This window comes from Odocoileus virginianus, chromosome 3, assembly GCF_023699985.2.
Source record: "Odocoileus virginianus isolate 20LAN1187 ecotype Illinois chromosome 3, Ovbor_1.2, whole genome shotgun sequence".
NCBI lineage: Eukaryota > Metazoa > Chordata > Mammalia > Artiodactyla > Cervidae > Odocoileus > Odocoileus virginianus.
Genome location: NC_069676.1, coordinates 17,287,316 through 17,398,737, shown reverse-complemented (window position 1 = coordinate 17,398,737; position 111,422 = coordinate 17,287,316). Strand labels below are relative to the sequence as shown.

The 111,422-nt window shown below is 53.7% G+C and overlaps 5 protein-coding genes across 15 annotated transcripts; 1 reads left to right on the top strand and 4 right to left on the bottom strand.

The window, feature by feature from the left end:
* The first annotated feature begins 9,380 nt into the window (after positions 1-9,380).
* Positions 9,381-25,429, top strand: HDGFL2 (HDGF like 2). 2 transcript variants are annotated; one of them, XM_070464942.1, is made up of 16 exons: positions 9,381-9,559; positions 11,913-11,989; positions 12,083-12,221; positions 17,213-17,404; positions 19,133-19,249; positions 19,357-19,428; positions 20,291-20,453; positions 20,577-20,652; positions 20,742-21,051; positions 22,042-22,145; positions 22,811-22,884; positions 23,017-23,087; positions 23,421-23,522; positions 23,711-23,924; positions 24,670-24,802; positions 25,118-25,429. In XM_070464942.1, the coding sequence occupies exons 1-16, from the start codon at positions 9,488-9,490 to the stop codon at positions 25,218-25,220; spliced, it is 2,019 nt and encodes a 672-aa protein (XP_070321043.1). In that variant the 5' UTR covers positions 9,381-9,487; the 3' UTR covers positions 25,221-25,429. The 2 variants fall into 2 exon arrangements, with proteins under 2 accessions (XP_070321043.1, XP_020750952.1); XM_020895293.2 differs by having other exon boundaries at positions 9,382-9,559; positions 20,288-20,453.
* PLIN4 (perilipin 4) lies at positions 25,409-38,292 on the bottom strand. Its single transcript, XM_020895289.2, has 8 exons — positions 38,193-38,292; positions 38,002-38,066; positions 37,341-37,488; positions 36,431-36,492; positions 30,384-34,065; positions 30,087-30,274; positions 27,734-27,802; positions 25,409-27,657 (listed from the first exon to the last, which is right to left on the bottom strand). The coding sequence occupies exons 2-8, from the start codon at positions 38,047-38,049 to the stop codon at positions 27,325-27,327; spliced, it is 4,530 nt and encodes a 1,509-aa protein (XP_020750948.2). The 5' UTR covers positions 38,050-38,066; positions 38,193-38,292; the 3' UTR covers positions 25,409-27,324.
* Positions 38,293-41,094: 2,802 nt separating this feature from the next.
* On the bottom strand, positions 41,095-51,943 carry PLIN5 (perilipin 5). 4 transcript variants are annotated; one of them, XM_070464937.1, is made up of 8 exons: positions 51,867-51,943; positions 50,784-50,865; positions 49,730-49,925; positions 48,621-48,703; positions 47,836-48,016; positions 46,247-46,446; positions 42,337-42,456; positions 41,095-42,108 (listed from the first exon to the last, which is right to left on the bottom strand). In XM_070464937.1, exons 2-8 carry the CDS (start codon positions 50,841-50,843, stop codon positions 41,578-41,580), a joined length of 1,371 nt encoding a protein of 456 aa, XP_070321038.1. In that variant the 5' UTR covers positions 50,844-50,865; positions 51,867-51,943; the 3' UTR covers positions 41,095-41,577. The 4 variants fall into 4 exon arrangements, with proteins under 4 accessions (XP_070321038.1, XP_070321039.1, XP_070321041.1 ...); XM_070464938.1 differs by having other exon boundaries at positions 50,784-50,998; positions 51,867-51,935; XM_070464940.1 differs by lacking the exon at positions 51,867-51,943 and adding an exon at positions 51,533-51,652.
* Positions 51,944-53,083: 1,140 nt separating this feature from the next.
* LRG1 (leucine rich alpha-2-glycoprotein 1) lies at positions 53,084-56,219 on the bottom strand. Of its 3 annotated transcripts, none has more exons than XM_070464936.1 (3): positions 56,113-56,203; positions 55,955-56,023; positions 53,084-54,731 (listed from the first exon to the last, which is right to left on the bottom strand). In XM_070464936.1, the coding sequence occupies exons 1-3, from the start codon at positions 56,163-56,165 to the stop codon at positions 53,720-53,722; spliced, it is 1,134 nt and encodes a 377-aa protein (XP_070321037.1). In that variant the 5' UTR covers positions 56,166-56,203; the 3' UTR covers positions 53,084-53,719. The 3 variants fall into 3 exon arrangements, with proteins under 3 accessions (XP_070321037.1, XP_070321036.1, XP_020750917.2); XM_070464935.1 differs by having other exon boundaries at positions 55,955-56,029; positions 56,113-56,193; XM_020895258.2 differs by lacking the exon at positions 55,955-56,023 and having other exon boundaries at positions 56,113-56,219.
* Positions 56,220-67,218: 10,999 nt separating this feature from the next.
* Positions 67,219-96,218, bottom strand: SEMA6B (semaphorin 6B). Of its 5 annotated transcripts, none has more exons than XM_070464934.1 (18): positions 95,886-96,218; positions 83,606-83,682; positions 79,254-79,403; positions 79,023-79,146; positions 77,303-77,363; positions 77,078-77,140; positions 76,551-76,652; positions 75,835-75,925; positions 75,167-75,286; positions 74,569-74,657; positions 72,856-73,073; positions 71,931-72,062; positions 71,235-71,384; positions 70,687-70,869; positions 70,452-70,598; positions 69,690-69,767; positions 69,497-69,555; positions 67,219-69,123 (listed from the first exon to the last, which is right to left on the bottom strand). In XM_070464934.1, exons 3-18 carry the CDS (start codon positions 79,372-79,374, stop codon positions 68,213-68,215), a joined length of 2,649 nt encoding a protein of 882 aa, XP_070321035.1. In that variant the 5' UTR covers positions 79,375-79,403; positions 83,606-83,682; positions 95,886-96,218; the 3' UTR covers positions 67,219-68,212. The 5 variants fall into 5 exon arrangements, with proteins under 5 accessions (XP_070321035.1, XP_070321032.1, XP_070321034.1 ...); XM_070464931.1 differs by lacking the exon at positions 83,606-83,682 and adding an exon at positions 93,766-93,816 and having other exon boundaries at positions 95,886-96,217; XM_070464933.1 differs by lacking the exon at positions 95,886-96,218 and adding an exon at positions 93,766-93,783.
* Between the last annotated feature and the right edge of the window lie 15,204 nt (positions 96,219-111,422).

Sequence of the window (111,422 nt, the reverse complement as noted above, 5' to 3'; positions counted from 1 at the left end):
TCACTCAAATGGTTGTTGGCAGGCCATAGTGCCTTGCTTGCTAATGATCAGAGGCCTTAGGCCCTCCCTACCTATATAGACCTTTCTATACACCACTTGAGGGTCGTCATAACATGGCGGCCGGATTCCTCCAGTGTGTGTGACCTGTGTGGGTAATAAGAGAGAGTGAAAGGGAGGGAGCGAGCAAGAGTAGAGTGAGATTTCCCTAGTGTTTCAGTGGTTAAGAATCCGTCTTCCAATGCAGGGGACAAGGGTTCAATCCCTGGTTGGGGAACTAAGATCCCACATGCCACAGGGCAAATAAACCCAAGAGCCACAACTAGAGAGGAGCTGATGCACCATAGAGAAGAGCACGAAGGATACAGCATGCCGAAAGTAAAACCCAACACAACCAAGACAATTTAAAAAAATTAGAAGGTGGGGGGAGAGGAGTGCCCAAGAAAGAAACCACAGTCTTTTTATAACCCAGTATCAAACTCAACATACCATCATTTCTGACATTTGCTATTGGTCTCACAGACAGAGACTTTCCCTCAATGTGGTTGGGGACTCCACAATAATGTGAATGTTACAAGGTGGAATCACTGGGGTCCAATTTGAAGGCTTCCCACCACACTACAGTGTTGAGTAAAAATGCAATGGTTGGGACTTTCCTAGTGGTCAAGTGGTTAAGAATCCACCTTCCAATGCAGAAGACACAGGTTTGAGCCCTGGTCTGAGAAGATACCACATACTACAGGGCAACTAATCCTGTGTGCAACAACTACTAAGCCTGCTTGCTGCAACTATTGAAGCCCCCATGTTCTAGGACCTATGCTCGCCAACAAGAGAAGCCACTGTGATGAAGAGAAGCCTGCACACCACAACTAGAGAAAGCCCGAGCACAGCAACAAAGACCCAACACAGTCATAAATCCATAAATAAGTAAATAAAAATTTTAAATGCAATAGATGATGCTATCTGCACACTGGTTTACAATAGGTAGAAAACATGCTGTGGAAAACACAAGGTAAGGAAGAAGGGAAGAATTCTAACACTGGTTATTTGGAGTCGGGGGGATTATAGGGGATTTTTCTTCTTTCTCAACTCTCTTTAATGAGGTTCTTTGGCTTTTACAATAGAAAATAACATTTTAAAGTAAAAGACAATTGAATTAAGCCTCTGGGTCTAAATTCATGAGAATTACAAAGCACAGAGAAACAATAAAACAGCCTCATGGGAATTCCATGGTGATCCAGTGGTTAAGACTCCTTGCTTCCACTGCAGGGGCTGCAAGTTCAATCCCTTGTCAGGGAACTAAGATCCCACATGCTTTGTGGCAGATTCAAACTTAAAAAAAAACAAACAAAAAACACACAGCCTGACAAGGAAATAGACAAATCCGGAATGTGAGACTTTCTTCAAACTAGCTTACCTGGTTGCTCAAGAAACTCAAAGTTGCAAAAAATAAACAAGATTTTCATCAAAATGGACTAGAAGAATGTAATCTACTTGCAGTGCATGAACCTTGATTTGATACCGGTTCAAAAGAAAAAGCTGCAAAAAACTTCATAGAACAATGAAGTAAACTGGAAATGGACTGAATATTAAATAACATCATAGCATAAATATGAATGTTCTTTGTGTGGTAAAGGCAGCATATAATTCAATGTCCCTGTTCTTGGGAAATGCTGAAGTACTTACTGTGACAAAGTATTTAGTATTTAGGGTGATGTGTGATGATGGATGTATAAAAGTTACTTTCAAATGTTTAAAAGCAAATGCATATATATTCACACATGAATATAAAACACACATGCAAAAATATTAACTGTTGTTAGCGACTTTCCTGGTAGTCTGCTGGCTAAGACTCTGGGCTCCCCACACCGGGGTCCTGGGTTAGAGCCCTGGTTAGGAAATTTCCCTGGACTTCCTTGGTAGCTCAGTTGGTAAAGAATCAGCCTGCAATTCAGGAGACCCTGGTTCAATTCCTGGGTTGGGAAGATCTCCTGGAGAAGGAATAGGCTACACACTCCAGTATACTTGGGCTTCCCTTGTATCTCAGCTGGTAAAGAATCCACCTGCAATGTGGGAGACCTGGGTTCAATCTCTGGGTTGGGAAGATCCCCTGGAGAAAGGAAAGGTTACCCACTCCAGTATTCTGGCCTGGAGAATTCCATGGACTGTATAGTCCATGGGCCACGAAGAGTCAGACCCGACTGAGTGACTCCCACTTTCACTTTCAGGAAACTAGATCCCACATGCTGCAAGTAAGATTTAAGATCCTGCGTGCTGCAACTAGGAGTCACCACTGCCAAATAAAAATAAGTATTAAAAAATTGTTGACTGTAGGTGTAGAGTTGCGGTGGTTTAAAAATATGTCCAGGACTTCCCTGGTGGTCCAGTGGTTAGGACTCTGCACTTTTACTGCAGGGGACACAGTTTCCATCCCTGGTTGTGGAACTAAAATCCCACTTGTGGCACAGCATGGCCAGATACAAACAAAATAAATATATGTATAAAGTCTTTGGCACTCCTGCTTTCCAAAGGTGGAGACTAATTCTCCTACTATTGAATGTGGGCTGGACTAGGTGACTCACTTTTAACAAATGGAGTAGGGCAGAAGTGGTAGTGTGCAACTTTGAGACTAGATCATAAAAGACATTGCATTCCCTTCATGCTCTCAATTTTGTTTTACATATGTATTTTTGTCTGTGTCAGGTCTTAGCTGTGGCTGATTGCGGCTCAATGTCTTAGTTGCTCTGCAGCATGTGGGATCCTACTTCTCTGACTAGAGCTTGAACCTATGTCTCTTGCATTGGAAAGCAGATTCTTAACCACTGGGCCATCAGGGAAGGCCCTATGTGCTCGCTTTTGAATAACTCCATCTGGGATAAGCCAGCCGCCATGTTGTGAGGGTGCCCAAGCGGCGATATGGACAGGGCCCTGTGATGAGGAGCTGAGGCCTCCAGTCAACAGCTATGGGAGGGAGCTGCCATGGAAGAGCCTCCTCCAGCCTTATCTGAGCTTTCAGATGATGCAAGGTACAATTGGCCACCTGATGCGAAGAGTTGACTAATTGGAAAAGACCCTAATGCTGGGGAAGATTGAAGGCAGGAGAAGGGGACAACAGAGGATGAGATGGTTGGATGGCATCATTGACTCAACGGACTTGAGTTTGAGCAAATTCTGGGAGATAGTGAAGGACAGGGAAGCCTGGCATGCTGCAGTCCATGAGGTCTCAAAGAGCAGGACACAACTTAGTGACTGAACAACAGTAATAAATGTTTTCTGTTTTTTTTAAATATGTATTTATTTGGCTACACTGGATCTTAGTTGCAATATGTGGAATCCTTTATTTATTTTTTTGGTTATGTTATGTGGGATCTAGGTGCCTGACCAGGGATCGAACCCACGGCCCCTGCATTGGGAATGTGGAGTCTTAGTCACTGGACCACCAGGGAAACCCTGGTGTTTGTTGTTGTTGCAGTTTTTTAATTTTTAAAATTATTTATTTTTGGCTGTGTCAGGTCTTTGTTGCCGCATGTAGGCTTTCTCTAGTTGCAGCGAGCAGGGGCAGCTATCTAGTTGTGGTGCTCGGACTTCTCACTGGGTGGCGTCTCTTGTTGGGGAGCCCAGGATCTTGGTGCTCAGGCTTCAGTAGTTGTGGCTCCAAGACTCTAGACCATAGGCTCAGTAGTTGTAGTACATGGGCTTAGTTGCTCTGTGGCATGTTGAATCTTCCTATACCAGGGATTGAACCCGTGTCGCCTGCATTAGCAGGTGGATTCTTAACCACTGGACCACAAAGGGAGCCTTGTTTGTTGTTTTAAGCAACTAAATTCTGAGGTAATTTGTTAGGCAGCAATAGCTAACTAATATGATAACACACTGTGTTCATTGGGCTACCATTATCATCTTTTCTAAATATTTGATACTGAAAATTCCAGTTTATCACTGTGAAATAAAGGGTCATATTCCTTATAGTCTCAAATGAAGATAAAGAGACTGGCCCCAAATCACACAGTCAGAAAATGCTAGAGACCCACCCCCACTTCCCTGAAAGTAAAGTGCTATCAGACGACTGTCTGTACATTGAAGATCAGGAGGCTCCTGGGATTCTTAGAAGCCTCATCTCTTTTCTCCACCCATTTTGCCCACTCTCCCTTAGCTACTTGGAACTATTCTTGCCTTATTACCTCCAGACCTTTGTCCAGGCACTCACCTCTGCTGGAAGAGACCTCTACCCTCTGTCCATGGGATTCTCCAGGCAAGAATACTGGAGTGGGTTGCCATTTCCTTCGCCAGGGGATCTTCCCAGCCCACGGATGGAATCTGCGTCTCTTAAGTCTCCTGGATTAACAGGTGGGTTCTTTACCACTAGGGCTACCTGGGAAGCTCCAATAAATCTTAATTATTATTCTACTTGGATAAGTGTGCAGTAAATGTTTGTTAATGATAGGATTGAAAGCTGATGCCCCTGCCTGTAAACTGATCAAGCCTGCAGCACACAGTACATGCTCGGGTCACTTGCTAATAAGAGGCAGATGTTTCAGGTAGCTCTAGCGGGCAGGACAGCCCCTTCCCCACCTTTCTTCCTGGGGCCAAGTACTGGGAACTATTCTCTCAGGCACCAGGAAGAAACTTCATCTCCCCACTAGTGATGACTAGCGGTTTAGCTGCTGGCTTTAGTGACTACTGATTCAGCGGGAAGGTGTGGATCCTCTCCCTTCTCAGCCAGCCACTCTGGGGCTCTCCCAACCCTCTTGGGTACTCTGCCCCCAGCAGAGCCTGATACTTTTTTTCAGTTGTTCTCAGGTGGCTCATCAGTAAAGAATCCACCAGCTAATGCAGGAGACCCAGGTTCAGTCCATGGGTCGGGAAGATCCTCTGGAGAAGGGAATGGTAACCCACTCCAGTATTCTTGCCTGGAAAATCCCATGAACAGAGGAGCCTGGTGGGCTACGGTCCACGGGCTTGCAAAAGAGTTGGACACGACTGAGCGACTAAACAGCAACATAGCTCTGTCAGGTCTGTGCGGGAAGCTCTGGGTTTTCTGCACTGGCTCAAGGTCTGGGGGAGAAATTTGCACTGAATCTGGAGGGCCTTGGTGGTGGGGACCCAGAGAAGTGGCATTCCTGTCCTTAGACAGACTGGATGTTGGCCCTCAGGCAAGGTATGCCCTTCTCTGGGCCTCAGTATCCCCATCTGTACTCTGGCCTGGGCCGGACCCTTCTGTACCAAGTCCTTCATTTATTGTGCAACTTCTTCCCTATATGAGAATGCCCAGATTGAGCAAATAAAAATATGGAATGCCCAATAGGATCTGAATTTCAGATATAAATACTTTACTGTTTTACATGCATAATTTCCTGGAGGAGAAAATGGCAACCCACTCCAGTTCTTGCCTGGGAAATCCTATGGACAGGGGAGCCTGATGGGCTGTGGTCCATGGGGTTAAAGAGTTGGACACGACTGAGCACACACATGCATACATACTTTAAATTTATAGGGAATTCCTGGGAATACCTGGTGTTGCAATGGTTAGGACTCGTCACTTTCACTGCTGGGGCCCACATTTGATCCCTGATCCAGTAACTAAGATCCCACTTGCCCACTGGTATGGCCAAAGTAAACAAACAGAAGGTATAGTCTTAACCATTTCAAAAAGAAATATGTGTCAGATATTTTTATTGGATGATATAAGCTATGTGTTAGATATTGTTATTTGATGATATATATTCATTATTATCTTATTGGTATAAAATATTTATGATACAGTCACCATCTTAACCATTTTTAAGTACACAGCTCAGTGACATTAAGCACATTCACATTGCTGTGTAACTACCCCCACCATCATCTCCAGAACTTTCTCATCTTCACAAACTGAAACTCTTGTCCTCATGAAACACTGACTCCCCTTCCTCCTTCCCCAGGCCCTGGCCCCACCATCTACTCCCTGTCTCTGTGGATCTGACTCCTCTAGGGACCTCCCGTGGAATCAGACAGTGTTTGTCCTTTTAGACTAGATTTATTCACTGAGCACAGTGTTCTCAGGGTTCATCCATGGTGTAAAGTGTGCAACATTGTTGTTATTCAGTCTTTCAGTTCTCTCTTTGAGACCCTATGGACTGCAGCAAACAGGCTTCCCTGTCCTTCACTATCTCCCAGAATTTGCTCATACTCATGTCCACTGAGTCAGTGATGCCATCCAACCATCTAATCCTCTGCTGCCCCTTTCTCTTTCTGCCCTCAATCTTTCCCAACAGTGGGTTGGCCAAAATGTTTGTTGGGGTTTTTCGTAACATTTTACAGAAAACTCAAATGAACTTTTTGGCCAACCCAGTAAATACCTTTTTAGTATAGCTGATGTCACGAATATTGCACGGAACATACTTATACTAAAAAAGTATTTGTTGTATGTCTACAATTCATATTTGACTAGGCATCCTGAATTTTTTTGAAGAGAGATTTATTTACTTATTTTTGGCTGTGCTGAGTCTTCATTGAGGTCTGTGGGTTTCTCACTGTGATGGCTTCTCTTGTTGCCAAGCATGGGCTCTTACAGAGGTGGCTCAATAGTTGCGGTGCATGAGCTTTGTTGCTCCTTGACATTTGGGATCTTCTTGGGCTAGTGATGGAACCCATGTCCTCTGCATTGGCAGGTGGATTCTTATCCACTGGACCACTAGGGAAGGGAGCCCCAGGCTTCCTGAATTTTATCTGTCAATTTTACCTACAGCCTTTCTTCATATAGCATCCTAAAGAACTTTTTCTTTTAAAATGTCTTTATTAATATATCATTTACACACCCTAAAATTCACCTTTTTTCTTTCTTCATTTTCCTGGCTGTACTGTGCTGCATGCAGGATCTCAGTTCCCCAACCAGATATTGAACCCATCCCTTTGCAGTGGAAGTGCTGAGTACTAACCACTGGACCACCAGAGAATTCCCTAGAGTTCACCCTTTTTAAAGTGTATAGTTCAATGAATTTTATTGTATATTTTATATTTACAGAGCTCTTGGACCATTGGAGAAGGAAATGGCAACCCATTCCAGTATTCTTGCCTGGAAAATCCCATGGACAGATGAGACTGGCACCCTACAGTCCATGGGTTGGAAAAATAGTCAGACATGACAATAAGTAAACAACAAGGATCACTAGCAGAATCTAGTCTTAAAACATTTCCATCACCCTAGAAAGAAACTTCATACTCCTTTACATTCACTCTGTATTCCCACCCTCAGCTTGAGGCAAATACTGATCTACTTTCTGTCTTGAAAATTTTGCCTTTTTTGGACATTATCATATGACATAGGAATCATAGAGTATGTGACCTGATGTCTATTTTTTTTTCCACTGAGTATATTTTTGAGGTTAATCCCTGTTGTAGAGTATATCAGTCCCAGGTTTCATTTTCTTGCTGGAGGGTCAGCAGTAAAATTCATCAGAAAAGGGCTCATTTGATTCTCTGTTTACCTGTTGACAGACATGTGCATTATTTCCCCTTTTTTGTTTTTGTGAATAATGCTGTTATGACTATAGTTGTGTAAATTTTGGCATGGTGTTTGTTTTCATTTCTTTTGGGAAGATACATAAAATTGGAATTGCTGGTTCATATTAAACTTAGTTCATTTTAAGTTTTCATATTAAACTTTGTAAAAAAAAAACCTGCCCTTTTGAGATATATTTCATGTGCACAAGGATGTTTCTTGAGATTAAAATATTATCTTCATACCCTGTGCTCAAATCCCTCTAATATTTTTTCCCAAAAAGTTAAAATAAAACTCAAGCGTGTCATTGATATTCACAAGGCACAAGACAGGTCCTCAATGGACCCTTTTGCTGTCCCTTCTACCTCAAATATCCCTTCTAGCTCCCACCTTACTATATGGACCTATGTCTAGTCATCTTTTATCTCTCTGGCCAAACGACTATCTTCTACCGCAAATCCTTCTGTTCCCCCAGGATAGACGAATTCTCCGCCATTACTCAGCTCTTTTTTTTTTTTTTAATTGGAATATAGTTGTTTTACAAAGTTGTGTTAATTCCTGCTCTACAGCAAAATGATTCATTTACACGTATCTTTTCCATTATGGTTTATCACAGGTTATTGAATATAGTTCCCTATGCTGTACATTAGGACCTTGATTATTCATCTCTTTCTTCTTTTTTAAAATTAATTTATTTATGGTTGCACTGGGTCTTGGTTGCTGCGCTAGGGTTTTATGGCGGGGGGAGGGGGCGCTATTCTTCCTTGAGGACCAGGGATCTAACCAAGTGTCTCCTGCATTGTTAGGCGGACTCTTACCCACTGTACCACCAGGGAAGTCCTATTTAGCTCTTTCTTGAGCGCCATATCTTACCCCTAGTCCCTTCCCTGGGTCCGAATTATAAAGAAATTGATATTTCTTTTACATGCTAAAACTCGAGTACTTCAAGAGCGAGGGGGACAGCACCTCAGCGCTTCCAGTATTTGCTACTGTCTGGCAGAGTATAGGGGTGGTGATGTCCGTTTAAACTTTACTCCCCTATAAGATGGGTACCATTATGAGTTTTACAGGTGGGGAGACTGAGACAACGGAGGTTAGGTAACTCGCCCAGGCAGTGCTCAATACAATTTTCTCGACTGAATTAACATGTATTTTGGGTGTTTTGTGGCTCTGCATCATGGTGCTCAACAAACTTGTCGCGAGTGAAGAAATAACGTTTTGTGCACTTTTTGTCTGGTTATCCTCAAATCTCTACATGGCCCGCCCCTACACCTAAGCCCCGCCCTCCCAGCAGGCAACGGCACATCCCTATTTTGAGTTGAACCTTGTCTCTTACAATATCCAATGGCAGGCCACCGCTTAAGCCCTTCCTCCTGTGATAGCCAATGCGCGCTCTCTACCTTGAGCCGCTTTTCCTGTGGTACCCAATGGCGTTTAACTCTATATTCTGCCCCTCCTCAGAGGCGCGGGAGGCTATCAATGACGCGCCCCCTACAGTGATTGGGCCTTCTTTCCTGTACTATCCAATGGCATGCTTCCTACTTAAGGCCCTGCCTCCCATGGCGGTCTATGGCCCGCCCCTCTACCATGGCTGCCCGCCTCTTCACTCTTTGAGCGCCTCTGTTTCCCTCCACCCACCTTTCCTCTTTCACCTCCCATAACCTCCTTCCCCACCCATTAGGCCTCTTGGTCACGCCCCCTTGGATTTACCCGTTATCCAATCCCGTTAACTTGCTCTGCTCCAACCCCTATTCTCATTGGTCTCCTTGTGCCTCTATCCCCGCACGTGGTTCTGAGCGACGTCGTCGCCCGCCCGTGACGACTGGAAGGCGGGACTTCCTGCGGGGCGCAGGCCAATAAACACGCTCTGACCCGCTACCCCGGCCACCGCCCCCGCCCCCTCGACGCCCTCCTCCCGCCCCCGGCTTTGCCTCCCGCTGCCGCCGCCTCCGCCGCAGCCGCTGCCGCTGCCGCCGCCGCTTTTCGCGGCCTGGGCCTCCCGCCGCCAACATGCCGCACGCCTTCAAGCCCGGGGACTTGGTGTTCGCCAAGATGAAGGGCTACCCGCACTGGCCGGCCCGGGTGAGGCCGCGAGGGATATGGGCCAGGCGACCGAGAGTGGGGGTGGGGGGTGGGGCAGTAGGGGACACGGCCTGAAAGACTTGCACACTGGAAGTCTGGGGGGCTTTGGGCCTGAGGAACCCGCGCGCTCAGACTTTGGGGGAACCTGGGCCTGGGGTACCCGTTTGCCTCGATGTGCGGGGGTCCCCAGCCTGTAGGACTCTCGCGCAGTGGTTGTGGGCGAACCTAAACTCGGAGGTGTGAGCGTCCTGTTCTTGAAGAATTCTCCCGCTTGGGCTGTGGGGGGAACTTGGGTCTGAGGAACCCTAGCTCCGGGGATGTGGGGTGCCCTGAGCCTGGGGTACTCGCTGTTGGGGTCCCAGAGCCTAGGGACATGGTTGTTGAGGGACCTGGGGCTTGACGGACCGGGGTTCAAGTTTGAAGGTGGTGAAGGGAGCTGAGGAATTTGGGATTTGAGGAGAGGGCCCAAACTAAGGCAAGGAGGTGGCCCAGGGAGAAGGATATCTTTGAGGGGACAACAAGAAGCCAAGTTCTGAGGGGGGTCCTGGAGAAACGTGTGAAGGGGTCTAGGGATAAGGGTTCCAGTAAGGGAGAAGAGTTGAAGGTCAAGGTTGAGACGTGCTCAGGAGGGCTGGTGCTTGGAACTAGGGCTGGGGGCTGTGTTTTCAAGGTTGCTGGAGCTGTGGGAGAACTTGGTTTGAAAATATGAGGCATCAGAGACCAGAGATTGGAGTAAGACTTGTTTGGGGGACCCTCGGCACTTGTGCCCTGGGAGGACACCCCTGCCAGACTCTGGTGAAGGAGTCTGGTTGGGGCATGGAGTGGCGGGTAGGGCGTGGGGAGGAGGGCTTGGGATGGAGAGAGGCCTGAATCAGAGACCAGCCACTGGTACACAGGCTGGAAAGACAGTGCTAGAGGAGGGGGTTAGGCCGAGAGGACTCTGAGGATCCCCTTTGAAGGAAGCTGGGATCCAGAGATGATTCGAAGGGTCCAGGTCTGATGGAATCTTAAGCAGGAGTCCCAGATTTCCAGAGTGAAGTTTCAGGCACTGTTTGTGGGGCAGGCGGGTGTGGAGGAGGGGCCCAAGAGGTTGTTGTCATCCCTGAGTCAAAGTCACCCCAGGACTGGGGTTGGTGGAATATGCACGGTAGGGACTGAAGGAGTTTGGAGGGGGAGACAGGTGAAGGATGAAGTTAAGTTTCGTCAGGAACAGGAGTTCAGGAGTGGCCTGGGAGGTACTCTGGGATGCCTGGAGATTCCAGCCTTGCTCCCTGCCAAACCCTGCCTGCCTCTGGGTGGAAGTAAGCAAAAGGGCATTGCCCAGGGCTGGGTGTTTGGTTGCAGAGAGGCCACCATGAGATACCAAGAGTAGGCTCAAGGACCACTAACCAGGCAGCGCTGAGAGTGGTCCAAAGCTGGTGGTGATGCTGCCGGGATGTCTGGGCTTCAGGCTCAGAGGCAGGTCCTGGGTGAGGTCAGAGCAGAAGCAGGCCTGGAAGGCCTGGCCAGCTGGTCTTCAGGGTGATGTAGTTTGGTGATGCTTGCGATGGACATCTGGGCCCCAAGGACTTTGAAGAGTGGCCCAGAGAACTGAGGAAGGATATTTGGGGTAGAGGACAGGGAAGGTTCCAACTGCCCCCAGGCTGTGAAGAGGACAGGAAGGAATTAATGGGGACCAGAGAACCCATTCTAACCTGATTTGCTCGGGCTTACTTTCTTGGGGGCACCAGTGATGAAACTTCCCTTCCTCCCAGAGTACCAGCTTCTCCCTCTCCTCCGCCCGCCACCGCCACCCCCCTCTCCCCCCCGAAGCTGGCTCTCGAAGCCCAGAGAGCTTCCAAGCACCTGATTGGAAGGGAAGGGGCTGCTAGCCTCCTGTGGGGAGATGACTGACAACTGCTGGAGCCCATGGGCCTGCAGGGAGAGGGTGGGACTTCCTGGATGCTCGGGGCCTGTCTCCTGCAGCCCACCCCCCACCCTCTGCCTCCTTGGAGCTGCCAGCTGCAGCCTCTGGGAGCCGGATCACCGATCGCCTCTCTGCGGGAGGGGGGTCCCGTGGCAGGATCCTGGGAGTTCACAGAAGCTGGGCTTGGCCTCACCCCTTGGCTCCTTAGACTATTGGCTTTGCCCAGGTGAAACACCTACCTTGGGGAAGGGGGGTGGGGGGCGGAAGCGCTGCTCAGAAGAAGGCTGAGGCCTAATTAGAAGGTGATGAGTCTTCCTCCCTGAAAGGGCCCCCTCCCTCCAGCATGCTTCCCTCCAAGTAACAGCCGATTTCTTATGGGTTTCCTGGGTCACTGGGTGAAGCTGCTCCCCACACCCTAGCCGGCCCCTCACTGGTCTCTTCCTACAGATCGATGACATCGCTGATGGTGCCGTGAAGCCCCCGCCCAACAAGTACCCCATCTTCTTCTTTGGTACACACGAAACGTAAGTGTCCCCCGCTGGGGGCGGCTTCTTGCCACCTGGTGTCTCCAGGGTGGCCTGGCTCATAGGGCCCGGCCCTGCGTTTCCTTTCTCCAGAGCCTTCCTGGGACCCAAGGACCTGTTCCCCTACGACAAGTGTAAAGACAAGTACGGGAAGCCCAACAAGAGGAAAGGCTTCAATGAGGGCCTGTGGGAGATCCAGAACAACCCCCACGCCAGCTACAGCGCGCCTCTGGTAAGTCCTTGGCTGGGGAGGTGGTGGGCACGCGCGTGCACCGGGAACCGGAGGTGGTCTTAGCGCACCTCTGGTGAGTCGGGGCGGGGGCGGGGGCGGGCACAGGGGAAGAGAGGTGGTCTTAGCACGCCTCTGGTGAGTCCGTGCCGGCGAGGGCAGTGGGCACTCACGCACCGGGGACCGGAGGTGGTCTTAGCTTGTCCCATGAAAAAAGAGCGGCCGCTGGGCCAGGGCTCCTTCCACTGGGCACCACTGATGTTTGGGGGCCCAGTCGCTTTCTGTAGGGGGCTGTCCTGGGTACCGTGGGGGAGGAGGAAGCATCCACAGCCCCACAGCCCCTTACCCCCTTGATGCTGGTAGCTTCTCCTTTACCCAGTTATGCCAAGTAAACATATCTGCATGCATTGCCAGCTGTCCCCTGAGTCAGGTGGAGGGGTGCAGGGTCCCGCCCCGCTTCCCCCCAGACCCACAGCTCTAGAATTAACCTGAATGTATAGCAGTGTTGTGAGAGCTAAGAAACCTTTTGTTTTCTAAGGAAAAAAATATTTTTCTTTGAATAACACCCTTTCCTTCCCCCCTTACTGCCAGGTTTTCAGACATGGGAAAAGGGTGTAATGAGAACTCTTGCTGAGGTGGGAAAGAAACCCTAACAGTCACAGAGACAACATCTACGTGCCAAATTACCTTCTGAACATTCAGGGGGAAAAGGGAATTTAGAGAAGCTAAAGTTAAATTTGTTTTTTAAAAAAAAGTCACTGGAAGCTGAGGGTGAAGTGGGGGATGGGTGCCTCTGGTGTTTGGGGGTGAGATGCAGAGGGGGTGGCGGGGTGGCCTGGCCTCAGGAGGTGTGGGCTCCAGGTTGGCCAAGAGACTAAGCAAATTGACTGCAGGGCTCAGAGCTCAGCTGTTAGGGAAGAAATGGACATCCGGTGTGGTCTGTGGGCAGGGAAGTGGGGCAGAGGATCTATCTGGTTTGTGTGAATGAAGGGCTGTGTAGCTCTGCAGCATTTGGTCCTGCTTGAGAGCTCAGGGTCTTGAGATGGTCTTCATACACCTCTCCTGTGGCTCTGTCCACCCACCGACCTGGCCCACCCTCCTGTATAGACAGACCCCTGGGGTGTGAGGGCCACAGACTAGGCTGGGAATCAGGAATCCCAGGTGAAACCGACGCATCTCTTGTCTTCTGGGAGCGCACTGCCCAGAACTCAGGAGTCCATTCTGCGGATTTCTCCTCTGCTGAAGCTTTGGCAGGCTCACCCTTCCTGCATGTGTGTGCTGTCTTACTTGTACCTCCTGCAAAGAGTCTGGGAGATGGATGCTCCTCTTGTGTTGGTGCCAGCCTTTCTCTGGGCTTTGCACGTTCCCAACATGGGTAAAGGGATCAGACATCCTTTAAGGTAGTTGATGAGATCCTTTTCTGGCCCCAATCCAAGTTCTAGTTAGTCTTGTCTTAAACTTCTTGCCTCCTGGTGAATCATTGCACCGTTTAGTATTTATTACACACCCTCAGCCTGTGAAGTACAGAATAGATAGATGCCTGCCCTCGAGGAACTGAAATTTGAAACAGTGTGGCCCTGATATTCAGTCATCCCCGCATAGACTCCCCAAGTTGAGAAGTTGCTGTAATATATTACTGCTCTCTGGTTCTCAGACCTGTCAGTGCTTCCAAAGCGAACACTGGTTTCAAAATGCAGATCCCAGGGCCCCACCCTGAGAGGTTTAGGTGTGGTGGTTTAGGGCTGAGGCCTGGATACCTCGAGGCATTTCATCTCCCTCATTGGCACTTCTCTTGGGGCCCATCCACAGCAGTCTTCTGGAAGTGCTGCTTTTTGAGGGTGCCCCAGCAGTCTGTCTTTTCATCCTATACGTTTTTAGTTTATTTTTACATTTTAGGTGGGAGTACAGACTCCTGTACAAGACTGAAAAGTACAAAAGGGCGGTCGGTCTGTCTCCCTTTCTTCTTAAGGTAGCCCCAGCCTCCAGTTCCTTGTGTTTCCTTCCAAAATTCTGTGTTCACATAGCACCCTGCATAGCTGGCTTTTTGGAAACCCTAAAGCTCCACTTGGCTTTATTCCCCACAACTGGTCCCCCTTGTCGTGCAGAGAACAGCTTCATTCTTTTCGACAACCTTTACTCGGTGTGCTCCCACCAGGAGCGTGCGGCTAGACCTGTTCCCACATCCCCCCGCCAAGCCAGGAAGTAGGAAATGGGGTCTCAGAGTGGTTCTAGCTGTGTCCCAGCTGAGATGGGCTGTGAGGGTGGGAGGTTGGCAGCCTCTTCCCCATTTACAGCTGAGCACACTGAAGCCCGGAGCATTCACTGGGTTGCCCAAAGGAACCTAGCTAGAATGTGAGGCCTGAGACCTGGACCAAGGGCTTTTCCACTTTTGCGGCCGGTCACTCTGTGGGGCGTCCTGGGCACTGTGGGCTATGGAGCAGCATCTCTGGTCCCACCCACTTGATGCCAGGACCCCCCCACCGCCACCATCTTAATAATCCAAATGTCTTTAGACATTGCTGGATGCCCCCCGGGGGGCAGAATCACCGCTGGCTGAGAACCGCTGACTCAGGATTCCTATTGATACCTCTTTGTGATCTGGCGGAAGAGGAGGTGAAGGGACCTGTCCCACTAGCTGGTTTGTGCTGCACGGGGACTCAAAGCCAGGCCTCATGTCTCCTAGGCTGAAATGCTTTTCTGGCCAGTGCAGGACGGGTGGGGTCCTGGCAAGGCAGGCAGGCCCAGAGACTGACCAGCCTCTGTTTAGCCCTGACCTGGGCTATCTACCTTCCTCTGGCCACCCGGCTGCACACCCTCACTGCTCTGGCTCCCAATTCCTAGCTTCTGTGGTGTTTCCCATCACCCTGGAGTCCCCGCCACACACAAACACCCTCATACTCTTTCACTTCTCCTTGCTTTTTTCTCAACTAGCGTGACCCCTGACTGTAATCACACCAAGGAAATGTGGCTTTTTTAGTTTTTTCCTCCAGTGTTCTTTTTTTATAATATTTATTTATTTGGCTGCATTGGGTCTTACTTAGTTGCTGCACATGGGATCTTCAATCTGCATTTTGGCACGTGGGATCTTTAGTTGTTGTATATGGGGTCCAGTTCCCTGACCAGGGATCGAGCCTGGGCCCCCTGCATTGGGAGCTCGGAGTCTTAGCCACTGGAGCACCAGGGAAGTGCCTTCTCCTGCCACTTCTCTTCCCTTCACCCCAGCCACACCCACCTCTTTGGTTCCTAAGGAGAGCTTCATTCATGTCTGTGCTATACAGTAGGACCTTATTGTTGTTGGTATGCTGTTTTGTTTGTTATTTGAGGCATGTGGGATCTTAGATCCCTGACTGAAGATTGAACCTATGACCCCTGCAGGGAAAGCATGGAGTCCTAACCACTGGATCGCCAGGGAAGTCCAGTAGGACCTTGTTATTAATCCATTCTGTGTATAGTAGTTTGCATCTGTTAGTCCCAACCTCCCAATCCTCCTCATCTCCCCACCCCTGGAGAAACACAAGCCTGTACTCTATGTCTGTGAGTCTGTTTCTGTTTCATAGGTATGTTCGTTTCTGTCATATTTTATTATTTTAAAAAAGTTTTTATTGGAGTATATTTGACTCACAATGTTGTGTTAGTTTCAGGCAAACAGAAAAGTGAATCAGTTATACATATGCATGTATCTATTCCTTTAGATTCTTTTTCCGTGTAAGTCATTATAGAGTGTTGTGTAGAGTTCCCTGTGCTATGCAGTAGGTCTTCATTAGTTGCCTCTTTTATATATAGTAGTGTGTATATGTCAGTCACAATCTTCCAATTTATCCCTCCTCTTCCCCTTTCCCCATGGTTATCATAAGTTCATTTTTAACATCTGTGATTATATTTCTCTTCTATAAATAAGTTCCTTTGCACCATTTTGTAAATTTCACATATAAGCAATATCATATAGTATTTGTCTTTTTCTTCCTGACTTGCTTCACTTAGTATGATCATCTCTAGGTTTATCCATGTTGCTGCAAATAGCATTATTTCATTCTTCTTTATGGCTAAGTAGTATTTCTTTGTATATATATGCCACATCGTTACTCATTCATCCATCAATGGACAGGTTGTTTTCCATGTCTTGGCTATTATTGTAAATAGTGCTGCAGTGAACATTGGGGCATATGTATATTTTCTAATTATAATTTCCTCTTGATAGAAGCCCAGGAGTGGGATTGCTAGATCATATGGCAACTCTATTTTTAGTTTTTTTGAAGATTCTCCATACTGTTTCCCATAGTGGGCTACATCAGTTTACATTCCCACCAGCAGTGTTGAAAGGGTCTCTTGAAATGGCCATGGCTGGTCTCCCACCAGATTGTAAGCTCCCTGGGGGCAGGGCCCACACCCTGTTCTCCTCTGGGTGGTACCATACACCTGGCCCAGTGCCTGGCACCTGGCCTCTGCTCACAGACAAGCCCAGCATTCAGTGAGCACGGGGGCAGTGCTGTCTCTCTGTTTGCTGTTTCCGTGGCTGTCACTGCCTGAGCTGATGTTTGGGGTAAAACAGAAATAGAAGTGCCTTGAAGTTCATGCTCAGAGGTCCTGTCCTAGGTTGGCTTCCTCCTCATCAGTACTTGGAATAATAATACTTTTTACAAAAGTCAAACCTCCATGGACCTCCTACCAGTCTGGGCATGGTCCTAAGTACGCCACTCTGTCTCACCCTACCACAGCCCTGTGAGACCAAAGCACTCTTGTCCCCACGGCTCAGATGCAGGAACTGAGGCCCAGAGGCGTAAGTCACTGGCCCAGGGTTTGCCCTCAGATCCCGCAGTGCCCAGCACTCTCGGGTCCATCTCGCCCTCTGCCTCAGCCCTCAGAGCTCTCTGGGCCTCAGTTCCCCTGTTTGGAGAGCAAGCAGACTGGACCCTGACACTCGAGACCCAGCCGGTGGGTGCGGTCCATGCGACAAGCTCTGTAGTGACCTCCTGTCTCTGTCCCCCACCCCCCAGCCGGTGAGCTCCTCCGACAGCGAGGCCGCTGAAGCGGACCGGGCAGGTGGCAGTGAGGATGACGAGGACCGGGGGGTCATGGCCGTCACAGCTGTGACCGCCGCAGCCACCAGTGACAGGATGGAGAGCGACTCTGACTCTGACAAGAGCAGCGACAACAGCGGCCTCAAGCGGAAGGCTGTGGCCTTGAAGGTAGGGACAGGGCGGGCACGCCTGCCCTGTGGGGGCTGGGGCCCTTCCTCTTCCTCAGAGGCCCCATCTGGCTGCCTACTCTCCCTCCCTGGCCTTTCCTTCTTGTGGTTTTTAGTACATTCACAAAGTTGTGCCAGCGTCATCTCTGTCAGTTCCAGAACTTTGCATCACTCCCAAAAGAAACCTCATCCCCTTTGGCAGTCCCCACATATCTCTACCCACAGTCCCTAGTAACCGCAACCCCACTTTGTCTGTCTGTGGATTGGCCTGTTCTGGACGTTTCCATCAGTGGAATCACACCCTGTGTGTCCTGTGTCTGCTTCTCTTACTGAGCATCGTGTTCTAAGAGTCCATCCATGGTAACGAGTGTCAGGGCTTCTCTCCTTTGCGTGGCTGAGAGATGCTCCCGGATGTGGAGGGACCACATTTGTTTATCCATCATCTGTTTCTGGCCATTTGGGATGTTTCCACTGGGGGACCATCACAGATAACACAGTTGTGAACGTTCATTCATGTACAAGTTTTTGCATGGATGTGAGTTTTAAATTCTTCTGGATGTATTCTCTTTCCTGCTTCCTCCCCACCCCTTCCTCTGCCTGTGACTTCTTCTGAATATTCGGGTGCAGAGTGAAAGGACTAGGATCTAGCAGCAAATTCTTTTGATGGAGTGAGGCATTCTTTTATTTATTTACTGCCTTTGCCACACAGCATGTGGGATCTTAGTTCTGCAACCAGGGATCTAACCCATGCCCCCTGCAGTGGAAGTGTAAGGCCCTTTTTTATGATTTTTAAAAATAATATTTGGTTCCAGTTATAACAATAAGCCATGATCATTGTAGATAAATTAAAAGGTATGAAAAGCATAAAGCAGTGAGTGAAAAACGCCCAAATTCTCTGAGGGGCTTTTTGTGCCAAAGGACTGGAAGCCTTCTGCTGTGTTTCTGTGAGCTCTCGAGTGTGATCAAGTGTGTGTGTGTGTGTGTGTGTGTGTGAAGCACAGACTGGCAATCATGCACACAGTGTGTGTCTTGCGGGTTTTCCACCTAATAGACAAGCATTTCCTTGTCCTTAACTATTACTTGAAGGTTCAATTTTCAATGGTTGAGAAGTAATCTCTGATATGGATGAATTCTGACCAACATATTGTTAACAGTATTGGGCCTTTGGCTTCTCCACTTTGCACTGTTTTTTTAAAAGTCTTAGTTGTTTGTGTTTACAGTTGTTGGAGGACTTAACCAGAAATATGTCAAATGTCCTCCTCCCATCCTACCCCTTAGAGAGAAATCAGTATTTGTAGGTTAACATGTATTCAGGTTTTATTTTTTGCTTTCATCTTTGCATCAAATGAATGTCATTACTGCACTACCTTTTCCCCCATACTAGGGAAATACTTAGACAACCTCTTTCATTGTTACCCAGCACCCTAGCTCATTTTTGGTGTTCCTTTCCCCATGGTTGGCAGGGGCAGGGAGGGGGGATAGTCTGTCTTTTTGCCAGGTCTCTATGTGTTTGAGTCCTTTAGGAATTTTTCATGAGTGGAATCGGGTCGTATTTGTCCTCTGTGACTGGCTTCTCTCACTGAGCATCATGTCTAGGTTCAGTATACCTGGTTTTTATCAGATTCTCAAAGGGGTTCCTTCCTCTCCCAAAGCTTCCTAGGCTATGGGTGCTCCATCAAGCACAAGGCCTTTCTCAGTTGCTGATCCATTTGGGCTGCTCCTCTTTTAGATGTCGGTCTCAAAACGAACTCGAAAGGCCTCCAGCGAACTGGATCAAGCCAGCATGTCTCCATCTGAGGAAGAGAACTCGGAAAGCTCCTCCGAGTCAGAGAAGACCAGTGACCAGGTGAGCAGCTGGCCAGAGTGAGAGCACAGGGGAGGGATGCTCTGGCGGGGCCGCGTGTGGGCCTGCTACCTGTGGGCCCCATGTCCGGCTCCCTCCTTTCCACCCAGGACTTCACCCCTGAGAAGAAACCTGTTGTCCGGGCCCCACGGCGGGGCCCCCTTCCGGGACGGAAGAAAAAGGTACAGAGGTCTGGTTTTGTTTCCTTCCCACATGGTGCCCTGGGAAAGTTCCTTGTGCATCTCTCCATGGTCAGCAGCCACGGCCCTCTGTTAGGGGTGGTCTGTTCTTGGAGGAGGGGAGGCCATAGCCCCAGGGAGACCCCAGAGCCCACTGATATCTGCCTCACCTTCACTCCTGGCTTCACTCTGTGGCTTCCAAGTACAGTGTGCACAGAGCACCTCCCCGAAGGAGGCTACCCTGCTCCCTGGAAAGGGACTTAGAAGCCTGTTTCAGAAACGAGATGCTAGGGTCGAAAAGGGGCCAGGGTGCTATTAGGGACCCCGGGAGAGAGAGGAGAGAGAGTGTGTGTGTGTATGAATGTGGTGTGTGTACCTGAATATGTTTATATGGGTATGGTGTGTGCATGAGTGTGTATGTAGCAGTTTGGGTTCTCACATGTGCAAGGACCTGTGTGTGTACAAGCATGTGTATACAAGCACGGTGTCCAGGTGTGCACATGTACCAGTGTGTGTATGAGTGTGGACATGATATAATGTGTGCGTGTGTGTATGTTGGATTGTGTTTTACATGTATAATAGAATTTGCATACATGTGTGTGAAAGCATGTGTCCTGTCTGCACGTGTACAAGTGTGTGTCTGTGTGTGAGCGTGGGCTGTATGTGCACGTACCCGTGTGTGTCAGCATGTCTCAGTGTGTCTCCTGCACCCACAGAGGAGGGGGCGGTCCAGAGGGGTGCAGACACCCTGACCGGGTGAACCGCGCTGCCGGGCTTCCTGGTTCCGGACCAGAAGGAAAGGTCTCCATTTGGGGGAGGGGTGGGCCCCCCAGCTACTCTCACCCTGCCCGGCCTCCCCCAGAAGGCGCCCTCTGCATCAGACTCGGACTCCAAAGCAGAATCGGACGCAGCCAAGGCTGAGCCGGTACCCCCGGTGAGGTCGCCATCGTCGTCCTCCGCCTCCTCCTCCTCTTCCTCTTCGGACTCGGAAGTGTCAGTCAAGAAGCCTCCGCGAGGCCGGAAGCCAGGTAGGTTGATTGGGGGTGCTGCGCGGGGTCTGGGCCTGGTCTGGTGGGGTTGGGGGCGGCTCTCCAAGAGATGCCCCCCACTCCCCATGATGCGGGCGAGCTTACCCCTCTTTTCTTCTGCAGCCGAGAAACCGCCGCCCAAGCCACGTGGGCGGAAACCTAAGTCTGAGCGGCCGCCCACCAGCTCCAGCAGTGACAGGTGGGTGCAGGGCCTTGGGAGGGGCGCAGGCGGCGGGCACGTGTGGCTCGAGGCCCAATGACGGTGTGCTGACTGGCCTGCGCCCTCAGCGACAGCGACGAGGTGGACCGCATCAGCGAGTGGAAGCGCCGGGACGAGGAGCGGCGACGTGAGCTGGAGGCCCGGCGGCGCCGGGAGCAGGAGGAGGAGCTGCGGCGGCTGAGAGAGCAGGAGAAGGAGGAGAAGGAGCGTCGGCGCGAGCGTGAGCGCGGGGAGACGGCGCCTGGGGGCAGCGCGGGCAGCAGCGGCGAGGAGCTCAAGGACGACGACGAGCCAGTCAAGAAGCGCGGCCGCAAGGGCCGGGGTCGGGGCCCACAGTCCTCCTCCGACTCGGAGCCCGAGGCTGAGCTGGACAGAGAGGTATGTTTGTGTATGTCCTGAGCGCCAGGACCAGAGACGGGGCAGCAAAGGCGGCCCGGAAATGCAAGAAGCCCCTGCTGATGAGCTGACACCGGAGGGAGAGTGTACCACCAGTGCCTTGAGGGGCGGGCAGGGTGACACTGGGGCGCCAAGGCTTCCATCTCAAATAGGATGGACCTCATGGGCTGCGGGTGGGCAGCTGACATTAAGTAAAGAGGTGAGTGAACTGAGATCTGGGAAGATACTTGGGGAGGGATTTTCAGGCTGAGGCAGAGTACATGCAAAGGCTGTGGGGCAGGACTGTACCTGGTGTGTTGGAGGGACAGTGAGGAGACCCCTGTGTCTGGAGTAGAGTGAGCAAGGGAGAGAAGCCAGGGGATGGGACAGCTCATGCAGGGCCAGGTAGCCCTCTGGAGGACTTGGTGGTTTATGTGGGAGCCCTGGAAGACTGTGAGCAGAGATGGGGTGGGTGCTCATGGATGCCCTCTGGCTGCCGAGTTGGGGGATGGCTTGTGGGTGAGGGAGGGAGCAATGAGGCCTCTTGTGACTGTCAGCTCCCCGCTTCATGGCTCTCACAGGCCAGCCTGAGCCCAGGAATCAGAGCTCCTGGGCCCATTGCCTTTTGGTGTGAGCCTAGGAGCCCACTCTGTAGGGATCAGGGAGGGGAACAATGCCCTGTCCTCTCTGTACCACTCTTCTTTTTGTCACAAAGTGGGGGGGGGGGGGCAAGTGCCTTGGCACAGGAAGTGTCCTGCTCAGCCAGAAGAATGCAGTGGGGTCCCCCCCACTGCTGGGTAGTCCTTTCAGGGCTGAGAAGCTGCTGCAAAGGGATGGGCTGGACGTGAGGTCCATCCCACCTGGTCTAGCAGCTCCTGTCCAGGTGGAGGTACTGGCAGGGTGTGTTGAGTTGTGTCTCTAAGGGGACAGCTTGGAGTCTGGAGAGTCCCCTTTGCTTGCTGCTCCAGCCCCTTCATTCCCTGGTTGCCGCAGGTGAAGAAATCAGCTAAGAAGCTGCAGCCACAGAGCACAGAGCCTGCGAGGAGACCCAGCCAGAAGGAGAAGAGGGGACGTTCTGAGGAGAAGCCGCGAGCCAGGTCTGGTCCCATGCTGCCCCCCCCCCATGGCCTCCAGGGGTCCCCACAACTCAGGGGAGGGCCCCGGGGTCCAAAGTCAGTCTTGGAGACTGAAGTAGTTGAAGTATCTGGTTCTCAGGACTCCCATCAGGTTGTGCAGGAGCCTTTCCCTGGGCGACCCTATCCCTGGGGCACCAAGCTGTATCTGGGACACCTGTGGTTGTCACAGTGGGGTGCTCCTGGCATCTGACGGGTGGGGGCCAGAGAGGCTGCTCCTACCCCACAACGCCAAGATCAGCCTGCAGAGGTTGACCCGGCCCAGACCGCCGAGCAGGACATGGAATTGGAGCTGCAGTAATGTGTCTGCTGCTATTTCCTAGCATCGGATCAGAACCTCTAGTAACTCATGCACTGGAGTTTATGTAACTAACCACTGACCCTTATTCACTTGTTTAAAAAAAAAAAAAGAAATTTGTTATCCGCTTCCTAGAGGAAGGATTTATCTTTTTGGTCCCCTTAGGCGCTGCCTTCAGCTGGATCAGGTGGGCCCTGAGCCGCCACCTCCTGGCCTCCAGGGCCTACTGACTGTTTCCTTCTGCAGCAGCTTCAGGTCCCCTCACAGGCCCCTGGTCTTTGGTGGGGACATGGATCAGGGGTCCGCTAAGGGCATGACTGACTCTCCACAGGCCCATGAAGGTGGAGCGGACCCGGAAGCGGTCAGAAGGGTTCCCACCAGACCGGAAGGTTGAGAAGAAAAAAGGTGAGGGGCTGCTCAGCACTGGCTGCAGCCTGGGATCTTTGGGAGGGACGAGGGGTGGCCCTGGAAGAGCAAGTGGCTGCTGTCAGCGGGGACTCCTCTCAGGCCCGACGCTGCCTGCTCTCCTACCTGCAGAGCCCTCCGTGGAGGAGAAGCTACAGAAACTACACAGCGAGATCAAGTTCGCCCTGAAGGTTGACAATCCGGTGAGACCTTCCTTGGGGTACAGAGATCACGGCTAGGTCCCCCATCCTCTGACTGCTGGAGCTTCCTGAGAGGTCTCAGAACCCTGAGGCAAAACCAGGCTACCCGGGGTGGGTGCCCCCCAGATGAGGGCCAGCCTGGCCTCTTGGGCGTAGTTCTCTGCACCTCCACCAGGTGGTGCCACGTGAGTCCTGGTCCTTCCCACTGTCCCCGGCTCCCTGTAACTTGGCCCTTCCCCACAGAGGGAGCCCCAGGGTGTCCCTCCCCACCCTCTTGGGCCCCAAGAGCCCCCTCAACTAGATGCTGATGCTGCTGACTGCACTTTCCACCTGCAGGATGTGAAAAGGTGTCTGAATGCCTTGGAGGAACTAGGGACCCTGCAGGTGACCTCACAGATCCTTCAGAAGAATACGGATGTCGTGGCCACGTTGAAAAAGGTATGGCAGGGCCAAGGGATCAAAGGGGCTGGGGGCATGGGCCTGCTCTGGGAGCTGGGCTGCATGTGGTCAGTGAGGAGGAAGCCGTGCTCATGGGAGGCACCGCCAGGGGTGGTGGTGATGAGGGAGGGTCTCAGGACCGGGGTGAGGCGGCTGCACCTCCTAAGCCAGGCCTCTTGGTGAGCCAGATCCGCCGCTACAAGGCTAACAAGGAGGTGATGGAGAAGGCGGCGGAGGTCTACACCCGGCTCAAGTCTCGGGTCCTGGGACCAAAGATCGAGGCCATCCAGAAGGCGACCAAAACCGGGTCAGAGAAGGAGAGGGCTGAGGCTGAGAAGGCCGAGGAAGTGCTGGCTGGAGAGGAGGCCCCCACAGAGAGGGCGGAGGACGAGGCGAGCACTGGTGAGCTCGAGGGACAAAGGTGGCCAGCAGGGCCCTGAGCATGGGCCGGTGCTCCCCTCAGACTGCCTGGGGACACGATACATTGGCACAGGCCGTGCAGGCTCGCTGTGTCCACAAGGTGGCCGGCGCCTGGGCCGCACACCCCTGTGCTGCTCACAGGCACCACCCTCAGAGTCAGGTAGTCTGGGAGGCCATGTGTGTGCTGCCAAGTGTGCGAGTGTTACTGGAGCAGGCGGTCATGGAGGTCTGGGAGGAGGGAGGGCCACGGGTGAGCCAAGAGGAGCAAGGGCCGTGGCTGTTGGGCCAGGAGGGCGTGCCTTCCGGGGGCGGAGGGGTCACATGGTCCTGCTGAGATGCTTGGGGCAGCCTGGCAGGTGGGCATCGACAGGGAGTCGGCAGAGCCGAGGCTGCCCAGGAATGGTAGAGGCCATGTTTTTCCTGTGTCTCTTGGATCTGGCCGTGGCAGGGTTTTTCCCGGTGTTGCGGGCCGTTATTTTACCGGCCCCTCGCATCTTCAGGCTGCAAGGTCAGGGACTGGCTAGAGAAGGACCCACACGCTGCCTGCTGTCCCCACACGCAGCCTGCTGTCCCCACGTGTCTGGTGGCTTGGGTGGAACGGTGAAAGCAGAGACACGAAGGGGTTGAGGGCCTTTGAGGTTCGCATGTTGCTCACGCTCTTCAGATAGGGTTTGCGGGGTCCCCGATGGTAGCCCCCTGCAGTGACCCATGAGCCTCTTTCCCACAGACCTCTCAGCTCCTGTGAACGGCGAGGCTGCGTCCCAGAAGGGGGAAAGTGCCGAGGACAAGGAGCCAGAGCAAGTACAGAACTCGGAGGAGGGGCTGGGGGGTGGCTCCTCCGAAGACCTGTTACACAATGAGTAAGTGTCTTTCCAGCCACAGGGCCCATTTCTGGAGAAGGCACCCCAGTGTCTGAGCCACTCTCAGTGGGGTCCAGGCCAAAGGGACTTCTGCCCCACATGCTGACCCCCCAGCCCCGTGGAGGGAGCTCTGAATTCAGAGCTGCCCTGAGCCTGGGCTTGGGGTGAGGGGTGGGGTGGCTTCCTCCTGACGTCCGCCGTGGGGGACGTGCCTGCCTTTGTGTGGCGGGGCTGCAGGGGGAGCGAGTTGGGCCCTGTAGGAGGGGACAGACAGACAGGTGGCCTGCTCACCCTGCCCCTACCATCCTCTCCCAGCACCGTGAGGGAGGGCCCCGACCTGGATGGGCCCGGGAAGGAGTGGCTGGACCGAGAGCGGCTGCGGATGGACTCGGAGTCCCTGGACGAGGAGGAGAGCTGAGCTGGGCAGCCTGTGGCCAGACCCCGCCGTCCTGAGCAACTGCCCAGTGCCGGCCTGGCTCCTTCCTGGTGCGCAGAGAACTGTTGGGGAGACGCTGTGCTGTTCGTTTGTATTTGTCCCCCTGGGTTTTTTTTTTGTCTAATTTCTGTGGTTTCCAACCCACATGAAATGACTATAAAGGGTTTTTATAATGAAAAAAAAGTCACTTTTATTGGCTTGGTTTCCTAAGTGGTGGTCAAGGGCCAGTCCAGGGACAGAAGGTTTTAAAGCACAAGGTCACTGTTAGTCGCGGATGTGAACTTGGTTCTGATGGTGCCCCTGGCCCTGCAGGGCTGACGAGGGGCAGGGAGACGGGATGAGTGAGACCTTTCCCCAAATACTAGGACGGGTGCTACAGGCCATTGTTCCTGACAATTGGAGGATGAGGGCCTGGGGGCAGGCCTCACTGTGGACGTGGGGCGAGTGGCACCTCCATTCTGAGCTTCTCTAGACCAGAGAAGGGGATGGTGGGGGTGTGTGTGTGTGTGTGGTGTGTCTGTGTGTGTGTTGCCCATCCAAGCACCTGCACATGGCAGTTGTTTAAACACTCGCCTCTGTTATGTGTCCTGCTGGTGGCCCAGCCTCTCTGTCCTGGTGGATTAGAGGCTAGGGCGTGGTTCTGCTTTCTGGGCCTGGCACCCCCCAACTGTGGTTTGGTTGGACTTGAGATTGTCGTTGAGCTCAGATTCTGTGAACCACCGTTTCCAGCGTCACCCCCTCTGATGACCATCTGGGATGGGCAACAAAGCAGGGAAGGCTTGGGGAAGGTCCCACACTGGTCCCTGTGTCCTGCCTTGGCAGACGTGGTGACCTCTGGGGACAGCTGGCACATTCGTCCGGGGCTCAGAGCACTTGATCATTTCTGAGAAGAGGGGGCATCTCTAGCCCTCTGTCAGGGAGGTGGCCAGCGGGGGTAGGGGTGCAGGTGTGATGGGCTCTGCGGTGGGGGCGCTTGACGAGGCTTGGGCTACTGGTGGTCAGCAGCTCCCCCAGCATCGCCCGGGTCCTGGGAGCAGCATCAGGGGGACTGGACCTCCATGGCCCCACCCTCCTGTGTGCAGCCCACCTCCCAGGATGCCTCAAGGACTCAAAGAAAGTATGTCTGGAAAGGAAGCCTGTCCAGTGGCTGCCAACCCAGCCCCTGGTCTCTGGCCTGGAGCATTTGACCAGGACCTGAACACATGTCAAGCATGTTTTGTTTTGTGGGTGGGGGGTTGGCCACACCATGTAGCTTGTGGGGGCTTAGTTCCCTGTCCAGGGGTCGAACCCATACCATCAGCAGTGAAAGCCCAGAGCCCTAACTGCAGGACCTTAAGGGAAGTTGCTCGAGTACCTTCTGTCATGTGTTCCCTGGGGTCTCTCCCTTTATTCCTTCATCGGCAGCTCCTGGGCCCAGGGCCTTAGAACATCAGCTCTGGACCCCTGTGATCAGCCATGACCAGGGGTGCTGCTGGTGGATGGGCTGCATCAGGAAGGGACATATACTCACTCCCCCCCCCCCCACCTGCACTATCTGGCCCTCAGTTGCTTCAGCTTTGCCTTCACAAAGACCCTTGGCCTCCCCCGAAGGTCAGCGGAGGCAGCAGGGTCAGCAGAGGTGGCGGGAGGCCGCCTGCCCTGGGACGACAGCATTCTGGTATGTTCGGGGGTGTGCGCTGTTAGCTGCTGGACATGTGCTTTCAGAACAAGGACAGAGCTGCCTGGAGCCCAGGACAGAGGAGCAGGGCTGCCTGCTAACTGGTGGCTAGAGGACCCCACTTGGGGTGGAAGGCCCCCAGAGTTTATAAAAGATAAAAGGGCCCTGGTCAGGGTATGGAGTGGAGAATTTTCTAGGCAGGCCCCATACCCTTTCTTGAACACTTGCTTGAGATCTTCAGGCTAAGGCCCACCACCAGGGGTCTTAGCTGCCTGGGACTCCTCGGCCAGAAGGACCAGCCGAGCTTGTGCTCAGGGAGGCAGGTTCCGCCTGGTACAGACAGGCCTGGCGCCAGGTGCATGGTGTGGTGGAACTCTAGGACCCAGAGCTTCGGGGGGTAGGAGCTGGTTCTGGGCAGGGGAGGGGCTCCTACAGCGGCTGCCCATTGGCAGGCAGGGTGAAGGGCCCCACCAGCCAGCCAAGTGGAGGGCCTTGCTGCACGCTCCGCAGCACCTGCTCCAGGCCCCGCCACGCCTGGCCCACACCCTGGCGGCTCTCAGACAGCCGCTTGACTGGCAGCTCCGCCACCGTGGTGGCCGAGGAGACCACGCCATAGAGCTCACAGATGCTGTGCCGCGCCTGCTGGAGCTGCCACTGAAGCTCTGTGGGGAGGCCCTGGAGGCCGGAGGCCAGGCGGCTGTAGGCCACGTGGAGCTGCTGGACGAGGTCACAGGCCCTAGACAGAGCCCCAGTGGCCGGCACCTGTGCACAGAAGGAGTGAGGTGAGGGGCTGGAAGCAAGGGGCGGGCCTGCCAGCCCCTCACTGGTATACACGCACCTCCCTAGCAGCGGCTTCCTCTGTTTGGCTGTTTGCATCCCTGACCGGAGCCTGCTGGGCCTCCTCGATCTAGGAAAAAAAGAGCCCAGCACAAATGTGATGGCTTCTCAGCAGGGACCCCTTCTGACACACTCAGGGTGGCCTTCCCTGGCCCAGCATTTCATGTCCACTTTTCCCATGGCGTGGGGGAGCGCTTTGGAGCCAGAGGGTGGCACGTGAAGAGGCGATAATCCTGGTTCCTTGTGAGGTCATCAGGCGCTCGGAGAACAGGATGGCAGCGGCACTGTCACCTTGGCTCAGCGCCTCCCCACCCCTACCCCCAACATCTCCCAGAGGCCCTGAACCAAGCTCCTCACCTTGGCTACCTGGCTGGCTCCAGGTGCCTGTGACCTCCCCTCCTGCTAACCTCCTGTGGTGCTCTGTTCCGGCCACACTGGCCCGTTCTTGTCCCTGAGCATGTCCGGTGTGCTGCTGCCCCAGGGCCTTTGCACATGCCCCTCACTCAACCTGGAATGTGCTTCCTCTGGCCCAGTGCCGGGGCCCCAGGCCCTCCCCATCAGATCTCTGTTTCCCTCCTCAGAGGCTATCACTGTCTAGTTATCATGAATTTCTGTGTTGATTTCCCCTCTTGGATTGGAGCTCTGTCATGACTGTTTCCTCCTTGTATTTTGGGTCCCTGGTACATAGGAAGCCCCCACCCCCACTGACTAATCTTATCCCGAGACCTCGGCAAGTGGACCAAATATACACTTCAACTTTCCCTCCCCCTCCTAGCCCTCGCCCCAGCAGTTGACTCCATCAGGGGGCTCCTGCTTATCTTCAGGTTACCCTGTCAAAGACCAGGCCATAATGTCCACCACCCACCTACCCAAGGCAATTCCAAGTGTCTCCTGCTGAAAGTCTCCAAGGCCTTAGAGGGTCTTGGCTCTCACTTCCCGTGTCTAACCTGACTGCTCTGCTCTGGAAATACATCTAGAACCCAGCTCTTCAAACCTTACTTGTTTCCCATCTCCATTCCTGGACTCCTGTGGCCTCTCCTCCCCACAGGAGCCAGAGCAATCCACCTCAATAAAGCCTCTGTTGGATCAGGCCATCTTCAGTTTACAGTTCTGGGCCCTGTGGGGTGTGGAGCAGCCTCCCTCGCTCCCACCCACTCAATGCCAAGAGTCCCGCCGAGTGACCCCCACTGACATCCCCAGGCTTGGCCCAGTGTTCCCTGGGCACAGGACTGCCCCGTTGAGACCCTCTGGGCTGGAGCAGTGGTCCTTAGATGTGGTTCACCACAGACCCCTGGTTGCTGATTGAAAACACAGGCACCCGAGCACATCTTAGGGATCCTGACTCTTAATAGCTCGGCTAGGTTCCTCACCACCTGAGTAGGTGGGGCTGCTCAATATTTAAGACCTGTGAGCTTGAGAACCTGGAGGTCCTCAGAGCTGGGTCTCCATCACTGTCTGAATCAACCATGGACTGGATGCCACTTAACTTACTACTGCAACAGGTCAGCCCCACCACCCACGAGGAGCTGGCATGAGTGTTGGCAGTGATGCAGGGGAGAAAGCCTGGGCCTGGGGAATGAGTGGAGCCTTGAGAGAGCACAACCCTGCTGGCTGGTGCCTGTCTCCACAGGGCATTCAAGTCACCTTCGAGGGACTTCCCTGGTGGTCCAGTGGTTAATCTGCCTGCCAGTGCAGGAGACACAGTTTCAGTCCCTGACCCTGGAAGATGCCACACGCCTCGGAGCAAGTAAGCCTGTGCACTACAAATAATGAGACCAGGTTCTAGAACCTGCAGGCCACAACTACTGAGCCAGCATGCTGCAACTGAGCCTGTGCTCTACAACAAGAGAAGTCACCGCAGTGGGAAGCCTGGACCAACTAGAGAACGGCTGCTTGCGGCAATAATGCCAAAATTAAAAAAAAAGTCACCCTTGATTGGGCCCCCTTTCTTGCATCACTGAACTCCACCCAGATTGCATGGGCTCCTCCTGCCCTGTTCACCCCTTTACTTTACCTTCCCTACCCCGGTCACCCTTCTGCTCCTCAGAACACACCTAGCTTGTTCTCAGGCCACTGTCTGTCCTTGTCATCCCCACTTTCCACAGGATGTGACCCAAATGGACACGCCCCAGCCCTGCTGCCCATTTCTGCACAACTGTCGTGTTTCCTTCTCTGCAGCCTCGCTGGTTACAAGTGTTGGGTCACGTGTCCATCTCCCTCCCCGGGAGGTAAGCTCCTTGAGAGTAGGCCTGCGACCGAGTGGCCGACGGGCACATACTGGGTGCTCAGTGCATGTCCGTCCAGTCCCCGACACGAAGCTGAGGAACACGCCTGGGAAGGCGCAAGGCTCTTACCTCCCTGAAGACGTCCTCAAGCTGGGCCAGCACGTCCCGTGCCTGGAACTCACAATGCTGCAGGTGGCTGAGGGCGTGCTCGAAAGCCCGCTGGCGGAAGCTGGGGGCCACGTCACCCAGACGCACAAAGTAGCTGCCCTGGTCGGCCGTGACCTCCCTCCGCCTGGGCTGGGTAGCAACCAGCTGAGCTGAAGGGAAGACGGGGTTGCTGTCCTCATGAGAGGCCACTTGGGCGTCAGGGGTCTGGGGGTGTACAGACAACCGTGGCCCTGGGATCTGGGACCAGGCTGTGCTTACCTTGTTCCTCGGCGCTCATGGGCTGGAAGATCTCTCCCAGCTCCTCCAGCTCATTCCGGAGTGCTGCAAAGCCCTGGGCTCCTTCCTGGCCATGAGTGGTGGCCCCGGGAGCAGCATCCACCTTGCCCAGGGTGGCCTCTTGGCTGAACATGGCCTCAGCTGACAGAGGTCCATGGTCGCTGAGCTGAGCCTGAGGGGGGCTTGGGATGGTTTGTTCTCCTTCATCTGGGGCCCTGGAACTGGCAAGTCCAACTGAGGTGGCAGCCTTGGAGTCGGGTAACCAGTTTGGGATGATGCCCACCCCAGTGTGCGTATCTTCTTGGGCCATGTGCCCTACACTGCTGAGCCCAGAGGACATGGCACCTTTGGTGCCAGTCAAGATGGTCATGGTAGTGTCCATACCAGTCTGGATGGCCTCCTTGCCCACATCCGTTGCTCCAGTGATTGAAGTAGACAGAACATCTTTGGTGCCAGTCAAGATGGATGTGGTGGTGTCCACGCCAATCTGGACTGCCTCCTTGGCCACATCCATTGCTCCACTGATTGAAGTAGACAGAACATCTTTGGTGCCAGTCAAGATGGACGTGGTGGTGTCCACGCCAATCTGAACTGCCTCCTTGGCCACATCCATTGCTCCACTGATTGAAGTAGACAGAACATCTTTGGTGCCAGTCAAGACGGACTTGGTGGTGTCGATGCCAACCTGAATAGCCCCCTTGGCCACACCCATTGCCCCAGTGATTGAAGTAGACACGATATCTTTGGTGCCAGTCAGGATGGTCTGGGTGGTGTCCATGCCAGTCTGGATGGCCCCCTTGGCCACTCCCATGGCTCCAGTGAGCCCAGTGGAGACAACATCTTTGGTGCCAGTCAAGACAGTCTTGGTGGTGTCCATGCCAGTCTGGACGGCCCCCTTGGCCACACCCATTGCTCCAGTGAGTCCAGTGGACATGGTGTCTTTGGTGCCAGTCAAGACGGTCTTGGTGGTGTCCATGCCAGTCTGAACTGTGCCCTTGGCCATACCCATGGCTCCAGTGAGCCCAGTGGACATGGTGTCTTTGGTGCCAGTCAGGACGGTTTTGGTGGTGTCCATGCCAGTCTGGACGGCCCCCTTGGCCACTCCCATGGCTCCAGTGAGCCCAGTGGACACAACATCTTTGGTGCCAGTCAAGACGGTCTTGGTGGTGTCCATGCCAGTCTGAACTGTGCCCTTGGCCATGTTCACTGCTCCAGTGAGTCCAGTGGACACAACATCTTTGGTGCCTGTCAGGACGGTCTTGGTGGTGTCCATGCCTGTCTCGACTGTGCCCTTGGCCATGTTCACTGCCCCCATGAGCCCAGTGGACATGGTGTCTTTGGCGCCAGTCAGGACAGTCTTGGTGGTGTCCATGCCAGTCTGGACAGCCCCCTTGGCCATACCCATGGCTCCAGTGAGCCCAGTGGACACAACATCTTTGGTGCCAGTCAAGACAGTCTTGGTGGTGTCCATGCCAGTCTGGACGGCCCCCTTGGCCACTCCCATGGCTCCAGTGAGCCCAGTGGACATGGTGTCTTTGGCACCAGTCAAGACGGTCTTGGTGGTGTCCATGCCAGTCTGGACTGTACCCTTGGCCATACCCATTGCTCCAGTGAGCCCAGTGGACATGGTGTCTTTGGCACCAGTCAAGACAGTCTTGGTGGTGTCCATGCCAGTCTGGACGGCCCCCTTGGCCACTCCCATGGCTCCAGTGAGTCCAGTGGACACAACATCTTTGGTGCCAGTCAAGACGGTCTTGGTGGTGTCCATGCCAGTCTGGACAGCCCCCTTGGCCACTCCCATGGCTCCAGTGAGCCCAGTGGACATGGTGTCTTTGGCGCCAGTCAAGACGGTCTTGGTGGTGTCCATGCCAGTCTGGACAGCCCCCTTGGCCACTCCCATGGCTCCAGTGAGTCCAGTGGACATGGTGTCTTTGGCACCAGTCAAGACGGTTTTGGTGGTGTCCATACCAGTCTGGACAGCCCCCTTGGCCACTCCCATGGCTCCAGTGAGCCCAGTGGACACAACATCTTTGGTGCCAGTCAAGACGGTCTTGGTGGTATCCATGCCAGTCTGGACTGTACCCTTGGCCATACTCATTGCTCCAGTGAGTCCAGTGGACATGGTGTCTTTGGCACCAGTCAAGACGGTCTTGGTGGTGTCCATGCCAGTCTGGACAGCCCCCTTGGCCACTCCCATGGCTCCAGTGAGTCCAGTGGACATGGTGTCTTTGGCACCAGTCAAGACAGTCTTGGTGGTGTCCATGCCAGTCTGGACGGCCCCCTTGGCCACTCCCATGGCTCCAGTGAGTCCAGTGGACACAACATCTTTGGTGCCAGTCAAGACGGTCTTGGTGGTGTCCATGCCAGTCTGGACTGTACCCTTGGCCATACTCATTGCTCCAGTGAGCCCAGTGGACATGGTGTCTTTGGCGCCAGTCAAGACGGTCTTGGTGGTGTCCACGCCAGTCTGGACAGCCCCCTTGGCCACTCCCATGGCTCCAGTGAGTCCAGTGGACATGGTGTCTTTGGCACCAGTCAAGACAGTCTTGGTGGTGTCCATGCCAGTCTGGACAGCCCCCTTGGCCCCTCCCATGGCTCCAGTGAGCCCGGTGGACACAACATCTTTGGTGCCAGTCAAGACGGTTTTGGTGGTGTCCATGCCAGTCTGGACAGCCCCCTTGGCCACTCCCATGGCTCCAGTGAGTCCAGTGGACACAACATCTTTGGTGCCTGTCAAGACGGTTTTGGTGGTATCCATGCCAGTCTGGACTGTACCCTTGGCCATACCCATGGCTCCAGTGAGCCCAGTGGACATGGTGTCTTTGGCGCCAGTCAAGACAGTCTTGGTGGTGTCCATGCCAGTCTGAACAGCCCCCTTGGCCATACCCATGGCTCCAGTGAGTCCAGTGGACACAACATTTTTGGTGCCAGTCAAGACGGTCTTGGTGGTGTCCATGCCAGTCTGGACGGCCCCCTTGGCCACTCCCATGGCTCCAGTGAGTCCAGTGGACATGGTGTCTTTGGCACCAGTCAAGACAGTCTTGGTGGTGTCCATGCCAGTCTGGACTGTACCCTTGGCCATACCCATGGCTCCAGTGAGCCCAGTGGACATGGTGTCTTTGGTGCCAGTCAGGATGGTTTTGGTGGTGTCCATGCCTGTCTGGATGGCCCCCTTGGCCACTCCCATGGCTCCAGTGAGCCCAGTGGACATGGTGTCTTTGGTGCCAGTCAGGACGGTTTTGGTGGTGTCCATGCCTGTCTGGACTGTGCCCTTGGCCATGTTCACAGCCCCCGTGAGCCCAGTGGACACGGTGTCTTTGGCGCCAGTCAGGACAGTCTTGGTGGTGTCCATGCCAGTCTGGACAGCCCCCTTGGCCATACCCATGGCTCCAGTGAGCCCAGTGGACACAACATCTTTGGTGCCTGTTACTACTGTCTTGGTGGTGTCTATACCGGTCTGTAGGGCCCCTTTGGCCACACCCACTGCCCCAGTTGCCCCACTGGCCACAGCATCCTTGGTGACTGTCAGTGTGGATTGGGTAATCCCCAGGCCTCCCTGGACCACACCTTTAGCCGTGTCCACAATGCTAGCCATCCCTGTGGAGAGAGCATCCTTGGTTCTGGCCATCTGGGAGGACACCAGGTCCTTTGCCCCGGAGATCATCTGATGAGGCAAGAGACTTGTGATGAAGCAGAGAGTTGAAAGATATCTCTCCTCCCCATCCCAGACCTCCTCTTCCCCCCAATCCTTGATATACCCTGGGGAGTGGGGTCTGCTCCCTGGACACCCAGCCAGCTCACCTCTCACCCCGACATACTGCCAGCCTTGGCTCCCAGGACACAGTCCATCAAGCCTCATCGCAGAGCCACGTGGTGCCCAGATGTGGTAGACCCTGGCTGTTGACAGCTATGCTCCAGCACCCTCTTTGCCCAATATCCCTTAGCCTGGGCTCAGCAAGTCTTAGAATTACATGTTTTGTTCATCTTGCCTAATCTTGGTTTACATCAAATTTTGAGCCTGGTGTCCCCATCACAGGGAGAAATTTGAGGTGACCAAATGCTCGTTAACATGAATATATTCAAGTAAAAGAAGGGGATCCACATTTAGAAATGTGATAACTGGGGATTTCCCTTGTGGTCCAGTGGCTAAGACTCCACACTCCCGATGCAGATGGCCCAGGTTCGATCCCTGATCAGGGAACTAGATCCCCCGTGCTACAACAAAGATCAAAGACCCCTCGTGCAGCAACTAAGACCTGGTGCAGCCAAAAAAATATTATTTTTTAAAGTAATAACCAGAAAAGTACAGGGCCAAATATTAAGTCTGAGCCATAGGAACCAAGCTGATAACTTGGTATGTCATTTTTTAAAAATTTATTTATTTTTGGCTGTGCTGGGTCATTGTCACTGAGTGGGTTTTTCTCTAGTTGTGGCAAGTGGAGGCTACATTCTAGTTGTGGTGTGGGCTTCTCATTGCAGTGGCTTCTCTTGTGGAGCACGGGCTTTAAAGCACAGGCTCAGTAATTATGGAGTACGGGCTCAGTTGCTCCAAGGCATGTGGGATCTTCACAAATCAGGGACTGAACCCGAGTCTCCTGCATTGGCAGGCAGATTCTTTGCTACTGAGCCACCAGGGAAACCCAGTAGCACAGGGCAGTTTCTGCTAGTTCTTCCAAACTACTGAAGGGCTGTGATGGCCTCAAGATACCACTCAGCTTCAACCAGGAGTGTGCTGTTTCCAATTCAGGTGTTCCTAAACCCAAGTGATCCTGCCCCGGTGATCCTAACACTGGGCAGTGTCTTGGGACATCTGTGGTAGTCATGACTTCAGAGAGTATGCTCCTGGCATCGAGTCGGTGGGTGTCAGGAATGCTGCTAAACACCCCACAATGCCCAGGACAGCCCCCCACAGAGGATGATCTGACTCTGAATTGGCCATAATAGTGAAGTCGAGAAGCCCTGAAATAAATCTAACCACCTGCCCTTCTGCCCAACATCGCCTCAAGTGGGTACCTTGCCTGCAGAGACCTGGGTTCAAATCCCAGCTCTCTCCCATACTTGCTGTGTGACCTCAGGCAAGCCACACCCCCTCTCTGAGCCTCATCTGGGAAATGGTGATTAAGACAGCACCTCCTTCAAAGACTGGTTAAAAAAAGGAGTCAAGGTCCCTGACCAACTTTGCAGGTAGCAGATGCTCCATTAATGCAAGTGAAGAGGGATGGAGAGGGAGGAGTGGAAAAATGGGTAGAGGGGCCCTAAGCTGCCAGAGTCTGTTTTAGTTTGGGCCAGAGGGCAAACCAAGCAGTACTTTGCCCTCTGAGGAGCTCAGATATGGCCAAGCTGAGGGCAGAGGGGAGTCAAAGAAGACTCTAGAGTGGGGTGCATGCTGAGCGGAAGGGTTGGATTGGAGCTCTGCCACCCTGCTGTGGCCCTCAGTGGTCTTACATCAGCCACTCTGCTTGACCTGACCTTGGGGACAGGGTTACATGGGCGGTTCCCATTCATCCAGGACCAAGGGTGGATGCAGCATTGGCCATTGTTTAGCTTCTGACTCCCCAAGGTTCACATCCCAAGCTACCTCGTCTTCCTGTGTGACTTTTGGCAAATGGCTTGGCTTCTTTGTGCTTCAGCTTTTATGTGGGGTACCATTGCTCCCTTCCTGTTGCGGTGGGGAGGATTAACTATCAAACAGCATGTGTAAAGCACTTAGCCCAGAGCCTGACATGTGGTGAGTGCATTACCACTGTTTTGGTCATTGTGCTAGGTACAGAACCAGGGTGGGAGTTGGCGGGGAGTGGGGGGTCTGTAGACTGGATGGTGCCAGGGAGTACTGCACCCATCTCACAGATGCAAAAATAGAGGCTCCAAGGGGAAGACTGGCCTGTCACTCCACAGCAGTACACACAGGGGTGTCTGCTTTTTTCTTGGCCTATGACAACCCTCCAGATGGCAGGAACCGAAACATCCAGGGAAGAGGTACCCCAGAGGGAGGCAAGGCCATCAGACCAGGCTCTGCTAGCCCCTCTCACCTTGTCTGAAGGCAGCAGCGTCTTCTCTAACCCCCTGGCCGTCTGCTCCGGGTCAGCAGGCGCTGGGGGGACAAGAGCCAGTGAGGCAACCCAGGGAGGGACGCGGGCTAGCATCAGCCACCCTAGAGCCTATTGCATAATCAGCGGGCACAGCCTGAAAGGTCAGGAATGTCCCAGCTGCCCTGCCGGGGACAACAGAAGGTGACATCCATGGCCATAGGCCTAGCTGTCACTGGCCTCACTGGGGGCTCCCTCAACCCCCACATTGGCTTCCTGGCACAGGGGTTCCCTAGAATTCTCTCTGATGGGGTCCTAGGTGCTGAACGCCCATCAAGGAGGGGGGGGGGCGGCTGCAGGGAAAGGAATTGGGGCCCTGCCTTGCTGCGCCTGACTACAGCTGGCAGCTGCCTGCCCAGCCTGGATATACAGAGCAGAAATCAGCTGCGTGGGGCTCTGCGCCCAGAGCTGCCACCTCAGCCTGCACTCCCCTGCTCCAGCCCCTCTTCAGGCTCTGGGGCTAGGGCTGCCCCAAGCACTCTGGCTGAGCAACTGGAGGCTGTGTGATCCCAGGAAAGCTGCTGTTCCCCTCTGAAACCAGGATCAAAATCTCAGAGGAGCTTAGACCTGTGGAACGTCCACGGTACATCAGAAATGGGGTGATGGAAGGCAGAGCGGGCGTTGAGAACATGGGAGCATGGCTGTGTCCATGCCCCTATTCTGGCTGACTTGTGCCCCCTCAGGTCACTCGTATTGATGCCTTGAGTCCCCACCTGGCACTAAATGAGCATGCCAGCCTCACAGGGTCTTTTGAGGTGACACAGGCACATAAGAAGCACCCCCAAGGTCGGCAGAAGTCCCTTCTGGGGTCCACCTCCTGCGCCCCACCTCGTCCATGGAACTGTCCACTCACCCTGAGCCTGGGGCTGGGAAGCCTCCTCAGCTGGAGTGCCTGCAGTCTCGGCAGCTGGCCGGGCCTCTCTTGCTGAGCTGTGGGCGTTGGCCACCAGGTTCCGGGCAGCACTGAAGCCAGGCAGGGACCCAAAGAAGCTGCCCAGGGTCTACATGGGGTGGGGGGTGTGTGAGCAGAGCCAGGTGTGGTGGGGCGGGGCAAGGGACACATCAGACAGCCCTGGGTTCCCAGACCGCCCCAGACCCTTGCTCCTGGGTGACCTCAGGAAAGTGTCCCAATCACTCTGAGCCTCAGTTTCCTCACCTGAGCAATGGGCAGGTTCAGTCTACCTCCTGGGGACAGAGGAAATAATCCTCTGGGTCTCTAAAGACCTTTTCCTTTCCGAGTCCACATCTTACAGATGGGGAGACTGAGGCTCAGAGAGGGGCCGAGGCTGGCCCAAGGTCACACAGCAGGGGAAGAACTGAGGTTTGAGTGCATCCTTCCACCCCTCACCCTCCAGCTGGGGACCAGATGGAAGACTGGCCTGGTAGCTCTCAGAGTCCTCCCAACCGACCCGGGAAGCCCCTTCAGACCCCAGGACTATGGAGGTCACCTCCCTAAGGTTCCGGGGGCTTCTCAGGGCCCAGCTGGGGTCGTCCCCTCACACGCCTGCCCTCACCTTGCCCTTGGGTTTGGGGGGATCCTGGCCTCCATCTTGAGCAGACATGGTAACCCTCTAGGCAGCTGGAAGGAGGTAGAGATGGGGGAGGGGTGTGAATGGGGGCTCCCGGGCCTCCTGCCCGACACCCATAACCCCGAGCAGTCCCCCAGCTCCTGCCCGGAGGCCGGCCTCTCCCTGGCATTGCTCACCTGGACCGTGTGGAGGTCCCTTGGAGTGACAGGTGGTGTAGCCGGCAGCTGGGCTCTCAGCTCCCAGGCCTTATAGGGTCTGGGGTGGTGCGGGCCTGGCTGGCTGAGGCAGGCAGCCAGTGGGCTGGGGGAGGGCTCTGGGTGGTCACGTGACTGCCCGCCTGCCCGACCGGCCCAGCGTGGGCCCAGCGCCCAGCACCTTTCCCCCGCTCCCAGCGCCCGCAGCCTCTGCCCACAGCACCTGCCCCCACCAGGCTGAGTGATTCACGGGTCGTCCCATACCCTCGAGGCACAGCCTGTTTACCCTCTGGGCCTCTGGTGTCTGCCTGGGTGATGGGCGTCTTCCAGTTGCTTTGCGGGGCACCTTGCCTTGGCCAGTTACTGTCTGTGTGCTTCAGCTGCCCCTCCAGACACCTCACCAGGGCCCACAAGTTCTTGCTTCCTCCCTCTTTCCCCCTCCCTCATCACGCTTCAACCGCACAGGCCTCCTCTCTGTTACTCCAGATTGCTAGGCCTGGTCCTGCTCCAGGACCTTTGCACCTGCTATTATTCCTTCTGCCTGGAGCATCTTCCCCAGACACCCCCATCGCTTCCTCCCTCACATCCACCAGGCCTGTCTTTTGTTCCCTGCAACAGGATGGCACCCAGCACACAGTTGGCACTTAAGAAATGTTTGGCTAAATGGGCCAACTCAGAGGGTGGTTGTGAACATGAAATGAGGTCACGCATATAACCTGTTGATCCCAGTGTCTGGTACGTAGCAGGTGTTCAACAGACATCAGCTTAGCATTGTCCAGGGAGAAAGAGAGGAGCAGGGTCTGTCTGGGGCAGGGAGGGGATGTGCCACTCTCCAGAAAGGACTTCCCTTGAGAAAGGGCCTAAATACAGACCCAGACAGGGCACCAACTGAACTGGAGGATACCCCAAGAGTGAGATCTGGGCCTGGTGGGCTTGGCTCAACCCAGGGTGGCTTCCTGGAAAAGGCATCCTGTGCCTGAGGCTGCAGAGCTGGGAATTGGCAGAGATAGGATTTGAACCCAGACCTGCAGGTTGTCTGTGAAGGGGGTGGGCGGGTAGACAAGCAGAGAAATGATGGCCAAGCCCCCTTTGAACGCCCCTGTCTGCCCCTGGGACAGGGATCCCAGCTGTGTGCTGGTGGGGGTGGGGGGACAGACCCAGTTGGTGGCTCTGGGCACTAAGCTGGGAGGAGGGAGGGTCTAGCCACTGGGCCTGATGACCCCTGGGTCGTTTCCTTGGAGCCATCACTGTGTTTGCCAAACAGCTGGGGAGCAAAACAAGGGCATCTCCCAAACTCTCTCCTCTCCCCAGCCAATGCTTCCCAAAGGTGGCAGGGAAGCGGGGGTGGGAAACCCAGGGTGAGCCCCTCCCCCTCCCCACAGGGCTGCTGCAGTGCAGCAAATGGGGAGCAACCCAGCAAAAATAACAAAAATGATCATAAACACTGAGTCAGATTCCATCCCTCCTCTGGCCACAGCCCTCCTCCCCACCTCCCTGGGGTAAAAACCCAAGTCTATCCCACCACCCACAGACTGCACAACTCCTTCCCCATCCCCTCCCTGTCCTCCTCTCCTCCCTGTCTCTCCCCCTCCTCACTCTGCTCCACACAAGCCTCCTTACTGCTCCTCCAGGACACTAGGCACAGTCCTGCCCCAGGGCCTTTGCACAGGCCTGAGCACTGCTGCCTTACTCCTATTTTCATACCCATTTCACAGAGGAGAAAACTGAGCTTCAGAGAGACTCACTCGCTGACCCATCCATTTGTAAGCAAGGTGGGGACTCAGCCCCAGGGCCTTCACTACTGCTCCCTTCCCCCAGTTTTGAGGACTTACCTCAGGCTCTTTCTCTCCCTTCAGTTCTAGTCAAACTGATGCCCCACAGCCAAGTCTCTGCCACACACTCTTTCCATGTATCATTCTGTTCATTCTCACTGAGCCTGGCCCTCCAGGAGCCCCAGCCTCTCAGGGAAAGAGGAGCCCAAGGCTGCCTGTGGTTTATATACAGATAGAAAGGACTTGGAGCTCCAAAAAGGTGGGCTATGGAGGGTTGGAGATATCCCACAGGAGTAGAGTCAGGGAAGGCTTCCTGGAGGAGGTGGCACTGGGTCTGAGCTTGAGGATGGATCAAATGTAGCCAAGAGAAAGATGGGGGGGTGGGAAGGTGTTCCAGGCACAGCCTGAACAACGGCCCTGAAGTGGGAAGATGTGCACAGTTCCTTGGGACCACAGCAGTGTCTGAGTCGTCCCAAGGATGAAACTGAAGTCCTCAAATGCCAGGGTGAGGAGTGAAGATAGTTGGTCTGAGAGCAACAGGGATGTTCCTGAACAGTGGCAGGGAGATGAATCTAGCTGGTGCAAATTGGCTGGGACTCCCACAGTCACCCCTGGGCCAGATCCCAGGGAAGCCAGAGGCCACCCTGACCTTACCACATAAGACTGTGGTTTCCCAACACCCTGAGCGGCCTCAGGGCCAGCCAAAAATGCGGTCAGAGGACAGGAGGGCCCCCATGAGACTGGCCTGTGGCCCTTGCCCTGCCTCTGTCTCCCCCATCCTGACCGGTGCAGCCAGAAAAGCCACAGGGAGATGGGCATAGGAGCGGCTGCGCCCTCTGATCCCTCCTCCTCTTGATCCTGCTCCTTGCAGTTTCCCAGACATTCATTTATACTAAAGTGTGAATGACTTCCATTCCAGGAAGAGACATCTGAATGCTTCACCCGGGTGGGTGGGGCACTCACAGTGAAACTCCAGACAGGAGGTCAAGCTCGTCAGGGTGGCATCATTCAAGTCTCGAACCCTGGCTCATGTGATATGGTTGCACACCTCCGAAGCCCCCAGCACCCCACCACTGAGACCCACCTCGGCTGGAACAGAGGGCACTGGCCTCTGGACAACACCAATACTCTTTATTCTGGAGAGTAAATGCCAAATGGCTAAGCAAGTGGGGGCGGCAGGTCCAGCTAAGGACCCCTCAGTCCGAGATGGAAAAGCTGGGGGAGGAAAAGGACACTCACTCACTTTTCAAAGCTCCAGACAGAAGCATGTGCCTCTATGCTTCTATCACATGGGCAAAACATGTGATCCTCCGGGGAGTTCTGATCAGCTTCTTAGGGTGGAGCAATGGGGACCACAGCCAGTGAAACCAGCTTGGGGCTAGTCAGCCTGAGTTACGTTCAAGTCCTCATATGGGAAATATTAGGGGCAATCTGACATCAGTGACTTCAGTCTAGGATTCGGAGTTCGGTCCCCAACTCCACGCCAAGAGCCAAGACCAAGGCTTCGGTTAGTAGTGCTGACGCATGGCCGCTAGGGGGCAGCAGGGCTCTCGTGGTGCAGGGCGGCCTCCAGCTGCCTATGCGGTTCTATCGGGTCAAAAGTCCAGCTCAGGCATCAGAGTGTGCTTGGGGCGGCTGGGGGGCTCAGGTTCCTCCTCAGGAATGTTCCCCGAGAGGACCGTTCCCTCCCCGTGCTGGGCCTGCCATGCTCTCTGCTGGGCTGGCCAGTCCAGGTGCGCCCAGCGGGGGTCAGGCCCCCCGACGACCTCGTCCACCAGGGCCTCCAGGTCAGGCGGGGGTTCGGGCCGCTCCACGAGGATGGGTGCGAAGGGCCCCACCAGCCAGGGAAGGGGCACGGCCTGTACCACCAGCTCCAGCAGCTCATCCACGCACGCGTGGGCCCGGGCCATGCTGCCCCGGCCCTCGGCCAACACGGCCGCTGGCAAGTCTCCGAAGCGGCGGGCGTCGGCAAAGGCTACCTGCAGGGCGTCCACGCTGCGCCGCACCTCGGCCACCTTCTCCTGGGCGCTGGGGGGGAGGCCCCTCACACTGGTCTCCAGCGCGTCCACGGTACTCTGCAGCTCCCGCATCAGGCTGCGGGACAGCACCAGGGTCTCCAGCTCCGCCTGTGGGTGGCGTGGGTGGGGATAGGTGGGAGCAGAGGGCCGGGTCCTCGGTGTCACGGATGGACCCCTGCCGGGACCCCCACCTGCCTCAGTTTCCCTGCAGACACTCCAACCAGCTGCCAGCTGACCTCAGCACTTGATTGGAGCCTGGCAGCTCTGGACTTACCCAGAGCCCACTCCCTTCCCTCCCCTCCTCCCATCCCCCACCCACCCCCCACACCATCCTACCTGGCTGTGGCGCCTCCGGCCGTTCTCTAGGGGGCGCTGGCTCCAGTCCTCCCACAGCTCATGCACCTTCCCGGGGCGGGCGGGGGTGATGGGGGTCACTCCGCACTGCATGCGGTGGATCTGTGCGAACCAGGATCATGATAATCAGAGCTGGAGGGGCTGGAGAGTTGGGGTAACCCGGACCCCAGTCTGGATCTGGCCTCAAAAAGCACTAGATGCAAACCTTCATGGCCTGCTGATCCAGCTTGGCTGACCCATCTAGTCTCTTCCCTGACCTTAGCCAAAACCTGTGACCTGCAGTTCCCCTGAAGCTCAGACTCACTGCCGGCCCTCTACCCAGGCTGGTGTCTCAGGTACACTCTCCCCACCACCTATCTCCCTGCCAGGTTCATACCAGTTCATTGCAAATGTCGCCTCCTCCAAGAAGCCTTCCCGCCCCCAAGCCTGGTTGGACCCCTCCTCTGGGTCTCACAGCATCCAGCATGCTTTCCTGTCATGACCCTTGTCCCCCTACTGGACTGTGAATGTCCTGGTTGGGGGAGGGGGGACACTGTACCTTTAGTTCACAGGACAGGGCAGGTATGAGATGATTAATAGAAATAAACTGCGGTCCATCCATACAACAGAACACAGTCTACCCTCCATATTTGTAGGTCCTGAATCTGTGGATTGACCCATGATTCAGGGTTGCTTGAACCCACAGATGCAGAACTGGGGGATGCAGAGGGCAAACCGTACTAGGCCACTTTACAGAAGTGATTTGAGCATCTGTGGATTTTGGTATCTGTGGGGGGTGGTCCTGGAATAAATCTCTCACAGATTCCAAGGGATGAATGTATTATGTCACCTTAAAGAGGAAGGAAGTGCTGACAGGCTAAAACAGGGCTGAACCTTGGGGACATTCAGTCAGTTCAATCACTCAGTCGTGACTCCATAGACTGCAGCATGCCAGGCTTCCCTGTCCATCACCAACTCCTGGAGCTTGCTCAAACTCATGTCCATCAAGTCAGTGATGCTATCCAAACATCTCATATTCTGTCATCCCTTTCTCCTCCCGCCTTCAATCTTTCCCAACATCAGGGTCTTTTCCAATGAGTCAGTTCTTTGCATCAGGTGGCCCAAGTATTGGAGCTTTAGCTTCAGCATCAGACTTTCCAGTGAATATTCAGGACTGATTTCCTTTAGGATTAACTGGTTTGATCTCCTTGCTGTCCAGGGACTCTCCAAGAATCTTCTCCAACACCACAGTTCAAAAGCATCAATTCTTCGGTGCTCAGCATTCTTTATGGCCCAGCTCTCATATATATACATGACTATTGGAAAAACCGTAGCTTTGACTATATGGACCTTTGTTGGCAAAGTAATATCTCTGCTTTTTAATATGCTGTCTAGGTTGGTCATAGCTTTTTTTCCATGGAGCAAGCATATTTTAATTTCATGGCTGCAGTCACCATCTGCCATTTTTGGAGCCCAAGAAAAGAGTCTGTCACTGTTTCCATTGTTTCCCCTCTATTTGCCATGAAGTGATGGGACTGGCTGCCATGATTTTGGTATTCTGAATGCTGAATTTTAAGCCAGCTTTTTCACTCCTCTCTTTCACTTTCATCAAGAGGCTCTGTAGTTCCTCTTCGCTTTCTGCCATAAGGGTGGTGTCATCTACATATCTAAGATTATTGATATTTCTCCCAGCAATCTTGATTCCAGCTTGTGCTTCATCCAGCCCGCATTTTGCATGATGTACTCTGCTACTAGGGGCTTCCCTAATAGCTCAGTTGGTAAAGAATATCCACCTGCAATGCAGGAGACTCCAGTTTGATTCCTGGGTTGGGAAGATCCACTGGAGAAGAGAGGCTACCCACTCCAGTATTCTTGGGCTTCCCCGGTGGCTCATCTGGTAAAGAATCTGCCTGCAAAATGGGAGACCTGTGTTCAATCCCTGGGTTGGGAAGATCCCCTGGAGAAGGGAACAGCTACCTACTCCAGTATTCTGGCCTGGAGAATTCCATGGACTGTATAGTCCATGGGATCACAAACAGTTGGACATGACTGAGTGACTTTCATTTTCACTTCACTCTGCATATAAGTTAAGTAAGCAGGGTGACAATATACAGCCTTGATGTACTCCTTTCCCAATTTTGAATGAGTCTGTTGTTCCATGTCCGGTTCTAACTGTTGCTTCTTGGCCTGCATACAGATTTCTCAGGGAGGCAGGTAAGGTGGTCTGGTATTCCCATCTCTTGAAGAATTTTCCACAGTTTGTTGTGATCCCCATAGTCAAAGGCTTTAGTGTAGTCAATAAAGCAGATGTTTTTCTGGAATTCTCTTGCTTTTTCTATGACCCAATAGATGTTGGCAATTTGATCTCTGGTTCCTCTGACTTTTCTAAATCCAGTTTGACCATCTGGAAGTTCTCTGTTCATGTACTGTTGAAGCCTAGCTTGAAGAATTTTCAGCATTCCTTTGCTAGCATGTGAGATGAGTGAAATTGTGCAGTAGTTTGAACATTCTTTGGCATTGCCTTTCTTCGGGATTGGAATGAAAACTGACCTTTTCCAGTCTTGTGGCCACCGCTGAGTTTTCCAAATTTGCTGGCATATTGAGTGCAGCACTTTCATAGCATCATCTTTTAGGATGTGAAATAGCTCAGTTGGAATTCCATCACCTCCACTAGCTTTGTTTGTAGTGATGCTTCCTAAGACCCACTTGATTTCACATTCCAGGATGTCTGGCTCTGGTTGAGTGATCACACTATCGTGGTTATCTGCGTCATGAAGATCTTTTTTGTATAGTTCTTTTGTGTATTGTTGCCACTTCTTCTTAATATCTTCTCATTCTGTTAGGTCCATACCATTTCTTTCCTTTATTGTGTCCATCTTTGCATGAAATCTTCCCTTGGTATCTCTAATTTCCCTGAAGATATCTCTAGTCTTTCCCAGTCTATTGTTGAGGACGTCATGCGCAACGAAACAGGCCGGCTCCGGTGCTCACAGGTGCCCTCTGGTGGCTACTTAAGGAAGGACAGACTGTGGGATCCAGGATGGGCAACCGGATCAGGCCTGCACCCAGGTGGGGGAAGAGGATGTGTGCGGGTTTAGGGCAGACTTTGAAGGCAGAGTTAAGAGTACTGATGTGTCGGATGTGGGAGAGGGGGTGGAGAAGAGGGGAGTTGAGGGTGATTCCCAGGTTTTGGCTTGAGCCCTTGTTAGGACAGGGTTGCCATCAATTGAGCTGAGAAGGATGCAGGAGGAGCAGGTTGGGGGCATCTGAACCTATCAAGCCCAGAGAACATGCTCCTCTGGAGAGGGAAGGATGCACAATGAGGGGAGAAGCTGGGTTATGAACTCGAACCGAAAGTCTGGGGAAGATTGGGGTTGGTGATGAGAGAGTCTGAGGTACCTTCATCACTTTTTCCATCTACCCTGAAAAGTAAAAATGAAAGTCACTGAGTAGTATCTGACTCTTCGCATCGCCGAGGACTGTAGCCCGCCAGACTCCTCTGTACTCTGTCCATGGAATTCTCCAGGCAAGAGAACTAGAGTGGGTAGCCATTCCCTTCACCAGGGGAATCTTCCCAACCCAGGGATCGAACTAAAATCTCTTACATATCCTGCATTGGCAGGTGGGTTCTTTATCACCAGCGGCACCTGGGAAGCATTCCACCTACCCTAACCACCTGTAAATTCCAACACCTACTTCCTCTCCTCCACAAAGCCCCTCCGAGCCTCTCCAGGCTGAGCCTTGGGCCCCACCGAGTGCCTCCAGCCCCGGGTCCCTCCTCTGCCCCAGCCCTGCACATACACGCTTCCGCCTCCACCTTCAGACTAGCACAAGACCAGGTACTCCGCTGGCACTCAGTCCACGCGTGCTGGCCTGCATCACAGGGTCGGGGCGGCAAGCCGAGAGCTCTCACCAGCTCCAGGGTCTCCTGCAGCTGGGCCAGCGTGTCCTGGGCATGGTGTTTCTTCTGCCGCAGTTTCCCCAGAGAGTGCTCATACGCGAGGTGGCGGAGTCGCGTGGACAGGGAACCCAGGCGCACGAAGTAACCCTGATGTTTCCGCTGCTCTTCCACCGAGCCCACTTCCGGGCCCTCAGCCTCCGCCGCCAGCGCCGCTGGAGGACAGAGAAGGCGGGGAGTCAGGGTGGCCACGCCCTCTGCTCCTGGGTGGATAGCGGCCGGGGCACGGGGGTGGGGGCAGGTGGGGACTCGCAAATGTAGAATTCCCTTCTACAGTATCAACTCATTCGACCATCCCCAAACCCTACGATGTAGCCACGATTATTAGTTCTATTTACAGACGAGGAAAACCAAGGAACAGAGAGGTGGAGTCCCACAGTGTACAAGAGGCTGACCTGGGATTCGAACCGAGGCAACCAGAACTACTCAACTCGAATACTAGGTCTCTTTACCTCGGTTTTCCTCATCTGTAAATGGAGCTAATAACAGTAAAGAATTGATTACGAGGGCGTGGCACACAATAGGTGCTTCAAAAATGCCTCACAGGGACTTCCTTGGTGGTTCAGTGGTTAAGATCCCGCGCTTCCCTTGCAGAGGGGTTGCATCCATGGTGGGGGAACTAGGATCCCGTATGCTGCCCCCCATGGCCAAAACATAAAGAAAAATTTAAAAGTAATGCCTCAGCCTTTCTGCCAAGGAGGGAGCACGCCCCCATGTACCTCTAGTGGTATGAAGCAGGCCTGAGAAGTCAGATTGTCTCCAGGGCCAGAAGACAAGATGTAGAACCTTGGAGAATGGTGGGGTTTAAGGAAACCATGTAAAGGGGAGGATGCTATTCAACCCAAGTTTTTTTTTTTTTTGAAGGCATACCAGAAATCAGGTTTTGTAAGGCAAAAATCTGATTTTTTTTTTTTTTTTTGGTCACAGCACACAGCATGTGGGATCTCATCTCCCTGACCAGGGATCAAATCTGAGCCCCCTGCATTGGAAAGCAGAGTCTTAACTACTGGACCCCTGGGGAAGTCACCAAAATACTGATTTTAATTTTTATGTATATTTATTTCTTTGGCTGCCTTGGGTCTTAGTTGCATCATGCCGGCTCAGCTGCCCTGAGGCATGTGGGATCTTAGTCCCTGACCAGGGATCAAACCTGCGTCCTCTGTATTGCAAGGCAGATTCTTAACCACTGGACCACCAGGGGAAGTCCCCAGAAATCTGATTTTTAAATGAATAAGATGAATTAAACCATTTTAAGGGCACTGCATAGGACAGATACTGCAATATGGGGCGCCACGGTCTGGAGGGCCACCAGTTTGAGACTGTGGCCCTCCAGTCTGCAAGTCCAGTCCACTCTTGAGGGTCTGGGCAGTCAGATTTCTACTAGGATGTGGGCCGGGAGCCATGGAAGTGGACTGGAACCCTGTGTTCCCTGCTGATCTGCTGTGTGGCCTTGGGTGAGTCTGGGACCTCTCTGATCTGTAGCCTCTAGAGGTGGGCCCTGGGCAGGAGGATTCAGGGGCGAATGGGGAGGCTGCTGGCCTTACCGAGCTCCTCCTCAGTCATGGGCAGGAAGTGGTCCACCAGCTCCTCTGACTTTTCCAGCACGACATCCATGGCATGGCTCATGGATCGCTTCAGCTCCACACTCCAGCGGCGGCCCTGCCGGGCCAGGCCCACCATGCCTGTCACGCCGCTGGCCACCACACCCTTGGCCGAAGTCACCACCTGGCAGGAGGGGTCAAGCTCCAGGTGCTGTCAGCCTTGGTCTCCTTTCCCTTGCCCCCAGCTCCGGCGGGCTGTGAGGCAAGGACCCCTGGCCCCTGACTGCCTCTGGGCCACTATTTCCCCCTCTTTACGATTTTTCTTTTTTCTTTTTTCTTTATGTGGACCATTTTAAAAAGTCTTTACTGAATGTGTTATAGTATTGCTTCTGTTTATGGTTTGGTTTTTTGGTCAGGAGGCATGTGAGATCTCAGCTCCCCAACCCGGGATCGATCCCACACCCCTGCATTGGAAGGAGAAGCCTTAACCACTGGGCCACCAGGGAAGTCCCACCCCTTTTATAAAATGGGGGAAAATCAGGTCTGTTTCTCATGGGTTGTTGAAGGGAGGCTTAGCACCAGCTGGCACATATTAAGTGCTCAGTAAACATGGGTGTCTAATTGACATCTAATTTTCATCTGGCTGGTGCTGTCTCAAATTGACTGAAGCCTGACTGGGTCCTGGCCCAGGTATCGAGGTTGGGTCTGGGAGGAGGCTGCATTTCTCACTCCCACCTCCACCGCCCCCACATAGGTTCCCACATGATCTGGCAGTGCTGGGGGGTTACCGTCTCTGAAGGATGCTGGAGGAAGGGCAGTTTCTCTTCCAGCTTGTCCAGGCCCCTGCAGGCAAGATCATTCACTGTGGCCACTGGAGACAGAGAGGCAGGGAGTGAGAATCGGGGAGATGTCAAGGGAACTAGGGACACACAGAGAGTCATGAAGGAAGGGGATGCTGGGGGGGATAGGCAGAAAAAAAGAGATAGAGACACACACAGGGGGAAAGAAATAGGGAGGGGGGCACCTGGCTGGTCCCCTGCAAGGGGCTGGGGACCCTGAGGCTGTGGGTGGGCCACCAGGCGGGACCCTGCCTCTCTGCCCTTCCCGCCTCTGCCCTGCCATCAGTGCTGCCAGCACCAAAGTGACTCCTCACCCATGCCAGCACCAAAGTGACTCCTCACTCATGTCCAACTCAGACACCTCAGCAAGCAGGTTCAAGATCACACAAGCCCGCTGAGAAGAAGGGAGGGTGAGGCCCTGGGTTGAGACCCTCAGGTGATCCCCTTCCTCAGTCAGATGTAAGACCAGGGGTCTCTCTGCCCCCCACCACACCCCTGGGTTGGATCCCTGACGTGGTTACAGGCTCAGCATGGGTGGGGGCAGGGACAGGGGGGCAGACAGGGGAGGGAGATCGGACAGGCAGAGGGACCCAAGGCACATCAGGCTAGTCAAAGGGAGGAGGACAGTGAGACAGACTAATGGGAACCAAAGGGGTGGACACAGAAACAGCTAAGAGCAGGAAGCCAGGTGATCAAACTACAGAGGGACAAATAAGAGGGGAACAGAGGGGAAGATGGGAAACAAACAGGGGGGAAGATGGTGCAGGCAGAAGGACCCAGCAAGGGTGATGCAGGTCGGGGAGACAGAATTTAGGCTACACTGTGCAGCAGGACTTCCCTGAGGAAGTCCAATGCTTAAGACTCCATCCCTCCATTGCAGGGGGCGCGAGTTTGATCCCTGGTCAGGGAACTAAGACCTCACATGATGAGGGGCGTGGCCAAAAAGAAAAAAAGACTGCGGAGGCACATTCAACTCAGGGGGTTCCTTGTAGTGGAGTGTGAGAGGGCAGGGCAGTGGGAAAACCACAGGGCCCAGGACACTAGCCAGGGGAACTCACGCTGGGGCTGCAGGTGGCTGAGCAGCGGCTGGGCATGGTCCAGGGCTCGGGTGGTCAGGTCACACACGCAGTGCTCAGCCAGGCGGCAGGCGGAGCCCAGCAGCGGGTGTCTGTCCTTGGCGGCGCTGTAAGCCTCGGAGACGGCAGTGCACGTGGCCCTGATCAGGGGAAGGGCAGCCATGCGCTGCACCACGCTCTGCAGGAAGGAGTGGCATCAGAGGGGTCCCAGGTGGAGGTGGGGGGCTCAGCCAACAGCTGGAGAGCCCGATCACCCTCTCTGGGCCAGGATGAGGAGGAGAGGAAGTGTACTGAGCACAGCTGCCTGCAGGCAATGGAGACCCTCATGGAGGTGTTTAGGGCTCCGGTTCTCAACAGCAGACACACAGCAGGACTAGTTCTGAAGGAATTGGTCTGCTCCAGAAGCCTGGCAGGCTACAGTCCATGGTGTCACAAAAAGTTGGACACAACTGAACACACGTGCGCGTGCGTACACACACACACACACACAGGGCATAGCCTCTGGACCATCTGAGTTCAGTTCTGGTTCCGACGCTTCCGAGCTGTATGAACTTGGGCAACTATGTGAACTTCTCTGTGCCTCAGTCTCCTTATTTGTGAAATGGGCTTCTAGGGCTGTGAAGGGGATTCAAGGAGTCGTTGTATATGAAGCACTTGAACCAGTGAATGATGCAGACTGTATACTGTGATTGATGCTGTTATTGTTGTTGTTATTGTTTTGTTGAGAGTGCCATGATGGTGGACACAGAAACAGAGAGATGCAGGCAGAGACCCAGAGATGGCAGAGGGAGAGGGTTGAGCAGAGGCCAGGTAAGCTGGTTGGGAGTGTCTGGAGAGACTCTCCTCCCTGGGCCTCATTTTGCCCCTCTGGGAAATGGGTAGAATGGGCCTCCCCCAGCCATGATCCAAAATGCCCTAAGAGTAAGGTGCTCAAAGCAAGGGGGGGGGGGGGGTGACCCAGTCTGAAACTGTTCCCTGAGGGGCTGTCCCCCTACCCTCTCCTGAGCCAAGCTCTGTGGGAGACACAGCCCCTCACCTGCTGATCCTGCTCCCACAAGCTGGGTCCGGGGGCCTGATCCGCCTTGTCTTCTGACATGCCTGCTGCAAACAGGGTCACCCTGGGGGGTAGGACAGAGTGACAGGCCTTTGCACGCCAGCCCTCCCAGCTCCCGCCCAGGCGCTGGGTTCTGTCTGGCTGGGCTTGGTGACCCAGGCAAATCTTGTCTCCTCTTGTGGTCTCAGTTTCCTCATCTGCAAGATGAGAAAATGATAATACCTACCTCAGAGCATCCTGGGCAGGGACAATGCATGCACAGGGCACTGCACACAGTAGGTGCGCACTTCCCAGGTGACTCAGATGGTAGAGGATCTGCCCACAATTCAGGAGACCTGCTGGGTCGGGAAGGTCCCCTGGAGAAGGGAATGGCTACCCACTCCAGCATTCTTGCCTGGAGAATTCCATGGACAGAGGAGCCTGGCAGGCTTTTGCAAAGAGTCGGACACGACTGAGCGACTACCACTTTCACTTCAGAAAACCTCTGGCAGGATGGGGGCATGGTAGTGATTCAAAGCATGGGCTCTGGGGGGAGAGACACCTAAGATCGAGTCCTTCCTGCCATTACCTGCTGTGTGACTTTGGGCAAATGCCTTCACCTGTGTGGGCTGCCTTCTCCTCTACAAAGTGAGGGAGATCCCTGTTACCCCCAGCCCAGGGATGGAATCGTGCAAGCAGCCCCCAGCAGGGATGCATGTGGAGTGGGAGCCACAGAATACCAGTAAACTCACAGTCCAGTCTGACACACAGGGAAACTGAGGCACACAACAGGTCCATGCTGGGCCCAAGGTCACTCAGCTAAGTAGACTCAGAGAGAGTGTTGACCTCAGACTCCCCGCCTGCAGTTCTTCCCCTGTCCCCACCCCTGCGCCCTTAGAACCCTATTCCTCTCCCAAAAGGGAGGGTCCTGAGCTTTTGCCAACTGGGACAAGGGTCTCAGCCACCTGCTGCGGCCTATCACATCCCACCTCTTACCAAGCCGCGGGACTCTAGCCCGTCCACCCACCCACTGGGGCCCCCGGGGACCTGCAGGGTGGTCCTGGACGCCGCCCGCGCGGCACTCACCTGGGTGCGTTCAGCCTCGGCCCCCAGGTTCCGCCGCAGACCCTAGACTCGGACGCCAGTCTCCGCCCCCAGTCTGCCCCGCCCGCCTTATAGCGACTTGGGGGCAGGGCCGCGGGGGACTGACCAATGGAGAGAGGCCATGTGGGGGCGTGCCCGGGGCGGGGCTCCAGGCCCCCAGCTCTATCCAGGGGCTCCGAGAGCACCCCACAGTTGTCATAGCAACTTGGGGGTGCTGACTACACAAGAATTGAGCTACTTTCCTTGGCCCTCACTGCTGTTGTTCCAGAGACGGTGGAGGGCCATCACAGCCCCCCAACCTCTTCACCCAGTGATCTTGGGCAAGTCCTCAAGGTCTTTCTTTTTCTTTTAAAAATCTGCCACTTAACTAAGCCAGGAGAGAGGTCGGCTCATTCCTTTAGATCCCCATTTTACAGATGAGCAAAGTGAGGATCAGAATGCTTAAATCAGGAAATTCCCTAGCAGTCCAGCGGTTAGGACTCCGCACTCTCACTGCTGAGTGCCCGAGTTCAATCCCTGGTAAGGGAGGTAACACCCCAAAGCCACGCAGCGCTGCCAAAAAAAAAAAAAAAATGTTTAAGCCACTTGCCTCGGCTCACCTAGCAATTGAGGGGACTGATTCAAACCCAGCTCTGCCAGACTCCAGAACCCTGGCGTTCATTGCCACAGTTGAAATGACCACCCACGTGGGCATGACCCTTCTTCCAAGGAGATGCAAAAGAAGAGCATGCCCCAAACATCCCAGGGACCCCCCAGTCTGACCTTGAGCCCCACCATACACAACATTGTGTTGGCAGGTGGCCCTGAGCTTCCAGAGCTGTGAAAACACAGTCCCCTGGGCCCCTGCCCACTTGTTCAGCCCCATCCAGCCTTCCCATGCTTGCCCTGGGCATCTGCTCCCTTCCCGGTTATCACAGGCCAGCGTGAAGAATTGTTTGGAGCTCTGAAGCAATCAGGTTTAATTTAACCCTTCTCCAGGACACAAGCTCTGGCAGGAATCCACTGGTAAAATGACACCCTGAGCAATGGTCAAGGTTTTATTTCCAGTTAAGTCCAGGGATGGGGAGGGGAGGAGGAGATCAAATCCCAATGGCTATCCATTTGGGATTTCATGGCATACCTCTCCTTTCCTCCTTCTGCATCCTGGAGACCTAGGAATTTTACTTGAGAGATGCAAGGAGCACAGTGAAACCATCCACTTCTGTTCAAAATTATTTATTAGTGAAGCTCCACATGATGCAAAGAGTCAACTCTTTGGGAAAAACCCTGATAGTAGGAAAGATTGAGGGCAAGAGAAGAAGGGGAAAGCAGTGGATGATCTGGTTATTAGATAGCATCACTGACTCAATAGACATGAATTTGAGCAAACTCCAGGAGATTGTGGAAGACAGAGAAGCCTGGCGTGCTACAGCCCATGGCATCACAAAGAGTCAGACAGGGCTTAACAACAACAATCCAGCCTGACTCCAAGCTGAGTGATGCTAGGTAAAAGGAAATCCAGTCCCAGGTCCTGCACTCAGAAAACCACACACAAAGCAGGGAGACAGAGCCAGGTTGAGACAACTTCAGTGTGGGGCCAGGGCAGGCTGGAGAAGCCAGAGACCAAGAGGTCTGAGAGATAGGGGGAAAGAAATTTCTGGAAGAGGATACAGTGTGAGCAAAGGCAATAAGGAAGGAAGGTTCAAGGTGTGTTTCTGGAAGCCTGGACGAAACAGATCCCAGAAACTATGGGAAGCCCAGTCTCACCTTTAGAAGGGGGGACTATTTGCTAAGTGGGGTGCACTGGCCTATGAAGACTTGCCTCCCCACCCCAGCCTCATGGCCCGCCCCGGGCTTCAGTGGGACTCAGCCACAGCCAGGAGCATCTGGCCCTTCAAGGCCTCAGGGCCGGCACAGCGTGTGTGATTCCGGAAAAACATCTTGTCTTCATTGGCCACCAGCCAAAGATAGAGGTCGGCCAGGTTCTGGTCACAGATCCAGGGGTTACTAGAGATGTCAAAGCCATCCTTCAGGTTCCTGGCAGCCTTCCCCAGGGAGGTCCAGAGGCCCGTGGGCACCGTGGTCAGCAAGTTGTTGGAGAGATCCAGCATGTCCAGTTTCTGCAGACCTCGGAAGGCGCCGGCTGCCACTGAGGCCAGCCTGTTGTCGTTCAGGAAGAGGTAGCGCAGTTTTGGCTGGGGTGCCAGAAGGCGCTCTCCAAGCACCTGCAGTCTATTGCCTTCCAGACGCAGCCGTTCCAAGTTCAAGGGGCCCCTCAGAAGGTCAGGGGGCAACGTCTGCAGCTGGTTATTGCTAAGATCAAGGGTGAGCAGGTCGGTGAAATTCTCCAGGAGCCCAGGGGGCAGAGACTGGAGCTGGTTCTCAGATAGGTCGAGATGTTGTAGGGCTTTCAGGCCGTGCAGCCATGAGGCTTCCAGAAACTTCAGCTGGTTTTCCTTCAGCACCAGGGTGCAGAGGGCAGCTGAGACCCGGAAGAGGCCAGGGGGCAGCCGGGTCAGGGAATTGTGGGTCAGGTCGAGCACTGTTAGCTGGGGCACAGGCAGCAGGAACTTGGGGGAGAGGTTCTCCAGTCGGTTGCTGGAAAGGTGGAGTTCCTGGAGGTTAGGGACGCCCTGGAGGAAGTCGGCAGGCAGCTGAGTCAGGTTGAAGAACTCCACGGCCAGAAAGATGGTGTCAGCTGGGAGGCTTTTGGGGATTTGGGCCGGTGGCTGGCAGGAGATGGAGCTGCCATTGACCGAGGAGGACACCAGACAGGCTTCAGGATTTGGGGTGACCCCCTGGGCTGAGACTACAAATAGCAGCAACAGGAAGAAGATTCTAGAAAGATGGGAGTCCCAGCCCACCAGGCTGCAGGCAATGACAGAAAAGAGCTTAATAAGTCAAAATTAAGATATTAGATACCCAGCAAGATTAAAAATACACCCAGAATCTGCCTGCTTCTTACCATCTCTACTCTCACCAACCGGACCCTGCCACTTCTTTGATGGGCTGGAATAATGGAGTCACTTCAGCTCTTAGCTTTCACTCTCGCTCCCCCGCCCCCCAGAGCTGCCCGAAGTAACTCCTGTTCCAGGAAGAATTATAATTCTCTGAAAGCCTGAGTTTCTTAGTCTGACCCTTAAATACTATCCTTTCCTATTGCCAGTCCAACTTCAATGCGCTATTAATTATTTGCAGTTTAACTTGCTAAATTCTTCTGCTCTCACTTGTTTCCTGGGTTATTTCTGATCTCCCTGGTTCTTTTTTTTTTTTTTTTTCCGTTCTTTTTTTTTTTCTTTTGTTTTTGTTTTATTTTTTTTTTGGTTCCGTGTTTTGAAGGCAGAGCCCACAAACTTTTATTCATCCTGCAAACCGCCAGCTCCAATGCCACCTCCTTTCCACAAAACTTTCTTGACCCTCCCAAGCAGAAAACTGTTTCCCATTGGGAAACAGTTGGGGCTTCTGCACCTCATGGTCCCTCCAGCAGTGATGCCCCAAGCCCAGCAGCACTGGAGACCACCTGAACACCCTCGGTTGCTACAACCCATGGACCACTTGGGGTTTCTGTGCTGTGTATATATGTCAGCTACAACTTGGCACCTACCGTCTTCCTCTACAAGGATTAACTCATGTGCTGCTGCAGCTGCTGATTTTCAACACCCCCTGAAAGGAGTTCAGGGTGGAGAGCAGAAATGAGGTACTCTGTGCTCGGGGGTGAGGGGTGAGGTGGCAGTGGGCGGGGGCAACTGACAGGATAGGTCTTCAGGTACTTATTTCCAGGAGCTAGTTTTATGCGCCCAGTCCTTGTATCTCCTATATCTAGAAAAGCACTAAAATCCTTCATAGTGACGAGTGCTCCCTGTGACTAGCAGGAAGTTTCTACCAAATATATATATATATACATAGGCTTGATTGCATGTATTTCCCCTTCACAAAATCACATCTATGCTGACCTCCCTCCCCACTCCCCCGCCTCTTTGGAGTCTCTCAGAGCTATTTGAGGTGCTGTTTCCCAGGTTGCAGTCCTCATTTTGCCCCAAATAAAACTTAACTTGCAACTCTTGCATTATGCATTTTCTATGTCGACATACGGGAGTGAGTCTGTCCATTGGAGCAGCCTGAGTGTCAGTCTCCTCCAGCTTGCAGGCCAGTGTCTGAACCTGGAACTTCAGTGGGTCAGACAGATTGTCCGTATATCTCCGCGGTGTTGATATTAGTTCTGCCCAGGGCAGGTGGGGTGGGGACCTACCTCTGTTTTCGCTCTGGGTTCCAAGAGGACATGGTGGCCTCTCTCTTTTCCATCCAGGTTCCCTGGGTCTGGCAAGGTGACCTTAGACCTGCCTAAGCTAGGGGCAGGGGCAGCAACCATAGGAAAGTCTCCACCCACATCCTGTTCCGGATTGGGGCTGACCTGAGCCAGGCAGGGCAAAGGGAGGGGTCAATTGCAAAATTGCTTCCTGGCAAGGGGAGGACAGGAAGGGGGCTGCCTACCCCCTCTTGACCCTGTTTCTGCCTAGTTTTTCTTTCCCCGAGTCCTGCTTTTGGAGAGTGGGTACCCAAGGGTCTTTGAGGCTGAGTTCCCACATCTCCTAACCTAGGAATCAAGGGTCAGGTTTGCAAGGTGCCAGTCTGTCCTGAGGGATGGGGACGTCTCTTTGAGCAAGAGGTACTATTTACAATAAATTTGAGCAACCTGGAAGCTCAGTGGAGAGAACAACAACAACAAAAAAAAACATTTGTCTTAAATTCATGAGATATTCTTTTATTTTTTAAAATAAAATCATTAAAAAAAATAGAATTCAAAAGCAAGTGATGCCAAAAGTCTCCACGGTCTTTGAACGATGGCCTGTGCTAAGTTGCTTCAGTCATGTCTGACTCTTTGCGACCCCATGGACTGTAGCCCACCAGACTCCTCTGTCCATGAGATTTCTCGGGCAATAATACTGGAGTTGAAGGAGGAAAGGAACAGGCCGAACTGACTCCATCTTGAAAAAGAAGGAAACTCCATCTTACATTCCCAGTGAACTTTGGACTATGTGCTTGGTAGCCATGGAGATCACATACCTATGGCCAAACAGGCCTCCCCGACTGAAAGACCCCCCATACCAAGATTTCCCTTCGCCAGAAAGAATGTAATAATCCCCTATGTAGTCAATCACCTTTGTAATCTTTATGGGCCCATTGGTGTAGGTTACAATGAATAACCAGCTGACCCTTCTGATTAGGAATCATGGCTGTAACCTGATTTTGTCTCCCTTTAACATTTTCCAGGCTAGGTTTAAGGAATTTGGGGATGTGGGCTTGAGCACATACACTTAAGGTACATAAGGTTTTCACAAAAGTCAGTCAGGATCCCTGGCTAAAGAGGTCACCCTGCCTAGGACCTGCTGGTGTAATAAACTGCATTCCACAATCCACGCTGTCCTTCTGAATGAGTTTGTTTCCGGGAGCGTTTGGCTATAACATTTGGTGCATTGGTGGTATAGTGGAGAGCATAGCTGCCTTCCAAGCAGTTGACCTGGGGAACTCCTCACTTTGAGGAGACAAGTCCCATTTGGGGCCACTCCGAGGCCTCATGGCTCGGATCTTCTAGAGGGGGGAAGGTACCTCGCCCTTCTGGAAAGATTCCGTTCCTCAGCGCTTGGATCTTTCACGTTAGTGGGTAGTGGATGACAGCAAGGGAGTTGAGCACTCAGGTAAGGAGGTTCCCACCCAGCAGGGTGGTTGAGGGGGCCTGATAAAACCCCCTGGGAGGGAACGGGAAACACACTGACAGTGAATGTTAGAAGGAGACAATGTCTGCGTCATCTCGAGGTAAATTATTACCAGGCGATTGTGAGAGGGATTTTGGGGGAAGAAACTTGGTCTTTGTGTGCTGGTATTCTGCCCTCCCTGAGGAGGTGTCCCATCTGCTGTGAAATTCTTGACCCCCTCAGAATTGTCAGGCTAGAAGGAGGGGGATACATAAGTGAGTACGAATTGGCTTTTCCAGAGACAGCCTGGGATGTGGGATATTTAACCCATCTGTGTTTTTATCTGCACCTGATCAAGCCCACCAAGGCAGAATGGACTTTAAAAGTTAACGGAGAAACAGTCCTGGACCACATGGTATTCTGGTTTGACCAGGCTGACGGGCAGGTGAAAATCTCCCTCTGGGATCTGGCAGGTAAGGCTCTTCTCACCCCAGTTAGGAAGGAGGCGGAATGATTTACATGTTTTACATGTACATTTACATGATTTACATGTTTCATTGAGTGGAAATAACAGAAGTACTTGGGGGTACCAAGAACTTTGTAGACAGAACAAAAAGGAAAAGTAGAACAAGGTCTGAGAAGGTAAGCAAGATGTGGGGAAGTGAATCTAAGGCAACTGTATTGGAGTGCATAATTAAAATTTTTAAGAAGGGATTTGGAGGAGACTATGGGGTGAAGATGATGCCTAACCACCTCCACATATTCTGTGAGGTTGAATGGCCCCCTATGGGAATAGGATGGCCACCAGAGGACACTATGAACTTAAAAACAGTGGAAGCAGTCTATACAGTAGTCACAGGAGAGCCGGGACCCCCGTGTCAATATCCATCTATTGACTCATGGCTAAGGTTAGCTCAAGACCCTCCTCCTTGGACGAGGTTTTGTATACAGAAGGGAAAGGGAAAAATATTAATGGCACAAAAATTTACTGGTGATAAAAAAGAAATTCTATAGGATTTGGATGGGGATGACCTGCCCCGTCCCCGGTACTAAATGATAACTCGCCCGCCGCGGAGTGCTCCAGGAGGACCGGAGGCCGCCTTAACGCCCGATCCAGGGCCAGGTGAAGTTCCTGCCGCCAGCTCCTCCGGAGATCGGAGATCGCAGAGGCGCCGTTCAGGCAGGCCACTGGTCCCGGAGTGAGGAGGCTCTGGTCAACGTCCCCAGGATTCCGTCTCAGCGGGACCTCCCAGGCTGAACCCGCCCCTCCCGGTGAGTATAGACGAAAAGGAGGAAGGAAACACAGGAATCAGATAGAGGCTGCGTTCTGCTCAGGAACACGGGGTAAAACCCCCCACTGCAGATGCCGCTCAGAGAGGTACAACAGCCCCCGGCTCAGGACGCAGACGGACATTACCACCAGCCTCCTGTAGCCTATTATTACCAACCATTTTCCTCTATGGATATATTAAACTGGCAGAGACACACTCCACCGTACTCAGGGGAGTCACAAGGTATGATTAGACTAATGGAGACAATTTTTTTCAAACCCACCGCCCTACATGGGATGACATAATCCAACTACTAGTCTCCCTTTTCAGCCCTGAAGAAAGACACGGGATCCTAACTGAGGCTCGAAAATGGCTAGGATAAACGGCACCTGAGGGTAGGGTAAACCCACAGCGGTGGGCAGAACTAGCTGCCCTTGATGAGAGGCCCAGCTGGGACTATAGCATAGAGGAAGGAAGGGGCCTCCTGGAGAGATTTGGGGTGGCTATTTTACAAGGCCTCAAGGCAGGGGGTGGGGGGGACCTGAAAACCTATGAATATGGCAAAACCCTCCAAAGTGATTCAAAGGGAAACCAAATCACCCTCTGAGTTCTACGAAAGACTGTGTGAGGCTTATAGACTTTATATGCCAATAGATCCAGAGGTCACTGGGTCTCAGATGGTAATACATGCAGAGCTTGTGTCTCAAGTCTATCCCGAAAATGTCAGATGAGGGGACACCAACTGACTCATGAATTTTTATACATCCCTAAATGCTCAGTACCTTTGTCGGGAAGAGACTTACTGTCTAAATTGGGGGCACAAGTGGCCTTTTCCCCCCACAAAAGACCCACTCTTTGAGTGGGCTCAACCACCTATTTACTCTCCTTCTCGTTAACCCCTCAAGATGAATGGAGGTGGCACCATCTCCTGGAAGGGAAACGAGATGGGCTAAACAGTCGAGAGAGAGAGAGAGAGAGAGAGAGAGAGAGAGAGAGAGAGAGAGAGAGTTAACCGACAATTCCCTGAGGTCTGGGCGGAAGACAACCCCCCCAAGCCCCCCAACCCCCCCACCCCCGCCCCGGGCTTGCAAAACAACAAGCCCCAGTGGTAACAGAACTCAAACCCGGTACAATTACATCAGCACCAGCCTTGGGCATGCCAGACCTTGCTAAGCTGTTTATGTGACTGGAGGAAACGGTGGCTACGGGAGTGTTGACCCAGACATGGGACAGACCCATAGCTCATCCCTCGAAACGTCTGGACAACGTTGCCACCGGGCGGCCGGGGTGCTTACGGGCAGGTGCTGCGGTTGCCTTACTGGTCCAGGAGGCAACCAAGTTGACTTTGGGCCAAGATTTGATCATAAAAGTCCCCTATGAGGTAAACACTCTCCTGCAAGGGGACTCCCATAAATGGCTGTCGACATCCCAGATTACTCAATGCCAGGGACTATTATGTGAGAAACCCCATGTTACTATGGAGCCTTGTCAGGCCCTAAATCCGGCCACTCTCCTTACTGTGGGAGAAGGGGGGCCCTCACATGATTGCAAGGAAATCCTAGAGGAGGTTTATGCCAGCAGACCTGACTTGAGAGACCAGCCAATCCCGGACCCAAATTGGGTCCTGTACACCAAAGGCACCAGCCTCATGAAAGAATGACAACGACTGTAGGGATATATAGTAGTCACGGAAGGAACCATCGCTGAGGCTAGCTCTCTGCCATCACACTGGTCTGCTCAATGGGCCGAACTATATGCTCTCATTTGGGCCCTCTAGCTGTCAAAAGGTAAGAAGACAAACATATACACAGACTCCAGGTATGCTTTTGTTACTTTACATGTACATGGGACTTTCTATAAAGAGAGAGTTCTTCTGACAGCCAACGGAAAGGACATTAAAAACAAAGAAGAAATCTTGATTCTGTTAGATACTGTATGGGAACCTGAAAAGGTAGCAGTGATGCATTGTCGGGGTCACCAAAAGGAAGACACCCCACAAGCACGGAGAAGCCGACTAGCAGAGAAAGCCACAAAACATGCAGCGGAGAAATTTGGGGCTGCTAGTGGGGTATCTGTCAGAACCTCTCAAAATGCCTGAGTTAACTTTGACTCTCCCACAGTATACCCCGGCCCAAGACCAGCTGGCTGAAGCAGAAAGGGCCACCAAAAATGAAAAAGATTGGTGGGAACTGTTGGATGGCAGGTTACTGGTATTCGAGGCATTAGCCCCCACGCTGGTAACTCAGGTTTACCAGGCAGCTCACTTGGGACATGACAAAATGGAAGAATTAATTAAAAAATATTTCTTAATTCCATAACTTTCCTCCTTATGTAGAATGGAATCCTGGAACTGTTCTGCTTGCTGACAGGTCAATGCTGCCGCTGGACATAGACAAAAACCTCTAGGAATACAGTTAAAAGACACTCTACCCTTTGAACATTTAGAAGTGGACTTTACTGAGATGAAACCCTGCCGACACTATCGTTATTTACTGATCATTGTAAGCACCTTCTCAGGATGGGTAGAGGCCTTCGCCACCCAAACTGAAAAAGCAAATGAAGTGGCTCACTGTCTCCTTCAAGAAATAATCCCCAGATTCGGGTTCCCAACCAGTATAAGATCAGACAACGGCCCTGCCTTTGTAGCCGACTTAATTCAACAGGCATGTAAAGCTCTAAATAGCAAGTGGAAATTACATACGGCATATAGGCCCCAGAGTTCCAGAATGGTGGAAAGAACCAACTAAACTCTTAAAGAGACACTTTCAAAATGGATCATAAAGACTGATGGTTCATGGATGGATTTGCTTCCAGCAGCCTTGCTCAAATTAAAGTTAACCCCGCATTCCCACAGTTATTCTCCTTATGAAATTATCTATGGGAGATCCCCTCCTGTAGTGAGACAGGTGTCAACAAAGTTGCCACAGATAAGGGGAGGTGAGATTGCACACAGATGGAACAACTGGGTAAGGTAATAAAATCGGGTAACTAAGTTTGTACAAGAAAGAGTGATGTTCCCCATTGGGGAATAGATTCACGAGTTTGTGCCTGGTGATCAGGTGTGGGTTAAGGACAGGAAACACGACTCCTTGGCCCCACATTGAAAAGGTCCACATGCTGTTGTTCTAACCACATCTACGGCAGTTAAAGTTGCAGGTATTACTCCCTGGATCCACCATCCGAGGGTGAAGAGAGCATACCACACAGACCTGGAGGATGCCGAGTGGACTATGCAAAAGGACCCCACTGAGCCCCGTGAAACCAAGATCATCTTAACGAAGAAGAGGTGAAACTCTACAATCAACTGCTGCTACAAGGACTTGCCGGTATCATCTTGAGACTAACCATAGTTTCAGCACCAGGAGGGACCTGTGCTATAATTAAAGTTGAGTGTTGTGTATAAATTCCTGACTTCTCTGGCCACCCTAGATGACATGAAAGGTCAGGTTAAAGCTATGACTGATGATAATCTTCCTTTTTGGACTTTTGTTCTATCATGGGTAAAGGGTGATTGGTGGAAAACTATATTAACCATTGTTATAGTTGTTCTGTTGATTCTGTTATGTGGACCTTGTATTCTCCAATGTGTTGTTAACTTTGTATCACAGAGGCTGACTTCATTTATCCAAATAAATACCAGGAAATCTAAAATGCAGTACATTCCAATGAGTGGTACTCACACTGGAAGTTGAGAGCGTCAAAGGGGGTAATGAAGGAGAAAAGGAATAGGCCGAGCTGACTCCATCTTGAAAAAGAAGGAAACTCCATCTTACATTCCCAGTGAACTTTGGACTATGTGCCTGGTAGCCATGGAGATCACATACCTATGGCCAAACAGGCCTCCCAGACTGGTAGACACCAGATTCCATACCAAGATTTCCCTTCGCCAGAAAGAATGTAATAATCCCCTATGTAGTCAATCACCTTTGTAATCTTTATGGCCCCGATTGGTGTAGGTTACAATGAATAACCAGCTGACCCTTCTGATTATGAATCATGGCTGTAACCTGATTTTGTCTCCCTTTAACATTTTCCAGGCTAGGTTTAAGGAATTTGGGGATGTGGGCTTGAGCACATACACTTAAGGTACATAAGGTTTACACAAAAGTCGGTCGGGGTCCCTGGCTAAAGAGGAAACTCTGCCTAGGACCTGCTGGTGTAATAAACTGCATTCCACAATCCATGCTGTTCTTCTGAGTGAGTTTGTTTCCCGGAGCGTTTGGCTATAACAGAGTGGGTTGCCATGTCCTACCTCCAGGGGATCTTCCCAACCCAGGGATCAAACCCAGGTCTCCTGCATTAGCAGGCACATTCTTTACTACTGAGCCACCGGGGAAGCACAGTGGCCTGGGAGGGACTAAACCTGGTTCTGAATTCTAGCTCCACTGTAAACACTTTGTGTTGTGAACTTGGGCAAGTGGCTTAAATTTCCTTGGCCATAGTTTCCCCACCTGTGAAGATGATCTCAGTCTCTGAGGGCCCTTCTTTTCCTTATTTCTTCATCTGATGCTGATGTGACTTTTGTTTTGACTCTTTCTCCTTTCGTAATAAATGCATCTGGAGGCTACGAATTTCCCTTTAAGAACTGCTTTGGCTGCATCTCACAGGTTTGGCTATTTAGTGCTTTAATTCTCATTAAGTTCTAAACACTCAGGTGTGATGTAGTACCTATTTTTTCAAAGAACTTTATTGAATTTGTTACAGCATTGCTTCTGTTTTATGTTTTGTTTTTTTGGCCCTGCGGCATATGGGATCCTAGCTCCCCAACCAGGGATTGAACCCACACTCTCTGCATTGGGAGGTCAAGTCTTACCACTGGAATGCCAGGGAAGGATGGTGATGTATTATCTGTATCTGTATGCCTGGCTATTGCCTCTCTTCCCCAGCCCAGTCTTTAGTCCCTGTTTGTTTGTGAGGATGATAAAATGGACACAGAGGCTGAGAGGGAAACAGGCAGGGTGGCATAGACAGGCACAGATAAAGAAGGACAGATCACCACCTACATAAATACACAGACATAGACAGTGACAAAGTGACAGGAAAAATACATAGACAGAACCAGAAACATGGACAGAACAAGACACAGAGCTGAGAACAACAGATATGCAGAGATGGACACACAAAAACAGGCAAAGGACGTGAATAGATGTCTTTCCAAAGAAGCTATACAAATGGCCAACAGGCACACGAGAAGGTACTCAGCACCACTAATCATCAGGAGAATACAAATCAAAGCTACAATGAGGGGCTTCCCTGGTGGCTCAGTGCTCAAGAATCTGCCTGCCCATACAGGAAACACAGATTCAGTCCCTGATCCAGGAAGATCCCACCTGCCATGGAGAAACTAAGCCTGCGTGCCACGACTATTGAGCCAGTGCTCTAAAGCCCGGAAGCTAAAAATACTGGGCGCACATACCTTAGCTACTTAAGCCTGTGCGCTGCAGCAGAGAGAAGCTACTGTGAGGAGAAGTCCATGATGCACTCCAAGTAGACACTAGCCCCCACCGGGCACAACTAGAGAAAAGCCTGTGCAGCAGGGAAGGCCCAGCACAGTCCACAATATATAAATTTTAAAATACTAATAATTAAAAAAAAATCCCACAAGATGTGTCCCACACCTGTTAGAATGACTTCATAAAAAAGACAAGAGATAACAAGTATTGGTGAGGATGCAGATAAAGCGGAACCCTTGTATGCTGCTGGTGGGAATGTAAATTGGTGTAGCCACTATGGAAAATAGTATGGAGGTTCCTCCAAAGAATTAAAAATAGAGCTGCCATATGATCTGGCAATCTCACTTCTGGGTATGTATCCAAAGGAAATGAAATCAGTATCTTGGAACAGATATCTGACCGCCCATATTCATTACGGAGTTACTCACACTAGCCAAGACCGGGAGACAACCTAAGTGTCCATCCGCAGATGCAAGGATAGAGATGTGGTGCATATATATGATGGAATATAATTCAGTCATAACAAGGAGGCCAATCCTGCCATTTGGGACAACATGGGTGAAACTTGAGGGCATTATGCTAAGTAAAGTAAAAGTGAAAGTGTTAGTCACTCAGTCGCATCCAGCTCTTTGTGACCCCATGGACTGTAGCCCACCAGGTTCCTTCGTCCATGGGATTTTCCAGGCAAGAATACTGGAGTGGGTAGCCATTCACTTCTCCAAGGGATCTTCCTGATTCAGGGATCAAACTCATGTCTCCCGCATTGCAGGCAGATTCTTTACTGTCTCAGGCAGAAAAAGACAAATGCTGAATGATCTCAGTTATGTAAAATAACCACATTCATAGAACCCCAAGAGTAGAATGGTGGTTGTCAGAGGCTGGCAGGGAGATGAAGGAAAGGGAGAGATGTTAGTCGAAAGGTAGAGAGTTCCAGCTTATAAGAAGCATAAATTCTGGGAATGTATTGTACAGCATGGTAATTAGTTAACAAGATTGCACTGTTACACTAGAGTTTTTTTTCCCCCATTTAGTCTTTTTTATAAAGTCTTTATTGAATTTGTTACAATATTGCTTTTGTTATTTTTATTTTGGGTTTTTGGCTTAGAGGCATGTGGGATCTTAGCTTCCCACCAGGGATGGAACTTGCTCACACTGCATTGGAAGCCAAACTCTTAACCACTGGACCACCAGGGAAGTCCTTGTACTGTATACTTGAAAGATGCTAAGAATATATCTTAAATGTTCTTACTACACACACACACACACACACACAAAGTTACTATGTGAGGTAATGGATGTGTCAACCTTATTGTGATAATCATCTTAACAATGCATATAAAATATATCAAATCATCAAGATACTCACCAGAAACCTATACAATGTTAAATGTCAAATATATTTCAATCAAGCTGAAAAAACAGACACACAGGTTCATAAGGAGCTGCTAAGATACTGTCTTGGTGTTGTGTGTGTCTTTGTTTAAATCAGTCTTCCCATGAAAAGGGAGGATAGTGAGGGTGGGGGGTATGTCTGTCCTGTTTATGACTGTGTCCCCAGAGCCCAGCATACAATAGGTGCTTAATCGACTCAGGCTGGAAGGAAGAGCTGTGAACTGTAGCAATGTAATGCTAAAGCAATTTCTTAAAATGAAATCAGATCATGTCCCCTGTTTAAAAGTCTCTGATGGCTTCCTGTCCCACTTAAAATTCAGAAGGCTGGAGGGAGGGGGTAGTGGGGAGGGAGGGTTTAATGGGGACAGAGTTTCAATTTGGGAAGATGGATAAATCCTGGAGATGGATGGTTGACTGAACAACAATGTGAATGTGCTAATGCCTCTGAACAGAACACTGAAAAATGGTTCAAGTGGCAAATTTGATTGTATATGTTATTTACCACAGTTTAAAAAATTTAGGGACTTCCTTGGTCCAGTGGTTAAGACCCCTTCTTCCAATGCCCGGTGCATGGATTCAATCCCTGGTTAGGGAACTAAGATCCCACATGCTTACTGTGTAGCCAAATAATAATAAATTTTTTAAAAGGGAGCTAACATTAAAAAATGATTGCACTCTTCACTAGCAAGGCCCTGCCTGCCTGAGGGCCTGTGCTCCTCACCCTTCTCACCTCCAGCTGCTCCCCTTTTATCCAGGCTACTGCACCCACACAAATTGCCTCCACCCTCTTCCAAGCTTGTTCCTACCACAGGGCCTTTGCACTGGCTGTTCCCTCTGCCAGGAACATTCTCTCTGCACATCTTCTCATAGGTGCTCCTTCTAGCCCATCACATCTCAGATCCTCCAGAAGCCCCACCCCCCCAGCACATTATCTGATTTTTCCTTCATTACCTGCAACCATGGTCAGTGACTACGTCATATCTGACTCTTTGCGACTCCATGGACTGTAACCTGCCAGGCTCCTCTTTCCATGGGGTTCTCCAGGCAAGAATATTAGAGTGGGTTGTCATGCCCTCCTCCAGGGGATCTTCCCCACCCAAGGATTGAACCCGCGTCTCTTGCATTACAGGTGGATTCTTGACCCGTTAAGACACTTGGGAAGCCCCTTCCTTCATTACACCTATCACTAACTTAAATCAAGTCCTAATTTGTGTGTGTGTGTGTGTGTGTGTGTGTGTGTGTGTGTGTGTGTGGTCAGTCTCCCCCACTAGGTTGTGAACTCCATGAGGACAGGGGTCTTGGTTTCCACACAGTGTACAGCACACAGTAGATGCACAATAAATATTTGCTGAAGGACTAGTCAGAGACTGGTGCCTGTACAGATGGAGACGGGGACCCCCGCTAACTCTCTACATTCCCATACCCAACTCCCCAGAATTCTGTCTGTGGCTGTGACTCAGCCATGAGTCTCAGGATGCTCCCTTCCGGTCCCAGGCCCCGCCCCTGTCCAAGCCCCGCCCCCAGGAAACAGAGCAGACCCAGAGCCTTGGGGGCCGGTGGTTGTAAACAGTTTTATTGATGGGGGGCAGGTGGGGGAGGCAAACTCCAGAGAGGGTCCAGGACTCAGCTGGCCACTCAGCTGGCATGCATGGTCAGCTGGAGGTCAAGGGGGAGGTCACAGAGGACGGGTGGCATGGGACCCTCTGACCACCCTGGGGCCGTATTTACAGGGGGGCCCGCCCGCCTTAGCCGTCCCCCAGACCGCCCGAGCCCTTAGACAGCTGCCAATGTGACATCTGGACAGGCCTCCCGAGCCCCTGCCTAAAACCCCTGCCGCATCTCCCCTCGAACTCCTAACCGGCACCTCGGAGGCCCCCGGCCCTCTGGAAGCCCCGGCGTTGGCTCAGCCAACGCCCAGGCCGCTGGGACCTCCGCGCTCACACACAGACACGCACACTGCGCGTGGCCGTCGCCACACACACGCAGCAGCAGCCTGCAGGCACACACGCACGCCTCCCTCCCCTGCCTGGCCCCTTGCACACGGACACGGCATGCACACACACACACACACCCACACACGCCAGGGGCCGGGTGGAGGAGGGGGCCTTGGTGTGGCTGGGTGGGTGGGTGGAGCCTGGGTCTGCAGGTGTGCTCCCCGCCCCATTCCCACCGCCTCCAGGCGCCACCCCTGCCCCCCGGCCGCCACCCCGAGAACGGAGTTGTGCAATTGGTTTAGAAAACTGCAAAAGAAACGCAAATTGGAAAACAAACCAAAATCCACGCGCAGAAGGTCAACCTCAAATCCATAGCACATTCCGCCCGCCCCGTCTGCCCGCCGCAGACCGCCTCAGTGTCCTGCGGCTCTGGGGGCGTGTCGGGGACAGGGGGAGGCCGAGCCCCTTGTGCTTCCCTGCGGCGGAGGGGAGCCCCCCGCCCCCCCGGGCGGCTGGGCTGGGGGTCTGAGCACCCACTTGGGAGCTGGCCCCGGGCTCTCGCTCCTGGTTCCCGTGGCTGGCACCGCCGAGGCGCGGGGCCGCGGCCTAGGGCACGGGGGGCGCAGTCCTGTCGGGGCCCCCGTAGGAGAGCAGGTGGGCCAAGTCCGTGACCGGCCGGGCGTGGCGGCCGCGGGGCCGGGCCTCGCCGCTGTTGATCGTGTGCGTGCGGCGCAGCGCGGCGGCCGGCGGGGCGTGCGCGCCTGGTCTCCGGAGACTGCCTGTGGGCGGCGGGCTCCAGGGCCGCGGGAAGCCATCGGCGGACGAGCTGGGGTCCGAGGGGCCCGTGGGCGCCGACACCACCCGCCGGCGGTCCGGGCTGGCGTGGGGGGTAAGCGGGAAGTCGCCGTGGGAGGCGCGGCCCGGGCGCGCGGTGAAGAGGCGGGCGTCGGGGGCCGCCGGCTCGCCCGGCGCGGGGGGCGGCTCAGGGGCGCGGCCGGGGGCCAGCAGCAGGAGCGAGGACGAGGCGGAGGCGGTGAGCAGCGCGGGGCCGTGTTCCCAGGCGCGGGGGCCCAGGGGGTGCGGGTGCGGGGTGGGCAAGCGCTTCTGGGGCAGCGGCGTCTGCTCGGGCGTGGGCAGCAGCCCCGAGTCCAGGTCGTGGGGGCCGCCCTGCAGCAGCGTGGCCTTGGTCCAGCCGTTCTGCATCAGGGGCGCCAGCAGAGCCTCCGGGGGACCCCCGGGCCCGCCGCCGCCGCCTCCGGCCCGGCCTCCGGGGCCGCCAGCCCGGCGCTCGCCTAGGCGGCTGACGCTCAGCACGGCCTCGCCGCCCCCGTGTGCTAGGATGGCCTCCTTGTCCTTGCGGCGGGCCAGTTCGCGCCGCTCGCGGAGCCCCACGTACCACCCCACGCTGAAGCCGGACACCACGGCGCCCACCACGAAGGCCGCCACAGATGACGTTACCAGCAGGTTCACCGACACCAGCCCAGCGCGCTCCTCCGAGAGGCTGGCGCGCAGGAGTCCTGGCAGGGAGGGCGGCGTGAGAGGGGCTGGCCGGGGAGGGTCCCCTGAGCACCTCCCGCGACCTCCAGTCGGTCTGTCCACCTCTCTGCTCAGGGGCGTCTCTCTGACCCTTTCAAAGCCCATTTGCCCATCCGTCTGTCCCCTGGCATCTTTCTTCCTAAAAACTGTCTGTCCATCGGCCTGTCTGTTGGCCTCTCTCTGCCCTTCCTCCCGCCCCAGTTTGTCTGTCCTTTTCCCACAACCCTACCTGGAACTACCGCCCCCGTCCTTCCCAAGCCTTGAGGGACGTCAGTGTATCCCACCCATTCAGGTGTGAGAACCCTGGGGGACCAGGACTTAGAGTCCCCAGGCCTCCTCCCCCTCCCCTCTCACCTGTGCAGTCCCCTAAGCCTGAAGTGCTGGCCCCGGACACGTCCTGCTCAAAGGTGGCTCTGATGGGGTGGGGGGAGCAGAGAGGCATGGTCAGCGGAAACCCCTGGCACAGAGCTGTGGTTGGTGGGGGTGGGGGAATCCTGATCATCAGGCGACTCAGTCACCCTCCCCCCACCTCCCACTTCCCCAGTACCTGGTGCCAGGGCTCAGGAAGACGCAGGAGCCATCCGGGGCCCACCCGCAGTAGGGGTCCTGACTACCAATGCAGTTCCTAGGGCAGACAAGGGACCCGGCAGGCAGATCAACCAGGGTTTCTGCAGAGGCACCTCTTACTGTCAGCTCTGGGAGTTCCCAAGACACGTCTTAGCAGTGGGGGCTATTCCTTCCCCACTTTACAGATGAGAGAACTGAGGCTCAGGAATGTGTACTTTTGTCCAAGGGACAGAGCTGGGATTGGAGCCCAGGTTTTGGATCTGTGCTATGGCATCACTACTACCATGATGGCAGGCACCGGGCCAGGGTGCTCCACGCAGAGGGCTCACTCTGAGTCTATGAGTGTGCCAGTATTTTGCAAACATCTGTTCCCTGGTCCCCAGCTTCTGCTTCTCTTAGAAATGTCTGTCAGATCCCATCCTGCTCTGCCCACAGATCTCTGGGGCTCCCACCTCACTCTGGGTGTGGGGGAAGGAACCCAAGTTCTCCTGAAGCTCACAGACCCTGCCCAACCTGCCCCGTCTTCTCCCTCCCCCTCACTCACTCTGCTCCAGCCACAGAGGCTGTCTCACTGTTCCACCAACACACCCAGCATTTCTGCCCCAGGACCTTTGCACATGCTCTGCCCTCTGTCCATGGTTCAGAGAGTCAGAATGGAGCCTGCACTTGAACTTGACTCTCCCCCTGCTCACCTCCCTTCACTGCCCCTACCCACAGCTGGCCGGGGGCAGGGGGCACTCACTTCATGCATCCTGAGTATTGCTGGCAGCGCGCCACAGGCACTCGGACCACACAGCGGGGGAAGGCCGCCAGCAGGCCGCCCGAGGCTGCATCCAGCTCCAGGCTCAGCAGCCGCTGCCCTGTCTCACCACCCTCAGACTGTCCACACCTAGGGGTGAGCAGACTGGTAAGACTCAAGGGGAACGCCTTGTCTCCCTACCCACTGGCCCTGGCTCTTGGCCTCTGCCAGGCCTCACCTGTCAGGCCGGTAGGTCTCAAATTCCTCCAGGAAGACACTGGGCCCCGTGGCACCCGAGGCACTGGCGTTGGGCCAGACAAGGAACTTGAGGACTGTGCCTGCCTCGGACCCCAGGAAGACAACGGTCTGGTTGCCCCAGGGGCCGGCGCTCACGTCCACGGCCACTCGTGTTAGCTGGTGCCTGGGGCCAGGGTGGAGCAGAAGTCAGGCTGCCGCCCAGCCCCCCTAGTCCCTTGCATGCCCTCAGAGACACCACCCATGCTGGGCAAGGTGGGCATGGGCATGGCTCCAAGGGTGCAGATCACAGAGAGAAACAGACCCCCAAAGCCAGCTCCTCCCTGGGCCCTCCTGTCTCCATCTCCCCGTCTCCCTCCATCTCTGTCCATGGTCTCTGCCTCCCTCTCTGTGTCTCCCTCCATCTCTGTCTTCCGCTCATGTCATGTCAGAAGTTGGCCCTATGCTCCCTTCTCACCCACCACCCTGGCCTGGGCTCTTGTCCCCACCCAGGCCTGACCACCAGAACCCCAGCCAAGTGTAGGAACTGACCGCATCAGAGTCCGAACGATCCAGGGTGCGTGGCCCAGGGAGGGCACAGCCTCGTCCATCAGAGGGTGCGTCTTGACGAAGTTGAGGATCTCATCCGGGAAGGCGCTTGAGGCATTGTACTGCATGCCAGGAGCTGCACAGCACCCAGGCCTGGGTAGGGGCGAGGGGGTGGTCAGGGCAGACCTTGAGGCCCCGACTCAGGGGCTCTGATTCACTAGGGTGCCCCTGCTCCAAGGGCCTCGGTTCTCCCCCCCTGCACAGTGGCTACAGCTGACCTCTGTGCTGTGCAGTGCTTAGTCGCTCAGTCGTGTCCAACTCTTTGCGACCCCATAGACTTTAGCCCTCCAGGCTCCTCTGCCCATGGGGATTCTCCAGGAAGGAATACTGGAGTGGGTTGCCATGCCCTCTTCCAGGGGATCTTCCCAACCAGGGATCAAACCCAGGTCTCCTACATTGCAGGTGGATTCTTTACGGTCTGAACCACCAGGGAAGCCCAAGAATACTGGAGTGGGTAGCCTATCCCTTCTCCAGGGGATCTTCCCGACCCAGGAATTGAACCGGGATCTCCTGCATTGCAGGCAGATTCTTTACCAGCTGAGCTACCAGGGAAAGCCCACGGCTGACCCTGGCAACAGCTAAACAAGTGCCTGGGAGTCCCAGCCCTCAGTTCAGGGTCAGGATGGAGGGCCCTCTCACCGGGGCCGTGGCACCTGATCCTCTGGCACGGGTGTCCAGATGGACTCAGGGGACTTCTGCTCGCGGAAGCGGCCCTCAAACACGGCAGCCACCTGTGTCATGTCAAAGGCGCAGACAGCCGAGCCGGGGATACTGTAGGTGGAGGCAGATAAAAGGAAGCAGTGAGCCTGGCAGGGTGGGGAATGTCCTGGGCAAGCGTGTGGAGGTGTTTGTCCTCTGGAGCAGTCAGACCTTCACTTCCCTGGGCTAGAGTTGCTGCCCACCCATCCAATCCAGTCATTCCACCCTCTGAGCAGTTCTCACTCACACTGGATCACAGCTCGGTTCCTCCATGGCCACCCATGTCCAGGTGCCTCTGTCACTTGCCTGGATATCCAGTTTTCCAGATGCCACTCTTGCTCCCTTTCAACCCATTCCCGAGAGAGTTTTCCAGAAATGCAAGTCTGACTTGTTCCTCTTCTGCTCCTTACCGTCCCATGGCCCCTAGTGCCCTCAAGATAAAATTCAGGCTCCTCCCCAGAGCCTGCCACCTCCCTGCTTCGAATCCTCCACTTTCCTTCTCGCTCCCACCACTCTAGCCACACAGGCCTCCTCCCTATGGTTTAAACATCTCAAGCTCATTGGAGCCTCAGGGCCTTTGCACATGCTGTTCCTATAACTTGGAATTCTCTTCCCTTTCTCTCCATCTCATACCCATTGATGCCTCTTCTAGGACACCCTCCCTGACCCTTCCTTGAAAAGCAGAAAATAAAGATATGCCTGCATCTGCCCAGTTTTGGCCAGAGGGCCTTGGAGGGTCAGTGTCTGGCTTGGTGCCCCCCTGGCCTGGGACAGAGGTCTCCTGGGAGCCCTGTTTTACCCAGCACAGGACCCCTGGGAATATGTGGTGAGTGATCGTGAAAACTCTCTACCTGCACCCACTGACCTGTTGCTGGGTGTGGAGAAAACAGCAAGGACCACAGGCCGGCCCCCCAGGCTGACCACGCCCGTGACAGCCCGCAGCACGTTGAAGTAGAAGTGAGAGTCCCCGGGCACAGAGCAGTTGAGCCGCGCCTTCAGGAATGATGTCCACTGCTTCTCCAGCACGCGAGGGGAGCCGCCCACGTCATTCTTGCAGACCCGGGCCACACGGGACACCACCACCTGCAACATCAGCAGGCAGACGGGCCTGAACCCCATGTTCCGCCAGGCCCACCTACAGGTTGCAATGCCCACTGCCCAGGACGGGATGGAGGAGGCTAGTCCTGGCTGGCTGTGAGTCCCTGGCCAGTCACCCTAGCCCCCTGGGCACCAGATTCCCCGGCGGAAATGTGGGGATGGTGAGGTTCACAGCCACCAAGACAACTGTAATCGTCATTGTCTCCACTGATGGGTCACACACTAGGTGCCAGGCACTTTATCCTCATCATGTCTCACGTTCCTCCCAAAGCTCTGTAGAGGAGGGCTTATGATCCCTGTGGTACAGAGGGGAAACTGAGGCACAGAGAAAGGGAAGTGACTGAAGCCCAAGGCCACACTGTTAGTAAATGGCAGTCTGTGCACTTAACTGTCTGCATGGATTGAGAGATGGGATGGATGGTGCAATGGAGGTGAATGGATGGATGGATTAACGGATGGATAGATGGGTGAATTTGAAGGGGACAGTGATGGATAATGAAGATAATGAAGAAGGAGATAGTCAACTGGTGGATTAATGGGTGTGTAGGTGGATGGATGGATGGATGGGTGTATGTATGGAAAGGATGGATGGATGGATGGGTGGACAAATGAATGAGTATGTGGATGGATGGGTGTGTGGATAGATGGATGGATGGACAGATAAGTAGATGAAAATGAATCTCCATGAATGGATAAATGTGTAGATGAGTGAGTATGTGGATGGACTGATAGGCAGATGAAGGACATAATGATAGATCATTATCATGGTATATCCATGGGTGGATAGAAGGTTGAATGGAATGGATGAGCAGGTTATGAGAAGAAGTTGGAGGCTAGATAACTGGATATATAGAGGGGTGGGCAGGTAAATGGAGAGATGGATGGCAGATGGATGAGTTGATCAGTAGGAGGACAGATCAACGGATGGTTGGGTATATGAATGAATGGACAGGTAGATGGATGAATGCATGAAGAAGCCAATGAGTGGGAGGTGGATGGATGGATTTACAGGTGCACAGAAGGTAGATGAGTGGATGGATGGATGGATGGATGGAGAATGGTTGAGGCAGGGGTGGGTGGATGGATAGATAGATAAATGGTTTGATGGAAGTGTGGGTGGGCTGAAGATGGGTAAATGAGAGGGTGGCTGAATGGGCAGACATATGGGCTGTGGTTGAAGAGTGAATAAATGGATGGTAGACGGGTGGATGGACAGACAAACAATAACAGGACTGGGACTGGAACCACAGGGTGTATCAGACTTCAAACCTGGGACCCTCACCCAGGGCTACTCCAGAAATGTCTTCAAGTCTCGGGGCCTGGTCCTGGCTAGAGTGCAGGGCCCTGAGGACCAGAGGGCCCCTCTCACCCTGGGTGGAGTCTCATGGACCCACCTCTGCTCTCCACTTCCGATGACTGGAGCCTCTTGGCTACATGCCCCACTGCATGGGCCTCTCAAGGAGGGGAAATAGGACCTTACCTTCTCCAGGTAGTTAAACTCCATTGCGATCTCCCGGAAGAAGAAATAGATGTGGCTGCCCCACTCCACCGCGTGGACAAAGTATGGCTCTGTAGGAGAGAGGGGTCAAAACCCAGTTCATGATGGGAGAAAGGGAATTTCTGGAGCTGGGAACACAGTAGCCTGGGTGACTGCTTTTACAGTGAAGGAGTGGGGGCGGGGAGGAGAACATCAGCTGATTACCCAGGCAAAACAAAAGACACTCAAAGTTTGGGATATTTTTTTTTTGTGGGGGAGAGTGGGTGTCAAAATCCTAAAATCATCGTGTCTACTTTTCGCAAACAGCAACATCTACTATTTTGTCATCCTCCTCCCTCCTGTGTTGAGCTGAGCTCCTGCTGAACCCCTCGTACTGTTCCATTTCAGGTTGCTAAGCCACTCATTTCCAGCAAGTTTTACTTTATACCCAAGTTAAATCTCTCCTCTAACTTGATCATTAAAGAGGCCAGTAGGTTCCAAAGAGGAGATGGGAGTTCCCTGCCTATCTCCTCTGGGACTTTATTTTGGTGGGGGAATTTGATAAATATGAGCCCTGCCAGGTCTATCCCTATTGCCCCACCTTTGAACCACTTGGAGTCGTGTTTCACCGTGCGCAGAGTGGGCCGGTCCCCAAGACTGCGGTAGATGACGGCATCGATGGCAAGGAAGTCGGTAACGGTGGCTGTGAAGAGCATCCCTTCTGGGTGGGTGTGAATCAGGGGGAGGCAGGTAAGAGATTAGATCGTAGACCTCAGGGGTTGAGGGGGTCAAAACCTGATCTTCAAGACTGAGCCCTGGGACTTCCCTGTTGGTCCAGTGGCTAAGACTCCGTGCCCTCAAAGCAGGGGGCCCAGGTTCAATCCTTGTTCAGGGAACTAGATCCCACACACAACAACTAAGAGTTTGCAGACTGCAACTAAGACTGATGCGGCCAAATAAATAAATAAAATATCTAAGAAAAAAAGAGACTGAGCCCTGAGCTTAAGTGAGGCCTAAGTCTTAGGTAGTTAAACTCCACTGTTTAACTGAGCCCCAACCCTGCTGGGACCCTGACTTCAGCTGATCCTCAACTCCCCAGCTGATCCCCGACCTCGGCTGAGTCCTTCCTGCCTTGAGAGTCTGCCTGTTTCATAGCTGGAGAGATGGTCTGCCAGCTACCTTCTAAATGACCAAACTCCAAGAGTGGAAAATTCCATGCCTTGCTCAGGGCTGAGGCCCCTTCAAATGGTCAGGGTTGGGGGCACTCACCAGAGAAGAGGGCAACGTTGGCGTGTTTGGGGTCGTATGGGCAGCGGGCCATGCCGCTGATGTTGTCCCCAAGGGGCTGCAGTGTGTCCATCTGCGGGGGTGGGGGTGGGGAAATAGGGTCTGAGTGACAGCTCCTGGCTGTACCTAGCAGCCCCCGGCTCCCCCAGCGACCCCCTGCGAGGGGAATCCTGGAGCCACCTTTGATGCTGTGTGACTTTGTCAGTCACTTAACCTCTCTGGGGCTCAGTTTTGTTGTTGTTTAGTGGCTTAGTCACGTCCGACTCTTTTGTGACCTCACCAAGCTCCTGTGTCCATGGGATTTCCCAGGCAAGAATACTGGAGTGGGTTGCCATTTCCTTCTCCAGGGGATCTTCCAGGGATGGAACCCGCACTTCCTGCATTGGCAGGTGGATTTTTAACCACTGAGCCACCAGAGAAATTCAGGGCTCAATTTACAGATCAGAAATTGAGTCTAAGAGTCGATCCTAGTCAATCCTATAACTGGCCTGTAGCTTAAGTAGCCTCAATCTGTACAGGCCGACTTCGGAAGCCTCTTATGAAATTCCAGGTGATGGGGGGAGGACAGTTCATCCAGTAAGGCTTCCTGTAGGAGGTGATGTGGCCTGGGGAAACGGCAAGACCATCAGAGGGCCCGTGAGCAAAGGGGCGCCGATGTTAAACCTGGGCGGGCAGGGCTTTGATGGGCGGTGACTCACGCTGTAGTTGGCACACACGGGGTTGAAGGCATTGGAACCACACACGAAGAGAGTGGATTCGTCCCGAAGTAGAAGCACCTTTACAAAATTTCGACACTCGCCCTGGGATGGGGCGGGAAGAGAAAAGCCGGGGTGGGCGTGGTCACAGGTATGGGCGGGGCCAGGGCTGTAGGACGCGATGGGGCGTGGCGAAGGGCGGGGCTAGGGTAGAGGTGGGGCCCGATAGGGAGGGGTCAGGTTGTGGGCGTGGCCAAAGTTAAACTAGGAGAAGATTGGGGGCGTGGCCATGGCTAAGGGTTGGTCACAGACCAGAAAATAGGGCACTTGCAGAGGTGGGCTGTGGCAAGCCCACTAGGGGAGTGGCCACGACTGAGGACCACCTTGAGGGCATGGCTAGACTCTGGGAGTACCCATGGCAACAGGGGCCTGGCTTGGAATGAAAGCAGAGAAGGATTTGCCCTGTGGGATGGCCAGGACGGATTGGGGCGTTACCAGGGCTGATGCGGGCATGGCCAGGGCTCACTTACCTCCTGCTTGCCCTTCATCCGACACACGTTGATGTCGCTGGGGTTGGAGCGCCAGGTCAGCTTCTGGGAACACAGGGGGCTGGTGAGGGACACGGGGTCCTTGACGTACCCAGGAACCCTGCTAGGCAGACCTGAATCCACCGTGCTCCCCAGCACAGTGTCCGGGCTCCCTAGTGGAAGCGCCAACCGCTGCCCCCTCCCCTCCCGCCTGCGGCCCTTCCTCACCCGCTGGTACCGCATTTCCGTTGATGTGGGGGGCTCCAGCTCCACCCGGTACAGGTTGTCCCTAGAGAAGGGGTGTAGTTAGTGAGATTGGGGGCCTCCCCCTACACATTCTATCCTCCTGGAAGCAGACGTGGTGTCCAACACGTACCACACAGGGGCATGCCAACACCTCTGCCATGCGCAGCTCCACACCGAGCATGCCTTCAGGCACCTAAGCATGCCCTTACCCGCCTCTTTGTGCCCTAAAATGAACCACGGGTTCTAGCACACCCCACATGCCTTACCATGCCACCTCACACAACCCATAGCCTAGGGACCTACAGCTAACAGGATGCACTGTCCAATGACTTTATGTCTGATGTCCGCCCCCCACCCAGCACCCCTCAGTCTCCCCAGGCTCTCAATTCTCCACATGCAGCAGAGACTGCCCTGATAAAGGTCACTGGCCATTGTTAAGTCCAGCGGTCACTTCTCTGTTCTCTTCTTCCTTCCACAGTGTCTCTCCCCACCAGTCCACTCTCCTGGGAACGCCGCCCTCATCGGGTCCCTGGACCTGGCACTCACCTGCCTTCCCTCCCACCTCTCTGGGCCCTCCTCATCCCCGGTGGGCCCACGCCTGGGTCCTCTGGCCTCTCCCTTCCCCTATCCATACCCCTCTGGGCAGCCTTGTCCACTCTCAGGGTGGAACCATGTCTCTGCAGATGACACACAGTCCTGTCTCCAGCCAGGGCCTCCTCTGAGTTCCAGATCTGGGGCCCGGCTAACCCTCAAGGTGTCCACAATGGAGGGCTCACAGGTTTCTCACACTCGACATGGCCTCGCTAAGCCTGACCATCCCCCAAACCTGCCCCCACCCTGACCACCCTCTCAGCTGAGACAACAGTGTGGAGTGACCCACATCTCCCCCTTCGCCTTCCCCCCCAATACCTTCACCTCTGCCTTCAATATGTATCGAGAGTTCATCCACTTCTCACACCCTCTACGGCCACCACTCTCGTTCAGCCCCCATTACCGGACTGCCCAGGTGTAGGGGCTCCCGCTCTCACCGACACAGCCTGTCTTTCCTTCAACAGCCGGCGCGGAGAGCGGGTGTGAGCACCCGACTCGGGTCTAGTCTCCCCCACAGTCAGCTCTCCTCACAGCAGCCACTAGAGGGCACCTGTGAGCACCTGGGTCAGGCCCCGCCCCTCCTCTGCACAGCGCTCTTGGGTCCCATCTCCCTTGGGGTAAACGCCTGCGTCCTCGCCGCAGCCCACCAGGCCCTGCACGACCTGCCCTCCCCTCCTCTCTCTCTTCCCCTGCTCCAGACATTTGTGCCTCTTCACTGTCCCTTCACCATACGAGACACAGTCCTGCCCCAGGACCTTTGCATGGGCTACATCCTCTGACCTCTCTCTCCCTCAGATTTCCTCACAGCCGGCTCCTCATCTTTCAGGTCTCAACTCAAATGTCACCTCAGAGAAGCCCTTGATGCCACTTCAGCACCCTCTCTAGCACCCAGGGAATTTTGACCAGACAGCTGTGCCCACTTGGTAACACACTATAAGCGGGCTCTAGGCTTCAACCACACCCAGAGTTCAGCACTTGAAATTCCCACCCCAGGGACACACATTCACATTCCAGCTGAACTAAAGGCCCTATCCCACAAACCTCCCTAAAATGCTACCACCTGCCCCCCACGCCTCACCCACCGCACACTCTTCGCGACAGTTTTTCCCACCTGCCCCCGATGAACAGCGTTCTATTGACCCGTAGAACTCGCTGGATGTTGAGGTCATCAGCGTCTTCTGAGAGGGTCAGGCGTCCTGGCCCACTGCCCACGAACACGGGATAGTGATTCAGGTCTGGGGGAGGGCAGAGGAAGGGTGTGATCCAGGACCAAACTGAGTCTGGCTTGGTGAGACCCCCGGGGAGGGGGACTCCCTCCCCCATCGCAAGACTCCCCACTCACAGTCCCTGGGGGCCACGCTGAGCGGCGGCGGCTCCTCGGGGAAGAGGCCGTGGGCTCCTCCCAGGAGCAGCAGCAGGAGCAGTAGGGCCGGACGGGAAGCGGGCCCTCGCGGGGTCCGCATGGCGAGGTCAGGGCGACAGGAGGTGACACCTGCGAACGAGGGGCGGGGCGGTGAGCCGTGTGGCTTGCAGTCCCTAAAGCTGCCAGCAGAGGGAGCACGAGTGTCACGGCGTCCGGGACCTTCAAGTCCCAGAAAACTTTCCCATTGGGGTAATAATTTAAAAATAACAACAGTCGTGGCATTAGCAATAATAATATCAGCACTTACTAATTACCAGAACAACTTTCTGACCATATTTTAAAACGAAAGTTCAGGAAACGGTTCCTAACAAAAATTAATCATGAGACTAATTTAAAAATTAAATGATTTTAAGTTAAAAATGAATAACACATTTCAAAACATATATGTATTTAAAAATTCAACCTCAAAACATACGTTTAAAGTATTCTTAGAATTAAAACACGAAAATCTTAAAAGAAAACGCTCAAAAAAAAAAAAAGAAAGAAAAAGAAATTCAAAGGCCCTAGGAATTTTATAAACCACAATCTGGGAACTGCAGGACTTTGGAATGGAGACCTCAGAAGCCGCAGTGAGCCTGACTTCCGACTCCAGCTTTTAGGTCCTCTGCTTACATACTTCTGTGACAGGAGCCTCACCACCTCTAGAAGGGGTTGTGGGAGAGGCAGCTTCCTGCTCCGGTATGTGGAGACCCCCCCCTTACCCGAGTGATGCTCTGGTTGATGGTGTAAACAGAACTCACCCTCTGGAACCCAGCCCTCCATGCCCCTTTCAGAAGGGGCGCGGTCCGGAGGCCCCAGGAAGACATCCGAAGCCTTGTCCTCCTGTGAAGTCCCGGGTTAGCTCTGAGCCTCAGTTTCCCCGCCTAAGCAGCAGGTACATCTCCCAGCCCTGCCCAGGCCCTGGGGGCACGGGGATTCCGAATCCGTGGAGGTGGACATGAGCCGGGAACTTCGGCCCTGGAGCGCCTGCCTCCGAGGATTCAGGGCCAAAAAACAGGAAGGCCTTGCGTGGGCCGGCAGTGTTTCCTCTCCGACCCTGAACTTCCAGGATTTGTGACTCAGCCGACGCCAGGATCCCATGTGCGTGCGGACCTGGCTCTGCTTCCTTCAGTTTCCTGCCCGGGCTCCTCCCCTGCTCCACAACTGCCCGAGTCTCCCAGTGACCCTGGAGTCGGGTCACCAACACTGCCATTCAAGGCCCCCAACTCCACAGCCAGACCGCAACTGTCCACCCCACTCTGAAAATCTCCTCCCCACAACACCTGCAAGGACACCTCAGCCTCCACCTCTGTGATGTTCTGTCTGCTCTGTGCCTTTTTTTTTTTTTTAACATTTTAATATTGTGGTCCAATGTACAAAGGGGCTTCCCTGGTGGCTCAGTGGTAAAGAACCTGCCTGCCAATGCAGGAGAGGAACAACCCAATCCCAGGGTCGGGAAGATCCCCTGGAGAAGGAGATGGCAACCCACTCCAGTATTCTTGCCTGGGAAAGTCCATGGACAGAGGAGCCTGGCGGGGTACAGTCCGCAGGGTCACAAAGGGTCAAATACGACTTAGTGACCAAACAACACCACCAAAATATATATAGCATAAAATTTGCCATCTTAATGATATTTATGTGGCATTAAATACATTCACATTGTCATGCAACCATCCTACCACCCACCTCCAGAATTTTCTCATCTTCCCAAACTGAAACTCTGTCCCCATGAAACAGGCTCACTATGCCCACCCCTAGCCCCTGGCCCCACCATCTACTTCCTGTCTCTGTGGATCTGACTCTAGGGACCTCCTATGAGTGGAACCAGACAGCATTTGTCATTCTGTGTCTGGCTTCCCTCAATGAGCATCACATCCTCAGGGTGTATCCTTGTATCAAGTGTCAGACTATCCTTCCTTTTTAAGGCTGAGTGATATTCCATGGTAAATGGATGGACCACATTTTATTTACGCATTTACCTGTCGATGGACAATGGGGCTGCTTCCACCTTTGGGCTGTTGTGAACAGCTATGAACATGGGTGTGCAAACACTTCTTTGAAACCCTGCTTTCATTTCTTTTGGGTGTCTATGTAGGAGTGGAATTGCTGGATCGTATGGTGACTCTATGTTTAACTTCTGGAGGAACTGCCAAGCTCTTCTCCACCGTGTCTGCACCATATTATATTCCCACCAGCATCACCCATGTGTTCCAATTTCTCTTGCCAACACTACTTTCTGCTTTTTGATAGTAGCCATCGCAAGAGGTGTAAGGCAGTGCTCTTGGCCTTTTATCCCATGTTTTATTGGAACTGTATTTAACTTCAGAAACTTTAAGACAACAGCTTCCTCTCACGGGCCATGCAGCACTGTGATGAGTGGCGTAGCTCCAAGGTCATAAGGGTTCAAATCCCGGCTCTGCTCTGTACATGCTGTGTGACTTGGACATGTCACGCCACCTCTCCGAGCCTGTTTCCTCATCTGTGAAATGGGCATGGTAACAGCATTGACCTCACAGGCCTGTAATGGGTGTTAGGACAGAGCCTAGAAATGCTGTAGGTGCTCGGAAAATACTAATTATTATTATGATTGTTGATGCCATTGGTATATTAAAAGTATCAGAGGCCAAGCTGGGTGGTTTCCAGGAATTGCTTCATGGTAACCCCAAGGGCTGTAGCAGGGTTGGTATAACATTCAACCCATTTTTGCAGATAGGGAAACTGAGGGGCTGATTTGGTGGCATGACCCACCAGTGAGGACTGATTACAGGGCTCTCTCTGATTCCAGGATTTTGCTCCTAGGAGTTAAGCATTTGAACAGTCATGACAAGATTAATAACCACCCATTCCCTCACCCTTCAACCAGATGAAGCCAGCAGTTACTTTTTTTCTTTTTCAAAAATTTTCTTGGTTGCATTGCACAGCATGTGGGAGCTTAGCTCCCTGACCAGGGATCAAACCCTTGTTCCCTGCATTGGAAGTGCAGAGTCTTAACTGCTGGATATCTGGGGGCGTCCCAGAGGCCAGCAATTATTTAACACTCAGTTCACAGACAGGCAGGCTGAGGTCAGGATGGGACCTCACGGCTCATTTTTTCTCCTGGTTTTCGTAACTTTGTCATGCAGCCACTTGCGGCTAGAAGGATGTTCCTGTCATCCCTCTGTCCACGGCTGCCCCTAGCCACTCAGAACCACCCTGGGACCCCTGCAACCCAAACTGGGCTTTTCTTGCCTCAAACCTGCTTCTCTTACCAGATCCCTGACTTAGGGATGGCTCCATTGTCCTTGAGCCAAAGACCAGGGTGTTGGCCTCCCAGTCGCTTCCTCCACCCTGACCGCCCCAAGGCCCAGCTCCCACCCCATACCTGGTCCCCTGGCCTCCAGTCCCAACCCTTCAGTATCTCCCTCAAGGCAGCAAAGGAATCTTTCTAGAACCCAAATCTCATTTGTTTCTCTCCTGCTCTAAACCAGGTCCTCTCCCCTTCAGCATCACTGACATTTGAGACCAGATCACTCTCCGGTGGGGCCGTCCCGGGCACTGTACCAGAAGCATCCCTGGCCCCAACCCACTCAATGCCAGGAGCATCCCTCAATGGTGACAACCAAAAACATCCCCAGACATCACCCAGTCTCCCCCGGGGGGGAAACCCACCCCCAGGAGCTGAGAACTTCTGCTCTAAAGCTTTCTATGGCTCCCCAGTGCCCTTGAAATGACATCTCCTCCCTTCCCTCTCCACCTCTGGGCATCTGCACGTGCTGTTCTCTTTGCCTGGAACATCTGCCTCCTGCTCCCAGTAACCTGATAAACATGTTCGTCACCTTAACACCTCCTCCAGGAAGACTTCCCAGATCAGCCAGGATTGACTTCCTCCAGCCTCCTGCCTGGCTGTGCTTCCCCAGTGAGTGCCCTGCTCACCTCATCTCCTAAACACCTGGCTAACTATTCACCTTTCCCACTGGACTCTGAGCCCCACATGGACGGTGGGGCTGAGTCTGTCTTGGCCACCACCCAGCACAAGACCTGGCATATAGTACAAGCTCAATAAATAGTAAAAATAGCAACCCCAAGCACTTTCTATGGGCCAGGAACCGTTCTAAGGACTTAAATGAACTCATTTGATCCACACAACACATCCCATAGGTGGATGCTGTTAATATGCCCCTTACACAGATGGGGAAACTAAGGCACAGAGAGGCAAAGTCACAACCAAATGGAAATGGTGAAGCCGAGACTGAAATCCATTCAGTTTTCTTATCCTTTTTTTTTTTTTGGCTGCACAGCATGTAGGATCTTACCTCCCTGATTAGAGATTGAACCGGTGTCCCCTGCATTGGAAACTGGATTCTTAACCGTGGGGCCACCAGCGAAGTCCCTGGAACCCATTTAATTGACATGTGTTAGTTTGATGATGGTGCAGAACTGAACCCCACATGCTGTTTTGCAGGAGTCTGGGTCACTTCAGGGTCAACCCACTGCACCTGGCCTCAGTTTACCCCCCTGACCTGGGGTTATCGGAGGCCTCAGCATCTCCTTCACCATCCTCAAGACCATCTGCTTCTCTCCATGAAACTTGAGGCGTCTCTGCCAGCAGCCACCCGGCGCCTGCCTGCCCAGAAGTGGCCCCACCACCTGCCCCGGCACCTGGCCACCGGGAGCCGGACCTCCCCAGGACCAAGCAGGAGGGGCCACGTGGCTGGCATGTGCAGCCCACGGTGTGCAGGCTACCTATGCACCTATGTGTCTGCCTGCCTGCGGCCCTGAGAATGTGCGTTTATGCCCATGGAGATGGGAGGGACGGTTAAAGAGACAGAGATTCCCCCCTCCCCCCGGAGGGCTTGCATGTACTGTGACACCACTTCTCTGCCCAACCTCCATCACTCCAAGTCTTGGCACAGTCCCATTGTACAGATGAGGAAACTGAGGCAGGTATGGAAATCCCCTCCAGGCCACTTGCTTCACCCTTCCATCCACCTTTTCAGGTACCATATGGCCTTAGCTTGTATACCTTCATCATAGATTTGAATTTCCTTCTGAAACATTTTTCCCACCTGGTCAGGGTGTCTGGGCCACTCTCTCCCTGCCCCACCCCCAGCAGTTCAGCATAAATTTCAGGATCAGCTGGTAAGTTCCAAAACAAACATCATAAAACTTATTAGGATTTTCACTGGAATCTAACTGATTTATTGACTGACAGGTTCCCTGTCTTCACTGATGGCTCAGGCCACACGTGGGAGTCACTCCCAACTCCCTCCAACACCGGCCCCCACTCCATTCTCGCACGCTCACATCCAATGCCAGCAAGTACTGTGGGGTCTGCCAAGTTCATCCTGAATTTTCACCCCTCACCAGTCTGTTCTCTGGTCAGCTCCCAACATCTCCTGCCTGGACCCCACAGTTTCCTCCATCCAGACCCCAACTCTCACACTTAATCCCTACAGTCTGTCCTCCACCGCAGCAATAGCACTTGAATCAGGCTCCGCCCCTCCTCTGTCTACACCCCTGGGGGCCTCCCACATCCCTCCCAGTAAAAATCCAAGTTTTTCTTGGTGGCCCACAAGACTTCACACAACCTCCCTTGTCTTCTCCCTGTTCTTCCCTCTTCCTTTTTTCAACCCTCCACGCTGTGCTCCAACCACATAGGCCTCCTCTCTGTTCCTCCAACACATCTGGCCTGGCCCTGCCCCAGGGCCTTTGCACTGGCTATTCCTCACTTGAGAAAGCCTCTTCTCTTAGATACACACATCAGTTCAGTTCAGTTCAGTCGCTCAGTCATGTCCGACTCTTTGCAACCCTATGGACTGCAGCATGTCAGGCAACCCTGTTCATCACCAACTCCCAGACCTTGCTCAAACTCATGTCCATCGAGTCAGTGATGCCATCCAACCATCTCATCCTCTGTTGTCCCCTTCTCCTCCTACCCTCAATCTTTCCCAGCATTAGGGTCTTTTCCAATGAGTCAGTTCTTCATATCAGGGGGCCAAAGTATTGGAGTTTCAGCTTCAGCATCAGTTCTTCCAATGACTATTCAGGACTGATTTTCTTTAGGAATGGCTCCCTCCTTATCTCATGTCTCCACCTTCACCCACTGGACTCGAGCAGCCTCTCCCCTCCCCACACACCCGCCCCCACAGTACCACACTCTCAAAGGCTCCTTTAGACACTCTTACTCCAGATATGGTCCTCGCACCAGCAGAGGCAGTAGCCTCACTTGGGGTGGTTAGAAATGCTGAGTTTTGTGCTTATCCTAGACCTGCCCAAGGAGAGCCTGCATTTTAGATCTTTTTTCTATATTATTCATTAGTCACAGCATGTGGGATCTTTAGCTGCGGCATGAGAACTTAGTTGTGACATGTGGGATCTAGTTCCCTGACCAGGGATGGAACCCAGGCCCCCTGCACTGGGAGTGCAGAGTCTTAGCCACTGAACCACCAGGGAAGTCCCAGAGTGTGCAGTTTTGGGCAGAAGAATCCTGAGCAGCTGAGCTTATGCACGGATCACACCAACTGAAATAATCACCTATGGAACAGCCTGTTCAGAGCCCAACTGTTTTCCTGGACTAGGAGCCCCATGAGGGCAGGCCCGGGTGCATCTTGGCCAATGACAAGTACCCACAGTGTCTGGTACCCAGCTGGTGCTCAATAATGGCTTGATATAAGAAATGAACTAAGTGTCAGCATTCAAAGTTGAACCCAGATCTGAACCCCTCCCTGGGGCTCACCTTTGCCCATCACCCCCACACCACACATGTGTGTCCACAGGTGAGTGGATCCCCCCATGAATATCCACAGGTCCCAATGTCTGCGTGTTCACATATATCCACAGATGCAACCACCGCACATGTGTGTGCCCCAGCAGGGGTGCACTGTCTGCCCATGTATACACATGTCTATAAATGTGTCAGAGTCTGTAAACCGAGCATCCCTGCATGAACCTGCTGCCTGCACCCCCCTATTGCTGGCTTTCTGGCTGTGAAATGTTTCCAAGGACCCCAATTAACTGCAGATAGCAGGCTGGCCAAGCCTGTGTCTACCCACCCTCCCCACCTGCTCTGTCCAATCCTGATAGAGGGCTGGGGAAAATGAGGCTGAGGATGAGGAAGGATGGACAGACAATGCTGCCAGCCAAAGAGCCTGGGGTGGCCGCTTAGTCTTTAGAATCTTGTGGCCCAGATTCAAATTTGCTCTCTGCCTCTTACCAACCACCAGACCTCCAGGGGTCACTCCCCCTGTTTCAGCCTTGGTGTCCCCATCTACAAACGACCAGGAACTATAAATCTGACCCTAAAACACTGCTACAAGGATGCAGAGACATGATCTAGAACAGACCGTCCTACAGAAAACCATGTGCACATACGTGCGGTTTTGAATTTCCTGGCGGCCACATTCAAAGGGTGCAATTCATTTTAATAATATGTTTCATTTAACCCAATAGATCCCAAGTCTTGTTATTTCCACCTGTAATCAACGTACAGATGATTAATGAGACATTCTAAATTCTGCTTCTGGTACTTAATCTTTGGAATCCAGGATGTGTTGTATATTTATGGCACACCTAGACTGGGACTGGCCACATGTGGTTCCAAGTCATACGTGGCCAGTGGCCGTTTTGACAGCCCAGCTGGAGATAAAGGGCTGAACTAGGGACTGGCACTTAGTAAGCTCAGAGTGGGCATCAGTTATTATTATCATCATGTTGTAGCTATTATGCAAAAAATATCCAGGGAATTCCTTGGCAGCCCAGTGGTTAAGACTCAGAGATACCATGGCAGGGGGCATTGGTTCGATCCCTGGTCGGGAAAATAAGATCTTGCAAGCCACACGACATGGCCAAAAATAAAATAAAGCTTCTAAGAAATTAAAAAAATATATATCCAGTTCCATTCTGTGTTCCAATTCCATGCTGGAGCATCCAGCCACAAGGTCCACTGGAATAAGCCAGCACATAGGTAGGCGCACCCTAAGCTCTCTGCCTTAGCGAGGAAGTTCCATTTTCAACCTTACCCTTGGCTTCACCCAACCCCACCAACGTGGGAGCGTCTGTGGCCAGCTCTGGCTTTCTGCACCCCAAATTGCAAGGTATTCATTCACTCATTGGACGAGCAATTATTGAGTGCCACTGTGTGCCAGACTCAGAGAGTGATAGGAGAGTCTTGGCAAAGGGGCTGCTTAGCCAGTGGTCAGGGGAAACCAAAAAGACAAAAACCTAGAGGCTGGATCCCTTAAAGGCATGGCAAGAAGATGCTGGCAGGTGGGGAGGCAGCCACATCTTAAGAGAGGACCCCTGGACAAGACCTGGAGCCTGTAAAATAAGGCACTTGGCACTCATGTTTGCTCTCTGTGAAGTGACCTTGCTGGGTGACCTTGGGCCAGCAACTCACCCTCTCTGGGCCTCTCTATACCACAGCAGGTGACTCAGTGACCCCCAGGCCAGGCTCAGAGCCCCTGTTTCTCCATCTGCTGTGGCAAGGATGGGGGCGGGATGCTTGTCTCCAGTTCCATAGAAGGAGCTTCTGTCAGCCTGGCAGCCCCAGGATTCCAGCTCCGGGGCCCAGCGTCCCCCGGGGGATCGAGTAACCCGGCCAGGCAGCCGGGCCCCTGCGCCGTCCAGGTCTAGTTACCGGCTCCACTTACAGCTGCCTCCTCCAGCTGCCTCTGTCGCCCCCCGGCGCAGCCCAGCCGGGTTCTGGGGCTGTCTAGGAACTTGGCAAAGCGGCCAGAGGGAGTCCCCTGGGGCCTGGGCCACAGGGGCGCTGAGGAGAGAGGACCCCTTACACCCCCAGTGCTCACTCCACACCCGTTAACTCACCTCTCCCCAGCCCAGGAGGTGGCAGTGCAGCCCCTTCGTCCTCAGCCCTCCTCCGTGTTCTGGGTTCCCGAAGTCTCAGTTTCTCCATCAGAGAACAGAGCATGATAACCATCCCCAGCGGGTTATCATGATGGGTGAATAAGCCACACATAATAGGTGCTCTGGACTGCTGTGCAGCCTAGGGTTACATCTTCCCCTCTCTGGTTTTGCTTCTGCCTCTGTAAATCAGGGATGAGAACAGAAGACTCCCCAGAGGACAGGGGGGTCTAGCGCACAGTAGGTGCTCACCAAACACTGGCTGAATGAATGTCCCACAGACAGTCCCTATTTATGAAAGAGCTACACAGATCTGTTGATTCCAGACTTCCTGAGCACTCACTGTGTGCCTGCATAGCCGGGGATTCAACCCTGACCAGGACCGTGCACAGAATCAGGCATGCAGTAGCATCTAATGCTGAGCATCTCCTTAAAGAAGATGTGTTTAGAGTACCTGAGCTATCTCCCTGCTGCACAATACAGCAGCCCAGCAGAGCAGGGATTTAAGCTAAGATTTTAAATTAAAAAAAAATTTTTTTAATTAAAAATTTATTATATCTTTTGGCCATGCCTTGTGGCAGGGGGCATCTTAAGTTTCCTGACCAGGGGTTGAACCTAAGGTCCCTGCATTGGCAGTTCAGAGCCTTAACCAATGGGCTGCCAGGGAAGTCTCTTAAAGTTAAGATTTGATGAAGCCCCTACTGTGTGCCAGCTGCTGGGCCAAGCCCTTCGAAGCTCTGAACACAATTCCTACCCAAGCCAACTCTATGAAGCAGCATCATTATACCATTTTACAGAGGAAAAAAACAAAGCTCAGAGAGGCTAAGACACTTGGCCAAGGTCACACAGCACAGAAGGGTAGAGTTGGGATTTGAACCCAGGCCACGTGGCTCTACCGCCTCTTGCTGACATTTCCTGAGCGCCCACGATGTACCATCTGTCAACAAGGCTGCAGAGTCTAAGTGCACATTTTGCAGATAAGTGAGCAGAGACCCAGAGAGAGGCTGCCCTTGTCCCAGGCCACTCAGGGAGTCGGAGGCAGGGGAGACCTGGTGGCAAAGGCGGGATCTCACGAGGGGGACACAGATAGGCCCTCAGGGCTCCAGGCCCAGACAGGGCGGGGTTGGGGGGGCTCCTGGGTAATTAATTTTAATCACTGTTTGGAAATTGGGCCGCCAGGAGGCAAATCAGAAGCAGCAACTTGTAATTAGGAATGGGGAAGGGAGGGTGGCTGCTTTCTCGGGGAGGCGGCAACCATTCTGAGGAGATTAAAATGTCATTTATACCCAGCGGGTAATTAGGGGGCCTGGGAGGGGGCCACTCGAGGAAGCTGGAGCTCTTAGGGAATTCAAGATGGGCTGTGGATTTGGGTTCAGGAACCCAAGGATGGGGGCTCGGAGCCAGCCTGGGGGCAAACAGACCCTGGTGTCAATCCCAGTTCAGATGAAACAGAAAAGTCAGGTCCTGCTCTTGGGGCCCAATTTTAGGGGAGAGAGGGGAGTAAGAGTCCCTCTAAGGGGCTCCACAGTAGGGAGAACAAACAGATCTGGTCACTGCCCTTGGGGCCCTGAATCTAGAAGAGAAGATAGTGAGCCTGGCCCCCCTCACTTGGGGTTCTGGGAGCCCCCTTCTCCCCCAGGCTAATCCTCCCAACCCTGAGGTCCTCCAGTCACTGCCCTTCCCTAGAGGCCCTGTCTGGGAGGCCCCAGGGGTCCCCGACTGAGATGGGACCGGAAAGGCAGGTCTGGAGGGGGGACACCGCTGAGTGATGGTGGGCACGAGACAGGTGGGACCATGCCAAGTGCTGCTGGGAATGGAAGACCTGGCGAATGATCCTGAAGAAGACCAAGGCAGGAAATAGGTCCTGTGGGAAGGCCTGGGGGGTCATAGTGGACCACAAATCCTGGTGAGTCAGGGGTCAGGAATGGTGGAGATGCTGGCAGAGTGACGAGGGTTCTGGGGGGGTGGAGCTTGAGAACTGTGCATCAATAGAGCAAGACAGTGAGGGGCAGGGGCCCCTGTTTTGCTAGGTGACCTCGGTGAATTTGCCAGCCCAATCTGAGCCTCATTTCTTCCAGACCCTGGGGCTTAGACATTCAAAGGGGAGCAATAGCAAACAGTTTTGGAGCACTTATTGTGTCCCAAGCACTGTGCAATGAGCTTTGCAGAAAGTACTGATGGGGTAGGTAGGAGGGATTTCCTCACCATTTTATAGGTGAGGAAATTTAGGTGGCCCAGAGCAGGCAGGTAATATGCCCAAGGTTGCACAGCTACAAAATGGCCAGAGTGGGTTTTGAACCTAGCCCATATGGTCCCAATATCACACTCTTAACCACAGCGCTCTGTGCCGTGCTGTATTTAGTTGCTCAGTCGTGTCCGACTTGTTGCGACCTCCTCTGTCCATGGGGATTCTCCAGGCAAGAATACTGGAGTGGGTTGCCATGCCCTCCTCCAAGGGACCTTCCCAATCCAAGGATCGAACTCAGGTCTCCCGTATTGCAGGCAGATTCTTTACCACAGGAGCTACCGGGAAGCCCACAGTGCTACGTGCCCCTAGAGAAAGGAGGCTCTCAGCCCACCTGCACATCTAGAAAGTCCACCATCTACTCTGACCCACCCACTTCTCCTCTCTACTGCCTCACCCTGGCTGTTCCCCATCCTTGCTCCCCTGGACCAGCGGAGTCCCTTCCACCTGGTCCCCCAGCATTGGCTGCCCACAGTCTGCACTCTCTGCAGTGACCAAACAGCACCTGTGAGCACCTGAGGCAGGTCCTGCCCCCTCCTCAGCCCACAGCCCTTGGGGCGCCTACCTCCAAAAATTCAAGTCCTCCCTACAGCCCACAAGACCCTGCCCAGGGTGCCTGTCCCCTCCCTGCCCTTCCCGCCCCCCTCTCCCCTGCTCACTCTGCTCCAGCCACACAGGCCTTCTTGCTGTTCCTCCAACACCAGCCATGGTCCTGCCCCAGGGCCTTTGCACAGGCTGTGCCCTCTGCCTGGAATGCTCTTCCTCCAGTTCTCTGCAGACTGGCTCCTTTTCATTTTCCAGGTCTCAGCACAAACGTCACCTCCTCAGAGACACACTCGCTGACACCATCAGCTGAAACAGCCCCTCCCCTCTCAGCGACACCATCCAGTCTCACTGTCCTCAGGGCACTTGTTATATTGGATTTACTTTCTTTCCCAAGTTAGTGGCCATGTTCCCATTGGGTGTGAGCTCAGCAAGGCAGGGCCTGCTTGGCCTTGCTCATTGTGGGTACCCAGCACCTGGCACATAGTAGGCACACATAGTCGGAGCTCATCTGTCAGCTCGTGGAATGAAAGCCAAGACCCCATCCCTCCAATGAGATCAGAACCAGAGGCCACAAGCTCCTGCTTTTCAAAGTAATTTCTTTTTCTAGAGTAAGAAAAGAACAGGACCAGGCCTGGCATTGTCTGTATCCTCTTGTTTAAATGTTCAACCCTCAGGGAGAGAGAATAGCATCTGTGTCTCACACATGGGGAAACCGAGGTTCAGAGAGGTCACATGATTGAGTGAGTGAATGAAGAGATGGATGTTGTGGCAATCTTCATGGGCAAAAACTCAGACCAGACGGGCTATCTCAACTGCCCCCGGGGACACTGACTCAGCCTTCAGGAAAAAAGGAGAAGGTTCAGAAACTATCAGAAGACATGTGGCCTGGTGAACTCCTATATATCCGTCATAGTCCTAGCTGCAATGTCCCTCCTCAGTGCGTCTTCTCTGATCCCCACTAGGCAGAGACAATTTTCCTAGCCCCATTTTGTCCCAACTCTGATCCCACATAGCAAAGAGGGCCAGTGTCTGCCCATTTCCCCTCCTTGAGTCTGGACAACCCTTGAGCGCCAACCAGACACTAGAGTTAAACTTTTTCCTCTGGGATCTCAGCATCACCTGCCCAGGGCATGGCATAAGGAGCCGCTGGGAGCATCTGTTTAGTCACTCATCTCCCCAACTGCTTTAGACCAGGTCTCTCCCAGGGCCCTCCTGAGAACCCACGAACCCACAATCCCCCCTGGGATCCTGCAGTTGGGGAGTTCTTTCCTAGGTCTGCCCTTGGAAGGCAGGCTCAGCCTGGGACAAGATGCATCCTGGGATATGTAGTCCTCACTAGACTGAGCTTTCCTCCCAGCAGGCCCTGGGGCTACCACCTTTGGACCCTGGGCCGGTGAAGGAGGTTCAAGGTTGGCTGGGGTGGGGAGGGTGCCCTGTATCACTGCCTAAAGAGATGGAAGAGGCGTCTTCGGCCTTCCAAGTCACCTCCTCAGCACATTCTAATGACTGCCACTTCGTTTGGACATCCCTCAAGGGCAGGTGATGAACGACTGTGATAATAAGAGAGAATAATGTGGCTCAGGCCCAGACCTCTCAGGCCACACATCAAACCCTGGCTCTGGAAGCCAAACCTACACTGATCACAATGGCGGGGGTGTCTAGCGTGGGGATCTGAAGCTGACGCCTAGATATTAATAATTTGACCACAGGATGTGGGGCAGGTGGCAAGGCTGTCTTGAGCCTCAATGTCCCTGCTTCTGCTAAATGAGGTCCCACCCACAGTCAACCCCAATCACCGCTGGGTCTTGGATGAATCAGTCTGAGAATCTGCAGTCCCTGAAATGGCTAGAAATTTGGAATCACTATATCCTAAACATTTTCTCAGCATTCTGGAAAAATGGCTACCCAACCCCACTTGCTTGCCTCCCTGGACGGGTGACTCTCCACCCCTCTGAGAAGCCCACTGGGTTTACAGGAAACTGTCTCCTGGTAGCTACCCTTCCTCATATCTGCTCAGGGTCTGAAATTCTGCCCATTCCCCGCTCTGCTCTGCAACCTTCCATGGCTCCCTACTGCCCTTAGGATAAAGCCTGCTCCTCAACTTGGCATCCACGGGCCCTGCCGTCTCTCAGGACTCGTTGCTCATTGTAGCCCAGCCTTAAAATAGAGCAGCCATTCAACAGTCCCCCAACACACATCTCTGTGGCTTTCCCTGCTGCTCTCTCCACCTGGAAGCAGGGTCCCCCTCTCCTTCTGGCAACATCCTTCAAGCCCAGTGCCAATATCCCCTCCTCCAGGCAGCCTCCCCTGCTTCCACCTGTCCTGATCCTGGCTGAGTCCTCTCTGGGTCCCCATCATCACCTGGCAAAGGGCCAGGCACACAGGACAGGGCCAGCCACACAGGACAGGGCCAGCCACACCCCGGGGTCAGCTAGGGACACTCTCCTTCCCAGGAGATGGGCAGTGACCGGCACGTCTTTCAGCCCCCGGGGACCCAGCTTACCTGTCCCGCCAGCTGACGTCAGGCTCACCTTTGCAAGGACAGTTTGATTTCTATCTTCTTGGTCCAGCCCCAGCTCACCCCAGCAACTCCCCGCTCAAGCCCTGGGTGGCCAGTGCAGATGCCAAAGCCTCCTACAGCCCAAGTACCCAGCACCTTCTTTCCCCAGTGGACAGAGGTGAACAGTCCCTCCCCGGTGACTCAGTACCGCCGCTGGGAAACACCCTCTCGCCTCCAGGCAGAGGAGGTGACAGGACAATGAGGCCCATGGGTACTTAGCCCTGGCAGAAGGCAGGTGGGGACCAGAGGGAGAGGTTACATACCCAGGGTATTCCGTGGTACATCTCTCTGCCTCATCTCCTTCCACTCAGGTCCTAGAACCAAGAGCACTTTCTGGGGTGATTGCAGCCCAGAGAGGGCTAGCAACCTGTCTGAGGCCACACAGCAGTACCCCTCTTCTCACGCCCTGGTCTTCTCTATGGTGCTTTTTTTTTTTTTTCTGAGAGGGGTGGGGTGTTGGATCCTCCAGGTCTAATGTCTGCCCTGCCCAGGTCAGTGGGGTGGGGGTGGGGGACTGGGGTTTCCAAGGAAACCTTTGGGCTGGTATTTTGGGTTTCAGCTGATATAGGGGTTCCTTTCCCCCTTGACCCCACCTAGCAGCCCCAGCAGTGGAGGGGACTGGCTTCCCTCTCCATCCATCCTGCCACCTCCCTGAGCCTCAGTTTCCCTGTCTGTTCAGGGGAACAGGTCAGCTCAGCAAGTACATGCTACAGTTTAATGAGCCTCCTGCCAGGCTGCCACCTGCAGGATATCCAAGGGGGTCTCCTCTGGGCCACAGGGATCCCCAGCTACTTTCCCAAAGAGCTCAGGACCTTCTCCCAGGAGAATCCTGACCCCACCCATGGCCTCCAGCCACTTTCCCATACCCCATACTCTGTCTATACAGTGTTTCAGCCATCCCTCAATTACATCCAAAAATTTCATCTTGAAAGACACAATATCTACAGGGCTGTGGGAAAGGGGCTAGCCAGCATCTGCAGGGAAGGGGACGCTGCAGGGGTACTGAACTTTGATTCTGAAGAGCACACTGTACCCCCTGAGAAACTGAATGAACCCAGAAACATACAAAGCACTGCAATTTTGCAAACTGGGGGCCCTTCGGAAACCCCAGCCATTAGTCCCCTCTTCCTCCTTAAATCCCAAAAGAGACCCCCAAAACTTGAGGGCTCAATCCCCTAACCCCCAGCCCCAGTTCCCCTCCAGTCCAGGTGTTAAAGATAACAGCCTCAGGGGGAGGATGTCAAAGACCTCAGCGAGGGGCTGAGGGTCTGGGAGTCACCCCCAACCCCAGGACTCTTGCAAATACTCCTAGCTTCAGTGTCTACACGACAGGGCAGGGGCAGAGTAGGGGGGTGGGCCTATGGCAGCGCCCCACCTAGAAGGTGCCCCAAACCCGGAGGGCACCCCGAGGCGGGACAGGGGTTGCGAGACCCCCTCCCTCGAGACCAATCACCGCCCACAGGAGGGGGCCACATTCGGCGCCCCCCACCCCTCCCAGCGCACTCCGAGAGAAAGACGCTTTCTTTGTCCCTTTGTCAGCTCCTGGGGGGCCCCGAAACCTGGGCCCCCACTGCAGCAGGGGGTGGGGGTGATCCGGACCGGTTGCCTCTCTCCCCCCGCAGCACGCCCACCCCCTCCCCCCGCGGCCCCAGCCCTGGACTGCTTCTGGGCCGGGCGGGCGTGAGGCTAGAGAGGGCTCAGGGGCGCCCAAGGTGCCACGGATGGACTGTGGAGTGGGGCGGAGGGGCCTCGCTTCGCCAGGACCACCGCACCGGCCCCTCGACTTAGCACTCAGGGCTCCGCCCCCCAACAGCATCCCCCATCCCCGGCCAGCAGGCCCCCTGCCTGCCCTGAACACCCCCACCTGGGCCCCAATCCAGCTCTCCAGCGGCGCAGCCGCGAGCCCCCGTTATTGTGCTTTCTACGGCGCCCCCCACGGACAAAACCTCCACCCTCTGTGGTACCGACAGAACCCCCATTATAGCTCCACATACAGGCCCCCCGTCAACAATCCAGGCCCCCCCAGCTGCGGTGCCATTAGACACCCCCATTACGGAGTCTCATTCAGCGACCCAGGCCCAAATCCAGACCCTTCAAAGCGTCTGACTAGTCCCCCATTCTATCGCTCCATGCTGAGACCCCCCGAAAATCCAGCCCCCTCCCCAGTTGCGTTGCCAACAGAACCTCTCGTTACAGCGCTCCACAGACCCCCTCCCCGGCCCAATCCATCCCCCTCCCAGTGGCTGGGTCCTCAGCGTCTCCCCCCATCATAACGACCCGGCCACCTCAGCCAACAATTAAGGCCCCCAGCTGCGTGCCGACAGACACCCCCAGGATAGCGCCTCCCCAGCCCCCCTTCTTGCAGACGCCCCGGGGCGCTTACCTCGGAGCCGCGGCCGCCGCGAGTGCGCGGGAGGGAGCGCGAGGGCGGGAGGGCGCGGGTGGTGGGGGGGTCGGTGCGCGCACCTGTCCCGGCCCGGCCGGCTCAGCCAGGCATCCCGGGGTGGGGAGGGGGGCTGGGGGCGCGCGCTCTCCCCGCCCCCGGGCCCGCGGCGCTGCGCTGGGGGAGGGGGCTCAGCCCCGGCCCCCGGCGCGCTGGCGTCGGCTCCGGGGGGGGCGCTGCGCGGCGGCCGGACCGGGGGCGCGCCGCGGCCGCATCTCCTCTGCCCGCCGCGGCCGCCGCTGCGACTCGCGACTCCGCCACCTCCGCCCCCCCCCCTCGGCAACCCCCCCACCTTACCGAGCCGGGCCGGAGCCGCGCAAAACCTGGCCCGGAGCTTGGGCGGCGCGGAACGGAGGGCGGAGCCGGGTGGGCGGCCCGAGGCGCTGGGGGCAGGGCCGGGGGTGCGGGTGGAGGAGAGACCCAACATAAATCACTCTGCTCTGGTCCGGGTGGAAGGTCTAATTGCCGGCCCCCTCCCCAGTTTACTGCCCGGGTCCACTCTGGCCAACCTGCATCCTCAGGATCCACCCTCTGTGAGATGCTAGAGATGACCGGGAGACTGCGGTGTCGGGAACCCCGAGGGTCTACATGGCCTTCTTCATTTATGAGGTCATTTACTCAGTCCACAGATTATATTTAACAACACTCAACAGGCACGTAAGGAAACTGAGGCATGGGAAGCATCTTGTCCAAGGTCACCCAGTTAGAAAGTGGCTGAACTGGGGTTGAACAGAGCAAAGCTGGCTGCAGAGACTATGGTACACAGCCCTGGAGACTCTGATCCCAGCGCCCAAAGGACCCTGACCAAGAAAGAGATTGTGTGTGTGTGTGTGTTGGGGGGGAGGTTGGCTGCAGCGTCCTCATAGCCGGTGGGGAGCACTCCTCTCCCCTGCCTTTGGGACTCCAAGACAAACTGGTCTTTCTGCTTCAGAGACCTCCCGGGGACCTCCCTGCCTCCCTGTGACCTCAGAACAGCAGAAGCCTTTGAGCACCTCAGTGTCCCTCTGTGTCCAAAGCACGTCCCCATGTGGGTGTGACCATGGATGTCTTCCCCACTAGGTTGCATGCTGTCCTGGTCCCTCTGACAGCTCCAGTATACAAGAGGTGCTCAATGAAAGTTTGACCATTCTGTGTGGTTCAGATGGTAAAGAATTCACTTGCAATGCAGGAGACCAGGGTTCAATCCTTGGGTTGAGAAGATTCCCTGTAGAAAGGAAAGGCTACCCACTCCAGTATTCTTGCTTGGAGAATCCCATGGACAGAGGAGTCTGGCAGGCTACAGTCTGTTGTGTATTTATCTAGTGACATCTCTTGCACACCTGCTGAGTGCTTATGTTAGATGCATAAATGGCACTGTTCAGTCTTCAAGGCAGTCATATGAGGCTCCCATAGACTTGGCACAGAAAGATCCACCAGCTGGCACAGGTCTGCTTGCCTCTGCTTCCTGAACACCTTTGGTGTGTAAGTCCGGGGGCTCAGGCAAGCTGTGTGGCTTCCCAGTGGCATACACACTGGGACACTAGATCCTGGGCCACCTGCAGCCTCCCTGACATCCGTGGAGACAACCCCATCCTTCCAGGCCCCGGGCATCTGCCCAGGGGCCGTCCTGTCGACCACAAACCTCCGCCAGCAGCCAGGCCTTCCTGCCAGTGGTTTTGCTCTGACCAGCTTTCCGGCTGAGCCAGAGTCCCAGGCAAATCAGCCTGCACCTGCCTGCAGCCATTCAGACTTGATCCCCTTGCATCCTGGGGAGACTGAGGCCTGCCTTGCAAAGGGGATGGGGAACAGGCACCGCAGCTTGGCTTCCAGGCTCTGCATTTTCCTCCCACCTCAGAACCATTCTTGGCCCAACTGGGCTTCTCTGCAAAAACGTTCCTTCAGCAAACATTTATTATCTACTGTGCACCAAGAGAAGGGGATACAGAGGACGAGATGGTTGTATGGCATCACCAATTCGATGGACATGAGTTTGAGCAAGCTCTGGGAGTTGGTGAAGGACAGGTAAGCCTGGTGTGCTGCAGTCCATGGAGCCGCTAAGAGTCAGGTACGACTGAATGACTGAACAACAACTTTGCGCCAAGTACTGAGCTGAGCAGTCAGCAAGGCAAACTGGCTCATGCCTACAGTCTAGGAGGGGAGACAGAAGAATCTGCTGGAGACTTCAAGGTAGAGATAGATGAGAGCGGCCCAGAAGGACGAGGAGGTGACCTGGGGGCCATAGAAGGACCCCGGACAGATCTGACGGAACACACAGGGTCCAGGGGGTGGTGGGAAGTCAGCTCGTACTAGGCAGAGGGACCCGCCAGGACAAAAGGCCCTGAGGGGGGCCCCACCCCCGCGGCCCGGCTCAGCTGCCACCCAGGCTTCAGCACTCATGAATGAGTCTTTCATGCCCTGGACGGGGGCAAGGTCAGACTTGGCTGCTCCCTCCCCCGCCCTGGGCTCCTGACTGTCTGAGCCTTGACCTGGAAGAGGGTGGCAGGAAGTTCACAGCTTGCCCGCCGGGTGAGCCAGGGAGGCCCAGTTAGGGGGCAGAACCAGCAGCGTCCTCACAATTGTGTGACACTGAGCAAAGCCCCGCCCCTCCCGGCCTCAGTTTCTCAGGCCAGGTGGGTCAGCGCGGCGCTCCACTCCAGCTCCGACCCAGGATGAATCCAGCGCGGGTTTTGCGGGTGCCCGGCGGCCACCAACACCTTCCTCCCTGGGCGTCCGGGCCGCGGCCCCGGGTCCGAGGGGTCCCGGGGAGACCTGGAGTGGGTCAAGCGGCCTTTGGGTTCCCCGGGATGGGCTGGGGCTTATCCCGGCCTTGGTGCCTAGCGCCTGGGGGTGCTTGGAAACCCCGCCCCGCTGCGTGCGCGCCCCCAATCAGCGCTCCCCATCTAGCCGCCCCACTGTGTGACTCCGGCCGTGCCTGCCCCTCTCTGGGCCTCGCAGGAGCCTGGCGGCTGGACTGGGGCTCTCAGCGGGGTCAACTGGGTTCCTCCCCCTTCCTGGAGCGTCCCAGCCTTGGTTTCCCCAGTCAGGTCTGGGCCCTCTTTTAAGCCCAGGTTGGGGGTCGTAGGTGCTGGGTCACGGCCCCGGCTAGGGCCTGGGAATCCCCCGGGGGTTCGGAAAGGGCAGCTCCGATTGGCTGAGACTGCCTGTGACGTCAGGGCCTCCCCAACGCCCCCTCCCCCCAAGGCACGTGGGGGTGGCAGCCGCAGGGGAGGGGCTCGGGGTCCGGGCGGATTCGGGGTGTCCCCCTAGTCTGAGCCGGCAGCTGGGCAGCGCAGACGCGATTCTCCTTGGACAGATTTTTCACTCGTCCCAAATCCCCCTCCACCTCCCCCCAGAACGGCAGCTGTTCCGGCGGCAGATGCGCTGGCTAAATCCGCCCAGCTGGTCCTTCCGCAGACCTAACCAACCTAGAGCCAGTGAGGGGGTAGGGGTGTGCCTGTGCGTGTGCGGCTTGGCCTTGACCTATCCCTGCCCCTTGCCCTTTGACCCCTGCCCGCTGCAGGCATTTTGGGGGACTCCTCACCTCAGGTTCAAAAGCACTCCTGGGGCCCTGGGGGACCTGGTGCCCAGAGAGAGTGCGGCTCTTTCCCGAAATGACACAGCCACCCCTAGGCCTGCTGCCTAGAAAATGACCCATGTGATGAGTATATTAATTATTACAATGAAGAGTTACGACTTAGTGAGCACCTACTATAAGTAGCCCCATGATTCTAGAGTGTGACTGCATTTTTTTATCCCATTTTCAGGTGTGGAAACAGACCAGAGAGAAACGACTTGGCCACTCACATAGCCAGGAAATAAAGCTGGAAGTTGAACCCCATGCTTTAAAAAAAAATACTTAATTAAATTAATTTCTTTATTTGTGGCCACGCTGGGTTTTTCTTACAGCACATGAGCTTTTCTCTAGTTGCCGCGAGTGGCAGACGGGCTTCAGTAGTTGTGGCTCACAGGTTTAGCTGCCCTGTGGCATGTGGAACCTTAGTTCCTGGATCAGGGATTGAACTCGTGTCCCCTGCATTGGCAGGCGGATTCTTAACCACTGGGCCATGCTTTTAATCATTTAGCACGAACCCCATGCTTTTAATCATTTCCACGGACTCAGGGACCTCCTAGCTTGGAAGGTGCTTAAAGCAAGTGACTTAGGATCCCTCACTTGAGGTGATCCCAAGAAGGGTCTTGATGACTTCCTCCTCTCCCTCTGCCTGCGCACTGCTGAGCCTGACTTTGTTGCACCGTGCAGCATGTGGGATCTTAGTTCTCCAACCAGGAATCGAACCCGTGCCTCCTGCACTGGGAGCATTGGGAATGTGAAGTTTTAACCACTGGACTGCCCAGGAATTCCCATGGATGCCTCTGTCATCTGGAAACACTGAGGATCCTGGGGGGCCACCCGGAAGAGGAAACTCCACTCTGAAATGCTGGGGCATAACTTTTAAGGGCTTGATGGTGTCTCTGAATGGGTTTCCCTGGTGGCTCAGATGGTAAAGCATCTGCCTGCAATGCGGGAGACGTGGGTTTGATCCCTGGGTTGGGAAGATCCCCTGGAGAAGAGAATAGAAATGCACTCCAGTGTTCTTGCTGGGAAATCCCACAGACAGAGGAGCTGAATAGGACACAACTGAGCGACTAACACTTTCACTGAAAGTAGTTTATGTACTGAGCTTGACCTGCCCCTAGGGCCTTTGCACTTTCTCTTCTTTACCTGGAATGGTTTTCCCTCTCCCACAGATATCCATGTGGCCCCTCTGCTCTTCCAGGTCTCAGATCTCAAATGTTACCTCCAAAGCAAGGCCACCCTGACTTTGCACCTACAGCAACACACTGTCCCTTTTTATCTTCTTACCCTGCTCTGGTTTTCTTCATCCTATTTTTCACAACCAAACATTGTTTATTATCTCCCCCACAGCACTGTTTTATTCCCTGATGAATTTCTATTGACTAAAACAACACCTAGCACTCAGTTGTTGTTGTTTGGTCACTAAGTGGTGTCCCAACTCTTTGAGACCCCATGGACTGCAGCACCCCAGACTTCCCCATCCTTCACTATTTCCCAGAGTTTGCTCAAACCCATGTCCATTGAGCCGATGATGCCATCCAATCATCTCAGCCTCTGTTGTCCCCTTCTGCTCCTGCCCTCTATCTTTCCCAGCATCAGGTTCTTTTCCACTGAGTTGACTCTTCGCATCAGGTGGCCAAAGTATTGGAGCTTCAACTTCAGCATCAGTCCTTCCAATGAATATTCAGGGTTGATTTCCTTTAGGATTGACTGGTTTGATCTCCCTGCAGTCCAAGAGACTCTCAAGAGTCTTCTCCAGCACCACAGTTCGAAGGCATCAATTATTCAGTGCTTAGCCTTCTTTATGGTCCCACTCTCAGGGTACTTAATAATTGCTTGTTATACAGAAATCTTAGGGACATAGATGTGAATGGGGGCTGGAGGGCAGAAGGCAGCTCTCAGGAAGGCCCATACAGTAGTTCTTTTTGTTTGTTTGTTTTTTTAGTATTTATTTATTTATTTGTGGCATGCAGGATCTTTTAGTTGTGGTGTGTGAACTCTTAGTCATGGCCTGTGGGATCTAGTTCCCTGACCAGGGATTGAACCCAGGCCTCCTCCACTGAGAGCACGGAGTCTTAGCCACTGGACCACCAGGGAAGTCCCTGGTAGTTCTGGCTTGCTGTCTGTCTAGGAGCCTCAGTCATGACCCTGTCTTGTGCCCCTTTCATCCGGTCCTCCCCAGGACCCCCTCCATCACTCTGCTTCAGCCACACTGAATTCCTTCTTCCTCGCTGTTCCTCCAACTTGTCAGTCAAGCCTCAGGGCCTTTGCACTGGCTGTCCCTGCCCCCAGTAGAGTCATTTTTCCCTCAGATATCTGAATGGCTCCAGGTCTCAGCTCAATGTTCCCCCAACACACCCTCTGTCTAAACAATCACTCCCTTTTCTCTGTTTGGATTGCTTTGTTGTACAATTTTTTAAATTTAATCTTTTATTCTTTTTTTTTTTTCCGGCCACATGGTGTAGCACATGACATTCATTCCCTAACCAGGGATTGAACCCATGCTCCCTACAGTGGGAGCACAGAGTCTTAACCCCTGGACTGCTAGGGAAGTCCCTGCTCTGCTGTACTTGTTTTTTTTTACCAAGAGTATTTCTTTTATCTACTACTTGTTTCTCTTCCCATTTCCCCCTTCCCACACCCCTGCCCCCAGTCAGCTGTACCAGGGCAGGGCCAGAGTCTCCCTTGCTCAAGGCTGTGTCCCTGAGGTCTAGAACAGGGTCTGGCACACAGTAAGCACTCAACAAATGTGTTGAACAAATGAGTGAATGAATGAATGGGAGCCTGATAGCTCTACCTTCATTGTTCGGATGGGGAAACTGAGGCCAAGCTGGATCAGGAGCTCTGGGTCACTCAGTTCCCTGGGCAGCAAAATGGGGCAATGATGCCAACTCTTCAGGCTTGGGGAGGGGCATCCAGTGAGGTAATAACTTCAGCAGCACTTATTAAGTGTGTGCACTGCACAGCTCCAGGTACAATACAAATTTTGAACCAGAGCAAGGATTTCAACCCAGCATGCCTGGCCCCGGAGTTTGCCCAAGTACCCCTCCACTGCAGGGGAGAGGGTATGTGTTAGTCAGGCCAGCCTGTATGCATAGCAGGCCTTCAGCCAGGCAGCCAGCCGGGATGGCTGGGGGTTGCCCAGCCTGAGACCCTCTCTCCAGCCCCTTGGATTGAGCTGATTGTGTGTCTGGCTGGAGCTCCAAGTACCACACTCACATACCCCCGGGAAACAGTAGAGAGAGAAGTGGCAGGAGCCACTGCCTGATTTGTAAGTAAAACTTCAAGCAATTACAGGGCTTTCTTCCTGTCAGAGTCAGCAACATCCCCAGAAAGGCCTGAGTGTGTCCAGGGTCCTCCCAGAAGCCCATGCGCCAAGGCCCCATCTGCATATGCAAATGAGGCAAGGGGTATCCTAGTCCCCAGAAGGAGGAAGTGACAAGGGGCCTAGGGACCACTGAGCTCCCCGGGGTCTGTCCTGGGGGTGGATAGGAAACTGAGGCACAGAGGGGTCAGTGTCACTTGGAGGGAGGGGGAAAAGGTGTCACATTCTCCCTGTTCAAAATCCACCCTCCACTGTGGGCTTCCCTTCCCAGCCGAGATGACACGTGGAGCTCAGCGTCACACCAGGGCCTTTGCACTTGCTGTTCCCGCTTCTTGGGAAATCCTTATGTGTTTGGCCAATGTCCTACTCTCTAAGAGGCCTTTTGTTAATTCATTTTTTTAATCCATGATGGAGTGGTGAGCTGCCCTTCATCAGGAGCAAGCAAACTGGAGGTAGAATGAGCGTGGGACTCTGCAGGAAATCTGAAAACTCCTACAACATGGATAAACCTTGAGGAGTGAGTCTCAGTGAGAGAAGCCAGACACAGAAGGACACACACTGTCTGGTCCCACTCACAGGAGGTCCCTGGAAGAGTCAGATCCACAGAGATGGTGGGGTCAGGGGCTGGGGGAGGGGACGGGGAGTCAGTGTTTCATGGGGACAGAGTTTCCATCTGGGAAGATGGAAAAGTTCTAGGCCGAGGTAGTGGTGATGGCTGAACAACGAGGAGGTATTTCATGTAACTGAACTGAACTCTTATAAATGGGTAAAATAATATCATCACACAATTAAAAAAAGGAAAGAAAATCAAAACTGTTATAGAGGGAAAAAAGAAACAGCCAGCAACAGTAAGGGTGTGTGTGAATGACCTCAGCTGGTAGCGACTCCGTCATTGCCACCAAGGCTCTCGACTCAACTGATGCTGATGTCAGTGTGGAGGTGCAATTAGTGAGCTCTGAGCTCACCCTCCACACCCAGGCTCCTTCGGCCCCACCTGGCACGAGCTCAGCTCCAGCTACAAACCCTCCAATGCCTTAAGGAAGCAAAGCCGAGTCCTGAGGTCTTGACCCTCATTGGTCTATTTATTCAGCTGACTTTATTGAGCACCTACTGTGTGCCAGGCTCTGCTGGGTGGTGCTGGCGACACAGTGGTGACCAAGACAGAGCCAGGTCCTGTCCTGGCCTGCTCACAGCTCAGGGCAGGATTAGATAGACTTATTTAACAAGTATTTATTACCTGCTGGATGTCCAGCTGGTTCTAGTCATTGGGGACACAGCAGCGAACAGAAGAGACAAGTCTCTGGCCTTGTGGAGCTGACATCCCAGTGGGATTGACAAACAAGAAGCAACATAAATGAGTGAGATCTATTCTGGGCTAGAGGGTAAGGTGAAAAAACTGAGCAAGGGAAGAAGATGGGACTTCCCTGGTGGTCCAGTGGTTATGACTCCAGCTTTCAATGCAGGGGTGTGGGTTCAATCCCTAATCAGGGAACCAAGGTCCCACATGCTGGGGTATGTGGCAAAACAAGCTTTTTTTAATTAAAAAAAGACGGGGGCCTTGCCTAAGGTGGGGGAGATATTTAGCGGTGGTAGTCAGTGAGGGCCTCATGGAGGAGGTGACATCTGAACAGAGACCTGAAGGAGATAATGGAGAAGATCATGAAGGTATGTGGGGGGAAGTCAGCTTTGGATCAAGGGAACAGCCAGTGCAAAGGCCCTGGGGCAGGACCATTCCTGATCTGTTAGGGGAGGCCTCTGTGGCAGGAGCAGCCTGACCCAGGAGGAGAGAGGGAGGAGGTGAAGGTGAGGAAGTGACAAGATTCTGTGGGCAGACCATACAGGGCCTTATGGGCCATGGAGACCACTTTGGAATTTATCTGGCTTCTCAAATGCCCCCAGCTTTCTTAGACAAGGCGCTTGGTCTTGGGCCCAACACTGCCTAGCACAGGCCTGTAACACAGTAGGCACTCAATAAAAACAATGGAGTATTGGCTAAGGTCCAAGAGAGCATCAAGGAAGTTTCCTGGCCCCCAAGGTCCCATGGAGGGAAGGGCCAGTCCTCATCCCAGACCTGCCCTGGAATAGCCAGTGAGGCCAGTGGTTCCCCTTGTCCTGCCTCAGTTTCCCCTTCCAGAAGATCCCAGTAGGTGATGATCAGAGTGAAGGCAGGAAGTACCTCTACTGATCCAAATGTGTAATGGGGATCAGGTACGTCCCCAGCATGCCCTGAGGTGGCAGGGGGCCCCTACCCAGCCCTCCAACCTCATCCCTCCCAGTCTCCCTCTTTCTGTCTCCTCTCCTCTCTGTGTTTCTCCATCTCCCCACCTTCTTCATCTTCCCATCTTGCTCTTTTACTGTCTTGGTCTCAGTTTTCTCCCAAGTCTCTAGATTTATATTCCTCACCCCCATTCCTGCCCTTTTCCTGCCTGCCCCCAAAACTGCCCCCCTACCCCCAAAGATCCCCAAGGGACAGGGGGGGAGGGGGGCTGAGACAGCTACCCACCCTCAGCTTCTGGGTCCCTTAGGCCCTTAGGGAATTTGTGTGGGGTGGGGAAGGAGGAGGAGAAATAAATACTCATGTTATTTACATAAATCTGCATTAATTAGCATATCAATTACAAGCAGTTTGTAAGGGAAACAAGTGACTTTAATAGCAAATAAAGCAGACAGCTTGCCCAAGGGAGTTGCTTGTCACAAGCCCACCTATTACAGACAGGGCAAGCCCACGGAGGTGAGGTCTCTGACAGGATCTCTGTCCTCTTGGGACACCCATGGACAGACCACAAAGAAACGAGTGAATGATTAAAAAATAATTTCAGATCATTATGAAGTCCAGGAAGAAACGAAGGTAAAGATCAGCAGCTGACTGGAGGCATCAGGGAGGGCTTCTCTGAGGAAGTGACTTTTGAGCTGTAACCTGAAGAACTAGGAGCTGGTCTGGGGAAAAAGAAATAGGGGAAGGGTAGAGAGAACAACATGTGCAAAGACCCTGGGACAGGATCATGTTGGAGGAAAAGTGAATAGGTCCCTGTGGCTGGGCCAGAGTGAGGCAGGGGGGCAGAGGGAGGAGGGGGAGGGCACCGTGGTGGGTGTTGGGGACATGGGGAAAAGTTTGGATTTTATTTCAAGGGTACTAGGAAGCCATGGGAGAGTTTATGGTGAGCAAGTGAGATGATCTGATTTGACTTTTTAAAAGGTCCCTCTAGTTTGACTTTTTAAAAGGCTGCCTGGCAGAAAACAATGTACCCAGGACAGGAATGGGCCCCAAAGGAGGAGGGAATAGTCTAGGGGAGCAACATGGGGACCTAGACCAGGGTAGGGAGTGAGGAGGTAAAGGGAAATAGGCAGGTTTGAGAGGCATTTTAGATGTAAAGACACAGGACTTGGGGAACCAGGAAGTGGGAATAATCCAGGAAGACTCTGAATTCCTTTCTGTGTAACCTCCTCCTCTGTCTCACTCTTGTCTCCCCATCTCTCCCATCTTCCACTGGGCTCAGCTCATGTCACCTCCTCCAGGAAGCCCTCCTGACTGCCTTGGCCAAGTCGAAACTGTGTACCAGAAGTTAGTCCTGCTGGCTTCTCAGCACCCAATACAGCACAGAAACCCTACATGTTCCCTGAGAAAGAGAGAAGATTCTAGGGTCCTGGAATTTGAAGATGTTTACAAACAAGTAACATTCATCTCTGGTTTTAGCATCTCATGTGGACCTCCCAGGGGCAGGCCCAGTGATGTCCCTCTTTTCTTAGTCCCCTGGCAGGGGAAGGGGAGAGCAGAAGAGTTTTGATTTCACTGGGGGAAACTGAAGCATTGCCAGCTACTTCCCTCACTGTTTTCCTGTAGGGGTCCCTGTGGCTGGGGGCTTCAGCCCTGCTACTGCAATATGAATGAGCCTAGCTGGGAAAGATCTGGAGTGGGAGAGAGGAAAGGCCGGGAGGGGCTAGAAAAATGTCTATTTTTCCTCCTGCAGCTGTATTTATAGATTCCCTTTGATGTCCCAGCGGTTGGTTGACCTGGTTCTCTGCCACTGCGGGAAGACAGGTTCTCCGAGCTGCTTCTGGGAGCTGTGCGGGGGGTGCCTGAATGTGGAGAGCCAGGTGTATAATGACTGGGCCCCTGGGCTCAGGATGGGGGAGGCAGGGAGTTGGCCTCAGTTTCCCTCTTTGCAAAATGGGTCTGTCATGGTACCGTTCTCAGAAAGTTGAAAATATGACTCATTTCAACGTAAATTCTGGTCAATGATTAATTGACTCATTATTCAGGGAACCAATTAAATGGTCAAGTTGGTTCTGAGAGCATTTAAGGGACTGGGTATTTATCAGGATCTTCCTTCCTTCCTTTTTTTTTTTTTGCTGCACCAGGCAGCATACAGGATCTTAGTTCCCCAATCAAGGATTGAACTGGTGCCTCTTGCACTGGAAGCATGGAGTCTTAACCACTGGACCACCAGGGCAGTCCCCAGGATATTTATTTCTTAAGTAAGTCAGAATAAGATTAGGCTGGTTACAAACTAGTGAATGGCCTACATGTAACAAAACCGTAATTGATTTCCTTTTCCTACCAGACAGAAATCTACAAGTTAACTGTAACTTACCAGGGACTGGGCTCCTAACAGACAACCGAGAGCAAAGTCAAATAGAAGCATTTGCTCATAGAGCAATGCTTATCAGTAGAACTTTCTATGATGATGTGTGTTCAAAGTTATACAGCTCTGTGGGTTTGGGCAAATTGCTTATTTTCTCTGGGCCTCAGTTTCTACATCTGTAAAAAGGGACTTCTATTAGTGGTCCCCATGACTTCATTTGGTTTTGGGGAGAATTAAATGAGCTAATCCATATAAAGCAGGCACCCAGTGAGCACGCAATATGTGCTATTGTATTGTTGTTGTTCAGTTGCTAAGTCATATCCAGCTCTTTGCGATGACCCCATGGATTACAACACGCCAGGCTTTCTTGTCCTTCACCATCTCCCGGAGTTTGCTCAAACTCATATCCATTGAGTCAGTGATGCCATCCAACCATCTCATCCTCTGTCACCCACTTCTCCTCCTGCTCTCAATCTTTCCCAGCATCAGTCTTTTTCAATGAGTCAACTCTTCATATCAGGTGGCCAAAGAACTGGAGCTTCAGCTTCAGCATCAGTCCTTCCAATGAATATTCAGGATTGATTACCTTTAGGACTGACTGATTTGATTTCCTTGCTGTTCAAGTGACTCTCAAGAGTCTTCTCCAGCACCAGCGTTATTGTATTGGGTTAGTGGAAAAGTTCCTATGGTTTTTCTCTCAGATTGTGCAGAAAAACCCAAACAAACTTTTGGGCCAACCCAACAGTGATTACTCATTGGATCATTTCACCCTGCGAGTCATATAACCTTACCCTGTGCCTCAGTTTTCAATCTTTAAAATGGGGTCAACAATACTTGGGAATTCAGAATCCTGCTAGAAGACAGAGTTCATTCACAGAAAGGCTCTAAACATGGCCTTAGGCACATCGTATGCACTGAAGATGTGTCAGCTCTTATTATTATTGGTTGTGGCAGTAACCAGAGAGGTTGACTAACATTCCCAAAGCCACACAGCTGAGCAATGCCAGAGCTAGGAGTTGAAGTGGGGTCTTTCCAGCTAAGGTTGGGAGCAGTGCCAGAGCTTTCTACGGAGTCAAGAGGGATGATGCTGGGCCTCTGAAGACCCGGCGCCCAGGCTCCAGGGTTAAGCCCCCATGGCAGCTGAACTTCCGTGCATCTACCCCTCTGAAATCCCTGGGAAGCAAGGCATCAGGTGTTCCGGAACAGGCGCCTGCTCTTGACAGGCGGGCGCACACATGGAGAGACAGCTGGTGGAGGACGGGTGGGCCTGGGGGAGGGGCCCAGGGGACAGGGGCACCTTGGCCAGAAAAAGAGGTCACAAGCTGCCCCAACCCACCCACCCCCAGGCAGGGGCCATGAAGCCTTCTCTTTCATGACAACCCTCTAGAACCACAGTTCCTTCATCAACATTCAGCAAATATTTATGGAGCGTCTCTTGCGTACCAGGTGCCCAGCTGAGCCCTTCCATTGAGCACTGGTAACAACGAGAAAGAAACAGTCACTTGTCCAGGTCACACAGCAAATAAACAGCAAAGCTGAGACTGAAAGCCAGGGGCTCTTGCTCCTGCCTCAGGGCCTTTGCACTTGTGGTTCTCTGCTAGGTACACCCTCTCGTGGACCCTAATATTTTTAGCCTTCAATTTAGATGACACCTCCTGTGGGACGCCTTCCCTCTGGGACCCATCACCTCTCTGACCCCTATTGCCCCCCCATCACAGCCCTCTGACCTCCATCACCCCACTGACTATCTTCCTCACTGGTCAATGAGCTGTATCCCCAACCCCCACCCAGCACAGGCTTGCAGGCAGTAGGTGTTCATTCAATGTTTGTTAAAGAATATGAATGAAAAAATTAATGAATGAAATTAGGATTTCTACCCATCCCCCGTTTCAAAAATTGGTTCCTAGGTCTGGGAAGCAAGGGGTGAGAGGTCTAAGGCGGGAACTTGAAGGGGGTGTGCCTGCGTGAAGGTCTTTCTGGCAGTTTCTGATAAGGAGCCTAGCCCCGGACTGGGTGTCGGAGGTAGGAGATGATCGGGCATGAGGGGCGATCGGGGAGGGCGGAACCCCCAAAGCTCCGGCTGTTCTAGTCACAGAATATGAGGGTGATACTGCACATGAGGGGGAGCCAGGGTAGCCCCCGCCAGCCAAGGAGTCAAGTTCCTACCTGAAACAGCCGGAAGGGGCTGTCCCAGGACACCTCTCCCCTCGAGGAGCTGAAAGGTGGCAGGGGGTGCTTAGAAAGGGGAGCTGAGAGAGGAAGGGCTGAGACAGAGAGGAGACTCAGCGAGGGGAGGGGGCTAAAGATGAGGAGAGGGCGACGGAAGGGGAGGGGCTGAGAGAGAGGAGTGGGCTCCGACAAGGAGGGGGCTCGGCGAGGGGGCGGGGCTCGGCGAGGGGCGGGGCTCAGAGAGGTTATGGACACGCCCAGTTCTGCCCTCCTCTGGGTCCCCAGGACGCCAGGGTCCGGAATGTATCACGTCACGGGTTTCGCATCCTCCCAGAAGCTTGGCCTCGTCCCCGAGCTCAGGGTCGCCAGCCATCCCGCATCCTACGCCCCACTTCTCGGGTCCTTCGGGTCCCCTCCCCCTAGTCAGCTGTGACCGTATTTATAGCGGTGCGGGGCCCCGATGCCGCTTCACTTCCGAAAGGGATTGTGCCCCTTCGTCCTGCCTTCAGCCCCCCGACACCTGTTCCCTGCACGAGCCCAGTGGCTGGGGGGAGTGGGCGGCCCCACCTCCCGGAGCCGCCGTGGGGGAAGGGTCTAAGCTCCCCGGCCTCCGCGAGCTCCCTTCTGGTTGGGTGCGCCTCACTCCCCTCCACCCGCCCCGAGCTCGCTCTCCTCCGGGAGCCTCTGTCTGATCGCAGGACGCCCCTCCCTGCACACCGACCCCGAGCCGCTCGGTTCCCAGGCCCCCCGAGGCCCCAGCCCCGCCTGTCTCCCCTCCTCCCTCCGGCCTGCCTATTGTTCTGGATCCGGGGTCCTGGGGCCTAGGCGGGCAGGGTTCTGCGTGCCGGGGGCGAGGGCCCGCCGACAGTCCACCCGTCTCTGGGCAACGCTGAGAAACCTGGAGCGACGCTGGCCCCGCGCCGGACACAGAGGCGGCGCTGTTCCTGCGAGGGGCTGGAGGGCATTTAAGTGACCGCCAGGGAAGGGGATCTCAGGCCGGGGGGTGGGGGGAGGGTGGCAGATTTAACTGTCCCAGGTTGGAGAGAGGTTGATTGACGGCGGCCATGGGAAAATTTTTCCCTGCCTCCGTCCCGATTGTGTCCTCAACTCACGCAAATCAGACCCTCCTAATTTGGCCAGACCCCTCAAGGGGCTCTTTACAAGCCTGCCTGCATGTGGTGCTCATAAGCTGGATTATGCAATGAACCCCACCTTAAGGATGCTGAAATGAAGGCCGGGGGAACCTTTGGTGACTGGAGTGGTTAAGAGACCAGGTTCTGGGTACCCGACTTGCGACCAGAGCCCCAGTCATGCTGTCTCCTTCCTAGCAACCCGTCTGAGCCTCAGTTTCCTCATCTGCACAACTAGTGGATAATAGAAGCCACCTGGTGGATGGTTCTGTGGATCCCACTGTCCCTGCGCGGAAAATACGATATTTAGCACAGTCAGGCCTCTCAGCTCAAAGAGTGCCTGCATACCAAGTCACTCAGTCATGTCTGACTCTTTGTGACCCCATGAACTGTAGCCCACCAGACTCCTCTGTTCATGGGGATTCTCTAGGCAAGAATGCTGGAGTGGGTTGCTATGCCCTCCTCCAGGAAATCTCCCCCACCCAGGAATTGAACCCCTATCTCTTATGTCTCCTGCATTGGCAGGCTGGTTTTCTTTCTTTCTTTCTTTCTTTCTTTTTTTTTTTTTTTTAACCACTAGTGCCACCTGGGAAGCCCCAACTCAGAGAGAGAAGTGTTCGAACTAGGGGTTGCCACTTACCAGCTGTGTGACCAGCCCGGCGATGGCGTCTTTCTGCCTGTTTCCCCAATTGCTCTTACAATTGAAGCAGTTATGAT

Excerpts from the sequence above, each read along its gene's own strand:
- HDGFL2 (XM_020895293.2), top strand. The coding sequence starts at position 9,488 with ATGCCGCACGCCTTCAAGCCCGGGGACTTGGTGTTCGCCAAGATGAAG. Across the intron at positions 19,429-20,287 it reads TTCCGGGACGGAAGAAAAAG|AAGGCGCCCTCTGCATCAGA; the intron begins GTACAGAGGTCT and ends GGCCTCCCCCAG. Across the intron at positions 22,146-22,810 it reads GAGGAGAAGCCGCGAGCCAG|GCCCATGAAGGTGGAGCGGA; the intron begins GTCTGGTCCCAT and ends GACTCTCCACAG.
- PLIN4 (XM_020895289.2), bottom strand. The coding sequence starts at position 38,049 with ATGTCTGCTCAAGATGGAGGCCAGGATCCCCCCAAACCCAAGGGCAAG. Across the intron at positions 36,493-37,340 it reads TTCCCAGCCCCAGGCTCAGG|CGCCTGCTGACCCGGAGCAG; the intron begins GTGAGTGGACAG and ends TTGTCCCCCCAG. Across the intron at positions 27,803-30,086 it reads TTGAGGACGTCTTCAGGGAG|ATCGAGGAGGCCCAGCAGGC; the intron begins GTAAGAGCCTTG and ends TTTTTTTCCTAG.
- PLIN5 (XM_070464937.1), bottom strand. The coding sequence starts at position 50,843 with ATGTCAGAAGACAAGGCGGATCAGGCCCCCGGACCCAGCTTGTGGGAG. Across the intron at positions 48,704-49,729 it reads CAGCCACCTGCAGCCCCAGC|TGGCCACAGTGAATGATCTT; the intron begins GTGAGTTCCCCT and ends CTCTGTCTCCAG. Across the intron at positions 48,017-48,620 it reads TCCAGCATCCTTCAGAGACG|GTGGTGACTTCGGCCAAGGG; the intron begins GTAACCCCCCAG and ends CCCTCCTGCCAG.
- LRG1 (XM_070464935.1), bottom strand. The coding sequence starts at position 56,165 with ATGGAAAAGAGAGAGGCCACCATGTCCTCTTGGAACCCAGAGCGAAAA. Across the intron at positions 56,030-56,112 it reads AACCCAGAGCGAAAACAGAG|TTCCAGGTTCAGACACTGGC; the intron begins GTAGGTCCCCAC and ends GACCCACTGAAG. Across the intron at positions 54,732-55,954 it reads CAATGGACAGACTCACTCCC|CCTGGTGGGCTGGGACTCCC; the intron begins GTATGTCGACAT and ends CATTGCCTGCAG.
- SEMA6B (XM_070464931.1), bottom strand. The coding sequence starts at position 93,799 with ATGAGGCAGAGAGATGTACCACGGAATACCCTGG. Across the intron at positions 79,404-93,765 it reads TGTACCACGGAATACCCTGG|GTGTCACCTCCTGTCGCCCT; the intron begins GTATGTAACCTC and ends CCTCGTTCGCAG. Across the intron at positions 73,074-74,568 it reads AGTTTAACTACCTGGAGAAG|GTGGTGGTGTCCCGTGTGGC; the intron begins GTAAGGTCCTAT and ends CTGATGTTGCAG.